The sequence below is a fragment of the Strix uralensis genome, chromosome Z (genome assembly GCF_047716275.1).
Source record: "Strix uralensis isolate ZFMK-TIS-50842 chromosome Z, bStrUra1, whole genome shotgun sequence".
Taxonomy (NCBI): Eukaryota; Metazoa; Chordata; class Aves; order Strigiformes; family Strigidae; genus Strix; species Strix uralensis.
This window is the reverse complement of record NC_134012.1, coordinates 72,774,574-72,918,752: the sequence shown is the minus strand read 5'-3', so window position 1 is coordinate 72,918,752 and position 144,179 is coordinate 72,774,574. Positions and strand designations below refer to the sequence as shown.

The 144,179-nt window shown below is 40.6% G+C and overlaps 2 protein-coding genes across 6 annotated transcripts; both read left to right on the top strand.

The window, feature by feature from the left end:
* The first annotated feature begins 31,821 nt into the window (after positions 1–31,821).
* On the top strand, positions 31,822–99,649 carry SPIN1 (spindlin 1). 5 transcript variants are annotated; one of them, XM_074855156.1, is made up of 7 exons: positions 31,822–32,118; positions 72,889–73,113; positions 81,484–81,535; positions 86,276–86,324; positions 91,675–91,928; positions 92,938–93,171; positions 95,910–99,649. In XM_074855156.1, exons 4-7 carry the CDS (start codon positions 86,299–86,301, stop codon positions 96,107–96,109), a joined length of 714 nt encoding a protein of 237 aa, XP_074711257.1. In that variant the 5' UTR covers positions 31,822–32,118; positions 72,889–73,113; positions 81,484–81,535; positions 86,276–86,298; the 3' UTR covers positions 96,110–99,649. The 5 variants fall into 5 exon arrangements, with proteins under 5 accessions (XP_074711257.1, XP_074711253.1, XP_074711255.1 ...); XM_074855152.1 differs by lacking the exon at positions 81,484–81,535; XM_074855154.1 differs by lacking the exon at positions 81,484–81,535 and having other exon boundaries at positions 31,825–31,879.
* Positions 99,650–112,334: 12,685 nt separating this feature from the next.
* Positions 112,335–120,834, top strand: NXNL2 (nucleoredoxin like 2). Its single transcript, XM_074856136.1, has 2 exons — positions 112,335–112,766; positions 120,233–120,834. Exons 1-2 carry the CDS (start codon positions 112,465–112,467, stop codon positions 120,399–120,401), a joined length of 471 nt encoding a protein of 156 aa, XP_074712237.1. The 5' UTR covers positions 112,335–112,464; the 3' UTR covers positions 120,402–120,834.
* The last annotated feature ends 23,345 nt before the right edge of the window (positions 120,835–144,179 follow it).

The following is a 144,179-nucleotide window of genomic DNA, read 5'->3' as shown; positions in this document are numbered from 1 at the left end:
CAACTACACCATATCCCTCAGCGCTACGTCAACCCGACTCTTAAACACCTCCAGGGATGGGGACTCCACCACCTCCCTGGGCAGCCCATTCCAACGCCCAACAACCCGTTCTGTAAAGAAATGCTTCCTAATATCCAGTCTAAACCTTCCCTGGTGCAACTTGAGGCCATTACCTCTGACTTGCGGAAACAACCTATAAGGTTATAAAGTAGGTATGTTTATTCAGTGCTGAGGCACACGGGGGATCGCTCCACCACAAATGTGTGCACCTCTCATGGCACCTTGTCTTAGCTTTATGTTACAAAGCATTACATATTCATAATACACCTATACATATGCATGATCTATCCCGGCTTCATATTATAATGAGCCTGAAAGTCATTTTCATATGTTCCACCCCGGTCTTCTCCTAGTCAATACTGCACAGTGTGTCCCGGTGGTTGTGGGCTGGGGTCGCAGAGATGAAGTAGCTCCTCTTCCTCACTGTTGAACTTTTTACCTCTGTTCCTTGCGCAGTCTCTATAGCCTCCTGGACTCAGGCCAGACCATAGGGTTGGTTTTGACCAGTTTTTAGGGCTATCTTCCTATTCCATCAGGAAGCATTCTCTCACAGCTTCTATTAATCACGGTTTCTATATTGTTCTGCTCTCTGGCCCATCAACTATGACCTATTATCCTATTTAATCTTAGTTATCTTTTAACTAATGGGCCTCTAGCCCCTAGCCTGATCTCTAAGTCTTCCATCTTTATCTCTAAACTAAGTTGTATCTTCATTTCTTAAGTGCCTAATTTCTATATCCTATTTTAATTTCCTAGTTCCCCATCTCACCTCTTGTCCTATCACTTGTTACTTGGTTAAAAAGACTCATCCCCAGCTCTCTGCAACCTCCTTTCAGGTAGTTGTAGAGGGTGATGAGGTCTCCCCTCAGCCTCCTCTTCTCCAGACTAAACAACCCCAGTTCCCTCAGCCGCTCCTCGTACGACATGTGCTCCAGACCCTTCACCAGCTTCATTGCCCTTCTTTGGACACGCTCGAGCAATTCAATGTCCTTTTTGTAGTGAGGGGCCCAAATATGAACACAGTCATCAAGGTGCGGTCTCACCAGTGCCGAGTACAGGGGTAAGATCACTTCCCTGTCCCTGCTGGCCATGCTATTTCTGATGCAAGCCAGGATACCATTGGCCACCTTGGCCACCTGGGCACACTGCTGGCTCATGTCCAGCCAACTGTCAATCAACATCCCCAGGTCCCTCTCTGACTGGCAGCTCTCCAGCCACTCCTCCCCAAGCCTGTAGCGCTGCTGGGGGTTGTTGTGGCCCAAGTGCAGCACCCGGCATTTGGCCTTATTGAAACTCCTCCAGTTGGCCTTAGCCCATCGCTCCAGCCTGTCCAGATCTCTCTGCAGAGCCTCCCTACCCTCGAGCAGATCAACACTCCCACCCAACTTGGTGTCATCTACAAATTTACGGAGGGTGCACCCGATCCCCTCGTCTAGATCATCAATAAAGATGTTAAACAGGAGTGGCCCCAAAACCGAGCCCTGGGGGACACCACTCATGACCGGCCGCCAACTGGATTTAACTCCATTCACCACAACTCTCTGGGCCCAGCCATCCAGCCAGTTTTTTACTCAGCAAAGCATGTGCCCATCCAAGCCATGAGCAGTCCTGTTTCGCCAGGAGAATGCTGTGGGAAATGGTGTCAAAGGCCTTACTGAAGTCAAGATAGACAACATCCACAGCCTTTCCCTCATCCAATAAGCAAAAGCAAAGTAAAAAAAGGAATAAAGATATTATACATAAAAAGTGAATTAACAACAAATTAAAAATAATAAATACAAAGTAAAAGTTGTGTAAATACTGTGGAAAATCAAAACAGAATGAGGCATTTTGCTCACTACACAACTTCAAAATAGCTTGCAATATTTGCTAATAAATCCACCATTACTGGAAGTAAAATCACACAGGATTATCTACATTGAATTTTCCATCCTGTATGGAAATAAACTTGGCTTCTTTAAAAAATGCATCAGTATTTCGTAATTTTTTTCTCTCTTCTCAGTACTAAATCTTTGAAAGAACAGTATTTTCCTATATTCTTGGAAAGCTATTAATAATTTGGGATGCCATGCCTCTTTTTGCAAGATTTCTCGCAGTGATTTCTTTTCCCTGCTGTGTACTTCCATATATTATACTTTGGTTCCCCTGGAAAGCTTTAAAGCACATTACACAGACGGCACATGTGTCTCAAGTGCTTCTGTACCTCCTTTAAGGCAAAAATTCTCAGGATGGAAATGAATATCATGTATTTGCAAATTAAGCTGCTCATCAATCTTCTCGTGTTTCAGTCCATATAAAGGAAATAATGAAGAAAAGGTATATTTTGCGGTACGTATCCTCCTTGTCTGTCATAGAGATTTCCTCTACCTACAGGAAAATTATCAAGGTAAAAAACTGCTATACTTTGTCTATCTAGAGGCTGAGGACTACTGCTTGTGTGTGTGTGTGTGTGTGTGTGTGTGTGTAAGGGAGGAGAGAAGATACAAGAGTGGGAGGAGAAGGGTTAAATTTCTGCAGTAGTAGTATGATTCATTTGGTATTCTCTCTTGCTGTGACCAAAGCAGGTCTGTGAAGAAGGGTCTTATCTTACATAACAGAAAGTCTATTTTAAAGGAATGTCGGGTTAATATCTGTGACTCTTCTCTCCAAACACATTTATTAGACTCTTTTTCCCCTTCAGTAGTTTATCATTCCTTGACACAGAGTAATAGATCATTTACTTATAAAAGGAATGTAACTACACTGGTAAAAATGAAGAATTTTGTTGATAGGAAGAAAAACCTAATCATTAATTGATACTGAGCTATGAAAAAAAGAATTAATTTTGCCACACAAACTTCCCCATTGAACATCTAAAACTTCAGGTTTTGGATTTCATTCAAATTGAAGTAGTGATTTAATTTATTTTAAACCCTTTTTTTTTTTTCATTTACTTTTACATATGTTTCAAGTCTAAGCAGATTCACTGTAAGCCTGCTCCTAGAAGTTAAATACACTGATCAGAAGTCACTCTCTCTGACAGCGGGAAGTAGAAATATCACAGAATCATCTAGGTTGGAAAAGACCTTGAAGATCATCTAGTCCAACCATTAAAAATGATAGATCTTGAGTTTTAGTTCAGTAGTAGTTGGAGCATTTGCCTTAAAAGCCAAGCTTTATTCACCACTTCCTGATGTATGCAACAATTTACTAAAAAAAAAAGGCAAATTTTAATGCAGATCATCTGAATTTGAATCTTATTGCTGCTTTACAGAAGTTGTTAAGAGAAAGATTGGTTCCTGCAGGCATGACATTTCATAATGTTGTGACCATGTCATTCATCAAACACATTGGAAGGAGGCCTCTATTTCTCTTTATTTTAAATAATTTCTCTATCATCAGCTTTATAGCAACTTGCTTGGAAAAGGCGAATTGGCCAGGGAGCCAATTAAAGTTACCCTTTAATAAAGTAATAAAGTCCCCTTAATTATTCTGACGTGTGGAATAACGACTTTATAACCAGTAAGGTTATAAAGAAGGTATGTTTATTCAGCACTGGGTGCCCAGGGGATCGCTCCTCCACAAGCGTGCACATCCACCGTGGTAATTTGTCTTGGCTTTATACAATGAAGTGTTACATATTAATGATAGTTTCAAAAATGCCTGTACATATTCATGATCAATCCACGAAAAGGAAGGTTTTATTATAATGAGTTCTAACAAGTCATTTCCATGTGCTCAGCCCTGGTCTCCTCCTAGTTTCGCCTGCGCAGTGTCTCCTGGTGGTCTTGGGCGGGGTCTTCAGGATGAAGATTGAAGATGCCTCCTTCCTCTCATGACTTTTCACCCAGTTAGGTCTTCTTCTCCATTAGCCGCCGTGACTTCAGCATTTCCATAGTCATGAAAACTCAGCATTCGTTGAGTCCCTGTTCCTTATCTTGGGACTCAGTAGTTGCAGCTCCTTCCTTATCTCAAGAGCTCATCCTGCTGAGAGCCCATCCTGCTGAGAGCCCACCCTGCTGTAACTCATCCTTTTATTGTATCATCCTGCCTGTCCAGCGTCCCTCTTAGTTGTCCTGCATCCATTTTGTTAAGGTTCCTCACTTCAATTCCCTTAAAGCAAAGTTAAAGCAGAATGGCTGATTGATCCCAATATTTAAAGATGTTGGTTGAAAATTGGGCTCGGAGGCAAAATGTCATTCCTCCTTCAAATTCAGATCAAACAAAGATCTTTCCACTTGGATTCTGAGCATTCTCGATTCCTCCATTCTTCAGTAGTTAAGGTTGACTCTTCTTAGGCCAGGAGGATGTTGGAAAAGAGCTTTTTGGAACTGGAGGGAACCTCGTTCCCACCCAAAGTATCCCAATAGCCCTGAAAGCTATGGAAGAGTTCAGACATTCAGTTCCCAGAAAAACTAGGTAGCACTTAAAGCATTCCAAAATTCTAGTAAGTTTATGTACGGCACATTTTTTTAAAACATTGGTAAGTTAAAAGACAGTTCATAGGATATTATTAATTAGATTAAGTTGTATTTTGATTTCAGAATATAATGGCCTCCAATTAAACTCTTCTTAGCTCTTAAGGTACAGGAGGCCAAATGAAGAGTGTTTTATGGCTGTCTTCATGCATTAAAGCTTCTTTGTCTAACGATGTTGTAACAGAAAAAGTCGTATCATGTCAATCTATACTTGCCAAGCTCTAATGAAAGGCTTGCCAGCCTAATGGAAGCTAAAAACTAGGAGTACTGAGGATGATCCACCAAGTCCATCAAGACTGTATAAAGAACTTCTAATCAGTGCTTCTTTTCACCAGGGATTTTTGCAGTGTTCCCTGACCCTCTTTTTTGTTTCCCTGTTCCACAGATGACGAGAAGGACACAATTTTAAAGGAACCCTTTTGAAGGAAGTACTCCTCCATCTTAAAAAATAATGCTGGCTCTTCTGCCTAAACAAGACAATTTAGCCCAAAATGCAGTCTTTGGTTTTGCTTTTGTCAACATCTGAGGGCCTCTATTACTTACAAACAGTTCGCCTAGTCATGTGAAATGCTAGTTAGCTGTCAGGTAGCTGCAGACTCTTGGGCTTCTCTGTACAAACACAACCACCTATGCTTCCTCAGATAATCTGAATTAATATAATTTGGGATAGTGCAGTGCAGAGCTCCAAGCTTGTGTTCAGGCAATCCACAGTCTGGCTGAAGCAGAAGGTCAGATCCAAAGCTGCAAGAGTCAAACAGTTAGGTTTGCCCTGCCGTGCCTACAGGTGAGTCAGGCAGGACCTGTTAGCAATTCAGAAGAAAGAACAAATGGCCTTGATGGGCAGTCAATCTCAGATGCTTCTCAATGAAGTGAAGTCTCCCATGCCAGCTCAGGGATCATCCCACCTGTAATGTGCATGGGATGGGAATGCATGATCATGCATTTCTCCTTCCAAGAATGAAAATGCAGTCTGCTTCTGTGGACAATTCCCAGTACCCACAGAGAACTAGGAAGAGTGGATAGCTCTTGAAAGAGTTGTTAGCAATTTATGATCCTGCTCTGGGAGGGTTTTCCAAGGTAACGGCTCTCTGGAACCTCCCTTTGTTCTCAGGAGAAGACGACATCTATGACATCTACAGCTACCTTGACGCAGCCCAGGATTAACAGTAGTTAAAGTTCCCCTTTTAAGTTGCCCTTTTCCTATCAGTATAAAAGAACTACACTGTAAGTAGTTTGTGTAGGACTGAATGCAGTCCTTGCTCCTGGGTGCAGATATCCCTCCAGAAATTACTCTTTGGTGATTTTACATTTGGTCTGACAACTTCAGAACAAGACAACACCTCTTTGGACTCAAAACAGTACTTCATTCAAGAAGCAGCCACATCCCATTTTTGTTTTGTGGCCCATAAACTGAGAGACAAGTTCTGCCGTAAAACTGAAAGGCTGATGTGTGAGGGTGGTAACTGCATTCACCAGCAGTGCACATTTTGATCTGACTCTCTGGATGCTCAGAAGCAACTGAAGAAGAGTGTATCTGGAATTGGTTCTTATAGAAAACAATGTAATTGTAACAGGCTTGTAACTTAGTTTTAGTATTTGTGTAAAGGCAGTACGGGAAGTGCACAAGATGAAACAGACCATGCAGGTTATGTTAAAAAATATGTTGAGGAAAAGGATGTTGTCAACCTCTATAAGTGCATGACTGAACAAAGGAAATACCCTTGGAGCATTGGCTGTTTTAAAGCAGCAGATCCCATCTTTGCTGCCTGTGAAGCATACATCAGTCATTGCAAATCAGCAAAATTGAAAAGTAGTTAAAAAAAAGCTTGTGCCATTTGGACCTTTTTGTATGCCTTATATCATGCATGGGATCTCCCAAGAATAAAATTTGAGGAGGTAAAGAACTTAGAAAAAGAAACCCAGAAACTGAAGGAGGATGAAATTCCCAAATTAACAGAACAAAACACTACCTTAATCAGAAGAGAGGAAGATCTTAGATCTTGTTTACAAACTAAACAACTAGAGTTGGATGTTGGAAAAGTGCAAGATTAGAAACAGAAGAATTTAGAAAATTATCTAGAAAAAGCTAGAAGAACAGCTCAGTTTCTAACAGAGCAACATAAAGTCATCCAATCAATACATCAGTGCAATGCAATCATTGAAGATATAACAGAAAACATTTATTTGCATGAATGGTTAATATCTATTGTGAAGGCAGAAAAAATTCCTGTTATTTTCCTAACCCTTGAACCTTCTTGCCCAAGAATCTATTCTGAAACTTGGGAATCCTCTCCCCAAGACACATTGCCAGGAGCTTCTTCCAGCCCTGAGCTGGAGGGAGTCCATCCCATTAACCCTACAGTGACATGAAAGGTTGAAAGGATAGCAAATAGAGGATCAAGTGTTCAGGAAGAAGTAAGGCAAACAGTCCAACAGAAGTTCCATGAGGCTAAGTCCATTGTAGGTCAGTTAGATTCTCTACATACAAATACTGCACTTGTTGCAAGTTGCTGGGACCATCAGGAGGCCTGATCAGTGCAAGGGAAGGACTCCCAGGAGCACATTCAAACTGTGAATTATTCTAATCATGGCCCTCACTCTGCTTCAGGCAGAAGGGCAGAAAACCTCACAAAACCCAACTTTCAGTGTTTCTTTACAGAGTAGTCTAATTAATCTTTAGCCAGGGGTAATCACCTTTTCATCAAAGCCACTTGGGATAAAGAAAACCAAGAGGTGCAATTCAACTCATTGCCTACTCATAATCTCTGACCAAAATCTCCTGAACTCATGCAAGATCCACTCAGAAATTGACTCAAGAAGGAACTAAATGATCTTGAAGAAGATACAACAATCTACCATAATCAAATCTACTGGAAATGTAACCCAAAACATCTTGCTAACAATTTTCTTCTCCTCTTTGTCTTGCTTTTCGTCTTGCTAAATATTTTTTTTTGAGAATGAAGTAGGTCAATGTCAATGTACCTTCTGGAGGATCTGTGGATAGAGATGAAAAGATAGAAGCAGGGACTACAGCAACTTCCCTGTCCCTGCAGTGAATTGGTATCAAGGTCTGTAAAGTGAGTTCATCCAACTCAACAGCAACTCCTAGACAAGGTCTGGAGGTTCCGCTACGGAGGCCCAGGTTCCTGTGGGCTAGCATCATAGGTCTTGGCACCTTTGCCAGTGGATTTTTCGGCACAACCCTTAGTTGAAATTGTCACTGGGAACTCAGAAAAAATTGCCCTGATTATTCAGAGAAACAGGGGCATCCATGAGATGTCTATGATAAACTAAGGCAGAAAAACTCAAGTGCAGGCCACTTTAAAGTAGTTAGGGTGGAGCCCACCAGCGTGCCCCAGTTTGGGAAAGCATCCCCTTAAAACTAGGGTAATTAAAGGGAGTAACTCACAGTGCAGTTAGCCCAGAAGGAGGAATTTTAGATGTACTATTACTAAAGGAAAATTGTCCTACAGTGTATTTGGAAAAAAAAAAAAAATAATTATAGAGGGCCTCATCTGCTTGGTCCTCCTGGTCGGGTGGCCTGATAGCAGACCTGCACTATAACATCTTCTGTCCCTGCCCTCCCTTTAATCCTGACCCATAAACTCTTGGTCAGCTCCTCATCCATCCCCAGTGAGAGCTCCATGCACTCCAGCTGGTCATTGACACAGAGGGCAATCATAAATGGATGACATTTTAATCCTCTCACCGATCAAGGAGAGGAAAAAAAGAACTCATGGAAGAAGTATTGCCTTTCCTAATTGAAATAGGACTTAAACCCAGTAGGTAAAAGGCTCAGTTAGTTCAAAACTAAGACAAATACTTAGGGATGTCCTTAGACGATGAAAATGGGTCAATCCCTGCATGTTCATATTGGAAACACTTGAAAATTCCAGCCTCAACCAATGCTTATTCATTATGGTAATTTCTAGGTTTAATTAATTTTCCCTAAGACTTTATCAAATCCTTTGCAAAAAAACACAAACCTCTATATTGACTTGTCCTGGTTTCAGCTGGGATAGAGTTAATTTTCTTCCTAGTAGCTGGTACAGTGCTATGTTTGGGATTCAGGGTAAGAATAATGTTGATAACACACTGATGGCTTAGTTGTTGCTAAGTAGCGCTTACCCTAAATTAAGGACTTTCCAGCTTTCCCTGCTCTGCCAGTGAGCAGGTGCACAAGAAGCTGGGAGGGAGCACGGCCAGGACAGCTGACCTGAACTAACTAAAGGAATAGTCCATACCATAGCACATCATGCTCAGTACAGAAACTGAGAGGAGTTGGCCAGGACGGACGTATTGCTACTCTGGCATTGATCAGCATCACTTGTGTTTTCTTGGGTTTTATTTCTCTCTCTCTCTGTTATATTCCCTTTAACTAAAATTACTATTTATAGTAATATTTTAATTTTTTTAAAAAAAATCTATTTTAGTTATTAAACTGTTCTTATCTTAACCCATGAGTTTTACCTTTTTTTGATTCCCCTGCCCATCCCACTGGGAGGGGGGAAGAGTGAGCAAGCAGCTGCATGGTGCTTAATTGCTGGCTGGTGTTAAACCACCACACGGCTACTCAAGAGAAAATGTAAATAGATGTGGGGAAAGGAACACAGTGAAGCACTCTTAACTTAAAGGATTTACGTATGGCCACTGCATTAGCACACCCAGACCTTCCTCCTTCCTTTTACCTTCAGTTAGCTGGTTTCACTGAAAGCATGGGAGCCACCCTTTCTCAAATACAAGCACAGAAGGGTTATTGTATAAGCATCCAGACTTTTGAATGTCAGTAAGCAGAAGTTCAGTCCATGTGAAAGGGTTTGCCTTGCCCTAGTATGGATTCTGAAGCATTGGGGTTATGTAATTGGAAGGTCAAAGGGATTATGCAAACTGCATACTCCTGTCTAATTTCAGGTAAAATCAAAGACAGTCAGATTAGCAACCCCAGAATTGCACAGTAGACTCCAGCTTTAGTAAATCATGGCATCAACTTCAAAACTGCACCCCAAGAACCTGTAGCCCCGCACAAGTTGCTGGTGGAGAGAGAAGTACACACTTTTCCCTTCCTCAAGGCAGGGAAAGTCTCTCAGCCTGCAAAATGCAGTGAATCACAAGAGGAAGCTGCAAAAAAAGGGTTTACCATCTGCTACATAGATGGGTCCCCTTTTATGACAAAGGTATTACAAAAACAGGATACAAAGCAGTTATGTGCTAGATGGTAGAGTCCAGCATGTTTGGTCCAGCATGTCCCCAGTCTGGATAAAGTTCAGAGCTGCAGGCAGTGTTGGATGTTTTGAGATTTGAATCGCCAGATGTTCTTCTGGCAGTTTATAAGGACTTAGACTGGACCATGTAAGGCTCAGCTCAGTTGTAAAATCTGCTGAAGAAGGGGATGCCATCACTGGGCAACGATGGAGAGCAGGACTAGGCGTAGGCCAGGTAGCCACTCACTATCTGTTGACAACTGCTCCGGGTGTGCAGAAAATGCCTCTGTCACTCCCTTTGCTGTTTATCTGTCACCAAGAGCTGCAGCCTAGACTCATGTCAAGAGCCTAAGCAACTCCAGAACTAGTCTTGTACAATTAACAAGTTGGGAGCTATCATCTATATTAAGCTATACCATAACAACTTGTGATCAAAAGCTAGACTCAATAGTTCCCTAAAAATTACAGTACTAAAAGTGTTTGTTGAACCACCAGAGTTTCCTTTCCCCTGTCATTATGCTATATTATGACCAGCCCCCCTTATCTACAATTTACACGTATTATGACAATGCAAGTAGGCAAACTGAAGAAACTTATCATAAGGCTACATGTGCTGTGACTATGCATTAATGTAGGATATAAGGCAGGGGACAAAAGTAATTCTTCAGAATTCTCCTCAGCCAGCCTGAGACCCCATGCTGTTTACCGCCCTGATCACTGGACAGGTCATATTATCTTTCTTTAACCTATGCACCTATGCTTTCTCTCTCTTCCCCTCTCTTCTTTGCCTTCTTAATTTTTATATCTTTATGTATGTTTGATACGTATTGAGTGTTGTTAAAGGACACTGGATAAAGAGACTATTAAAAATTTGTTTTTGATTTCCTCCATCTGACTCGCCTGACTATTATTGGTCAGTGAAGCATGTTGCTCTAAGGGAGAAGGATTGTCTCCCCGCTTGCATTTGCTCGGGAACAGGGCACGACAATCTGGCAGCAGTTTGGCCTCTTGTGTGGTTAGCAAAAAATCTAGAATCTTTAGATGACAATCCAGTAGCACACAATGCTAAAGGGCAACAAATACCTAATCTAACCTAGACCACAGAAGGAGTAATCTGGATCACACACAGTCCTGCCCACAGTGAACAGCAAACAGCAGCAGGATACTGTAATAACCAATATGGCTGACAATATGGCCAAGCAAGCTGTATACAGGTCTGAGCCCAGCACAGAGCACAATCCTGACTCCATCCCTATTGCAGCTGTCACAGCTCAGGCTCAGGGCAGAACTGGAAGAGTCATCTTAAAGTACCTTTCGGGAAGGAGATGCAGAAATTAAAGAACTGAACTAGCTGAAGCAGGAAAAGACCAATCAGGTCAATTCACCACAGTATGGGAAAGTAATAGCTACTGCACTGCAGATGCAGAAGACAGTAAGCATGGAATTATGTCTCAGGATACACAATACCTAATCCAATTCCTATATTAGCAAGGCCACAGAGCTAAGGCAAACACTCTGAGAAGAGTGAAGGATGCTGGCTGGTGGCCTAATAGGAAGAAGGACGTAGATCACTTGTGTGAGAATCGCCTTTCTTTGTGCACAGCCAATGCAGATTATGGTGGAGTAAATACCCCAGTCCAGTGCTAGTGTATTAACTGCCCATGAGTATGGCTGCAGGTTGACTTTGTGGGACATCTGTCAGTGACAGCTCAAAACAACAAATACATCTAGGTAGTACTAGATCCTTTCAGAAAATCCAGCACTCTAGCCACCACTGTAAAGCTGTTACTTAAAATCTTTTCATGATGGGGTATGCCCCATACCATAGATTCTGATCTCAGAACCCGCTCTGTCTGAACAGTTATGCATGAGCTGTGCAAAGCCCTAGCAAAGGTTGCACACTGCATGGCACCCGACACCTTCACATTTACTCAACACATAAACAGCAGAGTTAAGGAAGCTTTAACAAAATGGTGCAGAGCTAATAGCAAGAATTGGGATAAGAAGCTTTGCAATTATTTTCACGGCATTATAAGGATCTAAAACAACTCATGGTTATACTCCCTTCCAAGTTATGAAACAGTGGCAAATAAGAATGCTTGAGTCCTGGTGGTTTGGGGTAGAGTTACCAAGCCCTTGGGAACACAGGGTAGTTGAATGGGTAGAAACATTAGTGGAAGAAATAGCCAAGGCTTACCAAGACATAGGAAGACAACCGAGGAAAGCCCAAGTGGATATGGACAAAATGTTAGAATGTGATAGCAAACCAGTTACATGGGTACCAGCCAATAACATGTAGGAAATTCCCTGTGAACATTTTCTGACACACAGGTGGGATGGATCAGCCTGTATTACAGATCAGGTTAGTCCTGCCATTTATCACATTGAAATTTCACAGAGCAAGCGTGGAAGGTCATGAAGAAAATACCTGCATGCTTCTCAACTGAAGGAATAAAAAGCTGAACCTTCGGTCACCACAGATAGGTGATTTCCCAGACTGGACTTGAATAACACTAATTTAATCCTTCCACAGTGTAGTAACATGTGTTTGAACATACAGAGGTCCAAACACTTTCATTATAACTTTACCCTTTGCCAGGGAGTGAGGGTGGGGAGGGGGTTGGCAGTAACATCCTCCTGTAGTTCTGTCGTTCACAGGAAAAATGCAATCATATCTATGCATCTGGTTGATATATGCTATGAGAGCAACAATAGTAAAGACCATTCAATCCATTGACAAGCAACTAAGACCTGTGCCTCTAACAGTCTGGAGCTGCTAAACGAGGCACTACCGTGGTGGACTGCCATATGAGATGGTTCAATGGTCACAAGAGTGAAACATACCAATGCTTCCATGTTTTCCATATACTGAGATGGACTGAAAGCATCAAGCATCCCTCTGGAGATCTTCTATGCTTTTGTTATAGCACACATCCTTTAGCAGGTGATCAAAAGGGAATTATTGTGGCTTGAAGAACTATGCAGGGAAAAACCCAAATATCACCACCTGTGATGTTTATACTGAGACTTATGAGGTGGTGCTGTCAGCTACTGCCTCAGCTCCAAATTCCCCATCTAGTCTTGCGGTTCTAACACGGTCTCAAGTCTTAAAAGAGTCAAGCAATGAACTGTACCTTGGTTTGATCAACCCCACCAGTCTGAAGACCATGAAAGTCATTGCAGAATGAACTCTCTACAGTTGGACAATTAAAGGCAGAGATTTGCACAAGAAAGGTCCTGGACTGGCTCATCCCACTGAGTGGAGGCACATCCAGTAAAGCTATGTCAGTTATCCACTTCAAAAACTTTGGGAAAATGCAATTTAATTTTAGGAAGGGTCTGGAAGGGAATGATACATTGGGTTTCGGAAGAAAGAATCAAACAATGCCTGTGTTTTCTCCTTCCATTATCAATGAAATGTCCCTTTATGACTTAAAATATCCCACTATTGGTCTTCATGTACTTAAAACTATATCAACCTACTAAAATCCTCAGAAACTCAAAAACTTCTCTTAAAAAAGTCCAGATGCAATTAGATGGCTTGAACATATACTATACATAACCATACCCCAGTGTGCTTCCTACTTGAAAATAAGCCAACCAGGATAGATGAGATGGACCAACCCACAGCATTTAGAAACACCCAAATCCAAGTTTAAAAGAGGTTGGAAGGTCTAAGTAGGTCCTAAGGGAGCAGGTTTGTCTCCTATTAATGTTGCAGAATTAAGTTATTGCTAATAAGCTTTCTTATGCTACCAAAAAGTAGAAAAACTGAATGGACCTCCTGCCAATTCTTTTGACCAACTGGGCACCAGACAGCAAGACATCAATAAAAATCTTCCAACATAGGAAAACATTACAGAAAATTATGAATAGATCATGCTTACAAGTATTCAATGTCTTGAATCAGGGAAAATAACTTATATATGGCTACAGCATATATGCAAGCTCAGAATGTACTACAGACTATAATCATTGCCATGATTAGACAAGCTGGAACAAGCCTTTGTAAGAACTTACAGAGGTAGAATCATTGATCAAACCTCCACTAACCATGAATGAGATTTCTCTAACTGAATGCAGCAAATTGGTAAGTGCTACTTATCATCCAGACATAAATCAACTATGATTATTCATAATCCTAATTTCAGATGCTGACATAGTGAATGTCTATCCTGTGATCTGCTTGGGTTTGCAAGCGAAGTAGGATTTAGTAATGTATTCTAGGGAGATGAACCACTATGATAGCAAGAAAGAAACAGTTTTAAAACTGTGAATGTTGAAGGTTGTCACAAACACAACTCTTGGATCAAAGGTTAGAGAGTCATAATCCTTGTTTCTCACCATGCCCCACTGATTCTTCCTCCTGTACATTTGATTTGGTCAAGACGAATAACTCCTCTATAATTTATGTTGGCACAGGTCATTTGTGTGTCAGAACTACTTGTACTTACATTCTTACTTCGCTGGACAAGCTCAAGAAATGGGCCCATGTGAACTTCATGAGCTTTAACAAAGCCAAGTGCAAGATCGTTCACCGGGGTTGGAGCAACCCCTGGGATCAATACAGGCTGAGGGTTGAAGGGACTGAGTGCAGCCCTATGGAGAAGGACTTGGGAGTGCTGGTGGATGAAAAGCTGGACATGAGCGAGCAATGTGCACTCACAGCCCATAAAGCCAACTGTATCCTGGGCTGCATCAAAAGAAGTGTGGCCAGCAGGTCGAGGGAGGGGATTCTCCCCTTCTACTCCTCTCTTGTGAGACCCCACCTGGAGTACTGTGTTCAGCTCTGGAGTACTCAGCACAGGAAATACATGGACCTGTTGGAGCAGGTCCAGAGGAGGCCACAAAAATGATCAGAGGTATGGAACACCTCTCCTGTGAGGAAAGGCTCAAGGAGTTGGAGTTTTTCAGCCTTGTTGCATTTAAGGTGATGAACTGATTTGGTAAGAGATGAATACCCTTGTGTTCTAGCCAGTCCTCAGAGATTAGAGGGGCCAGGGGCAGCTGGACTTATCTCTTAATAGGTATGTCAATTGGGGCCGTGACTATAGGCCTGACACCAGATGCACGAACAGCCCGTATGCTGTAGGTCTGGTTGCACTCAACAGAAGCAGTCAGGTTCACAAATAGTACGGTTTATTTTTATGCAACATTTACAGATTCTTTAATGTTGCCTAGATAAATGCACAAACTGCAAGTTGGCTATATAGCACTACACACAAAAAAAAAAGGATTGCAATCACACAATTCCTGGGTAATCACTCAGCATAGCCGAGGGCACAAATCTTACCAAAAGACGTCCCTTCTGGGAGGGGCGAGGGGGCAAGGAGCACAAACCCGTTGATCTGTCCCTCCAATTTGGTACCAGATTCTCATTCCTCCAAGTTAGATAGAAACACGGGGTAGTATTTATCTAAGTATGTATGTGTGAGTGGGTGGGACTGTGGTCAAGCCATTGTTTCTTGAGTAATGACACAGCACATTCCTTGGTGCAAGGTGCATGTAGTTGTTGTGGGAAAAGAAGAAGAATGGGAGATAATACCAGCAGAGTTGTGCAAAACATTCCTTGAGAAAAGTGGAAGAGCGGGAGGTAAGTCTGTATAGTTGTGTCAAATATTCTCTGAGTAAAGTGGAAGAACAGGACCTTGCAGCCTCCACCTCACTTTGCATTCCTCCTTGGTGCCATGGCAACACAAAACACCGGATCTTCACCCCGTCCTGTATTTGTTCTGGACACCATGTGTTAAGGAAATGTGTATTATGCAGTTTTTTCACTGTTTTGTGTTTCCCACACTTCCAACAAGCCTGGAGAAGAGAAGGTTCCAGGGAGACCTTACTGTGGCCTTTCAATACTTAGAGGGGGTTTATAAGAAAGATGGGGACAAAATTTTTAGTAGGGCCTATTGCGATAAAACAAAGTCTAATGGTTTTAAACTAAAACAGAGTAGATTCAGACTAGATGTAAAGAAGAAATTTTTTACGATGAGGGTGGTGAAACACTGGAACAGGTTGCCCAAAGAGGCTGTAGATACCCCATCCCTGGAAACATCCAAGGTCAGGTTGGACAGGGCTTTGAGCAACCTGAACTAACTGAAAATGCCCCTGCTGATTACAGGGGGGTTGGACTAGATGACCTTTAAAGGTCCCTTCTAATCCAAACCATTCCATGATTCTATGTTCTTTTAATTTCAGGGAAATTCAACCAATGGTTGCTTATCTCAACAGCTGTCTTGTACCTCAGTGATATACACATGTGGTTACAGATTTTATGACCCTGCTTGGACAGTATAGCATTATTAAGCTATACCCTCATCTTTACCAATCTTTACCCCCTATTTCATGCTTTCTCTCTCTTTCCCTGTCTTTTCCTAATGCTCTCGGAAATATCTCTTTTTAGTTAGTCATCATCCTTGCTGTAAATTTCTTTAAATTGTAAATGGATAATCTCCCAGAGTCTGGGGGATCACTTTGTCAGAGGAATTACTGGGGATACAGTCCCTCTGTGATGAAATTAAGAGTTGTGAATTTAACAAAGGCTGACAAAAGATACGAGTCTTTGTTTTGTCAGTAACAATTGTAAGCAAAATATGTATGCCTGTACATTCATGTTCCTGTATTTTATTTTCTGTCAATGACTGAATTTATGAATGACATGATCCCCAAGTGTGAACTGGGAATTTGGATCTTACCCAGTGTATTTGCTACTGTTGAACTAAGAAATCCCAAATGTGTACCCATCCTTTGAACCAAAGCATCTTTACCCCAAATCAATTTCATTTCTTGGACTCCAAGGGTATGTACATGGGGCCCTTAGCCACATGCAAAAGCTCTACATGTAACAATACTTTATGGCTCCCTTAATGGGTGGAAGTTTGTCTTACGATGTTGTAACAGCAAAAATCATATTATGTCACGATATACTTGCCAAGCTCTACTTCAAAAAAAGTACACATTTGATTTGTTAAGGCAGACCGGGTCCCTGCTGTTCACCTGCTTTCATTGTTAAAGAAATTACTCAATTTGTCAGAGGTGAACATAATCTTACTTACCAATTTTCCTCTTTTGTCATCAGTTTGAAGTTATGAATGGCTCTCAGAAGTCTAGGCTTGAATGATGTACCAAACTGACAGACTAGGATTTGAAGACACTATATCATATTTTCATCAGAACATCTACAGACGATTTTACTTTTTTTCCCCCTATAATTAAGAGTTTACACACAGTTTAATCTGAAAAATTCTGGTACAGTTTACTGAATTTCCTTGTGTTCAACTCCATCTAGACTGTGCACATTTCATTAATTAGAAAATGCTCTCCACAACAGTTAAAGAAGTTTGCGGTCATCTCTTCTAGATGTCCTGGTGTAATAAAACATATATGGTATTTGTTATTCAAATCTCAAGGGGAAAAAGAAGTTGTGGTCAGGACATCTTGTTAAGTAAACTAAGCATAAAGAGAGACTCTGTTAATACCAGATTGTGTTGTAACTAAACTATGTTGTGGCCGAACAGTTTTGTAATTCTCTTATGTATAGAATTTCTAAATGTTTTTGCACTTTCTATGTAACCTCAGGTTTAAAAAGAAATAAGAAGTTCAATAAAGAAATAAAAAGTTTAATAAGAAATAAGATATATGTACATAGTTTCTATTGTTAAAATCAGTTGTTAGAAGGGAGCGAAAATGGCCCCCATCTTCAAGCCAGATAGTGTTATGTCTAGACAATGTTATGACTAGACTATGGTGTAGCCAGCCTGTTAGGACTGCAAAAACACCTGTGCTGAGTCATCCCCCATAAATGGAAAAACCCAAGAAAACCCCGGGAAAACTTGTTTACAACTTTGCAGACCCCTCAGGGTACGCCCATCATGAATATGGATGAAGCCTACACTATAAAGGGGCTCAGTTCTGTCATGTAAGGTGTGTGTCCTGGTAGAGCAGAGACTCCCGGCACACCCAGCGCTGTTTTGCTCACTCGCCGCTTGCTAATAAAAATTTTACTGACCACTAAAAATTAAGAAGTGGTTATTTCCCATTAAATTACAATTAATCTATAACAAATTTGGTGCCGTGACTTGGATCCAGATCTTTTAGTGCGAAACCCCAGATAGGGGAGGCGCCCTATCTTCGGATAGCCCCAGTCTGAGGATCTCGTGGCCAAAACGCTGGATATCCGAACCCCTTTTAATTCGGACTCGGGAGCAAGCAAAAGAATCTGCAGAACCCCTTAAATTTTGGGCACGAAGACCGATCAAAGACTCTGGGGAGGAGTAAGTATTTGCGTCTGTGCGGTTATCCGTTCGGTTGGGGTTGGTAATCCCAGAGTGCGAGTGAGTGAGAGGTCTCGAAGAGATCACCCGAGTGCAGACCCTTTAGTAGTGCAGTTCTTGTAGCCCGTGAGGGAGTGTCGCGGATGAAAGTATTGACACGGTAATATTTAGTAAGAAATCTAGGTTTATTAATAACTAACAGCAATTTATTATTATAAAATAATAATAGAAATACTAAAAGAAAGAAAACCGACTTATTCAGATTCTAAAATGACAAGATTCACACTAACTTACTTAACGGTACCTATATATATATATATATACACATGCATGCACATAACAAAATGGACAAACATACAGGAACAAAGGTGTTTAGATTCAGTAGAATGAACACTGAACGGACATACACACACAGAAACAAGGGTACGTACACACACACACACACACACAGAGTAAACAGAAGCTAGCTCAAAGAAAATTTCCCTCTCGAGTTTAGAGCAAATACTCACAATGCCTTGGCATTCCTCAACGGGCGATAATTGAGACTCGAGCGGGGGACTTCGCCCTGGCCTTCCGTCTGGAGCAAACAACACCTTAAGGGTTTGGTATCTGAGAGGCGTCCCAGCTCAGGGGAGATGCTGGTCACAGGCCCGCTGCGATCCAGGAGAGCTCAAAGGGTCTCCCTGGTGATCGCCATTTATAGGGTCCAAGATAATTGACTTTTGTCAAATACCTTCTGGTGCCTTCCAGCAGTTACAAAAGAATTTGATTAATGTGTGACTCTGTTATTGTTCCCATTTGACCACATCCCAGGCACAGGTGTGCCAGGCCCTTAGGAGTTGATGGGCCATTTTAACCATTTCCGAGCAATCGGGAGGGGCAGGAGCCAGGCTCGTTAACATTGTCAGTCCTTATCTCCACACACTGGTGTATAGCTCGGGGGATGTGGGTGGAATTGCACCTAGCACCAAGCAGCCCAACAAAGAGGGGCGGGGGGGGGGGGGTAAGAATTGCACCACCACAGGGAGCGAGTCACAAATAAGGGGAGCGTGTGTGTGTGTGAAAGAAGGCACTCTGGAAGATGGGACAGGGGAAAGGCAAGTCCTCTGGATCCATGGGTGGGGGCAAGGGAAAATTGCCGGATATCCCACCAGATAGTCCTTTAGGAGTTATGTTAAAGAATTGGAAAAATTCCCCAAGAAGTAAAGATAAAAGTAAGGAGAAAATGATATATTATTGCATTAGGGTGTGGGGAGGACAACCTCTCCAGTGCCCATGTACATTTTGGCCCATGTTTGGGTCCTTTGAGAATTGGCTATGTCAACAGTTAAATATGTGGGTAAATAATAAACAACCCACAAATCTTGAAGAACGTGAATATGCTGCTCTTTGGATGTTCCAAACCCCAGAGCCAGTTTCTCTGTTTACCCTTAAGAAAAAGAAACATGAGAAACCTCGTCCAGAATCGGACGATCACTTATGGCCACCTCCATATGCCCCAAACCATCAGGAATCACCTCCCCGGAATCCAGATGAAGAGAATGATTCTGACCTCAGATCTCCCGGACCCCCTCAGTGGGTTACCCGGAGCAAAGTTAAGGAAGGGAGATTATACCCCCTTAGAGAAATGCTTGTGCCAGGAGCGGAGGCACAGGGCAACCGGGAGCGGGGTATGTCGCTGTTCCCCTCAACAGTGGAGATGTGAGAGATTTTAAGAAAGAAATGGGGAATCTATTAGAGGACCCGCTTGGCGTAGCTGAACGGGTGGACCAATTTCTTGGTCCAAATTTATATACCTGGGATGAATTACAATCTATTCTAGGAATTCTATTTACTATGGAGGAATGAGATATGATCAGGAGGGCAGGTATGAGACTTTGGGACCAGCAACATCAAGTGGGTCCCACAGCAGATCAGAAATGGCTGTTGGTAAAACCCAACTGGAATAATCAAGACTCAGGCCACCGAACCCACATGGCAGATTTAAGAACGATCATAATTCAAGGAATTAGAGAGTCAGTTCCCCGAGGGCAGAATATTAATAAGGCTCTTAGTGAACAACAGAAGAAGGACAAAACACCTACTGAATAGCTTGAAAGGTTGAGAAAAAGCGTACAGTTGTACTCGGGAGTAGATCCTGCCACCCCTGTGGGGCAGGCATTATTAAAGACTCAGTTTGTGGCTAAGTCTTGGGCAGATATTAGGAAGAAGCTAGAAAAGATCAAAGATTGGCAAGAGAGAGGAATGGATGAATTGCTGAGAGAAGCTCAGAAAGTTTATGTTAGGAGGGAAGAGGAAAGCCAGAAAAAACAAATGCGAGAGCAAACGAAGGTGTTGGCAATGGCCGTAAGGGAAGGACAAAAAGGGGCTTTAGCGGCAATGGGAAGGCCTGTCAGAGAACAAAAGGATAGACGCCCCTGGAAAGGAAGCAGTCATCCCTCCGACTTGGAGCGTAAGAATATGAAGGAAGTGGAATGTTTTTATTGCAAAAGGAAGGGGCATGTGAAGAAGGTTTGCCGGAAGAGAATCCAAGATGAGAAAATGTTTTCTGAAGATTAGTGGGGTCAGGGGCTCTATGTGCTGGGGACCCCAAAGAACAAAGAGCCCTTGATAAAACTTAAAGTGGGTCCTCAGCAACAAGAGATAGCGTTCCTTGTGGATTCAGGAGCCGAAAAATCTACTATTCAGGCTCTGCCTCCAGGCTGTAAAGCATCGTCAGAAAAAATTAGTGTACTAGGGGCTAAAGGTGAACCGTTTGAGGCCCCGGTTCTTCATGATGTGATTGTTGAATCAAAATGCAAATATGTGATTTGAACATTTTTATTAGTACCAGAAGCAGATTATAATTTACTTGGACGGGATCTGATTATAGAATTGGAAATTAATCTGGAAGTAGAAGAAAAAGAACTCAAAGTCAAATTATGCCCCCTCACAGTTGCGGATGAAGAAAAGATTAACCCAGAAGTATGGTATACCCCAGAGACAGTGGGTAGATTGGATATCACCCCCTTTGAAGTCACCATTAGGAACCCAGAGATCCCGAATAGAATCAATCAGTATCCCTTGCTGCAAGAAGGCAGGAGAGGCTTAAAGCCTGAAATAGAGAGACTCCTTAATCAGGGGCTATTAGAACCTTGTATGTCATCTTTTAATACTCCAATATTGCCCGTTAAGAAGGCAGATGGGAGTTATAGATTAGTGCATAACTTAAGAGAAATCAACAAAAGAACTGTAACCAGATTTCCTGTAGTAGCAAACCCCCATACTTTGCTTAGTCAATTGAATCCTGAAAATCAGTGGTATAGCATAATAGACCTGAAAGATGCTTTTTGGGCATGTCCTCTAAAAGAGGACTGTAGAAATTATTTTGCTTTTGAATGGGAAGACCCAGATACCTTTAGGAAACAACAGCTGAGGTGGACAGTTTTGCCTCAGGGTTTTACTGAGTCCCCTAAGCTCTTTGGACAAGCCCTTGAACAAATCTTGAAAGATTATGACTTGGGGGAAGGTGTTACTTTAGTACAATATGTAGATGACCTTCTGTTAGCAGGAAGCAACCCAGAGACGGCATGAAAGGAAAGCATTAAATTGTTAAATTTATTAAGCCTCCAAGGATTAAAAGTGCCCAAATCTAAATTGCAATTTGTAGAAGAGGAGGTGAAGTATTTAGGTCACTGGATCAGTAAAGGGAGCAAGAAACTAGACACAGAGAGGGTAAATGGAATTCTTTCTCTCCAAGCTCCCAAAAACAAACGGAAGGTTAGGCAGTTCCTTGGACTACTGGGGTACTGTAGACAATGGATTGAAAATTATAGTACAAAAGTTAAATTTTTATACCAGAAATTAACAAAAGACGGGTTGCTTAAATGGACCCCACACGATGAGGAAAAATTAGAAAAATTAAAAAATAGCTTAGTCAACGCTCCAGTATTAAGTTTACCAGATATAAGAAGGCCCTTTTATTTATTTGCCAATACTGAAGATGGCACGGCATTTGGGGTATTAACCCAAGAATGGGCCGGGAAAAGGAAGCCCGTGGGATACATATCTAAATTGTTACACCCCGTAAGTAGGTGTCCTGGTTTAACCAGGATAGATTAAGTTTCCCCAGCAGTGGGGTGGGGGGGAGCTCTAGCTGGGTTATTCAGATACCATGCGCATGTCACATCCTGGCGCATCACATCCTGGCGCGGGAGGCGTGGTTTTATACATCTGGTCCTCTCACTGTTGTATTGGTAGATATACTTTGCTCTGTTCATTGTTATCACTGTTATTCTTATTGTTGTTGTTTGTTGTGTTGCTGTTGCACTGTTGTATTAAACCTTTCCTTATCTCAGTCTCGGGGCTTTGTATTTCACTCCCTTTGTGGGGGAGGGGCAGCAGCCGCATGGTCTCAGACCCTGGCAGGGGCTAAACCACCACAACTTTGGCACTCCAACGTGGGGCTGGAGAAGACTGAGATAAGGACAAAAGGAGAAGTGTGTTAGAGCAATCTGTTAGGTGTAATTTTTCTGGGTTTATTTGCATTTGTTTGATAAAAAGCGTTTGCAATGCTGGCCAATTTGCTTGCATGGTGGGGCTGGATCAATCCTTATATCCATTGTGCATTCCCAGTGCTGATGTTTGGTTTTGGTCGAAAATGTGTCAAGGGGTTGTTCTGCTGTATTGGCTGCAAACTGCTTATAATATGCTTGTATCACTGCTTGTGGGGGTGAACCGGTATCTGTTTGCTGCCTGGGCTTTTGTTAAGGGTCTCACCCCCTCCATGGGTGAGCCAGGGGAAGAGATTCTCTCGGTTTTTGAGAGTTTCAGCTATGCCTGGAGCACCCAGGCCAGTGTGTTCACAGCACTGTGCTTTCTGAATGTCTGCCAGATCTTCTTTTCGGCCATGCAGTACTTCTCCAACAATAGCACCACCCGGAAACCTGCCCCGAGGGCAGATAGTTATAAATGGCAAGGTGTGTGGGAAAAGATGGGCAAGTGCCTGAGTCAGTGGTCACCTCCAATGCTTTGGGATCTCACTCCCGAACAAGTGCAGAGTCCTGATAAACTGATGGAGTGTTTGGAAAAGGTGTGCTGCCAATCTGACAAACCCCGGGAGACACAAATACTTGCAATGTGCTGGGGGCTTGCCCATGCTTACCGCATCACCCTTAACACTGATCACTGCCCTCAAGGGGGAGAAAGGGCTGCAGGGTCTGAAAGTGAACTTACTGGTGCAGCAGCTGGGCCAGGGGGACAGGCAGTGCCAATATCAGTGGCCCCAATACGGAAAACCAAATATACCAAAAAATCCCCTCGCAGTGTACAGGGTGATAATGAACCAGGCCCATCACGAGAGCAGGAGGAAGAGCCGGAGGTAACCATCCGATCCCTATCCCTGAGTGAGTTGCGAGATATGCGGAAGGATTTCGGCCGCAGTCGAGGCAAGCAAATTTGCACTTGGTTGCTCCAATGCTGGGATAGTGGAGCTGCTGGTTTTGAGTTGGACGGGAGAGAGGCCAAGCAGCTGGGACCTTTAGCCAAGCAGGCTGGTATTGACAAGGCAATAGGGAAACAGGCTCAAACCTCAGCCTTTGGAGGCGACTCCTGCTCACTGTGAGGGAGAGGTACCCCTACAAGGATGATGCTCTATGTCGATTAGGCAAGTGGACCGACATGGAGAAAGGCATTCAAAACCTCAGTGAAATGGCTGTGTTTGACATGATCTATGGTGATCTGAATGATGAGCAGTCACCAATGGACCCAGATCAGGCCCCTTGCACACAGCTGATGTGGCGGAAGTTCCTGCAAAGTGGACCAGAGGCACATTCCAAAGCATTAGCAGCAGCATCCTGGTGGCGAGACACCCAGACTCAGACAGTAGATGAAGTGATTATCCAGCTCCGGCAATATGAGGGAAATCTCCCTTCCTCCCAACATGCTTTGGTTTCAGCTGTAGAGGAACTGTCTCAGAGGCTCCAGAAAGTGGAACAGGACATGTCCTATGTTCCACCTGCACGGGCCGATGTCTCAGCTATTAGAAGCAGGTGCTTCCCCACCCAAGAGAAGGGCAGTGGAAGACACACACCACAGGGCACCCTGTGGTTTTTCCTCCGCGACCATGGGGAAAACATGAGGAGGTGGCATGGACAGCCCACTTCTGCCCTAGCTGCATGAGTACAGCAGCTGAAAGGGAAGACCACCATGAAAGGGGAGTCTTCCAAGAGAGATGCAGCTCCAGTGTCTAGTCGGAAATCCCCCAGACAGAATAGAATGGCCAACAGTATGCTTGACCCTCTTGAGGGGACCAGGAAGTCATTCTTGCACGAGTCACTATTAGATCAAGTGAGTGATGGTGAGCAGGATTAGAGGGGCCCTGCCTCCCGCCAGGTGGAGGAAAGGGATAATCGGATTTACTGGAAGGTGTGGATCCGATGGCCTGGCACATCAGAACCACAAGAATATAAGGCCTTGGTAGACACTGGCACACAGTGCACCCTGATGCCATCAAGCCACAGTGGGGTCGAATCCATCTGCATCTCCAGAGTGACAGGGGGATCCCAACAGCTGACCCTATTAGAAGCTGAAGTGAGCCTAACTGGGAAGGACTGGCATAAGCACCCCATTGTGACTGGCCCAGATGCCCCGTGCATCCTAGGTATAGACTAACTCAGGAGAGGGTACTTTAAAGACCCAAAAGGGTACCGGTGGGCCTTTGGTATAGCTGCCCTGGAGGAGGTTGAGCAATTGTCCACCTTACCCGGCCTCTCAGAGGACCCCTCGGTGGTGCAGTTGCTTGAGGTTGAAGAGCAGCGAGTGCCAATTGCCACCAAGACGGTGCACCGGCAGCAGTACCGCATTAACCGAGATTCCCTGGTCCCCATCCATTAGCTGATCTGTCAACTAGAAAGCCAGAAGGTGATCAGCAAGACTCACTCACCTTTCAACAGCCCTATATGACCAGTGAGAAAACCTAATGGCGAATGGAGACTGACCGTGGACTACCATGGCCTGAATGAAGTTACGCCAGCGATGAATGCTGCAGTGCCGGACATGCTAGAGCTCCAGTATGAGCTGGAGTCGAAGGCAGCCAAGTGGTACGCCACGATTGACATTGCTAACGCGTTTTTCTCCATCCCAATAGCACCAGAGTGCAGGCCACAGTTTGCGTTTACCTGGAGGGGTATCCAGTACACCTGGAATCAATTGCCATAGGGGTGGAAACACAGCTCCACCATTTGCCATAGACTGGCCCATACTGCACTGGAGAAAGGTGGGGCTCCAGAACACCTGCAGTCTTGTATGGGGGGACACAGCTGAGGAAGTCTTTGAGAAAGGAAAGAAGATAATTGAAATCCTCCTGAAGGCTGGTTTTGCCATCAAGCGACAGAATGGTAAGGGGCCTGGAAGGGAGATTCAGTTCCTAGGAATAAAATGGCAAGATGGGCGTCGCCACATCCTAAACAGATAACAGCCATGGCCCCACCAACCACTAAAAAGGAGACTCGATCTTTTCTGGGCGCTGTGGGGTTCTGGAAGATGCACATCCCAAACTACAGCCTGATTGTGAGCCCTCTCTAACACGTAACCCGCAAGAAGAACAATTTTATATGGGGCCCAGAGCAACAACAAGCCTTTGTCAAATTAAGCAGGAGATTACCCAGGCAGTGGCCCTCGGGCCAGTCCAGACAGGGCGGGAGATTAAGAACGTGTTCTACACCGCAGCCGGGGAGAATGGCCCTTCCTGGAGCCTTTGGCAGAGAGCAGATGGGGAATCCCAAGGCCGACCTCTAGGCTTTTGGAGACGGGGATACAAAGGCTCTGAAGCTAACTATACACTGACTGAAAAGGAGATACTGGCAGCGTACGAAGGAATTCGAGCTGTCTCAGAAGTGGTCGGCACTGAGACACAGCTCCTCCTGGCACCCCAACTGCCGGTGCTGGGATGGATGTTCAAAGGAAAGGCTCCCTCCACACATCATGCAACAGATGCCACGTGGAGTAAATGGGTTGCGTTGATAACACAACGGGCTCGAATAGGGAACCTCGACCCCCCAGGATTAGTAGAAATGATCATAAACTGGCCAGAGAGCAAAGATGCTGGGATGTCACCAGAACAAGAGGTGAAACGTGCTGAGGAGGCCCCACCATATAACGAGCTGCCAGAGGAGGAGAAGCGATATGCCCTGTTCACTGATGGGTCTTGTCGCATTGTGGGAAAACATCGACGATGGAAGGCTGCAGTGTGGCATCCCACATGAGAAACCACTGAAGCTGTTGAGGGACAAGGTGAATAGAGCCAGTTTGCAGAGGTGAAAGTCACCCAATTGGCTTTGGAGATTGCTGAGCGAGAAAAGTGGCCGAGGCTCTATATCTACACTGACTCGTGGGTGATGGCAAGTGCCCTGTGGATGTGGTTGCAGCAATGGAAACAGAACAATTGGCAACGCAAGGGCAGACCCATCTGGGCCGCTGAAGTATGGCAGGATATTGCAGCCCGGGTGGAGAACCTCGTTGTGAAGGTGTGCCATGTGGACGCCCATATAGCCAAGAGTCGAGCCACTGATGAACATCAACATAACCAGCAGGCGGACCAAGCTGCCAAGGTGGCTCAGGTGGACTTGGACTGGCAGCGTAAAGGTGAACTGTTCATAGCCCGGTGGGCCCATGAAACCTCGGGCCACCAAGGCAGAGATGCAACATACAGGTGGGCTCGAGATCGAGGGGTGGACCTCACCATTGACACCATCACAGAGATCATCCACGGATGTGAGACGTGTGCTGCAATCAAACAAGCCAAACAGGTGAGGCCCCAGCGGAATGAAGATCGATGCATGAAATATAAATATGGAGAGGCCTGGCAGATCAACTACATCACACTGCCACAGACCCGCCAAGGCAAGTGCCACGTGCTCACAATGGTGGAAGCAACCACTGGGTGGCTCGAAACTTATCCAGTGTCCCACGCCACCGCCCGAAATACCATCCTGGGCCTTGAAGAGCGAGTCCTGTGGCGACACGGCACCCCAGAGAGGATTGAGTCGGACAATGGGACTCACTTCCAAAATAACCTCATAGATGCCTGGGCAGAAGAACACGGCATCGAGTAGGTCTACCACATCCCCTACCATGCACCAGCCTCTGGGAAGATTAAGCACTACAGTGGACTGTTAAAAACTACATTGAGAGCGATGGGGGGTGGAACCTTCAAACACTGGGACACACATCTGACAAAGGCCACTTGGTTAGTCAACACAAGAGGATCTGCCAATCGAGCTGGCCTGGCTCAGTCAAAACTCCCACATGTTGTAGATGGGGATAAAGTCCCTGTGGTGCGCATGAGGGATGTGCTGGGAAAAATGGTCTGGGTTAGTCCTGCGCCGGGCAAAGGCAAACCCATCCACGGGATTGTTTTTGCTCAAGGACCTGGGTGCACCTGGTGGGTGATGCAGAAATATGGAGAGGTCCGATGCGTACCACAAAGGGACTTGATTGTGGGTGAAAACACACCGTGAGTTATACTGTGCTTTTGTAAATTTTTTCTTTGTCAATGCTAATTGCTAAGTGGCAGCTCGATGTGACGCACATGTTATAGAATAAAGGGGTGGATTATGTCCTGATTTAACCAGGATAGGGTTAAGTTTCCCCAGCAGTGGGGGGTGGAGCTCTAGCCAGGTTATTCAGATACCATGCGGACGTCACATCCTGGCGCATCACATCCTGGCGCGGGAGCGCGGGGCACGTGGTTTTATACATCTGGTCCTCTCACTGCTGTCTTGGTAGATATACTTTGCTCTGTTCATTGTTATCACTGTTATTCTTATTGTTGTTGTTTGTTGCGTTGCTGTTGCACTGTTGTATTAAACCTTTCCTTATTTCAGTCTTGGGGCTTTGTATTTCACTCCCTTTGTGGGGGAGGGGCAGCGGCCGCGTGGTCTCAGACCCCGGCAGGGGCTAAACCACCACAGTAGGGGATGGCCAACATGCCTGCAAGCGATAGTGGCAGTGGCCTTGTTAGTAGAAGAGGCTAATAAAATTACATTTGGGGGGGATCTGAAGGTGTTGACCCCTCATAACATTAGGGAAGTGCTTCAACAAAAAGCGGACAAATGGATAACACGCAAGGCTCCTCAAATATGAAGGAATATTAATACACTCACCAAAGTCAGAGATTGAAGTAACTAGTCTTCAAAAGCCAGCACAATTCCTGTATGGCCAGCCAAGTGAAAGTTTAAACCATAATTGCCTCCATACCATTGAAGAACAGAAGTACCAAAAGTAGGACCGTACAAATACCTCCTAGTATTGGTAGATCATCTCACTCATTATGTGGAGGCCTTTCCCACCGCTCGAGCCACAGCAAATACTGTGGTAAAAATACTCTTAGAAAACATCATCCCTAGGTATGGAAATATAGAAGTAATCGATTCTGACAGGGGTCCCCACTTTGTGTCTAAAGTAGTTAGAGAGACATTGACTTCCCTGGGGACCAAGTGGAAATCCCACACTCCCTGGCATCCACAAAGCTCAGGAAAAGTAGAAAGAATGAATGGGGAAATCAAAAAACAACTTACCGAATTGATGTTAGAAACAAAGATGTCTTGGGTTAAGTGCTTACCCCTAGCACTTCTGAATATCCGGACCCAGCCCCGAACTGATACTGGAGTATCCCCATTTGAAGTGCTGTATGGTATGCCCTATGATATGGAACTTCCCACTGATCACCCAGTATTGGAAGAAAACAATTTGTAACCGTACTTAATAAACCTCATGAATAGGAGAGAAGAACTACGCAAAAAGGGATGGTAGTACAGAGACCTCCGTTAGAGATTTGTATGCACTCCATAAGACCTGGAGATAAGGTGTTAATAAAAACTTGGAAAGAATCTTCTCTTACCCCTCGTTGGGAGGGACCGTTTCTTGTTATACTCACAACAGAGACTGCTGTCCGGACTGCTGAAAAGGGATGGACTCATGCTACCAGAGTGAAAGGACCCTTAACGCCTGATCACTGGGAAGTAGCTGAAACATCAGGAGATCTGAAGCTAGTGTTGCGAAGGAAGGACTAAATGAGTAATGTAGTATTTTGTAAAACCCCTGTGTTTGTTATCCTTTTGTATGTTTTAAATGCACTATTTGTGAGGAAAGTTCATGGGCACACTGCGTCCACGGTTATTCCCCAAAGGAATACTGTGACCAGTGCTATATAAGAGAAAGAAAATTGACCAGTCAAGCCTTATGAGTAGGGGTATCAACAGGAAAAGTTGTAAAGGAGTCCCATGAATGGTGGACTATATTTGTAAAAGGGATAAATCCTGAGAAAGGGTGTGTGCATGGCAATGAACCTAAGCCCCATAACGCACAAATTCTTTGCAGATTCCAAATACTCCAAGTACCCTGTACGATCCCACAAGTAAAAGCCCGGAACTGGGAGGCGTTTAGGTGTCGACAACGAGACCCTAACCCCAAAGAATACGACTGCTGCCAAGAAGATGGAAAGCCCCGCTGCTCTAAGGAATGGAGTAGGTGGAGGAGGCAGAGGCGTATGGAGAGGGGAAAATAAGAAAGGCCTCAAAGCAACCAGTTCAGGTAATTGTTGTGGCAAGGAGAGTTGGAAAGTATGGGAAAGGAAAAGATCTGGGCATGCAAATCCTGTCGCAAGACAGAAAGGGGACACGTTTGTACAATTGGCTAATAATTGGAAGATGAACCCACCAACTCTCCTCACTATAGTAGTTATTTGGGCTGTGGGAGGAATCGCAACCCCAGCCTATACTCAGGCCTTAACCCACCAACCGATACTACCTCAATTAGTAAATACTACCTCAATTAGTAATAGCACAAAAAGAGTACCAAGTTTCCCTCAAGGAATTGAGACAACTACAACTCCTCTTTGGAAAATATTAATGGCAAGTTAAGCATTGTTGGTTGTGTTTTGATGTTAAGCCCCCATTTTATGAGGCCCCTAGTGTTATTAATACTTGGGTTAACTTTCGGAGCATGTATATTTACTATTATCAAAGGAAGATTAGAGGCTACACACTTAATGGTGGTAAAAACACAATATGAACAGATTAAAGGGATAGAAGAAACCCCTGTCTTAAACGAAGTTTGTGATGTGTTAAGGAGATTTGAAAAACAAAATTAGTTAAAAGAAAAGGGGGGAATTGTAATAAAACATATATGGTATTTGTTATTCAAATCTCAAGGGGAAAAAGAAGTTGTGGTCAGGACATCTTGTTAAGTAAACTAAGCATAAAGAGAGACTCTGTTAATACCAGATTGTGTTGTAACTAAACTATGTTGTGGCCGAACAGTTTTGTAATTCTCTTATGTATAGAATTTCTAAATGTTTTTGCACTTTCTATGTAACCTCAGGTTTAAAAAGAAATAAGAAGTTCAATAAAGAAATAAAAAGTTTAATAAGAAATAAGATATATGTACATAGTTTCTATTGTTAAAATCAGTTGTTAGAAGGGAGCGAAAATGGCCCCCATCTTCAAGCCAGATAGTGTTATGTCTAGACAATGTTATGACTAGACTATGGTGTAGCCAGCCTGTTAGGACTGCAAAAACACCTGTGCTGAGTCATCCCCCATAAATGGAAAAACCCAAGAAAACCCCGGGAAAACTTGTTTACAACTTTGCAGACCCCTCAGGGTACGCCCATCATGAATATGGATGAAGCCTACACTATAAAGGGGCTCAGTTCTGTCATGTAAGGTGTGTGTCCTGGTAGAGCAGAGACTCCCGGCACACCCAGCGCTGTTTTGCTCACTCGCCGCTTGCTAATAAAATTTTATTGACCACTAAAAATTGAGAAGTGGTTATTTCCCATTAAATTACAATTAATCTATAACACTTGGATTTAACACCAATGGTTCAGAAGATGACACTTGTCCGTGGTGCAGCAACTGCTGAACAGCCTTGACTACTTGCAGGTTTCCCATCGACTGCCCTCTCTATCAGCTTCCTCAAGTGAAAAGCTGAGAGCACACAAGACAGTGCACCAAGACTGTGTGAAGAACTTGTAATTAGTGCTTTTGTTCAGCTAGGATTTTTGAAGTGTTCCCCCACCCCTTTTTTGTTTCTCTGTTCCACAGACAAGGACACCATTTTAAGTTTTGAAGGAACTACTCCTTCTCCATCCCAGTAACGTTTCCTGTCTTGCAATGATAACAATTTAGTGCAAAACGCAGGCTTTCAGTTTTTCTTTCATACTACATGCAGCATACCTGACAACCTCGATTACTTAGAAGCACTTTGCCTAGGCAGGCGAAATGCCAGTCAGCCTTCAGGTACCTTCACACTCTTGGGTTTCATTGTACCAACACGACAATCGGCACTTCCTCAGATCACCTGAACATTGTTTGAGGGTTGGAAGATGACCAGGGACACCACAGAAACCCGGTGGAAAACGCTGGGTACCATGACAACCCGTGAGACTGCCCGCCGTGGCGCTGGGCCTCAGGCAGGCCGCGGGCCCAAGGCCTGCCCACGGAAAAGGCGCTGCTGGTGAGCGGCACCGCCGCCACGAACCGCCGCGGCCCACCCGTGAGGCGGCGCTAGGCGGGCTGCGCAGCGCTGGCGAGCGGGCGGGGCGAGGCCCACCCCACGCCCCAGGGCCGGGTAAGCCGTGTGTCGAGCCGGCCCGCAGGGCAGGGCAACGCGGCAGCAGCGGAACGCCGGGCGGCTGCCGCGGCCGCGCAGACGCGCTGGGATCGGCGACGGCGGCCGGGGCGGGGCGGGGCGGGTAGCGCCCCCCCCCCGCTCCTGTCGCAGTTCGGGAGCCGCAGTGCGCCTGCGCGCCGGCGGAAGGGGGCAGGGCGGGGGGCAGGAGGGAGAAGGGCGGGGCCCGGCCCTGTGTTTTGAACGGCCCGATGCGGGCGGCTCACTTTTTGGCAGGAAGGTGAGGAGGCCTCTATCCTGGCGGCGGAGCTCGCGTAGGGAGAGGGGGATCCAAATGTGGCAGAGGCGAGCAGGAGGCAGCGGCGGCGGCGGAGGGGGGCAAACGAGACAAGGGGAGCGGCCGTCCTCGCTGCCGCCGCGGAGGAACTGAGCGGCCTGGCAAGGCAGGGGGCTGCGGCTGCAGCGCTGGCACCCCCGGGCCGCCCGCCTGGCACCCCCGGGCGCCCGTCCCGCCGGCAGGTGAGCGAGTGGGGAAGGCGGGGGAGGGGAGGGGAGGCGAGGCGGGGGGGGGGGGGGGGGGGGGCGCGAACGCAGCCTGTCGCGCCGCCCTTGGCCTGGCCCGGCCCAGTACCGGGCAGAGCCGGAGGGAGTCGCTGTAGGGGAAGCCGGAGCTCTGAGCCCAGCTTCGCCTCGCCTCCCCCGGGGCTGACAATATGTGTCCACCCGCGGGCGTCCCGGCTCCGCGCCCCCTCCTCCGCCGCGGCCCGTCGCCCCTCCCGTCCCGCCCCCGTGGCCCTCCCGGAAGCCGCAGGAGGCGGGCGGCAGTGGGGCCGCGGGGGCCCCGGGCTCATGTTGCCGCCTCTGCCGTCGCTTCCCCCGCGGCGCCCCGGCTGCCTGGCAACTCCCACCCTTCCGGGCTCCGGGGGGCAGCCGCTCTCCCTTGGCACTGGCCCCGGTCGGCATCCACGCTCCGTCCCCTGCCGGAGGGGAGGGGTCCGCTCCCCCCCCACCCCCCCGCGGAGCCATTGTATGTGGGCTGGGGCCCGCCGGGGGGGGCTGCCGCAGAGAAGCTTCCCCCTCGATAGCGCACGCCGAGGGAGGCGGGGACGGGGGGAAGCGTGCCCCGGCTCCCCTCCCCGTCGCGGGGGAGCGGGGTGAAGGGGGCGTGAGTGCGGTGGCGGCGGGGCCGGGCCGGGCCGTGCCGCGGTGGCCGGAGGGGGAGCCGCCGCCTCGGGCCGGCAGTGGCAGGGTTGCGGGCAGCGCTGCCGCGGCGCGAGGCGCCCCGAGCGCGCGCGTGTGTGCGCGCTGCGCTGCGATCCTTTGTCTGCCGCCGCTTTCCCCTCCTCCCGCCCTCCCTTCCCACTCCCTGGGCCTGCCTCTCCTCCCTCCTCGCCTTTCTCTCTCCCTCCCTTCGTTCCCCTCTCTCCCAGACTCCAAGCGCTGCTGCAGCTGCAGGTTTGTAAATACTGGACCAACACACACACAACATGGCTGACGCTCGCCCTGCTCCTCCACCAGGGTCTCCGCCTTCTCCCTCTGTCTCCGCCGCTTAGCCTCTCCTCCTTTTAGGCTTTTGTTTCTTTCCCCTCCCCCCTCATCTCCCATCCAAAAAAAAAAGAGGAAAAACAGTTCACCCTCCTTATTGCGAGCATGGCGGGATTTCAAGGGTAAGGATCCTCGCTTTGGAAGCTTTCTCCTTTCGTTTCGCTGCTTACAACAAAATGAAACCTGAAATCAAAGGGGATTTGGGAACCTGGCAAGGCCTGGGGCGAGGGAGGAAGGGAGGGAAGGCTGGGGGAACTGGGTGAGCCCCGCTGAGAGAGGCTTGATTGGAATGTGCGTATCTTTTTCTCTTTTTGGGTGGGGGGAGGCTGATGCACCAAAGTGCTGGCAGAGATGAAATACTGTATTCCACTTGCAGAATGATCTTTCATTCAGGGCCGTTTCTTTCATTTCAGGACGTAGTTCGGTATAAGATATCAACTCAGCACAGTCATGTTAAAAAGACCTGAACTAGTTAGGTCAGAATAGGCATTGTGTAGGTAAAAACCGTAGCATAGGCTTTTTGAATTTCTTTGCATTCCCTGTATCTCCTTGTCAGTATCTTAAACAGCTCACAAATCATAGGATACAAAACTGGGATTAACACTTGCCAGGTCTTTTTGTTGCCAGTTTTTTGTCACAGATTAATTTGCCCTTGTGATGACAATAGCACAAACCGAAGCATTTCCTTTTTGTTAAAATGAGGGCTTCTGCTTTTGAGATTCCTTTTTTTGTGAAAAAGGCACGGCATCGTGAATTTAAGTGAGCTCCCAAACTAAAGCAAGACAGCATGTTTCTGACCTCTCAACACAAGGCAAATGCTCAGTTCACTACCCCCCACCTCAGTTATTTAGAGCACCCCCTTCTGGCTTTGACGAATATGGCTTATTTTTTTGCTTATGACGTAAAACCAAAATAACTTGAACGTAGTTTGTTGAGCATATATAAAGTGATCTGCTGTGGAACAGATTTGTAGCTAGGTTGTAACAAGGGTGAATGCCGAACATGCAAAGACGTGATGCTTTATGTTGCATTCTATGCATGTTACTGTAATTAATAGTACGTGTTTCATTTTTCAAAGATTATGTCTAAAGACATGGTCTTTATTCAGTCATATACACAGGGATAGCTGTGGCTTCTGTTAATACCTGAGCATTGCCCTGAAGTAACAAATGTCCTAGCTCTGTCGTCTTTGTCTGCTTTGCTTTGGAAGCTTCTAGTGGAGAAGCACTGGCACGGCATAATCATACAGTTTTTATTGAGATAGAAATAAATACTACACTTCAGTGCTGAAGTAATCATATATTAATACTTTTTTTCTGCTGCTTTTTCTATCTCCATTAATAAGCATTGATTAACCAGAGGTGAGAAGAAAATAATTTATAATAATGGAGTTTACATCAACGTAAAACTTGAGTGGAGTCATCCAAGTTACAAGATCATTTTGGAATGTTTATCTACGTCATGGCTCCTGAGCCAACTGTACTACTTCGAGATGGAAAAGTCTGAGCATAAGTCTGTAACTTGATATATCAGTAGATTCCTGCAGCAGCCAGTTACTTTTTTTTTTACATTTAACAACCTGAAAGCAATATTGGTAAAGCCACAAAAATAGTTTGTGTTGTTGCTAATTAGTCATTCATTATGATAGCCACCAAATTTTGAAATTATTGCTCTCTTACTAAAAGTGTGAAGTGTACTGAGGTATGCCGCTCCTCCCTCGTAATAAGCCTTTAGATACTTAAGCTGATTTTTAGGCTGAAGAGCAAAATAAACAAAAATAGGCCATCTGCAACACATCTGTTTAAATAGTGGATCACTTAAAAATAGTCGTGTTTGTTAACTGGTACACTTTAGTTTTGTCACTAGAACTGAATTTTATTCTGTAAAATTTACCTGCACTTCATTAGCTTTGTGAAGTTTTTTGTCTGTAGCATCTTTGCTGTACCTTGTGATTGTGTTCTTTCTTATGACACCTAGAAGATTTTTCTGTCTTGTTTGTGTTGATTTGGTCAAAAATCAGTATTGTGGGTCTTCGTATCCCATGAGGAGCTGATCTAGTTGAAGAGCTTGCCAAATCTTTGGGTCTTTGGTACCACTAAGTGAAGGCACTCCAGTGTTTTTGTCATTGTGGGTAATTCCAGGCTGTGTTTAACCAAATTAAAAACCCAGTACTAGTAGAATCTTCTTTTCCAAAACTGTTTACTTTTTCATATTGGGAAGTGAGACTGAGGAAAAAGACGACCACAAGGAATGCAGTCTCAGTGAGTAGCTTTTTGGAAGATGTTAGAAATTAACTAATATCTTTTAAGAAGAAACACTTTTCAGTGAATCTTCGATCAAGTAAATCATGACTAAATATTTATGAAATTACCAATTGAAATATAAAGTCCTAAAAGTAATAAACACTTTTAGTTCATCTTATTCTTCAATACCTTTTGTATATTTTCTTGGTCTGAGTAGTATTCTTCCATTGACTTAGCCTGTATCTTTCCCTGTCTGTTGCCAGGCTGCAGTCTTTGACTTGTTCAGATTTGTAAACATCCAGCTGATACAATAGCTGTTTTAAAGTGTTTTTTAATGTAATGCATCATTTGATTAATGTTTGACAAATGAAAGATTTTGAGTAAGATTCTATTTTTCTGAAGAAATGGCCATTTTTTTTATAGAATGAAGCCTGTTGCTGTAAAGTTCTCATGCTTTCATTTTGGTTTTTCTTGCCTATTTTCCTTTCTTTCCCCAGGTATTGGATCAGACTTGACTTCTTGATGTTATGGCATGAGAATATGTTTTCGTAGATGGCTAAAACCAATTCAACCAAGTGGTTTAAAACCTGTCTTTCAGAAGTTGTTCACTGAAGCTGAACCAAGAGACAATCACTGTTATGGACAGTTACTTTCAGTTTTATGGTTAGATAGTTTGTTTCTCATACCAGGTGTGAGAGAATTTTTTAGGTTTTATCATTCTCCTTCTCTTACTACTCTTTAGAGTTCAGTGGTTTTATGATTGGAAGGTGAATGCTGATCTTTCTTGATGCAGGTTTTCCTGATGAGTACCTTCTGGGTATCAAGATGTGTCCCACTTGCTGTCCGGCTACTACCTAGCTGTCAGCATACCACATGACTTAAAAGAATGGGGAATGTGACCTTCCTTGTATCAGTGTGCAGACGGTGTCCATCCACATTTCTATGACATGGATAAGTGTTGAGTTCCTTGAAACAGTATGGTTAACTGGTTTGTATTTATGAACAGCTGCTTCTGGAGACAAAGGGGCCTCGTCACTGATCCATTTCAAAGAATGGTGAAATAGTTTAATTCAAATTTACTGCTTCCACCATGTGGTGGTTGCAGTTAACTTTCTGCTGTGGTGTAAAATGTGAGTTTGCTGATGGCATGTGGAATTCAAGAGTTGAGTTGATTTGACTATTGGCTTGTGTAGAATGGTTCTACAAATCTAGGTTACCTTTTTATGCTTCTTTCCTGTAATGTATGCTGTGAAACTGCTGTAAATCTGTGCTATACGAGGTCTTGTTTGACTTGCTCACTTGGAAACTTTATTGAAATGGTTCCACAAAATGCTGAAATATATCGAAATTGCTGTTGTTAGCGGTGGTGACTACTAGCCTTAACTATTACCTAATCATATTCTAATATTCTGCAGTTATTGCAGGGTGCTTGAGATGTTGTTGAAATATCTTCTGATTATTTTTTTTAAATCTGCTTGCAGAATAAGAGTTACTGACAGTATATGTAAGCACTTACAAGTAGGGTTTTTTTAGTCTTTTTGATAAGACCGTAAAGTTTATAAACCCCTAAGAGCTGATTAGCTCTTGGTTTGGGTTTTTTGTTTGCTTAGTTGATTTGTCGTTTGTGGGGTTTTTTTAAATGTTGTTGTTGAATGTTCCAATACGGTATTCTAGGTCTGCACCTACAAGTGCTGGTGAGAGTAGATAGTTGTTTCAAGAGTAGTTCTGTGGATTTCAGTGATTAAATGCTTAATTTATACAGAATAACTGCTGAACTTTAGACCTTCTGTTCCATATGGTAGTTTGCACAAAATGGAATTGTATCATTTTAGTTATTCCTTTGTTGTTGTGTTTTCCATTAGTTTTCCAGTTGTTCTCACATTGTGGACTTATGGTGGCCTTGCATAGGGAAAACATTCTTGTCATGGTGACCAACTGTTGAGGCCGCTGCTGTCTTTGAAGTCATCTCTTCATTTTCACTTCACTTCTGGCCTAGCTGTATGCAGGTCCTGTTCTCCAAATGTGTTGTAGCTGGTGGTCCCCTTCTAACAGTGCCAGCTACCTCAGCTGAAGGGCTCTGGGTTCAATCACTACAGCTGTCTTTCTTGAGTGATGGGTGGTGTGTGGTAACCTAAATATTCTTAATGCTGGTTTCCAGAGTTGTTTGTTTCAGAGAGTGTTGGGAAGCCTGTCTCGTGAAGTCTGAGACTGCTTTTATCTGCAAGTTTGGAAGTGCTTTAGAATTAAAGTGCTCCATTAAAATGTGTTGCTTTCTTTAAGGTCACTGGTGCATCTTCCATCCTTTGTTTCCAGAAAGTCTTCCTAGTGGTTCAGAGGTAGTCTTGAATCCGGAGATCTCAATCTTGGCGAAGTAACTTTGGGAGCAGCCTATTTAAAATGACAGTTCCCTCTGAATGTGTACCTTGGAGGCTTTTTTCTCCCTGTCCGTTGTGTTGCTTTGTTTTCTCTCCTAGATTCCTCTTAGAGCAGAACAATTAATACAGGGAATGTTTGTAAATTTAATCTATTTTAAGATTACTATGCTAATTAGGTCGTAAAGCGTAACATTACCTGGCAATTTACTGTCCACTACTGATGCTGCTATTTGGAGTGATACTACTCTACCCAGATGTGGCCAGTCATATATAAAATGAAAAAGTAATAAGCTTGACTCTTTTTTTTTTCCCAGCAATATTCTTTGACTTGTTCTAGAGCATAGTAAGATGTTTTAGCTGGTCTGTGCCATCATGCTGAGGTAAAATTTCACCCATACAGACTTTAATTTTATGCCCTTTCAAAAACCAACAAACTTTCTTTTCTTGCGAACCTGCATTAATCCAATTTAAATGTAAAAATGAACTTTGCTAGATCGTAATCTCTTGCCCTAAGTGGGTAAGAACTGAAAGATTTATTAGAAGTCAGACTTCTGGTCTGGTATTTATTAAAATCAAATAATTATTTCTGTGGCAAAACTCATTTTCCTAATTTAGTATTTACGTTCCCTTCACAGACTTCTTCCCTAGTATGTGGAACAAAGGTAGCTTAAGTCCAGTGTATAATCTTGTGTTTGTTGTTGAGATTTTTAAATACGGAGATTTCCAGCTTTCTAGATTTAATGTAAGTGTTGTGAACTGAGTAGCATAGGAGAAAGCGTGTTCTAGAATAGTTCACTGGTGACATTTCTGTTAATTTTTCTTGGTAACTTTTTCCAAATGCCTTGACAAACATAATGTCTGCCAAAATTCAGTATAGTGCTTAGACTTCTAGTATGCAAAGCTTAAGTACCTACAATATACTGGCAGGTATTTTGTCAGTTCTTCTGTAACTTATCTCAGGTCTTCCACTTGAACTGCAGAAATGCTTGCAGATTAGACTGTCTTTATTTTCTAGGAATGATAAAAATAAATACAAATAATGCTTGGAGGATGTAGGTTGTGTAACTCATATAATTATCCTTGGAAGACAGTTGGCTATGTCTGTATGGTTCTGGATAATTGCTTGCCTGTTCTGTTTGATAACCATGTGTGTTTTAGACAATGATCTGAACCCTAAAGTGAAATCAGAATGGGAGCAAATATGTTAGAGATTAGTTTACTACCTTCTCAAAACCTGCCAGTTGCAGACAGCTTTATTAAATTGACATAATTACTTTTTTCTTCATTAATCCCTTTCAGAAGTTCTTTGTCTTTATGGTAAAAATGACACACAAATTCATTAATGGTTGCTTTGCCATCAGTGGAACTGCAGTTTTGTGAGATGTGATTGGCCAAAATCCATGCTCTGACAAGAGTATATTCAAAAAATAGCTTAACAGTGAATTCTGCCTTTCATGCGACTTCCTAGAAATCTAACTCTTAAGTGCTTTTAGGGTTAAGGAATATGCGGGTGTTTGATATACTTGGAAACCACAGATTTTTGGATATTGATATGGTTGACATCATGTTGGTAGAGGGAGGGAGCCTTCACAGTGACTGTTGTCAGGGTCATCTCTCTACTGAAGGGAGGAAGAAAAAGAAACTTCTCTAGAAGTGAATAAGAATAGAAATCACCTTGGTGAATTACATCTCTCCATCTTCTGCAGCTCCATTTTGTCAGGAAAAGCATACTTGATTGTTAGGTGCCAGCCTTAAGATAGAGAAGGCAAACAGACTCTCTTCTGATTGATGTGCTCTCCAACTTGTTCAAGTTGCTGGGGGAGATTCACTTCTACCCTCAGTTATAACTATGTGTATACCTGTGGCTTGTATGGAGAGACATGAGACAAATACACGTTATTTTGTATCACTAGGGACATGTGGCTGTATTAATAATGGATGAAAAGAACATTTTCAAATGGTAATATTTTGCTGTGGCCTTGGTGGGGAACCAGGGGTGAAGAAAGCACTGTATTACAGATAGTTTTAGGCTAGATGCTTGAAGAATGGAATTTATGTAGAGGTGGGTTTCTTGTTTTGTTTTTCCCCATATGTATAAAATTAATTGAAGGTGGAAAAGGTGGGGGGGTGGGGGGAGGAGTGTGAGATTTCATGAATAAACATCCTGATTTTCAGTCATACTTGGTGCTCTAACCACATTTCTAGGAGACTTTGTTTGGGCAGGGTTGGCACAAGGTTGAATGTGAAGCAGAGATCAGCATAAAAGGCGGAGGCGTTCTTTTCTATTCTTCTGTGTGCTGTTTACCTGCAGGATAGACTTCTAGAAAGCCTCGTCTGCTTTTATGTGGAAGGATATCCTGCCTTCTGAGATTCTGTTTTCATTGGAAGATGCCTCACTTTTTGCCTTTTTGAATTTCAGTTTCTCCCCTTTGTTCCTCAGTTGTTTCAAGGACCACAGGACAATTTAGTCCTCTCTGCTAATAAGTATGTGTATTTCCAAAAGGAAGGAGCGATGTGGGTTTTTTTGAGGGATTGTTGTTCTTATCACCAATACCTAGATTGATACAAAATCTCAGGAAATACAATTAAATGTTTGTTAGTGAATCTAGTTCAGTTCAGATATAAAGCTTTCTGGAGAGAAAATTAGATTACGAATCTAGAAAGGGAAAAGTCTACCTGTTGCTGCTGCTGAAAGTTCTCACTGAAGTCCTATGTTGATTAATTTACTTTCTTGTTTCATTTCCATTTGTGTAGCATGCACAGGAAAGGAATTTCAAAGCAGGGTTTTTTATCAGAGCTTATTATCAACATCTAAGAAAGGAAAGAATGTTTGTTGTGGGCCAAGCAAGGTATGGTAGGGAACAAGTGACTCCAAGGTGGTCCTCATTCTTTAAGTCTTGACCTTCTTTTTGCCATGATTTTGTCACCTTTCCGCTATTGCAGAACAAGAGGAATTCAATGTTTTAGGGCAGTTGTTTCTGAGCAAAAATTGTCATATGCTCAAACTCATGCAGATGTTATCCTAAAGCACGTTTTTTCACAGTCCAGTATATAACTTCTCAGAGTAACTGGAAACAAGTCTTCATCCTCTTAAGTACTTCAGGGTCTTCTAATTAATTTCATGAGTATGCAGATACCATACCAATTTCAGAACGAGTACCTTGTGCATTTTTCTTCCATGTTTTAAAAAGCACCAGCAGTATGAGGGTTGGTCTGTTCTGATGTTTCCACTGCTTTTAGGGAAAGTCACTGGTTTTCCCTCCCTGTTGTCCTGCCCCTCCCCATCCACCAGCCCCTGACTTACGCAGGATGCGTTGTGTTTTCTACCAAAAATCTGAAAGACCTGCATGTAAGCAAAGAAAATATCATATAATGCTGATGGTTTTAATCTTTTATACAAAAAGGTGTGATCAGCAGTTTCATGTTACCATTGTTTTCCCTGGTGAATCCAGGGTTGACAGCAGTATTTAAATTATTAATATTACAAATACCAGATATCGTTTCTCTACAGCTATACTACTCTTATATAAGTAACAATTCTTGTTTTAAAGTGCTGTTCTTTCACTGACCCTCCAAATTTATCAAAAACAGCATAGTTAGATGTAGCTAGAGCTCATAATGCAATGCTGAATTTTGTTTCCAGTGCCTTGCTGTTACTCATATTATGGCTTTGACATCTGTTGCAACTCTTCACCATTTAAAGCTGATAATCTGTTTAGGTTGAGATTGATACTAACATTGTAGACTGAGTGAATATTCTGCAGCTGGTCTGGTAAAATGAAGATCATGTTATTGGTTAGTAGCCACAGCAGAAGACTTGCCATTCTTTACAGTAAATGCTTTTATTTAAGTGATTTATGTTTCCAGTGTAAACAGTTACTTGAATGCATTTGTATGAGAACTACTTTCATCTAAGCTAAAATGGCTGAAGGTGAAGAAAATAGGTAAGACCAATTCAGTTCATTACTGGTTGCTCATCTTTTTCAAGATGCAGATTAGAGGCAAGATACCATTTTCCCTGAGTCCTTTTTTCTTTTTTCCTGATCATTGCAAAGATAGGTTGAAAATTACTTCTGATTTAAATTATCTAATCATAAGTCTATAAGCTTTTCTTAAAATCAGGTGTGCAGGGAGAAATTTTTCTGTGCTTTGGGCTCTATCTCTGTCATCGTGCTTCAGTTTGCAAAATGTTTACTCTTTTCACTGCAGTCATTCCTAACAAAATTATTTGTCCACTGTGACTAGAGGGGGCCGTATTTTACCCAATAACTTCACTTGATTTGCCATGGTTTACTAATTTAACAAATTTAGCTGGCAGTAATTTACCACTGGATTACCTTCTAACAGCTGGAATAGGTGTGTTTGCCCTGGGCTTGCTCTTCCAGAATGTTTGAGTGATCCTCTTAACTTTGGAACAATGTTTCTCAGACTAACACAATAGCAATTAAACCTAGTCTTCAAACAAAGGTTGATGACCTAAGTATCTCCTATGAGGAGACACTTAAGGAGAGAACAGAGCAATGTCTTACTTTTTCAGACGGACATTTCCCTCTCTTAGTTTCCACAGACCTTTGTTACCAAACCAAACTGAATAAACTTGCTTACAATAATAATAAATTATTTGGGTCAACTCTGTCTGTAAGAACATGAGTAAGGACAAAACATTTGCATTATGAAGTTCACTTGCATTTACCATAGAATGGTAGCAAGCCCATGATGGTTGTGTCTTGGTCAGTGGTTATTTTTGTGCATATGTTTTTTTTTGGATTCAGGAGGAGGACAGCTACCTATCAATAAGGAGAAGCTAAGCTGCTTCATATTTGACATGATACAGAAGTGTGCAACTTAAGGCAATTATACTGACCTGTGAAAACTTGTTACCCTGGTGTCTGTGCTTGTTCTTGCCCTGTGGTTCAACGCAAGGTAATTTGCAGCAGACTGAACAATTAGGAGCAAGTTTAAATTCACCTTTGGATAAAGGGGTTCAGGGAAAGTTCTCCTGGCTTTGAATAAATAACTAAATCTCTTCAAATTTTTAATAAAAGCATTATCTTGTAAGATTTCTTTAAGCATGGAGGGCTGTGCTTACTGTGCATCAGTAAGTTGAAACACACACAAGGTTTAATCAGTGAGTAGTTTTTCATTGCCTGTAAAAGGAATTACATGGATGCTTTAAAAAGTCATTGTGCTTCAGAGTCCTGGTATATTGTGTAAAGTCACAGGAAGAATTGTAGCAATGTGGTGAAAAGAAATTAAACTATCTTAATATTATTAAGTGATAAACTTTATCACTGTTTTTAAAGCTGCTTGGCTAAACTCTTATAGCTGTTTATGATAATCCCATAGTAGGACAGAAGAATACCGAAATTGAACTATGCCTTCTGTTGACATAGGCAAATCATTCCATACTAAACAAAAGAAGTTGTGTTTATCCATGCTGCTTGAGGACAGAGTAGACGAGAGCTCTAAAACAACTCTTTAAAAATGCTCTATGCGTGTCTTTATTCTAGTACTAAAGCTGTGTATAATATTGGAGTAATGGGCAAGGGTTTTTTTCAAAATTATTTCTGCTGTGCCGAAGAGTGACTGAAAGGTTTGTGTATAGATAAATGTTTCACTTGTTCTTCTCAACTGTTGGAAGGGAAATAGACTGGAAACTGTTTTTTATTTAAAAGCCTGTATATGGATTAATGTTGAACTTAAAATTTTATGTTGACAACCACATTCTGTTTTTTTAATGAAGCTGTTGCAAGCTCATTTGGCACTACTCAATTCTCTTACTCCTTCTTTAGCTTGATCCCTATTTGGTAGAACAGCCAACGTGTGTGTATTTTTTTAACACCAAATTTCAGATCCAATTTTTTGGATTCTTGGTGTTCAATTTTAGGTATGTATTTTTTGAACTAACACGAGAAACAAGGAATTTTTCAAAGGGCAAGCATATGGCACTTAGCCAACTATTATTGAATCTGGTTGTGACATTGCTAAGATGGGAGGCAGATCAAGTAAGAAACTATTACATTTAAATCAGTTTAATTTTAGACAAATGCCTAAAACCAAGCTTTACTGTTCATAAGCCCTAATTAATAACAGATTAAACCTGCAGGACTTCCTGGAATAAATCTTTGGAGAACTTAACTTTCTTTTGTTTTTTGGGTTATTTATGTATTCTTAAAATGGGCATATAGTTGTCCCTTTCCCCTGAAACCTGTAGGGAATTTCAGAAAACTAATTGTACTTAGTGTGAGACTAAACTTCAAACCTGTAATTGAAAAGAGCTTATTCTTACTGCGTTCTGGATACGGTATGTGTATGTCATTTTCTACTCCCAACCCCTTTTACCTCAGGATTTTAATTTTTCTTTAATTGTTTTGTCGGTGCCTTTTTTTTCTTTCCTCTGTATGTAGATGACTAGCTCTCTTCCCTTTCAGGCAAAGTGCTATGCCTGTAGTTAACTGTAACCATCAGCTGATGTACTGATAGCTTGTCCAGTTTAGTGAACGTGTAGTGTTCTCACTGTCACTTACTTCTAATCAGCCCGTATGATTTGAGGTTTAGCATTTAAAGACTAGTGCTCTTTGGATGTAACTTCCATAACCACTGGTATAAGATTCCTTTAGTAGTGGGTTATAGGCCTTTCCTGGCCTTTTTTGTTTCTCGGAAGAACTTCAGGGACATATAGAGCAGCACATAATTAAACAGAATGAAGAAGGCTTTGATCAGAGGTTCCCAAACTGTTTCCAGTTGATTCAAAGACACAAACAATGGGAGAAGCCTTGATCTGTGAACTGATCTGTGAACTATTAAGCTGGACCAGCCAAGATGATCATCTCTTGCAGGCACACCTGTCTGTTCATCAAGGGAAGATCAAGAACTTTGAAAACCTCTGGACAGAGGTGAGCTAATTCCTAAACAACAGTACTGGTCTGAATGATGTATCCACTAATGGAACTTCTTGATGCCTTTTATATGAAAAAGAGAGGATGAAAAATAGATAAAGCATAATAAAAGTACACCTTACTTCTGATGAAAGCAAAGTTAGTCATCCTCTTTGTCCATCTTTTCTAATTCCACAAATGGAAAAACTAGCTGGCCTCTGGTTAGCTTATTTGGTAGCAGAGGGGGAGGAGGAGTCAGTTTTGTATATGTACACTTCTGGTGCTATTGTGAAGATCACTCAGTGTATCATGTATGTGCAGGTGTGACAAGGCTGCATGCTATGCACGTTCCTAAAGTTCAGAGAACTGTATTAATTTGCTAATGTACCCAACACAAAACTAAGTATAAAAGTGGTTTTTTGTATTGCTTTCACTTTGGTGTCTTCTATCCCTGATACATAAATAAGGCTGCAGTTGAAAGGTTGTGGAGATGTGCTAGAATATTTTGTAGCCAATTAAATATTTGCAGATTTTACTGAAGCATAGTATTTCTGATTATTTCCACAATTACCTGCTGTGCTGAAGGATGATTCTTTTTCCTGTTAGTTCAGAGATCTTCTCTGAACAGTTTAAACAACAGTATCAGTCACTAATGGGCTGAAATAATGCAAATTTGTCTATAATTATTCATAGTAATTTCTTACTTTCCGTTGAGTTTACATTAGCTTCAAGTAACTATTTGTCAAATCTTTTACCACTCTTTAGGAAACGGATTTAAAAAAACTGGTAGTGAGTTGTTCCACATACTGGATTGTTGTGGTCATTAGAGCTAATAAGCCACATCTCATTGCTGCTTGTCTGAGGATTGAACGGTGTCCAGTCAATCACTGCTATTAAAAGCTTGTGAGGGGAAAACGGAGGAGTTCTCGCTGTTGAAGTTCATTGGGTTAATCTTTGTCTGTGTTCGTGATGCAGGTATTGAGGTATACTTACGGACACTTGGGATATATGGTGAGTTTTCAGGTGTTTGTGTATACCACATTGCCTATTTGGAAATTTGTCATGACCTTATCATTACTGACTTGTGTTTTTAAAAAAACCCCTGTGTTGTTGCTCTATAAAGATCTGTAACAATGGTTACAAGAGCTTTTGCCAATTCTGAGAAAGAAAATGTGTAATCTCTTAGAACAAAAGTGTTTATAGTGAAGTATTGTGAGGGAATTGTATCAGAACAGAGATTGATTTCATCAATCAGCTAGCCTTCTTCAGATAAAAACACCATTTAATTTAACCTACTTATGGAAGCTGTAAGTATAAAATATAAGTTGTAGTAAGTATAAAAAATAAATGTGCACTGAGAGAGGTAGCTTTTGTTAGGAACGTTAGTTTCTTCAGCTGTAGAAGATTCTTGTAGGTATAGCTTGTTGCGTGGTCTTCTCAAGAATTCTGACAAACCACGCTGAGTGTGTCCTTGGATTAGTTTTCATTCAAGTTCCATTAGGGATTTGAAAGATAAAATGGAAGCATGCTTACAAAATCTGAGATAGTTTTGGGCAGCATACTTTAAAAACAGAAATGGAAAGTGTAGAGGAATAATAAATAGAAAACTTGGAAAATATGCTTTAGCTATAATCTACCATCAAGGAGACAGCTTAAGACAGATGATAATTTTGAGGACTTTTTTAAGACCTACTTCTCTAAAATGCTGTTTTATTATACATGTTACAGGGAGGGGGAAAGCACTTCCTAACTGTCTTTGAAGTCTTCAGCATACAAAATAATTCAGGAGTAGTTGGAAAGCTATAGATGGATAATAGAGACATTTCTAGGAAAACTTGCTTTGGTTTTGTATGAGTTGGTAACAATTTTTTTTTTAAAGCTGATTAAAGAAAATGCTGATTAAACTCAAATACAATTTGAGAGTTCAGTTTGCTTATTTTAGGAGGGTTTTGTTTGGTTAGGGGTGTGTTTTGCATAAAAATTTTTTTAATGGTGTGGGGCTATATGGATCATGTTGTCTACTGTTGAGGGAAAAAAGTGGTGTACTTCCACTGTTCTCCAAAAAAGCTAGAATAATGTTTTTCTTGAGACATATGAAGAGAATTGTATGGTGTGATAATTTTGTGTCGAGGGCCGGGATTATCATACTGTTATTAGATGACTGGAGTACCTACAGATGAATTAAGTGATAAGACTTGTAACAGAAGAAATAATATTCACCAACTTGTCAGTGAACTTGTAATTTAATTGTGCCAGTGTCCTGGGGAATTAAGGGAAGAGAAAGCAGAAAGGTTTCTTTTCAACCAAGTCTTACTCTTACAGCAGAGACATTAGCTCAATCCCCAACTCTACTAATGCAGAAAAGCATCCCTTTTTAACACTTTTAACAGAAATGAGATCACATTAAATCACACTCTTGCTTTTCTCTCTTTAAGCCTTATACTGGATTAGTACTGTCACCAAACAGGATAAAAGAATTTGTCAACACCAATGTGATGTAGATAAGCAGACACTTCTTTATTAACGGCCGGGTGCACAGGGGAGTCGTCTCACCAACAGCACACACCTAACTCGTGTAGCATGCTGATTATATAGGCTACAATGATGCATAGTGAACATTCTCATACATAGTCATATCAATTCTCATAATTCATTTTCTTAATCCCACCCTTTCCGGTCATGTGCATTTTGTCTTTAAATTGAGTTGAGGGGCTGCTTTTATGACCACCACGGACCACCGACTCAAAAGAAAGACCCTCCAAAGTCCTTGTCTCAAGGACTTTGGCTCACACTACAGTTTTAACATGCTTCAAGGTCCCTTCACAATGTATCCTTTAGAACATCCTGGTCAACAGGGCAATAAATTGTCCTTATCAAACAGGCTAACAATAGTACCTGGTTATGGATCTTATTCTTTGAATAGAAATCTGGTTAGTGATTGTTACTGGCCCACGCGGCCTTAGCCTGGGACTTTACAACGGACTTTGTAGCAGCATGACTGGTTGTATGGTTACTCTAAACTAAATACAGTATTTGTATGGCTACTTAAAACATTACACAACTATCTTTTTCTAACTATTATAAAACTGATACTCTTATAAAATTCCATTTAATTGATTAGGCTTAATCATTCCTTGTTTAAATCAAAATCACCAAAAAACATTAAAATCAGCTCAAATTAATAACAAATCGGTAACATTTTGGCCCTTTGAAAGTTTTGAAAATCATCTCAATACTTTGGTACCGAAGTCTGTTACATTTCTGTCTCACTGTATGCTGGTGAGAGTCTTGGGATTTCTCTTACCAGGCAATTGAATGCAATTTTGCTGTTAATTTTTTTCTTCAAGCAGAAATAAATCATCAAGAAAACAACCAGCAAGATAAATAACGTGCCAAATTAATCCACTAAAAATCTTGTCTATGCAATCTTCTGACATATATTCTCAGACCTTTTCAGTATCTTCCTCAATTTTTCCTAGTAATTCTAGGTCATGTTCTACATCTTGTGTCACATTTGGGATATGTATGCAGCAATGATTTACTCTTGTTTGAGGTATCCACAAACTCCATGCTCGTTGAGCAACAGCATATCTAGTGCCATTCTGTTTTGCAAAGTCATTCTTGAGGTTGCCTGTAATTGTAAATTTTAATTCCTTAAATCCTTCCCTTGTGACATTTGCCAGTCTTTCTACTTGTCCAGTCAGTCGATACAGCCATTGCCTATTTCTGTGATGCCATGGGATTCAAAAGGGATTCTAGAGCCCAGCCAATTTTTACTCCCATCGAGGGTTCATTTCATGTTTCATCTGTCTCTGATCTTTCAACCCGCTTTAATTTTAAATTTTCTAATGATCCTTTAAAGGGAGATTATTTCCAAATTGGGCACAACGTTGGCATACCTAAAGTAATCTGTTTTACTCTTCCATCCAAGGGCAGATGCGTTGTCCAGGTTCTGTCACTCATTGCCCAAACTAAATGTCCTGGACTCTGAATTGTAGATTTTCTACAGCTAAATATTGTTCCTCTTTTGGATGTATCGGTTTTGGTTAAATTAAGACAATTTTTAAGTCCTTTGCAAAGACACCCATATTTTAAGGCAGCAGCCAAAGGAGGAATTATCTGAATTATTAGGTCTACATTGCTGCAATTATATACCTTCTCACATTTCCACCAAGACACTAAATTTTTCTTTCAGTGTGCTTCCTTTATCATTTGGAATGATAAATGGAAAGGCTGCAAAAATTGTCCCGTCCCAAGTAAAATAAAACACTAAGGAGTTCTAGCCATGTACTGAAATTGAGAAAATACAGACATGGGCTGTAAAGAATCCCATTGCACCTCCTCCTCTTGTGTAGTCTGATTGGTTTTGTCACACTTCCATTCCATGATGTTTGTACTTACATTGTTTCTAATTTGTTCATTTTAAGAACACCACCCAATGGTTCAATATCTTCCTATTTTTGTGAAAACATAATTTAACACTTTTTCACAATCTGCTTTATTCCCTGGGGACTTCCATTGTTTCCTGGTAATTTTTACTTGTTCATACCACTCAACAAAAGGTTTTTGTTTGCAATGAGTAGTCTCATTTCTGTGTCTTAAATTGGTCAAATTCATTGTTAAAATTCCCCATGGAACAGATTCACCTACTGCTCTTGGTATCGGTAAGCAAGCAGTAATCTGCGTTATGTTCTGTAAATTCCTTAATTAATCCTAACATCAAATTTTCTTCTGGTGTTTTCTCTGGGAGGTATATTAGCTGTTTCTGTCTGCCTTCTATTCCTTACCTTCAGGTCTAACATTTCCTCATAATTCTCAGTTGCATTTTGTCTTTCAATTGTTACCTCAAATCAAGATCCCACTAGCATCAGTTTCCAGATTAAAATCAAATCTAAACCAATTTCCAATCAATATATAAAGTTAGACATATTTTAGAGTCAATTTTGAAGATCCCAGATCCTTACTGATGACCTTCCAGGAAGGGGGCACTTTCTTCACTCTAGTATAGTGTATCCACGTATCTGATTCTGTGATTTTGATAGCTGTAAAGGTAGTCAGCAGTATTTGAAAGGGTCCTTTCCAGCGTTCTTGCAAGGATTCAGAAGTCTACATCTTCACATAGACGTAGTCTCTGGGTTGAAAGTCATGTACTGGATTTTCCGGGGATAGAGGTCTGTTCCACACTACTGCATTTCAGATTGCAGTCAGGATTTTTCCTAAGGAAAGTAAATAATTTTACACATCTTGTTTTCCTTTTACATGCATATTTGGATTTGGTTCTGGAGATTCATATGGTTTCCCATATAATAATTCATAAGGACTAACTGAGGCCACTTTAAATTAGTTTCTTGACATTTTTTGCTAATTTGCCTTTTAGGGTCTGATTCATTCTTTCTACCTTTCCACTGGATTGTGGCCCCCATGGTGTATGTAAATCCCAAGTAATTCCCAGAGTTGCACAGACACTTTTTACTACTTCGGGAACAAAGGGTGGGCCTCTATCTGAAGAGATCCCAATAGGGACTCCAAATCTGGGGATTATTTCTTGTAGTAACCATTTTACAACCTCTTTTGCCTGAGTGGTACAACGAGGAAAGGCTTCTGACCATCCTGTAAAAGTACCAACCCCCACCAGAATGTACCAATACCCATTTTGTCTAGGTAACTCTGAGAAGTCTACTTGCCAATAGACTCCTGGTACAGTTCCAGATTTGAGTTTACCCATTGGAACCTTTTTCTTCAGTACTGGATTATTTTTCAAACACAGTTCACATTTTGCAGTTATTTTGGCAATTCCTAAATTCTTAACTAATACTAGTTGTCTTTTTAAAAGGGTTATAAAAGCCTCGATGCCCCAATGACGTTCCTGATGTTTTACCTGAATTATTTCTCTCATTAGAAAAGGTACTATTACTTGTCCATTAGCTGTCACCCACCATCCAGCTAAATTTTTCCTAGCATTCAATAATTGCCCCAATTTATCATCTTCTGAATATTTAAGTTTCTCACAGAATCACGGAATCGTCTAGGTTGGAAAGGACCTTGAAGATCATCTAGTCCAACTGTTAACCTAGCACTGACAGTTCCCAACTACACCATATCCCTAAGCGCTATGTTGACCTGACTCTTAAACACCTCCAGGGATGGGGACTCCACCACCTCCCTGGGCAGCCCATTCCAACACCTAACAACCCGTTCTGTAAAGAAATGCTTCCTAATATCCAGTCTAAACCTTCCCTGGCACAACTTGAGGCCATTACCTCTTGTCCTATCACTTATTACTTGGTTAAAGAGACTCATCCCCAGCTCTCTGCAACCTCCTTTCAGGTAGTTGTAGAGGGCAATGAGGTCTCCCTTCAGCCTCCTCTTCTCCAGACTAAACAACCCCAGTTCCCTCAGCCGCTCCTCGTACAACCTGTGCTCCAGACTCTTCACTAACTTTGTTGCCCTTCTCTGGACATGCTCGAGTAATTCAATGTCCTTTTTGTAGTGAGGGGCCCAAAACTGAACCCAGGAATCGAGGTGTGGCCTCACCAGTGCCGAGTACAGGGGCAGGATGACTTCCCTGTCCCTGCTGGCCATGCTATGGCTGATGCAAGCCAGGATACCATTGGCCGCCTTGGCCACCTGGGCACACTGCTGGCTCATGTTCAGCCAACTGTCAATCAACACCCCCAGGTCCCTCTCTGACTGGCAGCTCTCCAGCCACTCCTCCCCAAGCCTGTAGCACTGCTGGGGGTTGTTGTGGCCCAAGTGCAGCACCCGGCATTTGGCCTTATTGAAACTCCTCCAGTTGGCCTGAGCCCATCGCTCCAGCCTGTCCAGATCTCTCTGCAGAGCCTCCCTACCCTCGAGCAGATCAACACTCCCACCCAACTTGGTGTCATCTGCAAACTTACTGAGGGTGCATTCGATCCCCTCGTCTAGATCATCAATAAAGATGTTAAACAGGAGGGGCCCCAGAACCGAGCCCTGGGGGACACCACTCGTGACTGGCTGCCAACTGGATTTAACTCCATTCACCACAACTCTTTGGGCCCGGCCATCAAGCCAGTTTTTTACGCAGTAAAGCATGCGATCATCTAAGCCACAAGCAGCCAGTTTCACCAGGAGAATGCTGTGGGAAACGGTGTCAAAGGCCTTACTGAAGTCAAGATAAACTACATCCACAGCCTTTCGCTCATCCAATAAGCAGGTCACCCTGTTGTAGAAGTTCTCCCTTGGGAGAACTACTGTTTTGGTTGGAATCAATGCTATTTGTAATGTTGTTTCTTTCTCTGCTTTTCTGGCAGCCCTGTCTGCTATTTCCTCCAATTTCTTTTGTATTCCCAACCTGATGTGCTTTACAGTGCATGATTGCCACCTGAGTTGGTTTCTGAACTGCTTGCAATAATTACAAAATTTCATCCTGATGTTTAATATTTGATCCCTGGCAGATCAATAATCCTCTTTCTTTCCACAAGACTCCATGGACATGTACTACCCCAAAAGCATACTTTGAGTCAGTCCAATTATTTGCTTTCTCCTTTTCACTTAATTCAAGATCTCTAGTTAAAGCAATGAGTTTTGCCTTTTGAGCTGAAGTGGTGCCAGACAATGCATTTTCCTCTATGATTGAATTGTCTGTTGTTACCGCATATTCAGAGTATTGAACTCCATGTTCCACAAAGCTGCTGCCGTCTGTGTATAACTCCCAGTCAGGATCTTCCAACGATGTGTCCTTCAGGTCCTCTTGACTGGAGTACACATGTTCAATGGTAGTCAGGCAGTCCTGCCCTTCTTCCTGTGTAGAACATAGAAAAACTGCAGGGTTTACCAGCTTAGTTGTTTTTAAAATTACATTGTCTTGTTCAGTCAGGACCACCTGGTACTTCATCATTCTGCTTGGGAACAACCAATGTCCCCCCTTTTGTTCTAAAACAGTTATCACCATATGTGGGACATATACTGTTATTGTTCTTCCCAAAGTCAATTTCTGGGCCTCTTGAATAAGCATTACTGTAACAGCAGCTGCTCAAAGGCAAGCAGGCCATACTTTACTCACAGTATCCAACTGGTCTCTTCCAACCTCCTGTTCTCTGGGTCAGCACACCCAGTGCAAGATGTTGTCTTTCATGAACAAACAACTGAAAATCTTTGGTTAAATCTGGAAGTCCCAGGGCAGGTGCAGACGTTAGAGTTCATTTTAAATCTTTAAAGGCCTGTTGCTGATGTGGGCCCCTTAGAAAGGGAAGGTTCTTTTGAGCTTCATACAGTGGCCTGGCTCTTAGACTGTAATTCATTATCCAAAGGCGACACCACCCGGCCATTCCCAAAAAGGCCTTTAGTCCATGAACACCTTTCCGGCTCTGGTATGCCACAAATGTCTTCCTTACATTCTGTTCCCAGTTGCCATTGTCCTTTTGAAATCTCAAAGCCCAAATATATTACAGTCTGGCTTGCTGTTTGGACTTTATTTCTGGATACCTTGTACCTGTTTAGTCCCAAGAAAATTTAAAAGTTCTATTGTTACCTTTATTCAGGTGGATCTTTCTTCTGTAGCAATTATATGTCATCCACATGTTGCAAAATTAAGTGTCCAGGCTTTGGCCGTGAATCATCCTGTTTCCATACTTCAGGTTCCTTCGCCAACTGATTTCCAAAAATGGTCGGGCTATTTTTAAATCCTTGGGGTAGTCTTGTCCATGTTAATTGCATTTTTCATCCTGTTTGTGGATTTTCCCACTCAAAGGCAAACAATTTTCTGCTTTCCTTCTCCAGAGGTATGCAAAAGAAAGCATCCTTCAAATCAAGCACTGTAAACCACAGATGGGTCTCTTTTAATGCTGTCAACAAAGTATATGGATTTGCCACTACAGGATAAATGTCCTTAACTATCTGGTTCACTGCTCTTAAATCTTGTACCAATGTGTATTCCCCTGAACGCTTTCTAACTGGTAAAATTGGGGTATTATATTCAGATTCACATTCCTCAAGAATTTTGTGTTCTAAAAACTTGTCAATCAATATCATAATCCCCTGCCTAGCTTCTGGTTTAATTGGATACTGTTTAATCCTCACTGGTCTTGCACCTTGTTGAGGTTTGAACTCGTCCAGCAGCCAGACGCCATGTGGCCGGCTGTTCACCTCCCCCCTCCCCGGTGAAATAGGGTAGGGACAAAAAGAAGATAATTCATAGGTTGAATAAAGAGAAAGAATTTACTAAATATAACAAGAGAACAACAGTAACAATAGTGAGTCCAAAAGAAACAGGTAAAATGCAGCAGTGGCTTACTGAGCACGGTGACCGCCCCCACAGCAACACGTGACCGGACCGGAACCCGAAAACGGCGGTGCCAGAGAGAGCCCGCGCCCACCTGTATCCCTGGGCATGGCATCACATGGGATGAAATACTCCAGTGACTGATCGGGACCTGCCTTCTAGCTGCACTCCCTCTCAACCCAGGGAAAGTTAACTCCACCCTGGTCAAAACCAGGACACACCTTCTTTCAATTCTGTTTTCACAGGTAGTGCTAATTCTGATTCGCCAGGTTTATCTGTTTCCCATACTGTAGGGATTACTGCTAGATTTACTTCCTGTGGAATTTCGTGTTCTTTTATTCTTTCCTGTATCATCAGGATTTCTTCTGCCTTTGACTCAGGTATTTTTAGAAAAAGTTCCCCTTCTTCAAAAACAGTCTGAGCATTTAGTTTAAACAATAAGTCTTTTCCTAACAAAGGTACCGGACATTCTGGTACATACAAGAATTCATGTGTAATTACTTTATTTCTAAATTTCAAATCCAGGGGTTGAAGGAATGGCCTGTTTTCTTCCTTTCCCATCACTCCTCTTATGTTTGCTGTTTTGATTCCTAATTTTCCTTCACAAGTATTCAAAACTGAAAATGTTGCTCCTGTATCTACTAGACATTTAACCTCCTTTTCTCCCAGCTTAATTACAAACAGAGGTTCAGCTGAGTTCCCCTCCAGTCCCCTTCATGCATCTAGGGTCATTACTCTTGCTGCCTCTTGCTGACCACCCATCATCTTTGGACATTCCTGTTTCCAATGCCCTTCTCTGCAATCAGCACACCGAGGGGTGCATTCAAATTTCAGTTCCCAGAATTCACAAATCCTCTTCTTGCAGTAGCCCCTTGTCCTCTCACGTGTCCTCAACCTCTCACTAGTGCTCCTGTTATTACAACCAGTAGCCTGCTTTCTCTAATTTTCTTCTTCTCTTTCTCTCGACAGATTTTTCATGCAACATCCAACATCTTATTCAGATTTCTTGAATCTTCTCCTTCTAGTTTCTGGAGCTTTTTCTATCTGGTGCAGACTGCCCCATAAAGATCAAGGCTAGTTGCATCTGAGCTGCTTCTGTTTCCACCTTCAAATCAGTATATTTTCTGTCAACTTCCTCAATCTTTCCAGAAATGCAGAGGGAGATTCATTTTTATCCTGTCTTACCTCATAGAGCTTAGACCAATTCACAGATTTAGGTATTGCATGGTTTACCCCATACAGAACCCATTTCTGATATCGATTTAATCTCTGTCTATGCTCCCCACGGTTTGGATCCCTCTGGGGATCTCCAGAAGGAGAATTTTGCTCTAAAGTTCCATCAGTCATCCCACTCATAACCACCACTTCTGCCTGCACCTTACCAGTCCTCAGTGCCATTTGTTTCTCCATCCCGTCCAGTAAGTTCCCCAGTATTACTTGCAAATCATTCCAGTCTGGGTCCTGCATTCTAATAATTGTGTCACTATTCTGCCTGTTCTCTCAGGATCTTCCCTGTAAGTCCCTGCAGCCTGTTTCCAAGACATCAGATCCATAACTGAAAAAGGCACTTTTACATAGGCATACAAAGGCACTGGTCCATCATGACCCCCTTGTCTCAAAGAGGCTATTACCTGTGTTTGCTGCCTGGTTCTCCTCATCTTCTATTCCACTACTTTCTGACTCCGGTATCTCTATTGATTCACTATCTCTTTTACCTCCATATCCCCGCCTCCGAGGTCTCTATACTTCTTGCGGAGGGGCTATATATATCTAATTCTGGTCCTACTTCATCCTTTTTTATGCATCTTTTCCCAATATCACATGCAGAGCAACATTTATTTATTTTCTTGTTTTCAGAAGTCAAAGCCATTACCAAATTATTTCCACTAATCAATTTACATTCTGTCTGCCAATCAGTTCGTTTCCTCAAATAAAAGAACAAATCTACATATGGAACTTCATTCCGTTTTCCTTCCCTTCTACAAAACAACATTAACTGTAATATGGTGTTATAGCTCAGAGTTCCATTGGTAGGCCACTTTTCCTGATCTTCCAAAACATACAAGTCACCAATGATTATAATACTCTATCATTTGACTTTTATGTAAGTCATCATGTATTTCTCCCCAGTGTGCTAACAGACATCCTAATGGAGAAGTCTTCAGTACCTTTTCATCAGAAGCCGGATTACCAACACTCTTACTCTTGAACAAATGTGTTCAGATGCCATTTCAAAATATTTTAAAATCATGCACAATCACTAAATCTTTTGCTTTGTTCTTCTCTGGCTCCACCCCTCATGGGATAACAGAACCGCAGATCTGAACTCCACACTTGCTTCATACTTATTTGTACGTCTCAAACGCACACAACATCACTGATTTTTTTTTTTTTTTTTAGATAAACAGATACAGACACCAAAATAGACCAACAAAAACCTATAGCATATAGGTTTTTTCAATACCAAAATTTGTCCAACCCTGCAATAGCTTTCACTTATGTCTTGTGGGCAGACGCATTGTCTCCCAGTCCAAATGCGTACCCTTAGTCCAACCCTGTACAGCTTTTTCTGCGTTTGATGGCCAGACGTTCCAAACCAAATAAGAAGTGTCTTACCAATTCCACGGGATGTTGCAAAGAGCCTTAAGGATTGGGGATTGATGAGTATCCCTGAGAATTCCTTGGTGCCAGCTGGAACCAGCCTGGTCCCCGACTCCTCCGGTCTCTCTTAGCAGGGTCCCATCTAGGTCACCAGAAACTGTCAGCAAATGGTATAAAAAGTTACTGACATCAGTGTGATGTAGATAAGCAGACACTTCTTTATTAACGGCCGGGTGCACAGGGGAGTCGTCTCACCAACAGCACACACCTAACTCGTGTAGCATGCTGATTATATAGGCTACAATGATGCATAGTGAACATTCTCATACATAGTCATATCAATTCTCATAATTCATTTTCTTAATCCCACCCTTTCCGGTCATGTGCATTTTGTCTTTAAATTGAGTTGAGGGGCTGCTTTTATGACCACCACGGACCACCGACTCAAAAGAAAGACCCTCCAAAGTCCTTGTCTCAAGGACTTTGGCTCACACTACAGTTTTAACATGCTTCAAGGTCCCTTCACAATGTATCCTTTAGAACATCCTGGTCAACAGGGCAATAAATTGTCCTTATCAAACAGGCTAACAATAGTACCTGGTTATGGATCTTATTCTTTGAATAGAAATCTGGTTAGTGATTGTTACTGGCCCACGCGGCCTTAGCCTGGGACTTTACAACGGACTTTGTAGCAGCATGACTGGTTGTATGGTTACTCTAAACTAAATACAGTATTTGTATGGCTACTTAAAATATTACACAACTATCTTTTTCTAACTATTATAAAACTGATACTCTTATAAAATTCCATTTAATTGATTAGGCTTAATCATTCCTTGTTTAAATCAAAAACACCAAAAAATCATTAAAATCGGCTCAAATTAATAACAAATCAGTAACAGTAGGAGACCTCAGCAGACGAACTTGATTCCAGCCAGCTTTACAGTTGTATAGATGTTAAATGTAATGTAAATGGAGAGTTTTAATATACGTGATTGTATAACCTCAGTGTTAAAACAGGTGACCTGGAAAACCTTTTGGTGTTGACATTTAAACGTAGAAAAGTTAGCTCTTGTTTTAGTGGACTAGCAAGACTCAGCCTTATTTATGTATGACTATTTTGTAAGGCAGTGCAACTCACATGCCTGAGGCTGAATTACAGTAACTTCATTTAAAAAAATAAAAAATAAAATTAACAGTGCAATGCATTGCTAATGGAAGTAGCTACTGTGAGGAATACTTGTGTTTCTGAAGGCCTTCTAGAAACAGCTGTATTGGTAGAGAAGGTGGAGATGGATTTTGGAATACTTAGATCTTACTAGAAACAGCATGAGAGGGAGATGCTGAGTTGCTGAAAAATTGGGCCAAGTGTTCAGTGCATTGTTCACAACTGGAATATTTTGCTTCTAAAAGGATACTGACAATACATGAAGTGTTTCTAATAGCAGTAGATTTTGTTGTGACAAGTTGCATGCCATGTAGAGTAGAAGTCATGCCTTAAGTGTGATAAAAGATACTATTGGAAATAAGAAAACTAAATGAGAACTGTTCTGCTCTGAAAACTTCTTTAGCTGCAGAAAACAGGGAAGAATCTCCTGTGCAATTAGTAGTCATATACTTACATGTCTATACTCTTTCAACAATGCAATGAATAGTAAGAAAGTCAGAAAGAATACTATGTGATTGCTTCCTGTAAAAGGGAAACTGTCCCCTGCAATGCAGGGAACAGGAATTAATTTCCTGGAGATCTACAACTGATAGCCTTAATTATTTTGCTGACTTTAACAATGAAATAGGAAAATTTTTTTCTCTTTCTCTGGAAGTATTGGTTGTCTAACTCATTCTGTATACCTCAAGACTGTCTATAACTTAATGTGTGCAAAGTGCTTATCTATCATATGTGATAATCATATTTTGTGTTCAGCTATAGTATGTAAATTTCTTCCAGTGTTTAGAGCTGTTCAACCTTTTAAACCCATAAGGTGAAGGAGGTCACTTGAATTAACCAGTATAGTTCTTTCTCTTGCTGTACACAGTTGTGTATGCGTGGACACACGTGCTTGAAATTCATTCTGACTAGTGCTTGTTTTCGTATTAATCAAGTATTTTCAGTTGCATATTCACTAAACGGAGAAAGGCTGGTGAAGTTAGGCCTAGTGAAATGTTTGGCAGGACTTTGCTTCTTAACATTAATTTCGGTTGATTTACAGATTTTGGTAAAATTACTTATTATAAACTGGAAGGAAATTTAAAAACCTCTTCTGTTCTTAAAGTTGTGGCTAGTAATATAAGAGCAAGTGTGTGAGCTGTTGAGTTTTATGTATTGTAATGGAAAATAGTACTGTCACTTAAAGTACAAAAGCAACAGTTTGCATAGCTTAACTAGTATTTTAAATAATATTTTAGAAACATTTTCTCTTTTAAAACATAAAAAATTGCAGTCTACCTGCTTATGTGTGCCCTGCATTTTGCTATTGGCTGATTAAAACTTGAATACTTAACTGAAGATGATTTATGACTTGTCAAATATCAGTTAAAGTTTTCTGACAAATGTGGTTCATTAATGAAGACTCAGTACTTCACTGCAATGAGTGTTTGAACTAAGAACTGCTAATATGTTAGAAAGCATCAAAGTAGTAGCTGATGAACTGAATTTTTGCTACAGGCTTTTTATTAACTTGTGTGGCCTAATGAATTTAGTTGTAAATGAGAAATCATTGGGTGGAAGGTGAAAAGAGACCACTGGTTCTAAACCTTTGTGGAGAAACATCCATATTCTAACAAAATGATGGGAAGAACAATGTGTAGGAGCTGATCAGAATACACTGGTATAAGATTAGTGATTAAAAATGGCTTCCTTTTACTGCATTTTGGACTGGTGGGAGGATAGTGTGGTTGGGAAGTGCTTCTAAAGAAGGCCTATAAGTTTGCTGTGGTACTGGGGAACTGTGGTGCTGTGAGTTGGCCCATGGTTCATGTTCAAATTTGGGAGGGCTTGTTTGCAATTTCTTTTGACTGCCTGAGACTGACCATTAAGACTTGCATCTCTTATTCTGGATGTATGCCTTAAGCTCTTTGGAGTGGACTTCTAATTAAACTTAAGTCAAAATTGTTTAATTATCTTCATGATGATATAACTAGAAAAAATAGTTTTATTCTTTTTCTGCAGAAAGAAACTGTAGCCTTCTTGATCCAGTACTTTAATCTTCAAGTCAGAGAGGTGAAATGAGTATAAAGAGTATGTGTATCTTTGATAAAGACATAATATGTTTTACTGAAAAAAAATTGCTAGCTGCTAATGAAAAACTTCAACTCTGAACAAATAAGCACCGAGCAATTCCTGTGCATGTGTACTTAGCAAACACCCACTGGGGTTTGGCAGCAGAACTCCCCAAGTCCTAAATTTTCTTTCTATTCAGCATTGTGTAGGCTGGATAGGGTTGCAACTGTAATTCGGTAGTGCATCATTTTTTGTCCTGCTGAAGATGACCAGTGAGACCTTTTCTGTTTGTATTCTGTGTTCTGCTTTATGCTTTAAAAAAAAAATATTTTATTACTGACTGAAAGGCAGAGTTTTTCAGAGGTAATCACTAAAAGTTTTGTTTGTGACAAGTAACCCTTAATGAGAAACCAGAAACTACAGAGAAGGATGTACTGCAGCTGGTTTTGCAAACAGGCTAGGACAGAAAAAAATGCTGCAGTGATCCCAAGAGGGTATTGGTATGAGGGACTATGTAAAAAAAAAAAAAGTTGAGCAGCTGATTGAAACGGTCATTAGCAAATGACCTGGAGGAATTTTTCTATGAAGCAATGATAAAATACATAAACACAAGGAAGACTGGAAGCTGATGTCAGGGAGGATAATGCAGAAAGTGTAAGGCAGTGCTTGGGAGGTAAGGTCTTTAAACAAAGTTTAGAAAAGTATATGACTTCCTGGTTTGCTTTGATTCAGTATTCTGGAGTGGCAGATAGATTTAGAAATTATGGTAGAGTGACAGGTGATTTTGACAGTTAAAGAGACCTACCCAATCTGAAAGGGTAACTGATGTGTAATAAATGCGGGCAGAGCCAGGCATGCTGTCAGTGCCACAGACTTCTTAACCTGATATCCTCAACAGAAGCTCTTGAATGTGCATATGCAGTATTAATAGTCACTTCTGTTGTGTGTTCGTTAAAGCTTATCTCACCTCTAAAACAATTATTATCCATGTACTTAAAATGTGAAATACAAGAAGAGCGAAGCTCTAAAGAACATGGAAAGAATTAGTTGTGTTTTTACAAAGAAAGCCATGTGTGATTAGAGTGGAACAAATGTAAGGAGTACATGACTTTGCCTTTAATACTTGTTTAACTCTTTATTAAATAGCAATGCATTGTGACAAGTTCTAATGATCCTACTAGGAAGAAAGTTCATAATGATTTATGTGCTTTAGAGTAAGAGAAAAATTTTCCAGAGTTCTGTAGAGTAAGTCTTACAAAAAATTCAAAATAATTTAGAAGCCTTTTTTAACTTATCAAGCAAAAAAAGTTGAATTTAACTTTGATATTTCCAGGGTTTGATTTCTGAATTGACTTCTTAAATACAATTTTTAGATAAGGTTCAAATATTTTAGCTTGTTTTCAGGATTTATTGTGTTGTATGCTACTTTTTTGCTTTGTGTTTAGTTTGCATATCCTTTGAGCAGATTTTTATTGCTCTGAAATATGAAATTTTGCATACATTAGTTATAATGTTATTTTGGAGTTTCAGCAGCTTGGGCTACAACAGTTCACACTGCAGTTCTGTAATTTGTGGGCTGTGTTTTACAATGTTCTTAGTAACACAGAATTTGCTGAAGTAAGATCAAGGGAAAAATGTCTCATAGTTTTAACATGTTGTGAAGCAAGCTTTTCTCAGATTTCATTGATCAGAAATGTATGATATTGGGATTCTTGTTCCACTTTCACTGAAGAGTCTTAGTCTCTTAAAAGAATCTGAAGCCATAGTTCTAGACAATTTTGAATGTGTAAAGTGATTCTGATATAACCCAAGTGATGAAGTTTAGTTCTAAAACTTTTACTTAATATCAGGGTCAAAACTGTCACTCTTAATTACTTGGCAACATTTTGCTGCTGCATGAGGTGTTGATGACACTGAGGCGTAATGTCAAGCCTCTGAGAACATTTACAAATCTATCTATGTTAAGTGGCAGAGGCACTTCAACTTCATAACTTCTTGGTGGTAGTCTGTGTAGGGTAACTGCCAATGCTGTGAAGCACTTAACTTTCTTCTTAGTGTCCGTCATGGTGTTCTCTGAAAGTAGTCCTCTGACCATTTGTGAAGTCAGCAAGAAAGTAGATGTAGCTCACTTGTTAACAGTTAAGGTATTTTTAATCTTCTGATCAATTCTATCCTTTATCCTTATCCTGTGATCTTAATTTCATGCTAGAAAAGAAATCTCTTTATGGGAAGACTTCTTATGCATTGATCTTATAGCTCTGTAGATTTTTAGAGTAGGATTCATTACCATAACTGCACATTAAGGCTTCCCACACAGTGATTTCTTGAACTACTTGGACAGATACTGGAGAGTGAATAATGGAACTTCATACAGGTTATTTTGAGATTTCTATCTAAATTTATATCCAGAAAACTGTAGAAAATGGTTCAGGTCTCTGATGGATCAGGCTTCAACTTCTGCTTTTGTTTGCTAAGAATGGTTGCTTCAAAGCCCCGTCTAACTTGGCCTTGAACACTTCCAGGGAGGGGGCATCCACAGCTTCTCTGGGCAACCTGTTCCAGTGTCTCACCACCCTCACAGTAAAGAATTTCTTCCTCACTCTTTCAGTTTAAAATAGTTACCCCTCATCCTATCACTAGACTCCCTGATAAAGAGTCCCTCCCTAGCTTTCCTGTAGACCTCTGTTAAGTACTGGAAGGCTGCTGTAAGGTCTCCACAGAGCCTTCTCTTCTCTAGGCTGAACAACCCCAACTGTCTCAGCCTGTCCTCATAGGGGAGGTGTTCCAGCCCCCTGACTGGCTTCATGGCACTCCTCTGGACTCTCACCAACAGGTCTATGTCCTTCATATGCTGCAGGCCCCAGAGCTGGACAGAGTACTCCAGGTGGGGTCTCGCAAGAACCAAGTAAGTAGAAGGGCAGGATCACCTCCATTGACCTGCTGGTCACACTTTTGATGCAGCCTAGGATACAGCTGGCTTTATGGGCTGTGAGCGCACATTGTCGGGTCATGTTGAGCTTCTCGTCAACAAACACCACCAGGTCCTTGTCTGCAGGGCTGCTCTCAATCCACTCATCCCCCAGCCTGTATTTGTGCATGGGATTGCCCCTACCCATGTGTAGGACCTTGCATTTGGCCTTCATGAGTTTGCACAGGCCCAGCTCTCAGGTTCCTCTGGATGTCACATCCCTTCCCTCCAGCATGTTGACCACACTACACAGCTTGGTGTCATTGGCAGAGCTGCTGAGGATGCACTCAACCCTACTGTCCATGTCAACGACAAAGATGTTAAACAGCATTCACCTCGATACCAACTCCTGAGGAACAACACTCATCACTGCTCTCGCTGTTCTCCACTTGGACATTGAGCTGTTGACCGCAACTCTTCGAAGGAATTGGCAACCATCTAGCCAATTCCTTATCCACTGAGTGGTCCATCCATCAAATCCATGTCTCTCCAATTTAAGGACAACAATATTGTGTGGAACAGTGTCAAGTGCTTTGCACAATTCCAAGTAGATTATGTCAGTTGCTCTTCCCTTACCCACCAACACTGTAACCCTGTTGTAGAAGGCGACTAAATTCGTCAGGCATGATTTGCCTTTAGTGAAACCATGTTGGGTGTCACCAGTCACCTCCTTATTTTCCATTTGTCCTAGCATAGTTTCTGTAATAGCTTTAATCTCAATCGGAAAGAAAAATAAGGTAATTTGAAACATATCTGAGGTACTTCTGTGCTTTCACTGTACAGGTGGTCAGATAGCTATTTGTCAGACAGCTATTAGGCTCTGCCAGGCTAACAGCTGACCTGCTAGTTGAGTCATTTCCAGGCAGTTTATCTTGGAGAGTTTACTATGTACTCTCAGCTTCCACTTATGGCCCACTGAGTAAAATCTTTGATATGTGAAAATGCAGTGCATTTCATGGGGAATCCCTGGGAACTATGTTTGTGGTATGCCATTTGTGGAGGCTGTCACTTTTGGGGGCCGAAATCCCACATTCATGTCAGATACGGGGTTTAACTATATACCGAGGACTAGCATAAAATAGCAAGCCAGTCAGGTGAGAATGAGATGACATTGCCATAATTTGCTGTTGACCAGAATGTCTGAAATAATACTCTGATTGCAGTAACACTTAGATGCACTTTAGAAAGTGCCATCTTGGTATATATCTGTAAGAAGTAGGAGTTCAATTCTAGATACCCAAATTTTCAGGAAAGTCGTTCTTGCTACCTGGAGAGACTTTGCCTTCTTCAGTGCTTAATTTCTAAACAGCTAAGTTTTAATGATCAATTTCACTGATGTGGCACTAGTCAGGTCCATTGATTGTTGTCTTGGACTGGAGAACATTTGGGAAATCTCACATTTTAAGGGTGTTTTTCATCTATGGACTTTATTTATTTTAGGAATACAGTGTATACTTCTGTGAATGTGTAAGATGAACACCCTACACTTCATTGTAGGGTGCTTAGAATTAAATTCCTGAAATTGATTTCTCTCCCAGTGATCCAGGGCTTGTCAAGGAGCACAGATGCCAGCAAAATATGTCCAAACAGTCTAGTGTGTTCTTCCTGTAATTTAGAGCAGTTGTCTAGAGTGGTAGTGTCCAGTGCAATTACACTGGGTTTTGGTTTTCTGTTTGGTGTTTTTCGTAGAAAGTGAAAAATCCTACTTGTGGGTCTTTTTGTGTGTTCCAGGCTATTGATGGATCGGTGCTTTAATGCAGACAAGAACACACTTAACTTTTGTACCTTGCATCTCCCACAATAACTAATTATGTAAGCATAACAGTAATGCAGACAAGGCTAAAAATTATTTATAAACTTTTGGAGGAAATAACACCTTTTTGGCATTTAACCTGTAACAGTTTTTTAAAAAAATTAGAAAGGGGTGCATTCTGACATAGGGGCTGAGAAACCTGTGCTCTCCTGCTTTTTTTTACTGGCGCTTTTATTTCAATTTAGAACTGTGGTGTGGAAGTTTCTGAAAATTAGTCTTGCAAGATGATACTCGGATGCTGGGAGGGTGATCATTAAGTCCCTGAAATTAAAAAAGATAACCAAGTTTGTTTAAAATACTGTTGTATAATACTGACTCTAATGAAGTTCTTACCGCTGCCTTTATGAAGTGACTGATTCATGCACTGTCAGAGTTTACTTCAAATTACATCTGTTGCAAAAATAAGAGTTCTTAAATTCTAAATTGGATTAAGTGAGATAGACTGCTTTAATGATGTCATGAGGAAAATGCAGTGGAAATGACCGAACTATACTGTTGTCTCAGTAACAGCTACATTTTGCTAATTCAAGAGGAAAAAAGCCTGAATAGGAAACACTGGAAATTACACTTTCAGATTTGTCTCTCTGGCTGTTCTTTCCTTTTATATTTTTTTCTGTGTAAGAATTTTGAATGCAGTCTTTGGGAGTTACGATATGCATGGGTTCTTGGGTCATGGTTTAACCCCATACAGCAATTAAGCAGCTGATTGCTCACTCACTCCTCCGCCCTCCCAGTGGGATAGGCAGGAGAATCGGGGAAAAAAGGAAAAACTGACAGGTTGAGATAGGAACAGTTTAAAACTAAAATAGAATAAAACAAAGTAGCAACAACAACAATTGTAATGAAAAGGGACATAATAAAAGAGATAATAAAACCCAAGAAAAGAGAAGTGATGCACAGTGCGGTTGCTCACCACTCACTGACCAGTGCCTGAACAGCAATTCACCCCTTCTGCCCAACTGGCCCAGTTTCATACTGAGCATGACGTTCTACAGTATGGAATATCCATTTGGCTAGTTCAAGTCATCTGTCCTGGCCATGCTCCCTCATGGCTTCTGTGCACCTGCTCACTGGCAGAGCGTGGGAAACTGATAAATCCTTAACTTAGGATAAGTGCTGCTTAGCAACAACTAAATCATCAGTGTGTTATCTACAGTATTCTCACAGACCACTGTACCAGCTACTAGGAAAAAAATTAATTCTCTCTCAGCCGAAACCAGGACATCTTGTAAAACTATACTAATGCTTTAATTTAATGAAGTTGATTAAAAAAAAATTTTTAAATCCATATTTTACCTGAAATACTGTTTCCAACTTTAGTAGACCCATGGTAAGGACATGTGCTAAAAGATGGCTTAGACAAAACTTGTTAAACTGTTGTCCTGGTTTAGCCAGGATAGGGTTAAGTTTCCCCAGCAGTGGGGGGAAGCTCTAGCCAGGTTATTCAATACCATGCTGACGTCACCTCCTGGCGCCCAAGCGTGGGAGCGCGGGAGATTCGGGGAACGCGTGTGTTGTGCGATCTCTCTCACTGCTGTACCGGTAGATATCTTGCTCTGTTCATTGTTATTACTGTTACTGTTGTTTGTTTTGTTGCTTTTGCACTGTTGTATTAAACCTCTCCTTATCTCAGCCCTGGGGCTTTGTATTTCACTCCCTTTGTGGAGGAGGGGCAGCGGCCGCATGGTCCCGTCAGGGACTAAGCCACCACAACTGTTGACTGAGATAGACAACTTCTGGAAGAGAGTAGCCTTTGTAAAGCTACCTATCTAATTCTGAACCATTGGGACAATTCTTCAAAATAATATTACTGTTGATACGTGTTCTTCTAGTATAGTGTTTTCAGATTTTTTTAGGATTCCTCAATTATGTCAACTTCCCTGGTTTTATGCTGTAATATGAAGTTCTTCAGAACTTATCAGCAAACCCTTTTTTGCTCTATCTTATGGTAACTCGTCTGTCCATTTATTTATGCTAAAATGTTTTCATAAATAATTATTTATGAATATTAACTGCAGTGTGCTCTCTCTTGCATTATGTATTGCTAGCACAAAGTTAAAATACAGGAGTTCGCTGAAAGGTTAAAAACATTTTTATTCCATTCCAGAATCATCATAAAGTATCAGTCTGATCCCTCGAATTTGAGTGTACACATGCACTGCTTTCTCTTTAGCAGAAACTGTACAGTATTTGCAGTCCCATTGTCAACAAAAGTCACTTGAATAGACACCCTACCAACAAGAGATAGTTTGCACAGATTTCAGATTCTTTCAATCTTCTGCTGAATAATCTGCAGTTGCATCACTGTAGCGTTGTAGTGTGAAGATAACTTAAAATTTTGTATATGTTTTTATATCTACCATAGAATCACAGAGTGGTTTGTATTGGAAGGAACCTTTAAAGATCATCTAGTCCAACCCCCCTGCCATGGGCAGGGACATCTTTCACCACATCAGGTTGCTCAAAGCCCTGTCCAACCAAATACATTTGCATTTGTGTGTGTATGTTTGTGTATATGCACACAACAGCTACATGCCAGTGATGCTTGTTTCTCTACAACTGTAGACAAATAATACATCTATCAGTAGAGGAAAAACTGCAGAGGCTATCAGTAGGGGAAGGATAGTAGTACTTGATGTGGTGTCTTTCAGCTCATAAATCCGTAGTTGAAACATTGCTCTTCATGGTTGTCAGCTGTAAATCACTTTTATGTTCTTCCTTCTCGAACATCAGATGTTACTACCCACACGAAATCCTAGTGACAGGATAAAAAAAGCTAATAACCAATATGCTGGTTGTGTGGGATACTTCAAAACAAATTTGGAATTTGAGGGCTGAATTCTTAAACCACAGGGAAGTGTCTGGGCTTTTTTAGGGATGGGAAAAAAAAAGGTAACACAAACTAAAACTGGGCATATATTTTTTTATTGTCCCTGTTATTTAGCAGCTATTTTAACATTAAGATTGCCTTTGGGAAGGGGATGCCGAACACTTGCATAGGATGGTTCTCTCTGTTCATATGGTAAGAATTAGGGAGTCTAAACATACATGTTTCATCCAACTTGTTAGTGCTGAAAGCATAGTACTACTTTAACTGAAAGATGTACCAGCAATTCTGAGCTGATTTACAGAAATCGAAATACTGCTTACCAAGGAATCTCTTCAGCTGATGCATTTTATTTCAGAATGACTCCTTCCACAGAATGGTCTTGTAATGCGTTGTGATGCACTCGTCCTCCACTGAACAAGTGCAAACTTCCAGCATGGGAGTTGCATGCATGAGAAGTGATGTAGATACTAAAGTACAAATGTTGGGAGTCCACCAGCTGGTGTCAGAGCTGTTCTGGTACTGTTTCCTTCTGTGTTCATGATGGTAAAAGATAGATATACTATTTAGGAGTGAAGCACTTACCTTTGTGGTTTTGGTGACGTTAGCATTAATTATCGCAACTATGTTTTTGTGCTACTGATGTCCCTCTTCCATGGATAGTAGAGTCATGAAGCTTTCACTAGAATGCAGTAGACAACATCGTGCTCTGTGCTGCAGTGAAATGCGTGTAATTTGGTAGAAAAACAAGCATGAATGTTAACTGAAAGTTAAGCCAGAGAATTATTTTAGGTGGTTACATTTATTTTCATGGAGTTCAAAGCTCATATAAAAACATATTAATGTTTCTAACCAAGTTTATAGAGGAGGTTAAGCTGGTTCACAGTGAAAGTTGCAGTCTTATGTAAATGCTGGTTTTTCCTCCTTTTGCCTTTACTGCAAAAATAGTAATTTTCTTATCACAGCTTTATTTGTCTTAAAATCTTCCTCCCTACCCTGATAGTATGATTGTACTATTCTTACTAAAACTGATATGATTGACAACTCGTAGGGCTTGAGTTCTTAGTCTAACATTTAACCTTCTGTGAAACACTGTACAATAATTAGAGCATGGTGAGACAAAGCAGTCATCTAATTCCCTCTTCTTTTTTTAAGTAAGTGTGCTGTGATCTAGGAAGGTTTGTAAAAACAAAGGATCAAAACACCTGGGCTGGTGAGCAGTTGCAGTTAAGAGAATGCTTGTCTTTAACGCGCAGCTGCATGCTGCTGGTGACCTGTGCTTTAGGGAAACTGGTGCCTAACAGGTAGGCAGTGGCAGCTCTCTTCTGAAAGTTACTGGCAGTCTGTGAAGGCTAGTATAACTTGTTTTGGATATGTCAGTTTGGATCCAATAAAAGTACTTCTGGTGTTTTTCCCATATCTGCTGCTATCAACAGAATTACCCTAAAAAGTCAATTGTTTCATAAGTCATCTTAGATGCATCCAAACAAGGACCTTCTACTCTTCCTTAACAGTATAGCTTACCTACTGAGTAGATCAGAAGCATGTTTTGGTTTTGTGTTTTTTACTTTTATGTGGAACATGACATTCTTACAGACTTGTAATAAAACTTTGTAATAAAAGATTTTGCCTTTTGTGAGTTAATTTTCATAATGATTTTCCATATTAAAAGTTTAAGATATTTGTATGAGGGCATTAAGTGCTTGGTTATTTGTTTTATGGGGTTTGGTTTATTTTTAATTAATTAGGTGAGACTTAGTTACATATGCTTTAAAAATCAAGACTTTTTAAAGTATATACATTTATTTTCAAAAAATCAGGTTTTATCCCTCCTTATTAATATCTTGAGAACTGTCAGTGTACAACTGAAATGCAAATTGAATTCAGAATGCTAATTTTAAGAAAACTCAAGTTTCATTTGCTTTCAGCAAAAAATCTCTGAGGTTTTGAATTAGTAACAGTTACTGGCTTAGTTTCTAGAAAATCAATTTAAACTGTTGAATCAGGTTTTTATTTCAGTAGCCTTGTGTCCTTAGGTTCAGAGAGCACAGGGAAACACTTCATTAAGTGCTAGCAAATGAATTGTGATTTTAAAAGGATTAGGAAGTAATTTTCCTTTTTAGAGGTATGACTTCAAATTTGGGGCATAGTAATGATTGGCGACATACCATAAAAAAAAAAAGTTCACTGGTAGAAACCCATAACTTTTCTGGTGTTTTAGTTATTTTTGTAAACATAACTACTTAACAACCAGTGAAATTAAAATATCTATATAGTGCTTTATATTTTTGCCATGAATTGGAAATCTTGGGGGGGGAGAAGTATATAATACATCCAGGTGTTAGGAAATATTTACAGCTTCTTAAATAACAGGTCAGTGGCTTGCTGAAAAAGTATGTTAGTTTCTAAATCTGAACGATTTTCACAGTTTGTGGGTTGGGGGGGTTGTTTGGTTTATGTTTGAGGGGGTTGGGTGCTTTTTGTTTGGTTGGTTTGGGATTTTTTTTAGTAGAATAATATAATACTAGATTACAGTTTATTCTCAAGTAATAGCTCTCCTGGGGGAAAAAAGTGGATCTCTCTTGTATGCTTATGCAGTGCCTGTGAGACTGAATATGGTAGTATATCACAGCAGTGCTCTGAATTCAGAGTTTGTTTCATAATCAGTGATGCTTCTGTACTAATGTGTTTTAACCCGTAGTAAAATATTTTTGAGTTTAGTAGAAAAAACAATCCTTATGCTGTGTTCTAGTAAAGTAGTTAAGCTAATTGTTTTCTGTCCTTGTTTCGGCTGTGATAATTTTCTTCCTAGCTGATACAGTGCTGTGTTTTGGATTAGCATGAGAATAATGTTGATAACACACTGATGGTTTAGTTGTTGCTAAGCAGCACTTACCTTAAGGAGTTTTCAGTTTCGAATGCTCTACCAGTGAGGAGGTACACAAGAAGCTGGGAGGGAGCATGGCCAGGACAGATGGCTTGAACTAACTAAAGAAATAGTCCATACCATAGCACATCATGCTCAGTATAGAAACTGGGCCAGTTGGCCAGGAGGGGCAAATTGCTGCTCAGGCATTGGTCAGTGAGTGGTGAGCAATTGCATTGTGCATCACTTCTCTTTTCTTGGGTTTTATTATCTCTTTTATTATGTCCCTTTTCATTACAATTATTGTTGTTGTTACTCTGTTTTATTCTATTTTAGTTTTAAACTGTTCTTATCTCAACCTGTCAGTTTTACTTTTTTCCCAGTTCTCCTGCCTATCCCACTGGGAGGCGTAATTGCTGGCTGGTTATAAAGCCCAATATTTCCTATTGTATCTTCAAGTGTTTTTTAAAAGTTGGCTATTATTGCCCTGGTATTGTTCAGCATTGTTGTGTATACACTGGTAGATTTCAGGAAGAGGTGAAACGTAGAAAAAATATTAAGTTCCTGTAAATTAATTTTTAACTTTAATTTCACAACTTCTTAGAAATTCTTGATTGCAAATGTCTTAAGTTAGCCTTCCAAACATAGTACTGATCTTTCTAAAAACTGCGAATTACGGAATGCTTGTCTCCTATTGCTGTTTTTTCCTAGGTCTATTCTTCTATGTTGCTTTAATGTTCCTAGAAGTTAATGGGTATGATTCATGGAAGAATTGACAAGCTTGTTAGATGTAAATGCATTTTTCTGCTAACAGTTTTAACCGTACCTTAAGGCCTGTCCTTGTATGTTCCCTTATTCAGTAAGGCAGGAGCCTAAGGTGCTTCTTTCCCTCAGATGGGACACTAGTTAAGGGCATTCCTCTGTTTTTAACCCTTGCATGAAAATTGAGGGCAGGTTCCAAAACTGAAGTAAAAGAGGGAAGACCAGCGCTTATTAACAGATTACAGAGAAGGTGATTGCAGCAATGACATTTCTGAAGGAAATGAGGCCAAAAGGATGATCTGATCTCACTTGTCTTAACTGTGTGCAGCACTGACGTAATGGATTAGTCTGGATAAATGTTTCCTGTCCAAAAATGTCAGTCTGAAATAAGTTAACTTGTACTTCTTCAAATTTTCAGATGATCACAAGTTTCTGTAATTAAATCCTGAAGAGTAAAGTTGCCACTTACCTCCCTCATCTAGAGGAATGTGGTGACTAAATGTTTTAGAAATCTCATAAGTTCAGGTTTTGAGAATTCCCAAAAAATTCTGCAGATCTTCTGTGAACTGATGACTTAACAAATTGGTGGCTTGAGCAGTCGTTGCAGTGGCATCAGTGTTTTTCGTACCTTTTGTGCTGCATTTTTTTCAACATTTAACTTTTATGAAACAAAGTTTTGCTGCTACGTGGGTGTGACAGTGTTTTGTTTCTAATAAAAGGAAATAGTAGATTTGTGCTTTAGTGAAGAGGTCATGTCTCAATTGCTTGGATGACAACTCAGATTCGCCAATTCCCAGATCAGGATTAAGGTGAAACAACACCAGGGATTCTTCAATTCACAAAACTCAATTTTTATTTGCTCACAACAGATGTTGGCATGAAACATTGTCAGTAAGCCTTGCAACCCTCTGCAACAAGCGGTAAACCTCGTAACATACACCGACAAACCACAAAACTTACAACATACGCTGACAAGCAGCAGATATGCCCTGACAAGCCTTGCCTTATATGCGGGGATACAGGGATAGAGAATGAGAGAAAAAGGGGAGAAAAAGACCGCAAGAGAAGCAGAGGGGGAGAAAGAAAGATTTCCCCAGTCCTGGTTCCAGCGTTGGTCCAACCAGCTTAGGGGTCCAGCTGGGGAGCTGGCCAGGGCTTTGGCTCATGTCCTTTTTTAATTCCTTGCTCCTCCTCTGGGTGGGCACTTGGACTTATTTGGCTGATTAGGCATCATGTGCAGTCTGTGCTTCTCAAATTCTCCTTGCTTTGGTACATGCATAGTTTGTACCTTCAAAATCTTCTGGAAATGGATCGGTGGGCTTGGGGGTTGTTGGGGATTACTCCCCCCTCCCTGCAGGTATGACCTTTCTTAGCACATGCATTGTGAAAAGGGCTTCTCTATTGGCTCCTCAGGCAGTTGCTCAAGACAGGGAAGTTCACCCTCAGAAAAGTGTGGTCCCACCTCCGCAGGACCTCCTCCTCTCGCTTGTGTCTTCCTGCCCTTACCTGCACAGCCCTGGTGTTTCCATGGATACCATCTCCTTTACCAAAGTTCTTTGTTGGATGTTTGAGACATTAGCTGTGGTTTCATTGGACCGTCACAGAAGGCAGTATAGTTTCTTCTAAGACAGTACTCATTCTTCCCTGTACTAAGATCAGTGGTTTTTAAGAAGCTTTCCTTTCCATGTGTAGTTGCCTGTGATACGGAACTTGCCTGTGAATGTGAGGGAAGAGTAGCAGCCCTAATGTTTGTTTTGCTGTGTAAGATCTTGCCTCTTTGCCCTCTGTTTGCTGAATGTTTTCAGAGTAACAGAATATGAAGGAGCTTCCTGTTGAGTATGGAAACAACCATTAAAGTGAAACAAAATATTTTTATCTTAACCAAGTCTCAAATCAAACTACTTACACTTTACCTGTTCTGTTTTTCAGAGTACTGTAACTGAAAGTGCATCTTCTACATTTGAGGAAGGAATAATTCATGATTGAATGGTGGATAATAAGTAGCTGTCTTATTCCAAGAGTGAGAAGATATTCTGGGTGTTGGGAAGAACTGGATTTTCACCCTAGTCCAGCAGCTTTGCTGCTCACTTAAACACAGATGAATGAAGACCCCATTTGGAAAATCACCAGGTCAGCGGTCCAGAGCTGATGCAGGTGAGGGGTATTTCTGGGTGATTTTCTTTGGTTTTAGCAGGTAAAAAGTGTTCTTACTTTGTAAGGGTTTTTTATATATATATTAATGGTTTTATGAACATGTCATTATTCCTGTCTTAAAAGAATATTTACTTTTGTTACAGAAGCTGATGAATTGAAAAGGCATACATTAAATTAGTTGTACAGATGTGTATATATAAGAAGTGTTTAATACAGTCTATAATACTGAAGTTTTATTAGAACTGTAGGTTACGTAAAATTCTGAAAAGGAACAAAATCAGTATTGTAGGATTATGTTGACGTATTAAGGGAAGAATTGCTCTTGTTCATCTCAGAAGTGCTGGAACATAAACAGAAATTTATTCAGCATATGAATAATTTGGAGTAAAACTTCATGGTTTTATGGAAGCTGATCAGCCAGTAATTGTGAAGGAATCTCTTGAAAACACTACAAAAGTGCTAATACTGTTGCTATTGTGTATGCTGTCTAAAATAGGTTAGTCAAAGTATTTTAAAGCAATTTTTTATTCAGAGAAATGCAAAATATGATGAAGCGTTCATCCTCTTATGACTAGTTAGGATTATTCAAAGTTTTGCAGCTTGAAAGACTTATTAATCTCAGTCAGTCTTGTGCACTCTGTAGTAAGGAATTTAGCAATGATGCAAAAAAAGCATCAAGTGACCAGTGAGAATTGTTCTATAGATTGATACCTGGTCCTGTATAAATTAAGCTAGACTCTGCTTCAGCTGTGCATTCTGCCTCAGCTAGTGTGGGACAGGGACTACAAATTATTATTTGCAGGTTGGGAGTTCTACAGACCAGCAGTTTGAGAATGAAAAGGTTACAGATGAATGTTCATTCTTCTGTTCAATTATTTGCTTTTTAATTGAACTTACACAAAAACAAAAGTCAGTAGTCCATGACCTGTGCAGGGAAAGACTTTGTAGACCCATTGTGCAGCATATCACCAACCATTGTGAATTGGTGCTTTTCTAAAAGACTCAAGAAATTAAGCAGCTGTCATGTATAATTGGGAAAGTTCAGTTAACTTTGAAATATCTAAGCAATAGTCCATTCTGGTGCTTTCAAATACTCATCCATTTCATTGAGAACTGAAGTAACTGAAACTGGAAAATTTCTCTGAAACCCTTTGAAACTTTCACAACTGTTTACCTGTGATTAGCTTACATTAATGTTAATTTGCTGTCACTCATTTGAAATATCTACTGATTTTTGAAGGTAACTTCAACAAATCTTTTTAATAAATGGTTTCAAAGGAGAGATCCAGTGCAAAGTCTTAAACACTTGGTTCAGTGAATTTTCATTCCATCAACTGATGAGTCATCCTTCTTGACACTAGCAGAATACTAGTGGGAGTGAAATAGAATTGTATTGGTAAGAGAATAAGGTCTAGTAGGCTTTGACCTGGTATTTGATTTCAGTTTTGTTGACTTCTAAGCATTAACTGGGCATGGAAATTCAGACACTAGGTGTTTAAAGCAACTGTTAGAAAAGTTCTATCTGACGGCTTCAGTGTGACATGCAATGAACAACAAAAACTACAGCACAGATTTGAAATGTTATGAGGGTGATTCTGTGGCTGGATTTTTTTTTCTAATAGCCAAAAAAGTTACGCTAGGACATTTTACTTAAATACGTTGAGAAGAAAACTTTGCTTCCTATTGGTCTTTTGTCTCTTTTTTTTTTAAAAAAAAAAAAAAAGATAATTCATAGACTTATTTTGAAGAGTCACGTTTTCTAGTATTTGTTCATTATAGTTTGTCCTATAACTGGCACCATACCAAATTGTTGTTCAAATTGACCCACAGATTTATTTAGGTGCCCTTTTTGCTTTTTAGTATCACTGTATAACAGTTACAATTTGTCTTTATCTCTTTTTTTGTGAAGTTTTTTGATCATAACTGAGAAGTCCTTAAATCACATTCATTTGATTTATGTAGAATCACTGTCATTGAAATACAGCCGGGAGTCATACACATTTGGTCTGCCTCAACTTGTGGCATAGTTGTGGCCTAGGCTTGGGTGTTGTTGGTTTTCAGCCTCTGGCTATTATATTCTTGAGGAAGATAGGTTCTGACCTTGCTGTTGTTGCTCCTTCTGATTTGATGGGCTGACACTAGATAACCTTTCACTGCTTGAGGGGAGGGGTGTAGAATGGGAGTGGGGAGAAGCAAAGGAGGGGGATATGAAATTATCAGCTGTTTATTTCTTGATCATGGATATGCATTACGAAAGAGTACAACAGGCAGCTGTCATTAGGAGACTACATAGCCCACTCTGCAATGAAAACTGGGCATGGGAAAACTACTACTGAACAAGAAAGACAGAATATTTGTTTATCACAGCAATATTTTCTCTGATAGTGGTCAAATTATTCCTTTGAAAAGAACAGCAAATGAGTAATTGAGTTCATCAGAGTATAAAATGACGATTTTGATGGCTGGAAGAGAGGCCTTGCAATGTGATACAAGTTGAGATTATAGCAAGTTAGTTGTTCGGGGCTTTTTTCTTTTTTAAAAAGTGTCTCTAGGAGAGAAAGCTATCAAAAGTGCAACCAGGTTAAGTGTCAGAGTGGTTTAGGTGGCAACTCTCCCTCTTCTTTTTAGAAAGAGAATGTGGTTACAAACAGGTGGAGAGATTCTCTTCTTCAGTTTTATGTTGTTATTTTTTCCTAGCAAATAAACCTTTTTAGTCCTGCAGTTGTGACAGTGTTCTGTGCATTAGGATTAACTATGTGTCAGTGATCCTTGTGACCTTTTACAGCCTTTTAAAATGGTCATGGTGATGTTTTAGGTTGGGTTTGGTTTTAAGTTGATTTTTTTTGTTATTTGGAATGTTAAGAATTTACCCTAGTTAAGTGATTACTAAACTTGACGGTTACTTTAAACAATTAGTAACAACAATAACAGTGGGTGTAAGTATGACATTTGTTATCTACATAATCGGAGAGATACAGGTTTGATGGATTGGCTGGATGGCTGCATCTAATGAGTTACAGTCAAAAGCTCAATATCCAACTGGAAAACAGTAACCAGTGGTGTCACTTGCAGGTGTGTGGTTAGTAACTGCATCAGTGACATAGACAGTGGGATTGAGTGCACCCTCAGCAAGTATGCATGTTGAGACCCAGCTGAGAGGTGCAGTTGATTCACTAGAGGAAAAGGATGTCTGTCATCTAAAGGGACCTTGGCGGGCTTGACAAGTGGGCCCATGTGAATCACATGAAGTTCAACAAGGCCAAGTGCAGGGTCCTTCACCTGACTTGGGGCAATCACCAATATCAGTACAGACAGGAGATGAATGGATGGAGAGCAGCCCTGCAGAGAAGGACTTGGGGGTACTGGTGGATGAACAATAGGACATGAGCCAGCAATGTGCACTCATAACCCAGTATTTGGCTGGTTGTATCCTGGGCTGCATAAAAAGAAGTGTGGCCAGCAGGTCGAGGGAGGTGATTCTTCTCCCCTGCTCTGCTGTCATGAGACTCCACCTGGAGTACTGTGTGCAGCTCTGGGGCCCCCAACATAAGAAGGACATGGATCTGCTGAACTGAGTCCAGAGGAGGGCCGTGAAGATGATCTGAGGGCTGGAGCACCTCCCTTATGAAGACAGACTGAGAGAGTTGGGATGATTTGTCCTGGAGAAGAGGAGGGTCTGGGTAGGCATTAATGCAGCCTTTCAGTTTATAAAGGGGACTTATAAGAAAGATGGAGAGAGGCTGTTGTGATTTAACCCCAGCTGGCAACTAAGCACCACACAACCACTTGCTCAGTCCCCTCCCTGGTGGGATGGGGGAGGGAAGCAGAAGAGTAAAAGTGAGAAAACTCATGAGTTGAGATAGAGACAGTTTAGTAAGTAAAGCAAAAGCCACGCATGCAAGCAAAGTAAAACAAGGAATTTGCTCACTCCTTCCCGTCAGCAGTTGGGTTCAGCCAACTCCAGGAACACAGGGCTCTATCACATGTAACAGTTACTTGGGAAGACAAATGCCATCACTCTGAACATCTCCCCACTTCCTTATATGCTAAGCATGATGTCCTGTGGTATGGAATGTCCCTTGGGCCAGTTGGGGTCAGCTGTGTCCCCATCCCCAGTCTTTTGTGCACCTCCAACCTACTTGCTGCTGGGGCAGTATGAGGAGCAGAAGAGGCCTTGATGCTGTGTAAGCACTAATCAGCAGTAACTAAAACATCCCTGTGTTATCAACACTTCTCAGCACAAATCCAAAACATAGTCCCATATTAACTACTGCAAAGAAAATCAACACTATCCCAGCCAAAACTAGCACAGAGGCTTTTTACCAAGGCCTGTAGTGACAAGACAAGGGGTAATGATTTTAAACAGAAAGAAAGTAGATGTAGGTTGAGTATAAGGACAGACTTTTATACAATGAAGCTGGTGAGACACTGGAACAGGTTGACCAGAGAAGTTGTGGATGCCCTGTCCCTGAAAGTGTTTGAGGTCAGGTTTGATGGGACTTTGAACAACCTGATCTAGTGAAAAGTCCCTTCCCCCAGCAGCAGGGTTGGACTTGGTGACCATTGAAGGTCAATTCTGTGAGCTGAGGAGGTGGGGAAGAGGAGAGAGGTGAATGAGGTGATTCTGTGATTTGCTAGAACATCTGTAATAAGTCTTGTACATTATCAGGTAACATTTGGATGAGATTTGCTGTGCTTTACCAGCATTATTGATGCAAAGATCTTATTTTAACATTTATTGCCTTCCTTTTTTAAAGATGGTTGCTACTTCTGAGAAATTACATGAACACATGGTGTTTCAGAACAGCTAGATACTTTAAGTCGAAAACAAGTTTTTAAAAGCCTTGCCTATAAAATTGCTATCATCTGGGAGTAGATAATATAGCATTAGTGTAGTCTTTCTATTATTCATTCTTCCTGTTGATTAAAAGATAAGGTGAAGGCATGGAAATAGTTTACTAACTTTATATTTGATCGGTTAATCATGTAAAATCATAAAATCGTGGGATTCTAGGAGACTTGGGTCATGTATGGCCTACAGAAAACTCTCTGGAGGTATAGATAAACTAGTGGTTGTGTCATGTATTCATATAGGGCCAAATTTAATGCATTAATGAAGCTTTTTGCAACTGCCTTTGATTTGATCCTGTTGTAGAGACTTATCGATCAGTGACATTACAGGTGTGGTGGCTTCTTTGAAAAAGCCAGTTTTCATCTGTCTGGTTTGCCTGCCTACAAAAGAAATGATTTTATTTGTTGTAAAATGGGTGTAAAGGAAGAGGTACATTTGATTAAAATATCTAGGCTTGTGAAATCTATCTCTAGTGGAAAACATACTTCATAGTTCCATCCGGAAAAATAAAGGGTAGGATTGAAGATGGAGAAACAAAGAAAAGCTAGACTTGTTATTTTTTCACAACAGTAGAGTACATGTCTACAGCCTTTACGAGTTTGTCAAAGTATAGAGTCACTTTCCAGGATACAGTTCGAACAGATCAGCCAGCTGCTCCTATGCATGGCAGTGTGCCCATCTTTCTAATTAGTGTATGGCTGTCTCCAATATAGGGTAATACAGATTATCTTTTTTTAAATTAACTTATCTAGTATAACTGATTGTAAAATAAATTGTGATTACCCTTGTGTTTACACTTATTTCTGGCCTTTTTTTAGTCTAAGGATCCCCTATTTAATGCTGTATAAGTGAAAGGCATGGTCCCCTGGAGTCCTTCTAGCAGTTATCTCCCAGAGGTACAGAATCCCACCAAACTGCATCATGGTCATCCTTTACTGGATAGTTTGAAAACATAATACCTTAGTAAAGGAAAGAACAAGGAGACATTACATCATATACAAGCTTCTGTAGTTTTTTTCCCTGTTTAAAAGCAAGCGTAAATTGTTTCAGTACTGTCTTTGTGAACTAAGAAAAGAGATCCCAGTCCTAGATGTGACTTGTTTAGGATTGCAGTGAAATCTTTTGGCAGAGTCAGATTTCATTTTATCTCTGTACTTCTGGTCTACTTCAAAGTACTCCCTTCCTTCCCCAAACTCCTTTAAGTTGAGGTTGGCCAATACTAGGTGTGAGTAAGTATGTCAAAGTATTTCTTAGGTCCCTGAAAGTAATTATGAAATATACAAAAAAACTCCTGCGGGATCACTGCTGTTCTCACACTTCTGTGGGAACTGAAAAGCATCCAGCTTTTGCTGATTGTTGTGAACACAGGGGATATTCAGAGAAGTAAGATATTTTTGGTGTGTTTTGAAGAGCCTGTCTGATTTTCAGGGATTGAATGGAGGGTGCTGTCTGATGTGACTGACAATTAATAAAGACATTGGCAGTAGCTTTCTCCCTTCCTTCTCCCTGTTCTCTCTTCCTAACGCCCCAGCTGAAATGACATGTATACTTCCCTTGAAGTTAACATCCTTAAAGAACGTTTCTTTTAGTGTGTCTTATTTTCTTTACCTGTCTTTTTCTAGAGGAAAGTAGAAGTATTCAGAAACGTGGCTTCTAGTTTTGCTGTTGAACTTTAAGGATCTGTTGTAAGGATCTGTTATAAGCAGAATTAACCAAGCGTTGGAAAACACACAAACCACGTGACACTTAAATGCTTAATTCTGTTGCTCTTGACTGGGAACTGTGAATTGGTTATAACGGGCTTTACCCACCTCAAATTAATAGTTTTTGCAGCCATTCAAAGACTACCTCGCATTAGCTTCTTGAAACAAATGTTTTATCTTGGCATGGGTCAGATAATACTTTGCAAGGAATAGCTGATAGTTACAGAGGTGCTTTGGGATGTATAGCTATTCCTCTGTGTGACAGCATACTTTTTGTGTTTTTACTATGGGTGGTTGTGTCTGTTGGAACATACTGTCTTTTTGTGCTCTCTCTGGACTGTAGTGTAAGCTTCTGTTAGGGAAATGGTCTTTCACATGCTGCTGTTAAACAGATAGAAGTGTGTACATCTTATTGATGCAGTTTTGAGGATTACAGCATTATGTAGTATATGTACGGTCTTAGAGTGTGGAACTAGTTTCCTAAGTGTAAAAACTGTAGTTGTTTGGGGGTTTATTACTATTTTTTTATAAATAATATCTGTAATTGTTTTAGCAGTTACTTTGTTTTAGATGCTTTTGATAAATAAAAAGTGGGAGAAAAAGCAATTGGAAACAATTCCAGTGTGTTACTATCATTTTGCCTGGACATTATCCTTCATTTTTGGTGACTGAAAGGGGATCAGGCAGTGAAATTTGGGGGGGTGATGGGGGAGGGTGAATGTGAGTGTGCTTAACACTGCAACTGCTAAATCAAGCTGTCTTACTGTTAAATGTACCTGAACTACTTAAATTGGGTTCTTTAATTGATTTCAAAATCGTCACTAAAGATTCCAAGGATTATGGGTATACTATTTAAATATATCCTGTTATCAGTAAGGAAGATGCTATCCCAAGTGATAAATAATAAAGTGTCACTGTTGACATCTTGAACACTTCCCCCTTTCTGCATCACCCTTTCCACACACACACACACCCCCACCCGCCCCCCCAGGTTAGATACAACTACAATACAACTTCAAACTCTGGACGTTATTGACCTTTGGCCCTATGAGTAGCTCACAGATTTCTTGCAGCTTTCCAGTAGCAGTGGAGGAACTATTGTTGAAGGAATTCTCCTGGACCAAGAAAGATCCGGGCAGGCAGATTTATCAGATAATTCTGATTTTTACCTTGTTATTAGAATATGCTAAATGTAAGGATTCTGTGCTGTTCCATCCCCCTATTTAGAGCAGCTGTAGGGGACAGAAATGTTCATGGTTGGTTGAACTCTTGCTACAGTTTCTGCAACTGTCTAGCCAAGTGAAGTGCTACACAATTAAACTGTGTAACCTGAGATGTCTTTAAAAGGAGTTTGCATCTCCTTAAGACATTACTGAATTCAGACTGTGTAAAAACAAAGGTGAATTCTGCCAAGTAGGCTTATAGTCAGTATGAAAGTGAGCTTGTCCTAAGATCTTCACATACTTGCTATTGTATCTTTTTGAAAGCTTGTTATATTTCTATTAAACATCCAAATGCCATAATTTTTGTGTATTGAACTGGGAGCTATCTTAAGGTACTGACTGACATAAGAAGCTGAGCAGTGCTTAGTCATCTCGTTTGGCTTTGGTTTAGAGCTCACTACATAAATGAACAAGTTGGATCCTATCAAAAATACAAGGTTCCCAAGGTGAGAAGTAGTTAACAGGGCAAACAACCATTCCCAGAGGTCTTGCACAGCTTCTCCTTTGTGTTTATTGCAGATTCTGTATTAAATCTTCCTTCTGTTCTTCATGTTGGAAGACTAATGCTTTGAACCTCCCTTCTTATGCACAGGTTCTGAGTCCTTGAGCAGAGGATGGAAAACCAAACCATTCTGTAAAAATACGTGGGTGTTATTTCTGTAGTGTTTTTAACTACTTGAGCTAATTTAGTCCAAATCTTACTTTCCCTCATCAGCCAGTAATATAAAACATATAGTGCGTGTGTTCATGTTCTGATAATGCTGTTCCTCTACTTCATAAGAACAGATATATTTCTGTAAGAATTTTGTTTTTTAATAAAGCACCACCATATTTTTCATAAAACATGTTTCCTATGATGTATTCATAAAACGCAGCCACCTCATATACAGTATGATCAGTAAGCTTGTTTAGTGTTGTAGTCAAATCCCAAAGTTGGGTTTCCAATCAAGCTTTTTGTAATATAATTTTTTGATTTCCAGTTTATAGTTCATATAAACATGCAGTTTAATTATTTGGTCTTATAACAGTCAGAAATTCCAAATAGGGTCTTTTCTGCAGTAATTGGCGTATGAGGCTTAATTTTTGAAACCCAAACATTTCAGATGTCACTACAACTGGAAATGCAGGTTCCTGAGGATTTGATAAGAGTTTGAGTGTTGTAAATATAAGATGTAGTATTATTTTAATTCTGCCATTTCTGTAACTTTGTTTATGTCCTCTTGAATTTTTCATACGAAAATGAAAAGGTTAAAATACTTATGAAGACTTCAAAGAATAATGGTACTTTTAGTACTTGACTCTCTTGTGTGACACTACTGCTATGATGAAAATTTTCAACATATGTATTCCACAGCTATGCTTGGAATATGCACATAGTATTAAATTTAAAAGAATTGATTTGTTTAGACCTATAGAGAAACTCAAATATTTCTCTGTAGGCGTTAGTCTAAGTGACCATAGTTGAAATTCTGTGCATGTTTGTCCATACATATAAGACATCAGTTACACATGTGTCAGTCCAGCACTCTGGCCAGGTTCTTTTAGATACTGCAGACAAGGAGTGTTCAATATTTTGATACCAATTGAAGACATTTGACATTACATGGGATTCGGATTTAGCAGAGCAATATACAGAAACTGCAAGACAGTTGTAATATAGCAATTACACTATACAGTGGCTATCACAGTGGCCTGTTGATGGTGTGAGCCACCTCACTGTCTTTTGTCCTGAGCCCTATAAAAACCCACATGGCTGGCTCATGATGGACCAGGCTTCTCTGTGCTGTAGCACCCAGGAGACTGTCCTGACCTACAGGCTCAGGTCTATCCACCATGTCTGAGATGACAGATTTCAGCATGGTGATTTGTAGTTCTTGAGTATTCTCCCACCACCATCTCCCTTGCCTGACCCCCATCCCTCCCTGACAGCTGTCAGGGAGCTGCCTAGCACAGCCCCACAGCAAGTCTGCCAGTTGCAGTGCAGAGTTTGTAAGGGAACCCCCGGTCTTTAGTACTAAACCTTGAGCCCTCCTCCATGGTGAGGCCAACCTCATTTGCTCCTTTTCCCGAAACAGGTCAACCATTCTAGGGGTGTATCTCCTGGTTTAGCTGAAAATTTAGTTTGGAGATGAGTTAACTAACCCTAAAAAGATAAAATTCTTTTGAGAGGATGCATCTGGTGGTTGGTTGATTTTTATCATGGGAATAACGACTTTATAAAGATATGTTTTTTCCTGGATCATGTGAATAATCATCATGAGTGTTGTGGTTTAAACCTAGCTGGCAACAAAGTACCACACAGCCACCTGCTCACATTGCCCCCCCCACAGGAGGGATGTGGGGACAATTAGAAGGGTAAAAATGAGGAAAAAAAAAAAAACACATTATGGGTTGAGGTAAAAACAGTTTAAGAATTAAAAAGATATTATGATGATGATGGTAATAGTTTAAAAATGGTAAGAAAAAGAGAAAAGAAGTAAGAGAGGAAAATAAAACCCAAGACAGACAAGTGATGCCATTGAAAACAATTGCTTACCACCAACTGGCCAATGCCCAGCCAGTCCCCAGGCAGCAGCAGCACACACACCACACACATCCCACACCCCTGTTTTGTTGCTGAACATGGCATCATATGGTATGGAATATCCCTTTGGTCAGTTGGGGTCAACTGTGTCCCATCCCAACTTCTTGTGCACCCCCAGCCTTCTTGGTGGTGGGGTGGTGTGAGAAGCAGAAAGTCCTTGACTCTGTGTAAGCACTGCTCAGCAGTAATGAAAACATCAGTGTGTTATCAACACTGTTTTCAGGACAAATCCAAAACATAGTCCCATACAAGCTACTGTGAAGAAATTTAACTATCTCAGCCAAAACCAGTACAGTTAGGAAGACTGGGAGAATCATGATCAAGCCAGACATCTGGCCATTTATCATCCTCAGAATACATAGCAGCCATCACTTCAACAGTCTGTTTGATTTGACCTTAGTAAATGATCCCTACACATGGGCATTGGCTATGATCTGAGGCTGCTGTTTTCATTCTGAGAACTAACTTTGATTTTTCTGACTGTGCACATCACCTTTTATACATCATGTTATCTTTTGTAACTGTTTTTTCTGCATCTCTCTTCTGCTGACTTCTTCACTACTGCTCACAAGTAGCTTTCTAACAACCAGAACAAGCCCGCTTTCTCCATTCCTCTCTCCAACTTATTAGAAGCTTTCTTTTTTTCATATTCATCCCAAAATACCACTGGGATCAATGCAGTGTTCTTCTATCCACTTAGGATTTCTCTATTCCTCTTTTTCAGATTTATCAGCTAGTTTTTTTCCAGCCTTTGTTAGTACTCACAATGTTTTACACCCTGTAAACTGTAAGGGCCCTGTCTGCAGACAGTCTTTTCAATACCCTTCATTACTCACAGCGCAAGTCACGTCTTTTTAGGCTCTTATTCATGACTGAAGTGCTAAATCAGAATTCCCAGTATTGTTGAACTGTTAGTACATAACATTTACCTTGTCATGTCACAGACTGTTGTGGCCCTGATGCCAGTTAGTGTCAAGAGTTCACTGCTCTGTGACCAGGTTCTCTTACATATTGCACACGAGGAGGGTTTAATGTTTTAACACCTTTTTTTAAAAAAAGTTTTTTGACATTACACTGGTTTTTGATTTAGCAAAATCTTATAACCATAAAATCACCAGTACTTAGCAGAATATAGTAATTGCGGTATACAGTTGCATCTCAGTACACATGTGATTCTGTTTGCTGATCTCTAACATGCTTACTGTCACAGCACTGGGTGACCCTAGTTGCAAGGAAGGAATATATGAGTTGAAGCAGGTTCAAGCCTGTTGCTCTTCTCAAAGCTCTTTTTGTTCATTGTTTGTTTATGTGCTCTGTTAATGCTGAGATGTATATATACTTCCCCAGTGCTGGTCTGGCTAACTCGGGAAGATGTGTATTTGCACCCTTTTGATTAACTCCAGGATGAAAAGTTATACAGTCATTTTATTCACTTAACTGTTGTAGCTGATTGATCATCTGAACTGTTACAACCATTTTCCTAGAGCAAAGACTATACAGGTCCCTGTTGTGTTAAGTTCAGCTTTCTTATTAATAGTTATGGTCAGTCACTCCTTATGTTCACCCCTGAGCTTGCGTTTTGGGTTTGAGTGGCAAGGTTTTGGTAGCAGAGGAGCTACAGGGGCAGCTTCTCTGAGAAGCTGCTATAAGCTTCCCCCATGTCTGACTGCCGATGCCAGTCGGCTCCAGGATGGACCCACTTTTGGCCAAGGCTGATCCAACCAGTGATGGTGGTAGTGCCTCTGTGATAACATTTAAGAAGGGGAAAAAGTTGTTCCACAACAGTAATTGCAGCCAGAAGAGAAGAGTGAGAATACGTGAGAGAAACAACCCTGCAGACACCAAGGTCATTGAAGAAGGAGGGGGAAGAGGTGCTCTAGGCACCAGAGCAGAGATTCCCCTGCAGCACATGGGGAAGGCCATGGTGAGGCAGGTTGTCACCCTGCAGCCCGTGGGGGTCCATGGTGAAGCAGGTGCCCACCTGCAGCACGTGGAGGACCCCACACTGGAGCATGTGGATGCCCAAAGAAGGCTGTGACCCCATGGGAAGCCTGCATTGGAGTAGGCTTCTGGCAGGACCTGTGGCCCCATGGAGACAGAGGACCCCAGGCTGGAGCAGGTTTACGGGCAGGACTTGTGACCCCACTGGGGACCTATGCTGGAGCAGTTCATGGAGGACTGTCTCCTGTAAGAGGGGACCCCACACTGGAGCAGGGAAGAGTACGAGGCGTCCTTGCCTTGGGAGGAAGGAGTGGCAAAGACAACGTGTGATGAACTGACCACAACCCCTATTTCCCATCACCCTGTGCTGCTGGAGGGGAGGAGATGGAGAAATTGGGAGTAAAGTTGAGCTGAGAAGAAGGAAAGGATGAGGGAAGGTGTTTTTAACATGCGGTTTTATTTTCTGTTACCCTACTCTGATTGGTAATAAATTAAATTTGTTTTCCCCAAGTCAAGTGTTTTGTCTGTAATGGTAGTTGTTGAGTGACCCTGTCCTTGTCTCAACCCACAAGCCTTTCACGATACTTACTCTCCCCATCCAGCTGAAAAGGGAGAGTGGTAGAGTGGCTTTGGTGGGCACCTGGTGTCCAGCCAGGGTCAACACACCACGGCTTTATGAGCACGTAGCCTGTGACTGTCTCTGCAGAGCCTTCTCCCATTGTAGCAATTCACTGATCAGTCAAGTGTTTGGATTGTTTACATTTTGACATTCAAAAGGAAGACTTTTGTGTAAGATGGCTTTTTTGGCATTGTATACACACTTTATTTTTCAATAATTCAAACATCATTTATATTGTAGGTCATGCAGGAGTGTCTGCCAGCATGATGAAGAAAAGAACTTCCCACAAGTAAGTTGTTAATATTTTTACTAAAGTACAGCTCTCAGTAACTGGAAGTACTGTTCTAGAAATATATATTGTTCTACTCACTTTGTTCTTGAAAATCATGTGGAATAATATTCAATCTGTGTACATGTGTAGAGTCAGACTTCTAGTTCTTTCGGAAGGGTGGTAGGAAAGAATGGCCCACAAAGTTTTAAATGGTTTGACCATTAATATGGAATTATACTTGAATGCAATTTTGTAATTCTTTCTAGAATTCAGAGAGAAGGAGTTGCAAGCCAGAAGTTGGCCAAGTGTGCTGTGGGATCTGTTCTCTGGCACAGAGTTCATGTGTTGTCAGCAGGCCAATAAAAGTTGCAAAGCATGCTTACTGATAACTCAGTCTGGAAGTAATCTTAGAAATATCTAATCTTGTATTCACTACAACTATAGTTTTGAAAAGGATTTTTCACATTTCTAAAATAAAGAATATACTGAAATATTTCTGTAAGGAGGCTGCTGTCTATACATGTGTGGAGGATACCTGCTTATCCTACACATTCATGGCACATATTTTTCCCTCTACAACATTTTTAAATAGTAGCAGCTGAACATTGGTGAGTACCTGTGTGAAATAGAGGTAATGTTCTGGGCATAATTAGCGTCAAACAGCAAGATACCCTGTGTGACTACATCTGTGGTGGGAGAAATCTAAGCTGGGTAAGTGTGAAACTTACTGAAATGTTACAAGTTGTATTTTAAGTGTAAAGTCGTATAGTGGTGCATCAGTTGGAAGTAATTTGTTTGGTAGGTGTATTTTCCACAATTAACATAGTTAATCATTGCTAACAGTGTTAACTGTTTCCGAGAGACAACACCTGATGTAAAACTACGCTAACCCCTTCTACCAGCTCATCGTTATCCATTCTTGTCTATCTTCATAGAAGGCAAAGAGAAACATTTATTTGTCTAGAGGCAGGTAGAGTTGGTTAAAACTTAATTTTTCTTGTTCTCTTTCAACCGCTCAGAGAAAGGAGTGTATGATGGGAAGACTATCAGAGGTGGGTTGCCTTTTGTACTTGAGGGTGGCTAGATTTGTCTTTATTGTTGTGTTGATAATACACTTACTTAAATACCTAAATAGGCTGTAAATCTGTTAGCATAAAGGCTTTTATGGGGCATAGAAAGTTTTGATCCTAAGTGACATGGTTTTGAGGCATTTAACTCAAGCATCCAGCTTAGTTTTATGTTAATTTAGCCTAGTTTATTAATTATTTAGTAAAGGCTTTTTTGTACCAAATCAAGATGATTTCCTCGTGTGCTGCTCACTGATTTGTCTGAGAATGAGGCCAAGTAGTAAAGAATTATTCATATTTGTAGTTTACTATAAATGAGTATAATAAGAATGATCACGTAATAATATAAGCTTATATTACTCTGAGCCGTTACAGTAGACCATGAGCTAGTAATGTATACTTAGTCACTGATTTAGTTATTTAGTTACTCCTCATTTAGAGAAAAAGAGGAACAACACTACTGGCACTCAGAAGTCCATCAAGGAGATTTTAAACTAGCTTCAGAAGGGTTTGTGGCAGAGGAAGAAGCCAAGAGGATGGAACAGGGCATGGCTCAGTAATTGAGTGATAGAACGAGCAGTGTGGATAGGTCTTTACTAAATGGTAGTTAACTCTTGAGCCTTTCAGAAATGGTTCCTGTGGTTATAGGGCAGTTTTTCCAAGTGCTCTGTCAATGCGTAGTGGGTATCTCTGCCAATATGAAGCTGACCTCACTGGCATCAGATCAGTCAGTAATCTCCCAGATCTCGTTCTTTCTACCCTTGGTGCATAAGGAGAGAGTACAAGAAATAGTATAAAACAATCCTTTCTTCATAAGCTCTTCAGATTTCTTGTAGTTGACAATTCAAGGACTTTGAGGTGCAGGTTATATGTGCAATGTAAGTGAACTTAAACATTTTGAAATTCTCATCCCACTTTAAGCTAACTTGTAATCTTAGTTCCTGCAGCATCTGAAGATGAAATTCACAACTGAATGGTGGCTTTTGAAGGGAGTACAGAAAGTACTTTCAAACTTTTGTCTCAACTAATGTGCCTCATAGTCTGAATGTTGTGAAAAGTAGTTAATAACAATTCTCGCATCACCATTCTAATATTAATGACAATCTGTAATAAGTTTTTGGTCCTGTTTTTAATAACTTTTCTGCTTAGCACCATGAAAGACTTGAAATTGTACTGACCATTGCTGCTGTACTGCATTTATACTTATTTTATAGTTTTCCTTCCTGTTTTTTCAGTTTATCTTCTTTCCACATCTGAGGGGTATGGTTTTCTTTCATCCTTCTATTTTTTTCCTTAGTTCTACCCTGTGGTGTTTTTCTGAGATTATATGATCAGGAAAAAAAAAAAAAACAACAAAACAAACAACAACCAAACCAAAATGGATAACTTTACTTGATAGGTTATTGCAAATTGCCATTCTTGTTTTTATAAGTGCAACCCTGAAGTAATGGTTCATTTTTCTGCTGCTAGTCCTGTGCAGTTCTGCACTACATTGGTTTCCCTGGTAGCAGCTGCCAAATAAAAGTTTGTGTGAGAACCATATAAATACAGCTTTAAAATCTGGGAAGATTTTTGTCTGTGTAGTCTTTAGAAAGTTTCTAAAGTAACTGGTTCTGATAATGAAACCTTTTCACATAGCTAGGTCTTACTTTCCAGCTTAGTGCCTTCAAGATAAGGAAGAGCATCTGAAACTTGTGGGAATTAAAGGGCCGTTTACAACGAAGATGTGTCTGATGTGTCAAGAGCTATTTTCAGGACTTGCTATTTTCTGTTTTTCCTGGCTCCATGTTTTACATGTCTAGAAAAATTGTTATCCAGTCTTCAGGAGCAAATCTTTGTGGAATTTTAAAGATAGTTCTAATGAAACAGAAGGTAAAAATTGTGTTGGGCCTTCTGGATATAGCATCATAGAAAGTTATGTACATTTGTATTACTTAGTATATCACAGAAATAACACACTGTTGAGGAGAGGAGAGGTTTGAGTTGATTACTTAGTTATCTTGCATGGATGTATATTCATAGCTATTATTTATTGATAGTTAGAAACCTATGCTTGCTTTCTTACCACATGTTCAGATGCAAGAAGTAGTATGTTTTCTCTGATAATTTACTAGTTTGAAAATCTCATTTCTTACAGTATGAACCACTGCAAATGAGAGTGAATGGCTGTTCAGTAGTACAGCCTTCAAACAAAAATTTGAACTGCAGGTACACTTGGTGGGTACTTGACTTGTAATTAGATTTGTAATGCTTTTTGCTCTCTGAGGCATTTTAAAGGTAGTTACCAGTTTGAACTTAGTTATGTAGACTTTTTCCATCATATTCTCTAAAATGAGTGCAAAGCTTTTCACTTAATTGTTCCAGATTAAACATTGAAGTGAAATATGCTTTATAGGCAGAAAGTGAAAATGACTGTGAGGTTGAACATGAATAGTATGTTTTTTACCTTTTTCAACAATGAGATGATCAGCAGCGTAGGCAAACTGCTTAAAACTGGCATTGTTTTATCTGTTTTAACTTTTTATCTTCAATTGGTTTAATTCTGCTTTAGAATGAAACTATGATACATTAGAACTAAATAAATGAATTCCATGCAAAACAAACTCATTTTTATTGCGCTGAGAACCAGATCTCTGATCTCATTTTGTAACAGTAAACTATTACTGAGGCTGTTACAATTAAAATGTATATATATACTTGAGCAAGAATTAGAATTTGAAAATGTGTTCTAGTTTCTGCATAAAATTAGAACCAGCTTTGTGGGAGAGTGTCTCTTAACTGGAGGAGTTTGGAGTTCCTATATCTGTACATTCTAAGTTAGGAATACCAAAAATGCAGTTTGGTCTTGCTGAAAAGCTCAAATGATAACAAAAGTGAAATTTGACAAAACCTCCTGCTAAGATCTTCATGGTGAATGAAAGTCTGGAGGTGGGACAAGCTGCTGAAGGAATTGTACATCTTGTTTTTAATAGTTGTGATTACATCTTAAGCATTAAGCATTATAGTGTCATGTAGTGAGCGCATTATTCTGAAAGACTGCTTCCAGGGTTTCCGTGGTATGATTGTTATTTGTCTTTTTTGGATCATACAGGAACTTCTCTGAGAGCATTCATTGTTCCTGGAGACATTTCTCTTTGATCACTGTCTCTTATCTAAAGAGGAGTATTGTTTTTTGCAACTGATACTCTCTTTTAGGTGTTGCTTTTAAGGATGCTAGTTGTGTGCATATTTTACAGCCATTTCAATGAAGCATGCTATAAGTAGTAACCCAAAAATTTATTTCACAACTAGTTGACATCCGTGAGGATTTCAATCAGACAAACCTCTAAATAATCTTTTTAGGACTAAACACGTGCATTGTAACATGCTAAAATAGACACAATATTAATTTCTTAGCACCAATATACGGCCATAATGTTCCTTAGTTTCTTCTTCCCTTTGTATGCAAAATTGTCAATTCACATTTTTAATAACCAGGTAGAACAAAACTTTCAGTGCATAATGCTTTCAGTGATTTGAAACTGTCAAATAGCTTACATGACTGTTGATCAGAACAGCAACTGTTACTAACCAAAGGGAATTTCCACGCAACTTTAATGAAAATACAGAAAGGACAAAAAAGTATATTTAATCTATTTTCCACCTATAGATTATCCCTTCCACCTACAGAGTATCCCTTCTATTGCCATTACCATTACATATCATTTTTCTTTTGCTATACTAAAAAGGAATGCTAGAGAAGTGTTGTTGCTACCATGTGTCTTTGAAAATGCTTGGAGTCAAAAATACCTGTAAATGGAGAAGGAAGCTAAATTTCCATCAGGTGAAAACACAAGTTAGGGAAAAAAAATGCCTTGGAAGAATTGTAGTCAGCGACTGGTAATGTTTCCACTGAGTACTTCCTCCTGGGACAGGAGTTGTGTTTACTGTTCTGCAGAGAGCAACAAGGAAGTAAAGTTATAATACTGCCAGGTAACCTTGTGCTTAGAGACCTGATCAGGTGAGTTTTGCTTTTAATATTCAGTGTAGTAAGGGCTAAAATAGTTCTTTTGGCTTAAGCAAACCAGTTTTAGAAATGCCTATTTGGAAACCGATCTTATAAAGAACATCAAAAATGTTTCACTACTTCTCAGTGTGTTTTTCTTTTTTCCAACGCAGTGTAATATGCTTTATACCCTAATTTGACTAAGGTGCACTAAGCTATGAAATATATTGCCATCTTAAAGTGTACAGCTCTTGTCTAGTGTAGAATTTGGAATATGTATGTACCTGTTTAATATTATGTTTGTATCCGTGTACAGAAAGCATAGAAACAATGTGGGACCAAGCAAACCTATTTCTCAGCCACGAAGAAATATTGTAGGCTGCAGAATACAGCATGGATGGAAAGAAGGGAGTGGACCTGTAACACAATGGAAGGGCACAGTTCTTGATCAAGTTCCTGTAAACCCCTCTCTCTATCTTATAAAGTATGATGGATTTGACTGTGTGTATGGACTAGAACTGCACAAAGATGAAAGAGTTTCAGCACTTGAAGTTCTTCCAGACAGAGTTGGTAAGTGTTTTGGGTTTTTTCTCATTAATTCACATACATATAAGCTGACATGTACTATTAAATGTTCTCCACTAATCTGTCCAGACTTCCTCTAAGATAACATCCGACCACTTCAATGTTACTAGTCAATTTCATTTTTGTCACACAGCAGGTAATCTAAATGCTCTTAAATTTTCTTGATTCCACAAACATTTCATGATACCAGTTGGTGCAGTGCTGTCTTCTGTCTTTAAATAGTGTGCAGTACATTCTGCAGTTTTTGTTTAGAGTCTTATCCTTAAGAACCATATGTAAAGTTAACCTTGATATTTCTGTTAAAATTCAAACTCTAAGCCCTATTGGCTGTGTTGTCTGCTGTGTGTGTCTGACAGTAATAATGTTACATTTTTCCTCATGTACTTCCCCTAAAGTATTTTTAATAATGGGGAGAAAAGGCACTTTCTAAGTGAAATAACTTGATTAGTAACAAAGCTTTCTTGATTTTCAGAATTAGCCCGGAATTGTTAAACTGCAGGTTTTTCAAACTGTAGAGTTCAATATTTACCCAAGTAAATACTACTTTGGAAACAGAATAAACTGTGGCTTCCTCTGACTGCAAAGCAATTGCTAACAGTCTCTAGAGTGGTGTTAGGGGGAACCAAACCCCAGAGTTTCATTAATAACTATATAGAATTGATCTATAATTGGCCTCTCTTCCTTTTCTCCCCTGCCTGCCTCTCCCCATCCAGTGTCTACTTAGAATAGAAAGAGTCTTCACTGCTGTGGCCTCAATGGATCTCCCTTTACCTTGCATTATGACTAATCGTAGGGAGTACGATGATGTATTGTTATTTTAACAACATTCTGAAGTTCTGCAGTTCTTCAGTATTAAACTCTCTGGAATGGACAGTGTTTTGTATGTTAACTGACTAACTTCCAATCACTTGTTTATGAATAAGGGTAAAGATTATTTTTCACAAAGACATGTATCTGTGCTTTTGAATGAATTTATGAAATGCTGTAATTTCAGCTTCATCTCGGATTAGTGATGCCCACCTGGCAGACACAATGATTGGAAAAGCTGTGGAACATATGTTTGAAACAGAGGATGGCTCAAAAGATGAATGGAGGGGGATGGTTTTGGCTCGAGCTCCTATTATGAACACATGGTTTTATATTACCTATGAGAAAGATCCCGTCTTGTACATGTACCAACTCTTAGATGATTATAAAGAAGGTGACCTTCGCATTATGCCTGATTCAAGTAAGGCCAGTTACTGTTTTCTTCTGGAAAGTGGTAGCTTTTTATATTAATGTTTGGCTGTGTTTTATTTAAGGACAGGAGAGTTGACAAAGATCATGTTTGTTACTCCATTTAATCTTACTTTTTTTAACTATCATAACTAACAAAGGTTATTATAGCACAAAAAAAGGTCTGTGTTAACTGCTGAAATATTTTATCGGCAGTCACGTATGCAGGGAAAGCATTTTCCATAATCCTAATTCTGCTGAAAATATATACATACTACTGTGGAAGAGGGTATGCTTGGATTTCTTAATGGAAACTGACAAACCAGAAGTTTTCCACTGTTGTTTTCTTATAGAAGTATCACATCTCCTTGAGATGGCTCTTTATTTGTGTTTCTGAATCGGTTGTTGTGGGAGTAATATTTTCAGACCCACTAATATACTCAGTTTAATTTCATTGGGGTAGGTGTCTTCAGTGTGAAAAACTTTTGAGTAACTTATTGGGGGAAAGAAATACTAATCTTTTGAAAATTTGTTTTCTCTCACATGTTGCAACACACTAGCAAGAAAACTATTTCACCAGATTAGGAGGGATATTTTTCTCTCACTTCTTGAAGTGAAAGTCATCGGGACTTTCATACTAGTTTAGAAGGATTTTCAGAGAATCAATATTGTTCAAGTGATTTGGATAGCCAGTACAAAAAAGAGGGGAAAAAAAGCTTGTGAAGTACTTTGGTTTTATTTCTCCCATGTACCTAAAACACACTTCTCTGGAAGAGGCAATCTGGGCTTTAAAGAAAATTAATAATTGGTTAACTGTAGTGGTTGGTTACATAGTGCTTTACATAAGTATGAGTTATAATTAATTTGTTGAGTTTGAGTCTGTCTTGCTTCGGATCTAGTACTAACAGTCTGATGGCTAAATAAACATGTGGCACTTATTTGCATAATGTCTGTAGTAGCCGTCTGTGTTTAGATATTTTTTTCTCCCACTCCAACAAAAAAGCAACATGTCTGCTGCTTGTAAAGAGTGAGCCACAAATATTAATTGAAAAAAGTGACCTTCCTCTTCCTATAGAAATAAAGCAAGCTCTTTCAAATTTGGACCTTCAAACAATTTTTTGTCTTAACTATTAAAAAGGACTTGGAATGTATTGTAAGTCTGCTTTGCTTTCTTCAACTTTCAGGCGTGGGGGTAGGGAAAGACCTATGCTTTCTCTCCATTTAAGAACTAATTTGATTTTAGTGCACTTTTTCCTCTGTGCTCACCACAAGACAATCTACTACTTACCTGTTTCCAAAACATTTCTCAGTATTTGCTACCGTCTCTGAAACTGAATGCTTTCCAGTTCTTTTGAATTGTGTCCTTAAGTCAGTAATTGGATGTTCAGAGTAGTATTTTTCAAATCAGATTTTAAAATACCTGAAGTGTGTCTGTAAATCTGGGGAACTTGCCATAGTATTGTAACTAAAATTTTTAGGAAACTCTCTCTTCTCAAAGACAGGCTTTGCATATATGAGAAGACCAAAATTTAGATAATTCCTTTTAAGCTTTTTTTGGTCAGGGGAAAATGTATTGCTGGATCTGATACTAAAACTTTGTCAACACTTAGTAATTCCTTCCAAATGAAAATGTAAGAGTTTAACTTGCACCTTTGCCAAGGAAGACTCATCACATAAAACTGATATTAAGAGGATAATAACTATGAATGACAGTGTGTTTGTAGAGGAACTGAAACAAAAACTGAAAGAGAAACTTCTTAAGTTTGTGGAAGAATCTTAACTATAAGTAGAAGCCAATCTATTTATTCCCTGCTGGGGTTTTTTTGATTGTTTGGGAATTCTTTTACAACTCTTAGAACTGAAAAGAAAATGAGTGAAATCTGTAAGGGATTCTTAATGCAAACTTGGAACAAAGACATTAATTTAAAAGCTTAGGATTTCCAGAATAAAAGCCACATCAGGTGTGACCATTAAAAAAGTGCCTCACTGGAATACAAAACACAAGTTTATCTAAACTAGTCAACAAAAAGACAAGCTGAGAAAGGTATGGTTAGCTTCCAGTTCTCCAGTAAAGTGCTTTTTTACTTTTATCACATTTTTTCTGTGATTGGCTTATAACCAACCCCTTGGCAGTTGGCATGTTACAAATCACAACTTTTTGTATCCAAAGTTAGCATAGGCATCATCTAAAATCTATTTCTTGCTAGGTATTGCTAGACAGGAAAATAATATGGTTAGCCTTTACCAACAGCATTATTCCGATATGGAGTCAAAAGCCCCTTTTAATAAGGAGTTTACATTTACCAACAGTTCAGAAGAGATGTTTTTGTTGCAGTGGCATGCATGCACTGAAACTTTGAATAATGTGTGTAGAAAGAAGTTTAGTTTGGCTGCCTTTCTGCTAAGGACACCCAGTGCCTTTTTCTGCTGGTGGCTTAAATTCAATTATCCACAGACACTTTCTATAACTTGTGCATAAACCTTCATGTCAAAAGATTTACTTCTCTTACAAATCAAAGTGCAATTTTCATCATAATACTGAAAGACAGTATTACTTGAAAATTTTTCGGCAACTGTACTTTCTAGAAGCATGGCAATCATTAGGTGCTTGTCTGAACAAAACTTTCTACATACTCTGTATTTAAAACTTCTGATTGTTTCATATGAGTTTTAAAGAAAGACTCTGCAGTTGTCTTCCATATTGAAAAATTCCGTTATTGTCTACTGAAATACACTGGTTTTGTGTTACAGATGATTCACCTCCTGCAGAACGGGAACCAGGTGAAGTTGTGGACAGCCTGGTAGGCAAACAAGTGGAATATGCCAAAGAAGATGGCTCAAAAAGGACTGGCATGGTCATTCATCAAGTTGAAGCCAAACCATCTGTCTATTTCATCAAGTTTGATGATGATTTCCATATTTATGTCTACGATTTGGTGAAGACATCCTAGACGTCATCGTGAACTTTTGCCAAATTTGTGGAACTATTAAATGTAAAATTTGTAGACACAAAGACTTGACTGCTTTCCAGTTTAATGAAAGCTTAAATGTCCCTGCGAACCCACAATCTCTGCCAGCAAAACTGTTTTGTTCTGAATAATACAAACAAACGTGACACATTTTGTGTAAGAGAACTCCTTTTCTTGAAGGAAGTCAATATATTTGGGCAGGAGGGAGTTAAAAGCAAAGAACAGCTGCAAATTCAAGCTGTGTAAAGTTGATCTAGTATTGTAATCATTAATCTAAATTTTTTCATAGATTTTAACTTTTTCTTCAACCTTGCACTCACTTGTTCAACTGCCACATGCAAGTGTAGTTTGATATTTTGATATGCCTTCTTTTGTAACATTAAATTTAATTTCTTGGCTACTGGCAGTCCTTGTTTTCAGGGTTGGGACAGAGGTGACTTTTCTGAAAGGTTTAAACAGTTTGTGCAGCATTGAGGAGTGCCTAACCCAAATAACACCAACCTGCTGTGTTTCTACACTTCATTTCAAATTTAGCTTTTTAAGAACTTGCAGTACGTGGAAATACTTGTGCATTTTTACTAGTCACAGGGCAGTAGGATATCAAGTGTTTGACTTATGCACCTTTCAGTGAAAAGGCTTTAAACTATAAAAATATATTTAATCTGTATAGCCAGTTAATTAGAAATGCAGGTTAATGGCCCATATTTACAAGTTGTAGGAACCAGTAAAATACATGCAACAAGGCTGCCTTCAGTCCTAAATGTTGTAATTCTTTCTTTGTTATACACACTTCTCAGCAAAACCCAAGTGCTTGGTGCCACAACTTTAACAGTATATATGCTATTTCAGAAGATTTTAGACTACGCATTGGCAATCAGTAGTCTCTCATTTAATATCAAAACCTAGCAACCTGAATGTTTGTGTGTGGACTTAGAAGCCTAACAGTAGTTAATATTTTACATGGTAAATACAATCTCATGGCAGGGGGGTGGGTGGGGGTGTTCTTTTACACTGAAGACTTACTTTAGAGAAGGAGAAGAGTTTGTTGCCTTCTGCTCAGTCTGTTGCATTCCTTTGGTTTGTTTTGTCTTTAATCATTTTGGTTCAAGAAGGCATCTTCCCAATTTATTATTTTTCTGGCTTTTCCACATAAGGAGTGTCCGGACAAATCTACAGCTTAAACCTGTTGTTGCCTTTTGTGATGTACATTGTACTTGCTTTGAGGTATGCTGTTAACATGAATTTCATTCTATGAACACTAGAGTTCTGCATGCCAGTGGTGTACTATCTAATGGAAGCTATAGGCAGTCTCAGTGGTTCAGTCATCTGCATTACATTGTGGATGTAAATAGCAGCCCACAACAGCAAAATCCTTTCACAGTTTTAACCTTGCAGGATAGTTGTAAATGAAAATTAGCGGTTTTTAAGTGTGGAAGCTTTTAAAAGTATCAGAATTGCAACAACAATCAGCACAGCAACAAAATTGTCATGTTACACTAAAGCAGAGCTCTGCAAGTTTCAAAGAACTGTTTCATATAAATACAGTATGTGAAGAGAGTCAACACTGTTGATGGAAGGAACAAATACTCTGATATCAAACTGTATGCTATTAGTGGAAGGATGCAGGAGAGGTGCTGTTAATCAGAGATCAGAGGTCTGGGTTGACCTCTATTGTGGGTATTCTTGATATTGAAGACTCAGTGGTTTAAGCCCCTTTCTGTCCATTTTTTTGCCTAATTTCATATTTTAGCCTTAAGGCTTGTGCCTCATGCTGTTGAATGGTAATAAATACTCTCCATATAAATATGATACCTTAATTCTTTGTCCATTGCTACTATATTGCATTACGTCCAGTATTTCATCATGGGCAACCAAAGGCAGGCTATTGTCTTTCAGTGAATAGCTTCTCAATGCAGTCCTTAAGCACTAAGTACCTGAGTCGTAAATGTTCCTTGTGTTTTGAACAAAGTGAGCAGATTTGCAACACAGTGTTTTCATCATGCAGATCTGTTATGTGTTTTCTATTGACTCTTAAGAGTCCTGCATGTAAATCTCAAAGCTTGAGCCTGGCTCCATGAGCCCAAGTTGATATTTGTGGCACAAGAATGAGTGAGTGTATTGATTATACACAAGATACATGAATAATCTAGTACACTGAACTTTGGGCTATATATGTGAGGAATACAAGGTTTGTTTTGAAATATCTGAGGTTTAGGTCTACTGGAACATTTTTAGCATTAGGCTTGCATTTGTGGGTTTTCTGCAAGCCTCTTGAATACACCACGTATTCTGCCAATTAGAGTATAATCTATAAACTGTAAATTTTATGGTTGTTTTTAGATGTCCCCGTTGTCTGATGTGTGGGTATTTCTTTTCATCTTTTTTTCCTCTTTTTTTTTTTTTTTTTTTTTTTTGATAGCTTAAACCACCTTTTTGAGGCTTGAGACTAATTCCACTCCCTGCCCATCTGCTTTGGGCTTTGTTTTAGGCTCATGTTTCAGATCTGCATGCAGTGCTTGCGTTACCCTGGTAACTAAATGTTGGTTCCTTGTTCTAGGGGTTCAACATTACTTTCCAAAATCACATAGGACTTGTGATGGCACAAGCCATGGATCTTTGTATAAAAGTTATTTGCCTTTCACATTTACCTGCTCTAGTATTGTTGTATATTGTGTGTGTGCGTGTGTGTGATGTCAGGCTGCCATGTAAAACTTTTTAAAATTAAAAAAAACAAACCTTAAATGCAGACCATCCTTTTTTGCATGCTTAGAGGGTTAGAACATTCAATGTAACAAACTAAAGTTGCATGTTAAAATGTTTAGGTTTTTGTTTCGTTCTGTTTTTATTTTGTGTTCAGTTTTTTGTGAATTTGCTTATTGTGCTGTTTTAATGGTTGTTAGTAGGATTAAATGCACCGGTGAGACGAGCATAGTGCCAACAGAAGGTAATTTTCCAGTTGTATGTGTCATACAGCATTTGAAGGGACCATGTATTCTGTTAAAGAAAAAATAAAACTGCAGTTGATTAGCAAAACACTACATTTTTCTTCTTTCTTTTAAGTGCCAAACCCTAAACTATGTTGGACTAGATTGTGGGGAAAACCCTTTTTATTGCAACAGATAGCAGCCTTCTTTAAATGAATGAATTAAAAATGGAGCTTTATCTTCAGATAGAATTGACTGGTTGCTTCAGGGAGAAGAATTACAGTAAAAACAGTTTCTGGTTCCTTGAAAATGCTGTGCTTTTTGTATTTTACATCATTAGTGCAATTTGGATGGTTCTTGGTATGTGTATAGTTCAAAGGTCTTCGTGTTCACATTTTAAAATTAGGTAATGACTTCATCTTTAGAGCTTGGTTTCATTATTTTTATTTTATTTTGAACAATGTAGACAGTTCCCTGTTCTCTGCATTTAGAAGTATAAACACTTTAAATCTGTTACTTAATTCTGTAAGTAATTTTTATAACTATGATGTAACTCTATCCTTAAAACATTTAAAATAAACCCTTTATGTGCAACTTATGACTGTAAATTTTGTTCTCATGAGCAAAATGTAGTGATGTGATTTCAGATGGTGAAGAAGCATTTTTTTCAGTTTTCTAATTAAAAAGGATTTATTGTTTTAATGCTGATCCATATATGCTGGTATAATACTTGCCCTATGAAATAAGTTTGCTTGCAAGGCCAAATACTTTTTTTTTTTTAATTATTCCAAGTAAGTATAAATGCTGATATGATGAAACTTGGCTAAGGTAAAGCGTACTGCTTAAATTGTATTTTACCAGAGAAAAACTCCGCTTCAGGAGTTAATGCAAGTCTGTGAAGGAGTCTCTATTACCAGAGCACACAAAATACTTCAGCAGTGGGGAACAGCAGAAGCATTTGGCACTGTTTAGGTGATACATTTGTCTGCTTTGAATTAATAAATTTCAAAACTCAATTAATGCACATTTTACTGATAATAAAAAAGCAAAGTTGATCCAAATTAGTGATGAGCAGAGAAGGTAACACCACCATGCTGCAGATTTTTTTAACTCTTGTAAATTGTTATGATTAATGCATGAAGACTTAATTATTTTATGTTGTTAAATTACTAAGGCAGACTTTCAATATTGAACAGATTTTCTTTATTCCTACCTCTTTTCTGATAGTAAAGGGATAAGTTACAGGGATACACCAAAATGCATTTTTTGGCACCCAGCTCATTACATGTATACTGAAGATCTTGGAGCATGCCAGCATGCAGTTGGGTTGAATACCCAAGCCGCTTCTGTTCCCTTAGTTCAGTGTCCTGTCTGCTATATCCTCTTGCCTGAGAGACTGGTCCCAGAGAAGATTTATATTGTGTACATCTGCTGATGAGGAAGAGTCTAAGACTTTGCCTTAGCAAGAGTATCCCATCCAGAAAGCAGATGTTAATCCATGTGACCTGGCTACTTTAAGTTATAGTTAAAAATAGATACACCAGCATTTTATGACTAATGCCTGAACCTGTTCTGTATTACAGCTGATAAACCAGCTTCAGTTTTGTAGCATCTCTTTCCTCTTCATTGAGGAAGGGGCCTTATAAAAACAAAGATATTTTTGTTCTCTATTACTGCAGTAATGAAACTGCCCCTGAAAGCTGGTTACTTAAGAGCTCATTTACAAGCAGCTCAAATGTCAGTGCTTTGAAGGCAGTAATGTCTCACAGATTTAGGAGGGCAGGTTTAGGAGTCCTACCCAGAGCTACAGCTTTGATACTACTGTACTCTTCACATCTGTCAGGTTCCCCCTTGGGCATATGAAGAGGTTATATTTTCAGAAAAAAAAATAGCTTCTCTCTGCTCAGTGAGTTACTTCTTTTGAAATTAATAGTTTTTTGAATATTCATGCTGTAAGCAGTTGAGCCACTGATGGTTTCAGTGGGCTCCATTGGTTTTCAGAACAGGTAAGCTTTAGTAAGGATATTTTGGAGGAGGTTGGGCTGCTGCAATTTAAGATCATTAAGGTCTAGAAGGAGAAGTAAGAATAGGTCAGGGAAACAACAGGTATGTTCCTTCATCCTCAAGCACAATACAAAAAGGTTGTCACTTTATTTTTTACTCTTAGAAGAGTTTTTTTTCAATCTAACTAGTTTCTTTTTCAGTAAGTTCCTGCCTTGGTGTGTTACATCACTTAGCTCTTTTCCCTGCCAATATCAATACCTTACCATTTTAATTCATTTCAGTATTGGCAGCCTGGAAAAGTTACCAGGCTATTACACACTTTTTTCAGGTTCTGCTCTTCCTATTCTAATAGTTTATTGCCCTGTGAATTCCTTGATTTCCAAATTCAGAGTGCGGAGCTGCATATGCACAATATACAGCTGTGTATGCACAACAGAAAGCAGCTGGGGGCTCAGCAGTGTAAGGTGGTGTCTACTTAACACTTCACTATTCTACTTAGATGTTAATTACAGATTTCCGCACGTTATTTTTCCAAAATCAGTTATGATTTGCATAACTTCTACACTTTGTAAATAGTTTTGCATTAAGTTAAAAAACCCATATACTTTGGCACTGGTTCCACTCACCCCACCCCCATGCAATTAATCCTTAAATTTACTTGCATTCAATACAATCTGACTTTTACAAGTCCTTTTTTAAACATTTTGATGCATTTTAGTGCCATGTTGTTCCTCAGGTCTCTGCACGAGACTGGTCTGTTCAAAGTTGACTTTGATAATGGACATCTGTGCATTTACTTTGATCCGAGCAAACTTATTACTTCTTAAGAATGACATGACATGAGAGGCATATTTTTGTTAATAAAATAACACAACTTTAAATGCACAGTCATGATAAAGTGATTTCATATAAACAGCTGCTATTTTTGGAAGGGAGAGGACTGTTGTTTTTTTTTTTTTCTTATATTTGTATGAAAGGTGGCTCAGTGACAGGACAGCTACCTTTAAGTATGAGAAAGGAAAGTTAGGGTCCGTACACATTTCACTCAACTGGATTTTGGGCTGATGATTTTTAGTTCTGCTGCACTAACTAGCTACACATGGTATTATATTCACCTTTGAACTGGACTGGGGGATGACTTCTTAAATCATCTTCACAAAGACTTCTTTCTTTTACCACTGGAGTCTTGCACTGGGAACACTGGTTGTCATGCTTTCCACAAAAGGTCTAATTAGTTTGATTTTACAACACTGTTTACTAACTCCTTGCCATTTTTAACTTAGAGAAGCAGACGTCTAATTTGAACTCTCATTAATTTAATGAATTAAAAAACTACCCTTTTAATCTTGTAAAAACAAAGCAACACTAATAGCAGAAGCATTAGAGAAGGAATCTGTAATGATTCAAAGGTCTATCCTCAAAAACGTGAAAAGGATAGCAACAGCAAGTTTTACAATTGACTTTTTGCTACATTACCACACATTTCATTATGGAAGGTTGAAACTGTGTCTTGCTGGGAATCCTCATTAATCTTTGGTTTTGTTCACTCATTCTGTTTCTGCCTTAGAAGGATATTCCTTCTGCCTGATACAAAACTCTCTACTATTGTTAGTGAGGCTCAGTGTATTGTGTACTTAGAAGCTGGCAAATAGAATAAAATTTAAAAGTGGAGTTGTGGTGCAGTTTTCTGAAAAAGTGAGGTAGAAAAGCTAAGTACTCCGATTCAGAATTTCTGATGGTAGAGAAAAAGAAAATGGACCCAGTATCTACTACTCATGAAAGGACAACAAAAGTTTATTCCAAAAGAATGAAAGTAAGACTAACCAAAAGGATGCTCATAATATATAATAAACACTATTAGGTTTTACTGAGAAGAAAAGAAAATTGAGGTTAATTATTGCATAGGATGGGCAATACTTTCTAACGCTGTAAATCTAGACATTATTATCCTGGTCTTTAACATGACATTGCAAGGCTAGCAGTGTACATGGGAGAATTGATTCCTAGCATTTTGGCTTCCACAGAATTAGTTTAACACATAGAAATTCTCATATTTAAAACATAATCAAATTGTGCAGGCAAATGGCCCAAATTATTATCATATGTGTAAATAACACTTGCAGATTACAAAATTACAGCTACCGAAAATTACCACTAATTGCTACTAACCAATCCTACTCTTACAGATAGTCTGAAAATATGAAAAGAGAGATCTGAATTCCTTGAGACTTTTATAGAATACAGTTGTGTGTGAAAGGAAGGAAATGCTTGGAGAGTGCTAAAAATCTCACTGCAGAAAACCTGTGATGCCTGTGGTCATAGCCCTGAAAACCATTTTTCGTGCTTTATGCTGAGATGCTCTTCTGTGGAGTAAACACCTTTTTTTGCACTCAACATAGGTTCTAGATTGCAGAAATAAGTGATGCTGATGACTTTATCCACTTGAGTCAATAAATAGCAAAGGGAAGTATGCACTGTGCTGCTGAAGACAAATTTGAATTCTGTATATATCTGCGTTTCTGTAAACTATCTGGTTATATCATTGGCAAACCTCTTAGAAATAACTAAAGCAATTTCAAGGTTTGTTTTGGTTTGTGTTGTTTTGCTTTTCTTACTGGGATTAGTCATTAATCTTGAATGGCTACTTGGCAGGGTAATTGTGCAGAATAACCTCCAGAGAAAATGATGTAGGGGAGTGAAGAAATCACCTAGCCAACTGACTGAAATCCTGAACTGCCCTTTGGGATGGCAGTGAGACAGCAGGCTCTGGCAACGTACAGCAGCAACTGAACCCGCTTTTTACTAGGCTCTCTGCCATAGCTGTAAGGATATAAATAGTTCTGAAGCAATAATCCGTTAATCACTGAGCCAGATTAAGGTTGGTCCTGTCCTACACTGTAGTGTTCTCTTTGCAAGGTGATTAACAACATATAAGGAAGACTCTGTCTTGATGCTCAGGTACTGAGGGATCTAAGTCTGTTACTTGTTTTCAGGGTCCAAGTCCACCTCAACAGGAAGAATTTGTGACAATCGGAGATGCAGAATGTGATGTGGTTTCACTGTGAACATGGAAGACTTGTGCTTTGAGGCTTCTTTAAAACTTAACTCCCTATCTGTGCAGACAACAGATTTGCCCTTCTAGTGGCAGATGACCTGTAGAGCTTCCAGGCCCTTGAATCCTGGGCCTGACTTTGTGCTTCTTCACCATGTCCCATTTGCAGTGGCTTAGCCCCAGAACTGTCCCTGGAGCAGAATTTTCAGTTAGCCTTCCAATTTCTTGAATATGAAGAAGACAAGGATGAGTTCAAATAATTCCTCCTCTGAATTGTTTCAGCCATAGAACAAGTTTTGGGATGAAGTTATTCTTGAGATCCAAGAATTTAAAATAGCTGTATTGGATTTACGTGTCAAGGTGTTGGCAGCAGGGAGGCTGTAGGGTTCACCTCTATGAGAAGAGGCCAGTAGCTGCCCCTCTGTTGGACACAGCCAGCCCCAACAGACCCACCACAGGACATGGCTGAGCCCATCAGCCAAGCTGGTGGTGCCTCTGGAAAGCATACTAGAGAAAAGATACGAAATGCTGTACAGCAGCTGTGTGAGAGAGAGAGGAGTGTGAAGAGTATGAGAGAAATAGCCCTGCAGACACCAAGGTCAGTGAAGAAGCTCCAAGCACCAGAGCAGATTGCAGCCTGTGGAGAAGACCATGGTGGAGCAGGCTGTTCCCCTGCAAGGACCACAGTGGAGCAGATATCTACCTTGCAGCCTCCAGAAAACCTCACACCAGAACAGGTGGACATGCCCTGAGGGAGGCTGTGACCCCATGGAGAGCCCATGCTGGAGCAGGCTCCTGGCAGGACCTGTGGCACAGGTTTTCTGGCAGGAACTGCAGTCCATGGTGGACCCGCACTGGGGCAGTCTGTTCTTGAAGGACTTCAGCCCATGGAAAGGATCCACGCTGGAGCAGTTTGTGAAGAACTGTATCCCATGTGAAAGGCCCCATCCATGCTAGAGCAGAGAAAAAGCGTGAGGAGGAAGGAGCAGCAGAGATGGAGTGTTATGAACTGATCACAACCCCCATTCCACAGCTCACTGTATCGTTTGGCATGGGGGGAGGAGGTAGAAGATTCAGCAGTGAAGTGGAGCCTGGGAAGAAGAGGGAGGCGGGAGGTAGGTACTTTTGGTTTTGTCTTTGTTTGTCACCATCCTACTTTATTTTTAATTGGCAATAATTTAATTTTCCTCAGGACGAGTCTGTCTCACCTGTGACAGGAATTGGTAAGCAACCTCCCTGTCTTTATCTCAGCTGATGAACTTTCTCTTCGTATTTTCTCCCCCTGTTCTGTTGAGGAAGGGGAATGAGAGAGTAGCTGGGTGGGCATCTGGCCGCCACGCAATGTTAACCTGCCACAATAGCATAAGGATTTACCCTACTCTGCAACCTTGTGTATGATTTTTTTTTTCCTTTGGCTAGGATAATTTTGTATGTAGTTGAAAATTACGTGATTATACAAAAATCATAAGGCAGAGAGACTAGCAGGTAACACCTGAGTCTTTGACATCTTTCATTCTCCCAAGTTAAATGTCATTTCACAGCTCTAAAATACTGTTTTCCTAACCCATGTTCAATCAAAGGAACGGGTCTTCTTTTCCTAGGCTTTTTCTTTTTGCAGTGGAGTTTTGTTACATGTTAATTGATAAAACAATCAAAGGAGGGTTGTGAAAGAATGCCATGAATTGGTAAGGGAACTGCTAAAGCTGACAGAGTGACCCTGAAGAAGCAACATTGTGATTGAAAGCCTGAGATAAATGCGAGAGATGACACCATAAGAACATCAAACAGGGAAATACCAAGATAAGCTCACAGGAACAAAAGCTACTGACAAAACCAAGGAGGGAACTACTTGAAATATGAGTGAGCTTTTCTCATTAACATAGTAAAAGCCCACCCTTGAGTAAGAGAAAACCCCCTACCAAGAAAAGCCCTTCCTCAGTGAACATGCAGTTAAAAAAGAGGATCCTGTGACTTTAAATGGAGATGAGACATCGCAAGGACCAACGAGCAGGAGGGTGGCCAAATTTACCAGTAAAAAGTACTGATAACTGTCACTTGGAACTTATAAATGCTTACCATACGTTAACCAAGATGAGCAAGCTTTGTGGAATTACTACATAGCACCTATCTCTGCACAAATATGAATCAAACAACTGTCTCAACTCTCTGTGTTTTTCAGCTCATTGTACACCAGCTAAAAGAACCAAGATTTTGGGACAACATTTTCAACCTATGCCAATTTGAAGTTTCTTTCTCTGTGCAAAACACACACCATGTTTTAATTGTCTTAGCTTCTAATTATTTTTCTGTTTCTAATGGTTTTAAAATTAGGGAGCACGAGACTAAAAGCTAGGGGATGTTGTGTATTCTGGGTATGTCTGTGCAAGGGAAAGGTCTTTGGGATTTATAGTGGTGAGATAAAGCATGTACAATATAAATGACAGTGAATCCCAGCCTTAAAACAAAACAAAACAAACATTTCTTTTATGCAAACAGCAAAACCAGAGATTTCCTATGAAAATGAGCATGCTAGACAGAAAGCTCTCCCTGGAGACTATCTGCAAACACCTGAGACAAGTGTCTGCAGTGGGGTCAATGTGCTCTGCCAAAACTCCTGTTAGGAGCTCCTACTAGCTGCTGCGACATAAGCTGCATTGGCAGCTTGCTTGTTTGCAGAAAAGTATTCTAGCTTTTATCCCTGTAACATGTCAGGTTGGCTTTTTTTTTCCCAGGACCTGTTGCATTATTTGCTAATGAAGAAAGGTATACCATGGGGAAACTGGAATAGAAGCAACACAAAATAAGGCTCAATATTCAAAGCATACTCTGTGTTGATCTTACACATTATGAATCTGTAATGAACATCATAATCCAATAAAACAATAGGTCATTTCAAGTATCTCTTTTAAAGATGAAGCTGGAAAAAATGTTACTAGGCTGAAATGAAGCCAAGACAAGCTTTTTAGTAGTGTCATCTCCCCTTCTATAAATAAGAATATAATCCTTTTATTCTTTAAAATATAATTCTTTCAACTCATCAGAACTAATACTGTAAATGATCACCTGAAGTTCTTGGATTAATTGTTCAAAGTCAGTCTAGCCAGAATAGAGGCTGCTTACAAGGTTGGCAGGAGTAGATGCAGGCTGTCTTCTCCATGACTGAAGCCTCTTATTTGAGTTTTGCTAGAAGAGTATGTGTTTATATAGCCAGAGGCCATTTACTTTTGTAGGTGCCTAACACATTACTTTAACAAAGCAACTGAAACTACCACCAAAACTCTGGAGTCCCTCCTTATGACAATCAGGACTCTTTCTTCCATCAAAAAGTCTGTGAACGAATAGGATTAGATGGTGGTTGCTACCTTCTGTAGAGGACTAAGCTGGATTCTGCAGGAAGTCTCACACAGCCTTACACTTTTCAAAAGGTACAGAAATGCAAGATCTAATGTTGGATGATTCCGACCCTGGAAGGGATGAACCTAGTCAGAGGTCTCGTCACAAAAAAATGTCTACTTATTTACACAAAACTGTGAAAAGGCTAAAGAGTGTAGAGGAAAGAGTGTTTGAACTCAGATGAACTTGAGCAGAATTTTATTACAGTATTTTTCTACTGCTGCAGGCACAAATATTGTTCCTTGTTGCAATCCTGCTGTATGAGATGACTCTGAACTGCTTCCCTGTTGTACCTGTTTGGAAGTCAGAAATGTTACAACACTGATATTTAGACTATCTAACACTATTTGGCACTTTGATACACAGTTGCCAGGATAAAGTTAGATGCAAAGGATGGCTGAAACAGTCTTTTCATGCTGCCAGGAGAAATTCTTATACCTTTGCTATTTTCCCAATGTTCAGCATTGCTGTAATTTTGAACCCAGGGAACAACGGAAAGAATGTAGCCCCAGCTGTTGCATTTTTTATACTAGATTTCTTGCTTAGTTACAATCTATTAACAGGTTTTAGTGTTTCCTGATTAAAAGAAAAAATATTCCTTGCAATCTCTCAAATCCAGCTAATTTATAATTCTGTAATGGCATTTTTTCCTCCTTGCTTATGTGCTATTGTTTATTTATGCCAAGAATGCATATTAAGCTGGGACCCAGGGGTATGTTCCAAATGTTAGTATAACAATTGTTATCTATAATAATTACTACCTGTTATTTGTAACAGTCTGTTGCTTCAAAAGCAGGGATATTCCTTACCTAAACAGTATCTTCTGTACTAAAATTTTTTTGTTAATTGATAGCTGTTACAGCTCTTTTTCAGTCCTGACCTGATGCTAGATCTAGTAAGCTACGCCCCAGTATATCTCTTACCCAGGGAAAGCAAGATTCCCTTACAGCTAGCCTTTAATGTCTGTGGTATGTTATTAGGCTCTAGACAGTTTGAATAACAGAAATAAAATTGTAATTTAAAGAACATATGCACTACTTATTTGGTTAATTTTCCTACTTGGAAAAAAAAGGAAAAAAAAAAAAAAAAAAGATACTGTTATTTCTTTTGTGTTTGGAGTTCACACAGGGGAAATAGATCCAAAAACAGTCATGAAGGAACATTCACAAAGTATTTGTATTACTGCTGACTATGTAATAATGACCCATGTGTCTCCTGATCCCAGCTGAGAAAACAGTACCAAATGTGGCAGCTGTAAGGAGGGCTATGAATATCCAGTAACTATTTTAGTTGGCAGGTTGTGTATGGCATAACTGAAATTTTTTTGGCTCAGCATTTCTTTGTGCACTAGTCTCTTTTCACAGCTCATTAGTTAATGTATTGGATTGAGACTAAGAAGCTTTCTTTCACTTCTTTTTCACTGTGTACACTGTGAAAAGTAATTTTACATTTTCTCATCAATAACTCAGATTATAACTCTCTCCTGTAAAGCATATTGATATGTACCGTGAAAATGAAACAAAAGCAACTATTTCGTCTAGTTGTATCAGTGGTTGCTATATATTTAACTCTTTAATCCAACTGTATGTTTCCTTTATTCTGTGTGTTCCTTCCCTTGATGTCTCCTTTGGGGTCTGTTTTTCTGACTAATATTCACACACAATGGGATTCTCCAAGGTCAGTTTCTAGTCTGACTTCTTCAGGAATTGCATTCCATATAGTTTTCCCCAACGAAAGTTTATCTTGATTACGTTTGTCGCTTCCACTTTTTAATTAGAGTACAATTAAGTACATGGTGTGCTAATGATTAAATTGAACACAGGTCCAACAAGCCCTCATCCAGGTAACACTCTCCTTTGAGTAAATTTAGTCTGCTTTTGCCTTATGGCTTCACTGGACATATATATGACTTGTCAATGTCAATTGTGTTACACAGGTATGCATTTCCTACAGATCTCTTAAGAATTATAAGCCGATTGAAACTTTTTGTTTAATACCTTTTCACTTATTGCTTATTGCAAACACTTATTAGATCAAATACTTTCCTACCCAGAACAGTGCCAGCTATGTAAAAGGTGCATAAAGGAGAGAGTGAAGGGTATGTTCATTAAAGACCTGGACAGGCTTTCAGAACCTTCTCCTAGTTAAACTTTTAAATAGCCTATAAAGACATTAGCTCTGCCACCAGAGGTGTATGGAATTACACCACCTTGAGTATGTATTATATAGGAGTTCACAAGTTTGGACATTTTTTGCTTCCATTTCATTTCTTCTATGTCTCTTTCTCAGCATGCTGCCCTATATCATTGAAAACATGACTTTATTGATGGTATATTTTTTTAAATTCTCATTTGCTTGTCAGAACCCAGATATGTAATTAACTTCAATGTTAACTGAAGCAAAACACACAAGGGAAGTAGGATCATCTTTGCAATGTGACCACAAATAAACTGGAAGTCTTGCTTTTAGATTAGAAGACAGAACTAAATACTACATTAAAATGTAGTATTTACATTAAAATAATATAGTAAATCCAGTAATAAAAAGCTTGATTTCTAGCAAAATCCAAAATGCAATATTTTGTGGTGGGAAGATTTTATCTCAATTATTTTACCTGGAAATCCCCAGAGGCTTGGCCTGACCCAGAGGATGAGCATTGTTTACAAGCTTCCTGATAGTGTCATGTCAGAACTATACACTCCCTTGAGAAAGGATCACAGACTCTGTATAAAAAGCTCCATTATTGTCAGTCTAAGTGGAGATTAGGGAATGGAATAAATCACAAAGTGTTAACACCTCTAATGAGAATATTCCTAGAAGACATTTGTAGCTGAAACACGCTCTAGCCTCCTTGATATAAATCATAAAGTGAAACTTTTTGTATGGTTCTGCGCTAGTGTCATAGAAAACTGTCTTTGTAGTCAAATCAAAGGCAGGTGCAAGATAAGACTTTCTGTGATATGCAGCATCTCCAGTGAATCTGTGAAGTCCTGACAGAGTTGATCACCTCAAGATTCCTGAGGAAGGTATCTGGTTTCTCATGTTTAGTAGATATTCTTTAAATAGTTTCAAGAACTTTAATATCACCATCATTAAGACTTACCATCTGGAGCACATCAGCCAATAATTTATAATTTTCTTTATAAATTAGTACGTGTGCTGTATAACCGGGGTCTGGCTCAAGCCATACAGTCTTCTGCATGTTTTAAACTTTTATCCTATCTTCCTCTGTTTGTATGCTTAAGGAAAGGGGAAGCGTACCCAAACTAAAACAATTTACAGAAGGTAGTACAGTTATCTTCTCATATAGGAGATCATGCTTTTACCAGCTACAGGAATTACCAGAGGTAAAAAAATGGTAGTTGCTTTGCATGCAGACAGGTTTTCAGCAAGTTACACATAGAGGAAGCGGCAAAGCACTGTACTCCCTGTCAGCTTGGAATCCTCTCTTTGCTCATTACATTTGTCAACAGGCTTAGTACAGACAACTGTAAACTCAAACCTTGTGCACCTTGTACACCCAGCTCTTTCTCCCTGTGGAGCTGTAGGCAGCTGGAAACTCTTCCCTGCATGCCCAGAGTCCTTGAAGACAATCTTGATATGTCCTTTTCTCATGGAATAGTACTGTATCTGGCTAACCAGCCTTCTAACCTCTGGAGGTGGGATAGTTACAAGTTCCTTGGGTCATTGCTTCAGTTCATAATATCTGCTTTCACTGGTTGAAGGAGAAATTGGTAGGAATATCAATAATGAACCTATAGTAGTCTGAACTTATATAGAAACTTTTTTCCAATTTCCTGTGGCTCTACAGGCTCCAAGGGCTCCAACTCCATCCTGCTTCACAAGTGGTCTCACAAAGGCAGACAGCATGAAAAATCAAAGGCTCAGGTGAGCTGCACTTCCCTTCTGTGCTATTTTAAGAACAGCCAACCTTTCACAGCTCTCTTCTACTTCTGACATCAGCTGGAAGCCTGAAGAGGAGAACAGCACAAAACATCATGCAAAACTTGGAGAAAGGATTGATGGAAGGTGGGAGAGATGGGAGGATTACGTTTTAAATATCACTTCTATGTCAGAAGCAGATACTTGGATTTGAAAACAACATAGCTTGACAGTCCATGAAAACGGAGAAATACCGCATTTGAACAGAAAACACTTTCCAAACACCTAAGCAATTTTTTCCCCCCAGCAAAATATCAGAATAGTAATTACAAACTATTCAGATATACTAGGACATAAATAAAAAGGCCTGATTCATAAAGATTAATTTAAATATAAACAAATCTCTTAGAAAATAATAATAAAGGCTGAACTCACACTTTTTTAAAGATATGTGAGCTTTTGCACAATAAGGAAGCAGTCTTTCAATTAGCAGTCTATTTGCATAATACAAGGAATAAGGGGCAAAAGAAAGAATGCAACTCCCAAATCAAACTGATCCCACAACGAGGCGGTTACTTTTGATGAAGTCTAGCGAAAAAACCAAACCAAACCAAACCAACATTCCTGTGTTAGTTCTGTGGTGCTTCTTCGGGCTTTCTCTCACATGGTCAGAATTTTAAAATGATACCTTGTTTCTTTCACTCAGGACAGGAAGTGGCTGTAGAGAACAAAAAATTTTGGGTCGAGTCAATGGAAGAAAAAAAAATAAAAATAGAACCTGTGTTTTCGTGGGCTGCTGCCAGCGCGTGCCCGAGCCGCCGCCAGCACCCCGCCACGGGCGCACCGGCAGGGGGCGGGGCGAGGTCACGCCCTCCTGACGCGGCCATTGGCAAGGGCAGCTGTCAGTCAGCATGGGCGGAGCCGGACGTGTATAAAGGCGGCGGCGGGCAGCGGGGGCCGGGCAGTAGCTGCTGCGGTGAGAGGGCGGCGGAGTCGGGGTCGCGCCGGGAGCCCCGTGGCCTCGCAGCCCCCAGTGTCGCCCTTCGCCCTGCCGCGCCCCACGGGGGCCGGCCGGTGGCAGCATGGTGGATGTGTTCAGCGGGCGGCTCCTGGTCAGCAAGGACGGCCGCAGCGTGGACCCCGAGGAGGCCCTGCAGAACAAGGTCGTGGGCTTGTACTTCTCCGCCGGCTGGTGCTCGCCATGCCGCGACTTCACCCCCGTCCTCTGCGACTTCTACACGGAGCTGCTGGAGGAGACTCAGCCCCCCGCCCCCTTCGAGGTCGTCTTCATCTCTTCCGACCACAGCGCCGAGGAGATGGCGGGCTACATGCACGCCATGCACGGGGACTGGCTGGCCCTGCCCTTCCACGACCCCTACAAGCAGTGAGTACCGGCGGCGGCCCTCGGCCCCGCCTGGGCTTTCCAGCGAGGGGCTGCGCCCGCCCGGCGGGCCGCGACAGGCGTGCGGTCAGGCCCCACCGCCAGCGCCTCTGGCGGCACACCCGCCCCCCGCCAAAGCAGGGGAGGGGGCGGGAGGCGCGGGCGCGTCGGCGGCGGTGTAATGTCACAGCGAAGTCTCTGATACCAGAGCTCCCGGGACCGCCATCTGCCCCCTCGGTCCGCTCCCTCCTTTCCCGCCGAGCGCCCTGAAGCGCAGGTTGCGGCGGCTGCCGTTGGGCGAAGCGCACAGTTCCGCGCCCCGTCAGCCGAGTCCGGCGCCCGTCCGGCCCGGCCCGCGCCTCTGGGCGGCGACTGCTGCGCGCTGGTCCCCCTGCACTCCCGCGGGGCCGTACCGCAAACGAACAGCTTACTTTGTTCAGAGAAGTAACTTGGCTTTAACTTGTGCCTAGAACACGATGAAGGAAAACTAGTTTTGCGTGATTAATTTTAAAAGGTCTTTGAAGAAGGGTTGATAAAGACCTCAAGTATTAACAAGATTACATGAATAGCGAGTTAAAAACAAACCAACGGCAAGTGAGGATCAAGTGGTTGTTTTTCAGCACAGCAGTAGTTATTAAAGTTGGTCTGCTTATTAAAGCTTGTAAAAAAGGCAGAGGAAGAAGCAGCAAAACTCATAGCTGAACAACTTAGAGGAGAGCAGAGCAAGCTGTGAAGAATTTCAGACAGATATAGGTAAGCTAGGTGAAAAAGAAATGTAATACAACTGGAGTTTAGCTGTGGCAAATGCACATGGTAACTGGGATGTAAAATTCTTGTGCTGATAGTTTTCTAAAGGGGCATTCCTGTAGGCAGCTTGCTCAGCAAAAAAGGAAAAGGACACAGCCATGCGTAAGAAACAGGGTGAAGGGTAACACCAAGCACCGTCTTGATGACCTAAGTCAAGGGTGCACACTCATTTGGATGACTGTCAGAAATATGATTTAGTTTATATCAAGAAGTATAGACTGGGATTACAGGAGCACAGGTAAACTGTTTAGGGCCACTGAAATGCCTATAACTGGAGACTGAAAATAAATGTAAATACTGGTAAAGGGCTTTTTTTTTTTCTTCCCTTTAAATAACGCATAAATACCCTGTGGAAAACATTGTTACAGATGTTATCAAAGTCAAGGAGTTAGTGTGACTTCTAAGCATAGACTGGGTAATTAAACTCACAGATTTGTTCTAACAAATAACACTATTCTAGCGCTTCTGGTAACTTCTAGCTTTCACTTAACTAGCTCCATCCCTGGGTGCTACCTGGGGTAGAGCTGTGGTAATACCCTAGCTACTCACTCAGCATGGAGCCGGTTTACTAATCTTGTTTGTCAGTGCACTTCGACAGCCTCAAGAGAAAACATCCTGAAGCCAGGAACTATTTCATCCTTCCTTAGCTCATTCCTGGATGTCAGCAGCCGATTAACGTTAGGCCTTTTTGACAATAGTTTCCACTGACTAAAAGATAGATTGAAATAGCAGTGCTGTTTTCCATAGTTCTCCAAAGGCTCCTCAGGCAGTAATTGTATTTGGTGACTGCTAATCCTAATAGAATTCAGGCAAATTTCCTGACAGAAATGTAGCACTTAAAGCTACTGCATCCAGCAAGCTGTTCAGCATAGAGCATGGGAATGCATTTACAGCTTCACCCTCGGTGCATTAGGGGTCTGTTTCTGACTCTGCTCTTGTCCAAGTCATGTGGAATGGAGGTACAGGGATAGTTTAACTGGCTTTTCTGTGGCAGTCCATAATACCCTTCAGAATCCTGTAGAGAAACATGGCTTGTCCTGTCGTGGATAGCTGTGCGATTATAGTGTTTGAAGTGCCTTACTGAAGAACAAAGTGCAGATGGGTAGGAAAATGTTTCTGAAGTTCTTGCGTGTAACAATAAGGGGCTGTGTGGAGATGTTCAAGGTGCTTAGGTTGAATTTACTGTAGTTTGGCTTTAGGGATACTAGTGAATCATGGTAGACTTAGACCAGACAGATGTGTGTTCACTAAACCAGACTATAATTCTGGCTAGATACTAATTCAAAGTAAGAATATAATTTTAAATTTGACTAACATAAATTAATAATTGATTATCAATATTTACTAATATTTATTATTCATTAATATTTTTTAATTTCCATTGTAAATAATTCAAATTGGTTGCTGTTTTGTGGACTATATAAAGAAAGCATTTCAGTGTCTTCAGTGAAGTTAAAATATTCTAGCTGGTGACTTCAGTGTTTAAGATACATAATTGCAGCACAGACTGAAGTCTCTTCTAGGCACAATAGAGCTAATTGTAATTTGCCTTCTAAAACACATTTTGCAAATGGAAGCTTGGAGTTTCTTGGGGATTAATTTTGTCTTGTTGAGAAATAGCCTGCATTCATACTTGTAGTGTATGAAGTGTAATGCCTTGCAGATAGCTGCAGACAAGCAAAATACTGAATTCAGAGCAGGATCTCAAGACTCTTCCATGCTGTCAGTCCTGACTATTTCCCAGAGGTGGGGCTGCACCTTTACTACTTCAAGTAGTCTGTTGAATGACTAACAGGAAATACTGCTCCCGGTGCCTTGACTGTTTGCAGCTTGGGGTTTTTTTGCTGCCTGAGGCACAGGCTTTTGACCCTTGCAGGGGTGTGTGAAGACAATCTAGTAGGAAGTGAGCACTAGGAGGAGAAAGAGAATAGTAGAGAGGAAGAGCAGGAGTAGGACAGAACATGACAGCAACAAATGCTAGTAAATGGGGACTGATGTTTTAATTATGATACACAAAGACATACTGCTGTGTTTTTACTGAGCCCTATTGTGAAAGGCGTCATTATCTGTGTGGGTGCCAAGTGCATGCTAGTAGTTCTTGCAGGCTGCCAGATAGACTCAATAAATACCATGTCCTGCACACCTTGGTGAAAATTAAAATCACAAAGAATTCCTGAAAAAGGAAAATTAAAAGGGTATGCTTACATTTTATATTAGGAAGCTTTAGGTATAAGGGTAGAATGGCACCTACATGAATATATAGGGGGGTGGGGGAGCTAAAAAGGGAAGGCAGAAGAAGAGTGAAAGTATCTGAGCAGTTAAGAGCTATTGCCTGTTCTTAGTCTCTTTAGACTGCTATCCCAGAATGTCAACAGACACTTTAAAATTGAATCCCATCCATATAATGTGCTTGTTTGTGACTAACAGTTAACAATGCAGAAAGTTCACAGCTAAAGAAAATAGATTATATTACAGGGTATACTGCTAGAAGCAGATTAGCAAGGTGTCCATCAGTTTCAAGTGAAAGCTTTTCCAACTGAAAGCTGTTAAAATTCAAATATTGTCAGATATTGCATTACACAAGTGTATAAAATGTACCATTTATGTTCCCAATATATTAACTTTGCCCAGTTTTGTCTACATCTCAAAAACCCTCTTGTGTATAGATCTCAAGCCCTTGCATAAAAATAGTCACTGTGGTCAGTTAGCCCTGGTAGGCAGCCAAGCACTAGCTGGCTACTGGGTCACTCCCTGCCCCTGTGGGATGGGGAAGAGAATCTGAATGGTAAAAAAGAGAAAACTTGTGGGTTGAGATAAAGATGGGTTAATAGGTAAAGCAAAGGTTAATACACAAGCAAAGCAAGATAAGAAATTCCCTACTACTTGTCAGCAGGCAGATGTTCAGCAATTTCCAGGATAGCAGGGCTTCATCATGTGTAACATTGCTAGGGAAGACAAATGCCCAAACTCCGAAGATTGGTTTCTTCCTCCTTTCTTCAGCTGAGCATGACGTTATATGGTATGGGATATCCCTTTGGTCAGTTGGGGTCAGCTGTGCTCCCTCCCAACTTCTTGTGCACCCTCAGCCTACTTGATGATGAGGTAGCATGAGAAACAGAAGAGGCCCTAGTGCTGCGTAGGCACTGTTCAGCAATAGCTAAAATATTGGTTTGATTTACTCCTATAGTGCACATGTAGTTGTGCAGGTGAGTCACAGGATTTGAGATCCATATAGGAGAGGATGATCTTAACAAGTTTTAAGAAGCTGTTTTTGTAAGCACCTGTACACACTTACACAGTGATTAAGAAGTGTTGTCTGCATAACTGTTCCTGAGCAGCCTTCAGGTTCATTCATTTTACAAGTTGCACACAAATGTAAACAAAATCTGTGCATGCTTCAGTTTGGTTTTATGCAAGCAATCATCAGCTGAGAAGCTGTGTAAGCAAGATGCCATGCTGGAGCGGGTAAGCTATGTATGCATTTCCTTAGGAAAGCAAAGTGTTAGTTTCCAGTCTTCATAGCAAATTACCTTCAGTTTCCTACTGTTCTCTCTCTGCTACAATTGTATTAGGCATCTCAAGCTATTTTATTGTCTGCTGAACCAGTAAAATGCATCTTGCACCCATCTTGTTTGTTATACAAGTGGCATGAGGTGATAGTCTTTTATGTGGTTTCTACATGAACTTGCTTTGGAATGTTTTTTCTCCCATTTTAGCAGACTTTGGAAAGGTTGCTTGCTTTTATTTCAGAATTCACTGAGAAAGCAAACCTGTTGCTAAGACCGTGTTATTGCTGTTTCTGTAACATTTCCCGCATTATTGCTCAGCCAACATAATGGCAGAGCAGTATCCTTCATCTGTTGATTTTTCTTCTCTTAAATCTTTCCTTCTGTATTTTTTCCTTGTTTTGGGGATGCCTTGTCTGGGCCAGTATTTCACCTAAGTTTTATTTTTTGTATTTTTAAGACTCCTCTTCTCCAGGAAATCATAGAGAATGTCTGTATATTAATATCTTGTGTTTTTTAACTATGTCTATAGATCTTTTTTTCTACCTGGCCAAAATTCTTTGGCATTTGAACCTCACACAGCAGATATTCTTGCTTGTAATGATGGCACTCAGGAGCTACATTTCCATTTAGTGTTTAAGTTTTGATCTGAGAGTGATGTTATTCATGTTTTGGAAGTTGGCTGTTCCATTATTGCTTGTTGTGTCTATCCTCTGGGTCTTCTAAAGGCGCTTAATTTCTGCTCACTGTGATATAAGGCAATGCAGGGGGGTAATTTTCCATACAAGAAGTTACATTTGTTATCAGGAGGTTGTTACTTTTAGCTGATCTGTTGCAGTTCACTTAGCTTGTTTCTTATACCCCTTCTGAAATATATGACCTCTTCAAAACTGATTACATTTTTCTGGGATTTCTTTTAGACTGTGCAACTTGCATCTTAGGTGTAGATCTTATGTTCCTCACTTATCCTGTTAGATACCAGCATGTCTGTCACCATAGCTTGCACTCCTACCACTACAATTGTTGAATATCACTTGTGAGTATGATGAGCTAGAAGATATTTTCTTTAACTTCTGCCTTCCCAAATGAACATTACAAATTCATTAGCATCTATATTGTTTCATTCATGGCGCTCTGATGTGAACATCTAGTACAATGAATAGACGTGCTGAGGATGACCTATGAATAGTGTGACATGGTAGGAAATGGGTAATAGTTTTCCTACCTTTTAGCTTAGTTTAAAAAAGGTGGGGAAACAGCCCAGGGTGATTCTGACTTTATGACCATACATCTAAACCCATTTCTCTGACCGCTTATTTGTATTCAACAAATGGTTTCCTTTCTTTGGACATTTAGTGTTAATGGTAAGTAGTGTTTTTGCTGCTGCCATGTATTTGGAAAGAATTTGTTTTTGCAGTGTCCTGATGAACATGACAGGAAACTTCAGGCATTCTTTATCTGCTTTTCCTTCTGAGTTAGAGCTGGGGCAGTGAACTGGTTCTGGAGCTCCTGAAAACACTTAAGGATCCTCCTGTTGAACAGCACTCTCAATAACTCTATCTGATTTTATCTAATGTCAGTTAAGATGTTTAATGAGCTCAGAGCTCATTGTCTGTCTTTTAATTACCAATAAAATCCATACCAAAAAGTTGTCAGTCTTGGTCATTAAGTCTTAGTCTCAAAATAGTTTTTTCTGGCTTATTTCTGTCCTGAATTTTACTTTTTCGTTTGCAATCAAACATCACCCTTCCAGGTGACATGTATGTCTTGTCTTATCTTTCTATAAAGATAGATCCATGTGCCTTGCTCTTTTCCTCTTTATTTTGTCGTATAGCAAACAGTGTCGTAGTTGTTAAACCATTTTCCTTGGAATTGGTTTTCATCTTGCAATTTCTGTTGTCTGTGTGTGTCATGCTCAACTGAAGTGGCTTACTATGCAGTAGTATTCTTTGATTCTCCTGTGTTTGCATATTCCTTTTGTTTTCATCTTACCTCTTTCAACTCATCTATATAAACTGAATTCTATTTCACTATTCCATGTGGCTGATAGCCTGCTATTTGTGCACTTTCATCTGTGTGGTGTGTAATTAGTAGTCATGCCTTGTGATATCATGTGCCAGTGTCAGCAAGTATTTTTGTTTCTCTTTGGATGTTTTGTGTCCTCTAGGTTTCTCCCTCCCAAATATTTATTTCCAGTATTAAGAATTGATTTATTAATTCTCCATGTATCTCCAGCTTGATCCCATTAAATTTCCATCCTTCAGAAGTCTTTTTTTCCTAGTTTTTCCTGGTTTACCTACTCATCAATTGCATGAATAGATCTGGGTTTAATTCATGGAACATCACTGTTTGTGTGGCTTTTTAATGTTTTAACTGTGTTTTAACTATATTTTGTTTTAAAACAGTAGGCTATTTGAGACAGACTTATTTGTAATCTATCTGGATTTTTCCATCTTCTGATACAGAGAAATGGCCACTGTTGTCCATGTGATGGACAGAGAAGGTGTTGGAATTTTATTCTCGGGCAACTTAGATGGGTAGCCCTTATTCCAGATCTTTCAGTGGCTTACACTTCTGTATGTAGAAGGCCTGTTTCAGTGGGGGAGTTCGAGGCATTTCTGCTGTCTCATCTGTTTACTCTAAAGGATTATGCATCATGCTTTAATGGAGATTATAGAATGTAGCTGTATGGGATTTGCACACTTGAACATCTTTGTACAGTAATAAATGGCTAATGCGAATTTAAGTGAGATCCTTCTCCTGTCCAGTAAAAAGGGACCAGAAGACATCCGTTTCTGGCTAGTAAAAACAATGCGGAAGGGTGTGATGAACTTTCCTTCCATTGACCTCTTTATAGTCTCTGAGAGTCAGTCTCTGCTCTTGTGGAGACTACAGGCAGCAGTGAAGAGCAGTTACAGGAAGGGTGCCGCAGCTCTCTGAACTCCCTGAGCTAAGTTTCACCTTGTAAACTGCCAGCTGCAGCTTAGTTCATCTCCCTATACTACCCAGTGCTCTGCGTCAAGCTCTGAGGAAGCCCAGGCACTCATCACTTCTGTTCTCCCATGCATCCTGACCACAGTACACTACATGAGAGACTAGGAGTTTTCTTAAAATGCTCCCTAATGATGTGTTTTATTTTTAATTTTTTCCCCTCAGTGATCTGAAGAAGAAATACAACATAACAGCAATTCCTAAACTGGTGATTGTGAAACAAACTGGAGAAGTCATTACTGACAAGGGAAGAAAACAGATCAGAGACAAAGGGCTGTCCTGTTTTCGGAACTGGCTTGAGGGTGCAGATATCTTTCAGAATTTTTCTAGCTAAAAAGTTGGCAGATAAAAACAATACAAGGCATCATGGAAAACTTTGTAGAGCTCTGAAAAGATTGTTGCCTTGTTCAGAACAAGAAGGGTAAGGCTTATTTATCTTGTAAACAAATTTTGTTTTCAACTTGAAGATTAGCTATTCTAGTAACTAATAAAATGCAGTTGTTTTATTTGTATTGTTCTATCTACTGTATTCAGTATGAACCAAAGCATTCCTGATAATACTGAAGAACTTGAGGATAGGCTGTTTTAGACAGTAATAATGGAGCACTGTGAAATCTATGCAAACACTTCGTTTGCAAAACCTGTACAGCAAAAATTACTTATATGCAAAAACCTATTTTTCTTGATGACAATTTTTTTCTGGTGATTAGCACATATTTTTATTAAGAAAAGGAAGTTGTTTGCTTTAATAAACTGTTTCTGAAGTATATGTGTCTAATGTGTCTTCCTTATCTGTCTTAACAAGCTAATCAGAAAACGTCATGATTTTTAAACAGGACACAGTTGTTTGTCAGTAGTGAAGAAATACTTTGTTTTTATTTTACTTCATGTGAGATTTACTTTAGTTCTGCTGAGTTTTTCTTACCCCTGGATTTTTAAACTTGGCACTGTAAGCTAAGTTGTTATCTTCCAAGATAATGTCATGTCAAGTCTTAAGATGAAAGCGTTTTCCATCTCCTTTTGCCAAAGTGTGCTGAAACAAACATCAAAAATGATACCAGATCTCTAGGATGAGTGCTCATGGTGCATCTAAAGCACAGCCTGGTTTGCCTGTATTCTCTACCAATTGTGTTCAGACTTGATAGCCAAGCTTCGTGACTGGGGTCCCAGGCCAAACATCCATGCAGTTGGTGAGCTGAAGAAACACTTCCTATGCAAGCCAAAGGTTTGTTGATTAGAATTTGAAGACTTCAGCAGAATTATTATTACTCTGGTTACTAGCACTTGCATTATTAACACTTCAAGTCCAGATTACTCAATTATTACAAGTCATTCCTAATAAAGATACAGTTAAATCTTACATTAACTTTTCAGTTCTCTTGCTATGTTCACCCTTCCTCTTGGTTCTAATGTTAATAGTGTTTTCCTGAAGATGACAACTTGCCTCCAACTGGACTGTGTGCTGCTGATCACAACTCTCTGGGCTTGACTGCTCAGCCAGGTGGGAGTGGCATTTGCTCTCTTCCAGCCTCAGGAACCTCTTGCAATGGAGATGGCCTCACAATGACATCAGCCATCTCCCTCAGCACTCATAAGTGCAACCCGTCAGGCCCCATGGACTTACGTATGTCCAAGTTGGTTAAATACTTCCTACTCTGGTAGTCCTCTTCTGAGTGTAAGTCTTCCTTGCTCCAGACTTTCCCTGTAGTTTCAGAATACCAGAATGTTCATCTTATGATATATGCTACAGGAGGACTTGTGTTGGTCTGCCTGCTAATTGTGGCCCATAGGCTCCTGACTGGCTCCTGACCAGTGCTGAGGCAGAGCTCCATGCACTCCCAGCTGCTCTGCTCTTTTCATGTGAAGTGTGATGCCCTCTCTTTGCCTTCATGGCCTGTGCCTACTAAAGAGCCTGTATTGATCCATTGTGGTACACTAGTTGTGCAAGTTATCCCACCATATCTTTGTGATCCCAAGGAGGTCACAGCCCTGTAATTGCACAGGCTTCTGACTCCCCCTGTCTGTCCCCTGTGCTGTATGCATTAATGTAGAGGCATTTTAGTGAGGCACTCAAGTGTGTAGATTCCCCAAAACAGCAGAACATGGCTGTGATCAAAGGAGTTCCACTTCAGCCTTGTTTTGTTGATTGCTGTGTCCTTTCTGAAGACATTTGCTTACTGACCCCATCTGCAACTGTCTCACCTGTTTGTTGAGGAACCTTTGCCTGACCATGAGAAAACTCAGCAAGGAAAGCCTAAAATTAGTGTGTATGGGTAATTTTATCATTTAATAACAAAGCCGTGTAATTTTCTTGTAATGGAGGAAAAAAGTAATTTTTCCCATATGTGTAAAAAAAATTATATACTCCTCACAGTATGTCAAAAAACAAGTACTCCAGAGAAACTGAATTTAAAATGAAAAATAATAGATCTAGGAAGTGTTCAGAGCTGTGATAGCATCTTGTAGCTGTTCTTAAAACGACACCTGAGGATACTGCAGACAATTTCTAATTTTCACCACCTAACTGTATAAATAATGCTCAGGTTCTTTTCTGATGATTACTAAGCTCCCTAGTGATTTTTCTGTGCAAGTGATGTGTAGGCACTGCCTGTTCTTCTGGGATCAGCTAATGGCAAATGTATTTCAAATGTAAGATGAGAAAATAATGATAAAAGTGCTTCCAAAAGTTTTTGCAAATAATGTTGCCTGAACGTGGATAAATTATATAGCAAAAGCATCCACTGTGACCTATTACCAGATATCAGGCATCACTTAGGCCAAGATAGCTTCGTTCATTGTTTGTCTATATGTATGTATATGGAACAACTCAGTATTTTAAGATTGAGATGGAGTTAGGTCCTTTGAATAATTGACATACTGATTCAAATTAAAATTCATCTAGGAAATTCTTAATGATGAAGGAAAGGTGTATACTATACAAAATACCTGATTTGAGTTCAATCAGGGGCTGGTTTTACACAGAAGTGTTTGGAAGGTCAGAAAATTTGTTTTCCTTGTCAGTGCTAAAATAATGTGTGTTTGACATAGATGAAGTACAGGGCAGTGGAAAATATTGGCTTATTAGCAGCACCTTGTGAAATTAGAGAAGCAGATCTCAGTGGGACGACAGTAAGGCTTGTTGTTACTTTGAATGTGTCCATTGGGAATGAAACTTACCAGCGTACTAATATTTGAATTTACAGAATTGTTCCCTTAACTTTCTTAAATATCTTCAACTCACTAGCAACTTTCTATCCTGCATCTTTAGTCACAGTTACCTTGAGTATTAGTTTATACTAGTACTTTTTCTGAATGAGGAGGAAAAATGCATTGTTTTAGTATAACAATAGACAGTAGCATAGTGATATTGATAGATGCTGCACACTCATATAGGAATCAACTAAAGACTAATTAATGGTAAGAGAAGGAGCCTCCTTCCTTATTCTATTGGACAAGATATTGCCCATTACTAGTAATTGATTTATGGAGCAATATATGTTAAGATTGCTTAAGAACCTGCAGTGCTGATTTTTTGTAGAATTTTATGGAGAATTATTTTGCTGGGGAAAATGGCAAGGATTATAAGTTGTTACTTTATGAATTGATCCATACTGTGGCTTTTGAGGAGGGTGGCTAGCTGCAGGTGAATGCTGAAGGCTCTCCTGTGACCACTGAACTTAAAATTTGGGAAGAGGCAAAGCATGGTGGCAGATTCAGACATGAAATAAACATTATCATCACAAATGCAACCGACACCTTTCTCTTTGTTAATCTTCTGTTTCTGTAACTCTCCATCATGTGAAGCCCTGCTACCCACTAGGCATTCCTTCTTCCTTCTGGAGAGCTGCTGTTGTCAAACTTTAATAGTTCTGTTCCTGTCCAGTATTGGCAAATAAATTAAATGCTTTTATTAATAGAATTTTTAAAGGCAAGCTTACGTACCAGTGCTATGTGTTTTAAAAGATGGAACAGTGCTGTATGCCTAAGATGCAAAAATTTCAGGGATAAAGAGATGGTGTCTAAACATATTTAAATATATGTGGTTAAATTTCATTTTTAAAATCTGTGTTTACTGTTTCATATTACTGCAGTTTTCTGGATGACTTGCAATGAAAGGAGTTTTCAGACTCACGTGGTTTAACCTTTGGGTCTGTTACTTGGAAGATTCGTTTGGGTGCCCTGGGAAGAAAACTGCTAGTCTTACACCAGAACGGATGAGACCGTGATAAATAACTATGCAGAAAATACTTACAGTTATCAAAACTCCTTTGTTTTTGTCACACCTAAACTGTATAATTTTGAGATTTGTGCTGAAGAATAAAGATCTAAAGTGGGTACTTGGAACCATTTCTTCAAATGCTGTAATGATTTCTTGCACAGTCACAAAATGAAGTATCAGTAGCTCTTTCTGCAGTAAGAGTAGACTGCAAAGAGGTGTTCTTCAGAAAACAGGTAACAATTGATACATACATGACAGGTTTTTCCTTTTCATAACATTTCTACCCTGTCCACAATCTGATTTTCCTTTTTGCACAGCAAAGTTATTTGTTAAGACTAGACACTGGTAAGACTCAGCTCTAGCTGTTATGTGTTCTCTGTGTAGGCAATATTAATAAATGGGCAATCCTAAATTTTCTTCTGTCAGTTTCTATGAAGATGGACATATAGATGAGCAAATCCAAACAGAGGTTTATTTAAGTCTTCCAACTCCTCAATTTCATTTAAATTTCCCTAGATCAAGTTCAATACAATTCATGACTCTCCGATGTTAAGAAATGTTGTCAGGGTCAACTGAAGCAGTTGCTATGGAAAGTGCTGTTTCTGTCCAAAAAACTGAACTTAAGCACCATGGTGCAGTCCCAAAGAAATACTTCAAGTACAATTTGAAATAATTTAGCATGGGAGTGTCTGAGCACACTCCTGTCTGAGTAGAAACTGAGATGTGAGCCCTGACGATTCAAATAGATAAACAAAACTGCGCAGTCAGGTTGTTAATAGATACAAGTACTGTCCTGTAAATGTTTGTACTGTGCTGATCCACTAACTGTGCCTACTTAGATTTGTAAGATGTTGATAAATTAATAGATCCTTGGAACAATAAGTGACCATTTTGCATAGTCAGTAGCTAAACCTACCCAACCCTTCTCATACTAATTACCTTGAGTCCATGCACAGGGCATCAAAGAAAACATTTTTCAGGGATGAGAGTATTAGCATGAGGGCACATGCAAATATAAAATTTACCACTATTACTATGCTTGGATTTCAAAGGAAATTATTTTACTGAAGTAAGTGGAGCTTTGTCCCAAAACAAGGCTGTTTAGTGTGATTCTGTGCTTTGGTAGTAGTTCCAGTTTGGTTTTGAAATGCACCCAGGTTTCTAGCAGGACTGTCTGAGGCCCAAGGTTTCCTTAACAGATAGCCTGCCTGCTTAAACAGAGAAGAGGATATTTTTAGTCATGTTTCATTTATGCAGCCGTCTACAGTTTATGTTTATCTCTTACTCTGGGATTAAAAAGCCTCAAATGGTACCTTGGGGCTCCTAATCTCTATTTCATTGTGCAAGTGACCCAGTCTCTCTGCTTCATTTTTCTCCCAGTATAACATATAACAAATAACAGAATGAATGCCACCTCTGAAGATTGAGGTGTTTGAAGGGTGCTCTGGACCTCCAGATAAGCTCATGTAATGCCAATACATACACATTTTGTGACCCAGTGGAGTATATACATTGGAGGTGTGCAGCTGTTATCTTTTCAGTATCACTAAAGTAAAATTTCATCATCTAAGTCTAGGTATTGTCTTTGTACACCTTCCTAAAGTTGCTATCACAAGTAGTCCTATGTGATGAAGAGAGCAAAGACTGAAAAGCAGGCAATGAGAATTAGTTGAAATCTTGATTGTATCCTGGTGTCCCAGTCCTGACTTGCTTATCAACACCGAAACATACATGCTTTGTTCCTTGTTTCCACATTCAGTGCTGCCGCTAGTCTGGTTATGAAGAGTGTTGCTTTTACTAATACCCTTAATTAATACCTATCACCAGCATAGTATTCACATTAACTATCTCAGTTTACATTTGAAGTTGACACATTGTCACACTCCTCCAACAGAACAGATGATTCCTTTCTAAATGATATCTGTTTTGAAAGTTAAACAATTGCACATTTAAGGTCACACAAGAATTTTGAGTATATGGAGAATTTGACTGTGTGTGCTGCAGGAGAGATCGTGCAGAGACCAAGGCAGAAGTATCCCACATGTAGGAAGAAGAAGAAAGAGAACTGAACTGCTTGGAGTGGAAGAGGCTGTCTGCCATGAAAGGAGCTTACAGAGGAAGTTGTTGACACTCTGGGCTGAAACAGGTGTGGGACTGTGAATAAAATTGTGCTGTGTTTGTTTGAGTCATCCTACGCTCAAGATAGCGGGGTTTTCTTTGAAAATGAACAAGGTTGGCCAAAAAAACCCCAAACCTTTCCATTAGGTAGTGGTAAATTACAAAACTTGAAAGCTTTGTCTTTCTGCTCAAGTCAAAGGAGTAAGCACCAGCTTTGCCTGAATCTTCTAGCAAATGTCCAAAACCAAGCAAGCAACTTTCTGGCAGGTATGTGGAAGCAGACCTTGCCATGCTTAAAACTGGGTCAAGGGCACAGCAGCATCATGAATGAGAGATGGAGGAGTTGGACAGAGGTATGTGGAGTTGCATTGCTGCAGTTTCTGAGTTACCAGGAGGAAATGGGTACATGGGCTGCAACACAGGTCCCTGCTATACAGAGGCTGCCCTGCCATGTGAAGCCCCTTCACAGAGTGGTTTCTATGTGCTGTAAATGTGTATAAACCCTAGTACTGTTTTGTTAAATCAGAGTTGTATTGATAGGGGGCTGAACCTGTGTCTATCTTCTCTCGTACAGCTGTAGAAATAATCTTCTGTCTGACCTGAATCTGCAAAGTAGTTTATGTGTTTACACCATGACAGTATTTTGTGTAGCATAATAGCTCAGACCATTTCTTAGCAATTTATGTTCTACTGTACTTCAAATCTGGGAATTTCTGACCGGCTGAACTCGACTGTGAATCCAGGCAGAATGCTTCTCACTCACAAATCAAACCGTGGTTTGTAATCTGCTTACCAGATTGGTTTCAAAAAGAGTTGACACACTTGTCCTATGAAGGAAGGCTATTAGTTTGAGGTATTTATTTTCAAACTCATCCCAGAACATTCTAACCTAATGGTCAGATGCCAAAACACAATATGCAATATAAAAGCTGAGGGCATGAGAAGCTATGTTAGAAGTATCTGATCTGTTAGAGTTTAAAGGAAAAAATTTGATGGGACCATCAAGTGCAGTCTGGATATGCCAGGGTATACTCCTAGCTGTATTTGTTGAAAAACTGTACTTGTTGACAAATAATTTGTTGCTACATCCCAACTGCACTTAGCATATAGATAATCCATTAGTACAGGGCTTCCAGAAGCATTCCTGTGGCTTTCAGAAGGGAGGTGCAATTATTATGCCAGATAGAGCCACGGTGATTATTGAAGTGGGACGTGGGAGGGTCTCTTCTACTTAAAATAGTAAGGAAGTGGGTGTTCAAGAGTTAAGCAAGCTAGCAAGAGATGTAGCCAGCTGCAGCTGCTCCTGGTTAGGAGGAAGAGAGGAAAGGGGGCGCGTGTATTAGCCTCAGTTGCCATTATCCTCACCAGTTGCCTTCAGGCTGATATCTGTTGCTGTAGACCCAAGGCCAAGGGTAGCTCAAACTAAGGACAGGGTGTGGAGGAAGAGAGTAGGGATCAGTCTTACCCCTCTGTATTATCTGTGCTTTCTGTATGGAACAGCAAAGCTGAGATCCAGCAGCAGAAGCCATCTGAATCCCCATCTGAGAGTAACAAAGAGACAGTCTTGGTCCTTTGCTAGACAAGGTGAAGGAAGAAAAAGACTGCAAACTGTTTGTTACATCCACCTCTCCCTGTCCTGTGCTATGCCCACATTGGGAAGTCCTACCTGTTCAATTATCTTAAGACGTTCTCTCTAAATCCTTAAATGTTTTATCTAAGGAAGAGGTTCGCAGTTCCTGAGGACTCATGAGAAAGGGTATTTTAATCTCACTAGGTGTCACACTTCACTAAGCACAGGGTCAGTTAATGCAGGGTTTAACTATGGAGCAGTAGTCAGCTGCTGGTTTTCAGCATATAACCTTTACTTTTCCATGTGTTTCTCCAGCTTTTATCATCCATATTTATCACTCTTCTATTTTACCATTTGTAGTGAAGTACACTAGCTCCTAAATTTTCATACATTAGTAAGAGAAAATCTAACAGACTTGTTTTGTTCATATTGGGTGTAATTTACAACCATTTACAATTTACTTATTACTTATTTACAATTATTACTTATTTACTTATTACAGCATGTAATAAGTAAAATGGATTCCTTTTTAAAAATGAATGTATAAAGTTATACCAGTGAGTTACAGTCTGGCTGTTAAGAAGGAAAATGAAATTTAAAATTTAAGGTCTGTGTATGTATGTCTGATTTAAATATGCAGAACTGTGATTTATATCACTCTGTATCAAGTGATCTCCCCAGAAATAGCTTATCTTAAAGCACACAAAACCTAAGCTATCCAACAGTACATTAGCACATGAAGATAATTCCTCATTTTACTTTTGTAATACTTCAGAAAATTTCTTTAAGACTTAAATTGCCATTATAGGACCTTGAAAATAAACATGAAATAACTGATGATTGACCATGGATAACTGAGAATGCTGAGAAAGCGAAGAGACCTCTCAATCAGACAGGAAATCATTTCTAGTTCATATCAGTTACCCAGGATGGGTAACAAATATATAATTTAGCAAAAAATAAATTTAAAAATTTTATCATCTCTCTCATGCTGATTTAGTGGTGCATTCATGACTCCATGTTTATTAGGTTTTTATCAGCAAAGCACCACTCTTACTGGTTTTATTCCTGATAGACATCACACTAAGAATCCCTCTATCTTCTAGCTTATCTTGAAAAATTAAACTGTTACTTAAAAATCTATTTTATTGAAAAGAGAATATGGACTCACAAAGTTTGCACCTTATTATGGCTTTCTCAGATTTTAAAAAGGCACAAGAACTATGCCACTAGATTTTTAACAGCCTTGAAACACAAACCCTTTTTCTCCCACGAGTGATTGCCCAGCATGAAATACGACTGCTTTAAAGACATGTTTTACTTTATTCCATGAAAGGTTGCATGAAGATCCGAATTTCTTTGTTTCTCTCAAATTTGATGGCAAATTGCTGCAAGAAAATTGCTCATCAGTCTTTCATTTCTGTCTCTGAATGATAAATACTTAAGGAATTTCACTGATGCCCTACAAGGTCTGATCTTAGTGAAAATACTTCAAGTGGTTTCTTAGCCTTCTCGCTTATCATAGCAGGAAATCCGTTGCTGTGTGTAAAACAAAAGTAACTATAAAACAGTACATCTATTTAAAATGAATTTAACAATGTTTTTCATTCCCTCCCCTCTTTTTTTTCTACTTCAGAGGGTGAGATGACAGATTATTAGTTCCAAGCATGCCTGGAACTGTTGACAGTGCTCAGGAAGTTAGCTCATCACCACTCTGTCTCAGGCAGGTGAAAGACTCCAGAGAAAAACTAAACCATGTTCATAAACCATCCCTGGAATGCACAACTGTCCATATGAAACCAGACAGATTCTTGAAGAGAAATTTTTCCCTATACCAGAACAAGGTCCATTGCCCACCTAAATGAAATTAAATTCTGAAAAGAGGATTTAAGTGGGTTTTAAATAGTTCAAGGATGATTTTCAGCACAGCAATGAAATTTATCTTTCTCTCCTGGCACTGATCTCACCACAACTGTGACACTGATCTCTAGAGACACCGTTTTCTCAGTTTACCCCCAGTGACTAGTTGAGAACATCTCCAGAATTTACATAAACATTAGCTATAATTTTAGAGGAAAATACAATGTAAAGTAGCTTACATTATGTTCCAAAGTAACTATTATTCTCCATGTAAAGTGAGAATGTGAATCGTTCGACATTTTTATCAGCACGCTCAGAAATAATGATTTGTGTCATTGAATATTGTGAGTGTGGACCAGCAGTACTCTTGCATTATTTTGCACTAGGTGGAAATCTTCAGCTGGGCTGCTATAGGCTATAATAACAGCAAAAGCAAATTGATGGAAGTAACAATGATGAAAAGCGGAATGTTTTTTCTCTTAGGACTCATAACTGCAAAAATGAATTGAGGACCATTGTTCTTACTACGAAACCAGCAAATAGATTAACAAATCAAAACTAGTAAGCACCAGAAAAACGTCAGATTCCGGGGCAGATTTTTAAGGTTCATTTCCTAGCCTTCAGTTAAACAACATGATTCGTCCACTAGGAAAAAGATCTGTTATGAGAAACAATGCAGCAATCCTTTTTTTAATTAGTCTTGTAGAAAAGCCCTTCCCTCCAAATACAAGAGGCTGCAAAGCCAGTCAGTCTCAACTCTGTGCCCAGCAAGGTCATGGAGCAGATCCTCCTCCTGGAAATGATGCTAAGGCACATGGAAAATAAGGAGGTGGTTGGTGACAGCCAACATGGTTTCACTAAGGGCAAATCACGCCTGAAAAATGTGGTGGCCTTCTACAAAAGGGTTACAGCATTGGTGGATAAGGGAAGAGCAACAACATCATCTACCTGGACTGTGCAAAGCATTTGACACTGTTCCACATGACATCCTTGTCTCTGAATTGGAGAGACGTGGATTTGATGGATGGACCACTCGGTGGGTAAGGAATTGGCTGGATGGTCACACTCAAAGAGTGGTGATCAACAGCTCAATGTCCAAGTGGAGAGCAGTAATGAGTGGCATTCCTCAGTAGTCGGTGTTGGGACCAGCGCTGTTTAACATCTTTGTCAGTGACATGGACAGTGGGGTTGAGTGCACCCTCAGCAAGTTTGCCAGTGACACCAAACTCTGTGGTGCAGTCAACACGCTGAAGGGAAGGGATGTGCCATCCAGAGGGACCTTGACAGGCTGGAGAGGTGGGCCTGTGCAAACCTCATGAAGGCCGAATGCAAGGTCCTACACATGGGTCGGGGCAATCCCATGCACAAATACAGGCTGGGGAATGAGTGGATTGAGAGCAGCCCTGCAGAGAAGGCCTTGGCGGTGTTTGTTGACGAGAAGCCCAACATGACCTGACAATGTGCGCTCACAGCCCATAAAGCCAACTGTATCCTGGGCTGCATCAAAAGAAGTGTGACCAGCAGGTTGAGGGAGGTGATTCTCCCCCTCCACTCCACTCTTGTGAGACCCCACCTGGAGTACTGTATTCAGGTCTGGGGCCCGCAGCATATGGAGGACATAGACCTGTTGGAGCAAGTCCAGAGGAAGACCACGAAAATTATCAGGGGCCTGAAGCACCTCCCTTATGAGGACAGGCTGAGAGTGTTGGGGTTGGTCAGCCTGGAGAAGAGAAGGCTCTGTGGAGACCTTATAGCAGCCTTCCAGTACCTAAAGGAGGCCTACAGGAAAGGTGGGGAGGGACTTCTCAAAAGGGCGTGTAGTGATACGGTGAGGGGTAATGTTTTTAAACTGAAAGAGGGTAGATTTAGATTAGATATAAGGAAGAAATTCTTTACTGTGATGGTGGTGAGACACTGGAACAGGTTGCCCAGAGAAGCTGTGGCTGCACCCTCCCTGGAAGTGTCCAAGGCCAGGTTGGATGGGGCTTTGAGCAACCTGTCTGGTAGAAGATACCCTTGCCCTTGGCAGGGGGGTTGGAACTAGATGATCTTTAAGGTCCCTCCCAACCCAAACCATTCTATGATTCTTTGAAACTAGCCAGGGAAATGATGGCTTAAAAGTTGTCCCAAACAAAAGAAAAATTAACATTATTTAGTGGCTAAAGCATTCAGGTTTTTTAAAACATTGTGACAAATGATGCCATTACCCATCTCCAGGGAAGGCAAGACAGTAGCTAAAGGCAGAATTATTTTCTTCTTCATGGCTGTTTGTTTGGTTTGTCTTTCTTCTCTTGTAAATGAATCAGCCTGTTTTCCATGACTGTTAAAGCAAGGCATTTTTTCTCAAACACCTAATTTAATGAAAGATTATGAGTATTCTTTGCTATTTAGTCCTTGGCTATTTTTTACATTTCCTAATCTGCTTTCCTTAAAGTCTGCTGAAATCTAACTCTAAATTGAAGGGTATATTTGATGGTAAAATATAATAACGACCCTTTGTGCCTGTCTAGTCACATCCACCTGGATTTCACCATCATCAAAAAACAGCCATCCCAACAGTCCTGGGAAGCAGCTGATATGATCTGTGTTCATCTTGCAGATGGGAAAAATAAGATGTAATGAAAGTGTCTGGAAAGGTTGCTTTTGAAATTTGTGGCAATGCCAGGACTGGAACACAAATTGTGGTGTGATTTGATTCCTAAACCAGTGATTACCAAACTATGGCTGTGAACTCACTCCACAATTATGGTAAATATAGGTGATTCACATAACCATACTAGCTTTAGAATGTTTTCAATTAAAAAAGTTGATTGTAAGTAAGTGTGAAAAGTTAAGCTCTCTTGGGTTGAACTATTTGGAAAGCACCACCTTGTGCTGTGAGTATGAAACATAATATAGACAAACGGCCTGTAGCTGTAATTGCTAAATGAGTTTGTGCCTTCATGCAACTATGTTTTTCTCTTCAGAGATGTACAAATGAAAAACACCACGATAGCAAGATGTGTTAATTATATACTCACCCACAGCACCAAATGTATGTGTATCCTAAAAAAGAAAAAGAGGGGAGAGAATATTTATTCCAATAAAAATTAAATAGTTCCAGTATGTGAAAAGAATATTTACTCCAAGAAAAATTATGAAGTTCCAACACACTCATGACACCAGAAATAATGCAGGACACAGGAAGGATGCAGCATCACTGCAGGTACCTTCTAAGCCCATTTTAAAGAGACAGGAATACTGGCTGGTTTTCTTAACAACATACGTAAATATGCTTGTGCTATGACTAGTGTACCCACTTTCCCAGAACATGTTCTGTTTTCCTGCTCTCAGAGTCTTGCCCAGGCAGATGTTTTGGTAAAAGAAGCTTGTGCCTGTGTTTTTTAATCTCTGTGAAAGCAGAAGCCAGAGTTGTTGTGTGGGAGGAGGAGCAGCAGTACCTGGGCGAGCAGAGCAGGAGGAGCTGAGCAGCAGGCATTGGCTTCTGGACAGAGCTTAGGCTGGGATGAGAAGACAGGGGAAGATTGGCAGCTCAGGGTGAGGAATTTAGGAAGACATTTGAAAGGAATGAGATGATCTGGAGTGAGAGTAATTGAATTTTTGTCTTGCAGCCGTATAATTCTGAGTTGGGATACACTGGCAGCGTCAGCACAAGCAGGGACTGGAGCAGAAGAGGCTGGAGGCTGCATGTTACATGAGGGTCCAGGAGGGATGGGGTTACGCTGGGACACCTCCACCCTCTTCCCACTCAGACAACAAAACATTCTCAGGTTTGTGGACCAGAGCAGATACCCAAAACTTGTTGAAACACCCACTACAGCCAGGAGGCCAGGTGCTACCTTCTCCTCTTTTCTGATACTGGAAACTTGTTCTGTCTCCAGCAGACGTAGCAGGAAGGAGCCACGAGGCCACAGCAGCACCAGGCAGCAGTCACTAAGTTCAACAGAGGGGATTCTTCTGGCTATTTGTAGCGTTGTGGGAGGACCCTGGGGACTCCTGCTGCCCAGAAGAGAGACTGAGGGCCCCTAGAGCGCTCGCAGGCCGGCTCTGGTTTTGCACCTGGGGTGCTACTTGCTTCATCTGCCCTGCAGCGCCGAGCTGCGACAGGGCGGGGGGAGTGCAGGAGGCACGGGTGCTGCACAGCTCGTCAGCCAGTCCCAGAGCGAGCACCAGCTCCAACACAGGCACTGCTTTTCTTACCTCAGCGTGACATCATTCCCTTAGCTAAGTTCTGGCAATTGTACAGAAGTGGACCTGAAATAGTTCCGTTTGCTCATAACTTTAACCAATGGTTTTCATCTAGAGATGCACTATTGCCACCATTTTCTCTCTCTTTAAACACCTTATGCATGCAATATCCACACAATAAAGGTAGCTGTTTTTTAAAAGTGCTTGCATCTCCTCTATTGTGTTATCCTGAAAGGCAAGCTGTCTGAATGTGGTTTCTTTTTGTGTGCATTGATCTGTTAGATAGTCCTCTTATCTCCAATCTCACCTTTCCAACAGTCAGCTGAATCTTCAAAGCACTGTTTGTTCTCTGAGCAAGATATTGCTGTTCTCTCAGTAATTGTCCTCCATCTCAAATAAATTGAAATTGAGACCGTTTGAACAAGGACTTCGATAGATTAAGGTTTTACTTAGTTGCTGCAGTTCTTATCAACATCTTTATATATACTTTTTTTTATATCTATACATATATATACAGGGGAGAATGGGAGATAAGTAATTTTTAATCCAGAACATTGCTAGTTTAAAGTATTCTTATATAGTTTTTCTGTGGTTGTTAACTGCTGCTCTTCACAGTGGATGACAGAAACTGGGGATATTCTTCTAGTGTTGAGAAGAGAATGTTTATTAATGAGTAATATCCCAGCAGACACACTTACTGTAACTATCCTGTGTATGACCCACCTGTATAAACAATGTGCCTTCTTCATAAAGATATTCTGAGATTAGCAATTATGGCATTTTTGTCACTGCAGCAATGTGGACTTCAGAAACATTTCTGGGCGCAGGAAACATGCTGCTTTGCTTAAGACAAACCAAACTAGGTTGTTTTTGGCCTTCCTATCCTCAACCTGTTCTCTCCTGCTTGCTTTCGTTCCCTCTCCGCCATCCCTAGTTTGCCAATTGAATAGTTCCACCTTCTACATCAGTTTGTCTGAAAACATCTGGGCAAAAGTCAAAATCAGCTCTCTTTATAACATGCAGCCCCTCAGAACAGCCCATTTTTAACGTCCACAACCATTGTGGCAGGACAATCACCCACTCTATAACACAGGTTTTTCAATACAGTCCATAAAGAGTTTACATGTGTTCTGAAATGAATCCCATCTCGCCTCCATCTCTCTACTCTACTGCATGAACTCCTCTTTTAGGAGACATGATCTGAATCACTTATGTTAAGCACTTGGTGATGAACAGAAAAGAAAGGGCATTTTTAAAGCAAAGTAGTCCTAGCCAGATTTGACTCTCAGTGGCCTAGGCTCTGTGTCTTAGCTCTTAGGCTAAAACACTAAAAAGCAGTGCTCTTCCCTGCGTTCTCCCCATAAAGAGAATCCTGTGCTCAAGTATCTGGTGCTTGCAGGAATGTTTCTGGGACACAGCCTCAGAGGTGTAGTCCTAGCCAGCATACTGAGTTTTCTAACCAAGACTAAGTCTCAGTCCTGCAGCATGCCATGAGTTCTCCACTCTGAATGACCTGAGCATATGGAATGAAAATGTCGAGAGGTTTAAGCACCTGCTGTAATGAGGCTTGCAGGATTAATAAACCAGGCCAGTAGGGCTGGAGCTTGCCGTTTTCCATTTCAGCGACTGCCCACGAGGGGGCAATGTCATCCCTATATACAGTCGTTCAGTAGCAGAAAACATCCAGAGCCTTTGACATCCTGCATATTGCCACCTCTGCTGACATCTCCATACTCTGCTGAGTTGTTCTTACATAAATAGATCTATCTAACGGTATGGTTAGTAATTATCAATAACTGGCCCGCCATTTATTGGCAAAGGTACTGAAACTGGGAGTAACTGGGAGGCCATTCACTGTCAAAGGTAATGTAAGCCCAAAGGTTACTTGTGCTTATGTGAGCCCCAAACTTGCATGCTCTGCTGAAATCTTGCAATTTACTTTCTAAATGTTTGTAAGAGGAAAGCAGCTTCAGACTTTAATGCTGGCCTGCTATCCTTAAGTAACAAAATTATCGAGCAGATGAAAGGAACGTGAGCCCAATGTGTATTTGTTATTGGTGGGGAGCTGTGGGGGAAATGGTTGAGAGGGGTGATGGAAACTACTGTTCAGTCTCCCAGCAAGTGCACTGGTACACACTTGTGTAAATTGCCCTGTAAACCAATCTTGGGTTTCATTAGTCTGCTATAAGAGCTCTTCATACACAACACAGTAGTAAACTGTGTTTGCTTATTTGAGCCCAAGATGAGGCAGGTGTGCCTAGGCCCTACAGGATGTGTACCTGCCTCTTTAAAGAGTGCAGTCTTTACAGCTGGTTTTTGTTCTTTGCCTTTATATGCAGAGAGGACAAGCTAGCAACGTTATCCATCCCAGTGCTACCAGTTGTTTTGCCATCTGGCGTGTCAGCAGTGTAAGCAAAATATTGCAAAATCCAACTCCTCCACATCATTCTCTCCTCGCTGCAGTGGCAGCAAAGATAAATGGTATTCCAGAACAGACACCTCAGCAGAAATCCATGCCAGGGTCATATCTCCGCGTCTCATGGGAAGTGCTTAATATCTTTCAGGATCAAGCCTACACGAATTACCCAAATGAGTCTGTGTCATGTCCAGGGCTAGGTATCAGGGCTTCCTGGCTCCAGGCTTTCTGTTTTGACACAGTCATTTGGAAAGTAAACTGTAGACACATCCAGATGGTGAGCCTTCAGTATTGCAACTGGTGAAGCTCACACAATACTTTGCTTTACTCAGAACATGCATGCTACAAGTTTTAAAGCCCTAACATCAAGGGAAAAAGAAAAAGCATTCCAGTTTGAGCTACAGCATTCTAATTATTCTAATTGAGTTACACTTTTTTTAGTAGCCAAAAAAACTCTCCAAAACAGAGAAAATACTACAATTGGAATAATTTATTTTTCTCTGAGATATTTTTTGGATTTGGAAATTTGGGGATCAGAAAAGTTCAAATTGCTGATGGTTTCTTTTCCAAAATTTGAAAATGGTCCCAGCAGCTGCCTTTTTTTGCATTCCTTGATGCCTCCTGACATTGTAGATAATGATCATTCAGTGCAGTCTTGGCTAGTGTGATTATTCTTGTGCTGCAGTGGTGATGCTCTCTGAAGCATTCAGTTACACCTGCAGATGTGTGATGGAAAAGGAACTTTGTTGCCTGTCTATGAACAATACACTGGATTCTTTTGGCTGCTTTGTCGTTTCCACTGCCTGAACATCCATCTACATCTATCCAAAGCCTCTTTTGCTACCTGAATGGTGTAAAAGTATTAGAAGTAGGCCGTAAACATCCATACTGTTCGTGTTACAATTGCCATACAGCTCCCCTCTCATTTTATCTGGAGATTCTTTGTTAGTTTAATTCTCCAGTATGGTAAAAGAGCCTGAACATATCTATGGAGCTGCTTTTTCTTCTTTTTTTTCTTTGTTTTGGTTTTTGGTTTTGAGTGTTATTAAAAAAATGCAAAGGTCATTTTGTTGTCACTTCAGCACAGCTCTCAGTTACTTACCAGTTTCATGTTTTGTCTAAGTACAGCCTTAAAAAAGTAGCAGTTAAATGCAGAGTATTGCTCTAAGTGAACAAGCTAAATGTGGGAGTGAATACTCTCTCAGCACTTTGTTGTTACCTATGGAGTACAGCCAAACTGAGACAGGTGGCGATCTGACAACTGGGCTGAGATGAACTGAGCTGCCTGGCACATGGCTCTGCAGTGGCAGGGTACCTGTGGTGCAATCGCCATCCTTTGTTCATTGGTTTTAATTTCTGGCATATGGAGTAAGCTTGATGGGAAAGAATAAGAAGCACATTTCAAAGTTTTCTTTGTCCTACTAAAATAAATTATTTCTCTTGCATGACTTAGCTAACTTGTCACCCCTTGCAGTCTTGAAGCTTTAACTGTAAAGCACATGTTTGGGGATAAAAGAAAATTGTTTTCCCAGAGCCTGTGCTCTAGTTTTTGGGACCCTGACTTAGAGATTTGGGATGTGTGAGATGTCTAGAATAGATTTTCTTTTGCTCCTAGGGAGTTCTGTTTTCAAAAATGTTAGATTGCATTGACAGTGGCTCAAAACTATATAGAGCATGCCACACATGATTATGAGAGACTCTCTACTGAGAAGATTTGGCAAGTATACTACTGTTAAAATATTTAAACAAGACCACTGTCTAGTCCAAACAGTGACACTGTGGTTTTGTTGAATGCTTTTTAAACCTCTGTCATTGTTCTAGACTATCTGGATATGTTTTGAAACAGAACCCTTTGAAATAAACACTAAATGTACTTTGGAAAATGATGCAGTTTGAAATCAAGTGATTTTTTTTTTTTTTTAATTGGCTCCTGTAATCATTAAGCTCTCTGTGGCTGGGAAAGAAATCTAGATAACTGTGTCAGTTACTTTTATTGCACTCAGCTGATACAAGCTGACATGTTTTCATTTTGTCTTTCATGGATTTCAGCAGAGGAATTCAAATGTGCACTTTGTTCTGTTCTTTGAACAGAGCACAATACAGACCTGGGAAATAGCTGGTTTGAAAATAATGATTTGAAAAAGTGTATGTATATATATATATGTATGTATAACAAAATCTATAAAAGAGAACAAATTATGTTCCATCAAAAAGGCAAATGCATTTGACAAAAGGTTTGCAAATGTAGTACTATTGTTATAGTTCCATATTCCTTGAATTCTCTGAATTTTATTTCTGTTTCTTTTATTTACACCAGTATTTGTCTGAGGGTATCAAACAGAAAACCTATGCATAGAAAGACAGAACATGATAGAAGTTTTGTTTCTTTAACACATTTGCAATAAAAAAGACAAGATCTGTATAACAGAAAATTCAGCCTGCAATGATAAGCTGTTGGTTTTTACTGGTGCAGTGGTCCCTACAAATAGTGCCAAGTGTCATCCTTCAAAACCAACATACTAAAGGATTAAAGCCTTGTGATAGTGTCATAACTCATTATTTTCCTATCATGACAAGTAAGAGAGACAAGTCTGTTCCTTGCCAAATCCCAGTCCTGACTGTCTCCTAATTATTGTACCAGCTCCTAAAGCACCAATGACTGTTCCTTCCAATTTTTCTTACTCACTATACCCACTTCCTCTCCTTGCTACAGGTGGGTGTTCCTGCACTAGATTCATGATGCTCTTTGCCAGTGATAACCTGGTAGGTGGTTACCTCTGGAGTGATGCAGATGACAGATGATAGTGCCCCCGTACTTCTCTGGGAACTGGGACTGTGCAAGTCAGAATATTGCCTTTCTACTGGGTGTCCAAGATGGAAGAAATGGAAGCCGTACTCCTCAAAGGGGTCAACCACAGCACAGTACCGGATAAAACTGGGTTGAGTACAACAGGCAGTGCCCACAAGTGTAAATTAAAAAGCGATTTCCAATGACTTGTTGTACTGACCGTAACAAGGAGATGTTTGGTCACCTTGGGTATAGTTTTCTTCTGCCACTTGCTGACAGATGTTTCATTTTGGTGGCTTGGCTGCTAGGAGTTTCTACTGTTTTCTGGAGAGTTGCTTGAATCATGAACATAGGCTATTCTTCTGCTCTCTACCTGATGAAAGCTTCTGGTGAAGTGTAGCAGAGCAATTCCCCTACAAAGAGATCAGGACTAGATGAGTGAAGGATGGTAGCAGGCATAAGCCTCCCAGGACAGGGTCATGGGGAAAAGAAGACCCACCAGCATCAGCCATGGTAAAGGAGCTCTGGGCTTCAGAGGTTCTTTCATGAGGACATTGACGCAGTAGGGTTAGCATACAAGAGTGCGCTCAAGGCCCACCCATCCTGCAAGGTGTAGAACAATTCTTGAGAGACATTGATGTTTGGGAAAGAATGGTCTTTTGTTGTGTGCTTCATGTGCCAAGGATCAGTTCTCTGCTTAGAGCTTGTAGTGGCTAATGCAATACAATGAGCCATCCTAGCCTATGGATTTTGGAACACACAGATTACACTTAACAATTAAAATCAACAGTTGATTAAGACTGTGAAATCTTAGTGTGGCTTAGAGTAGCTTAACAATGTAAACTGCCTGCAAGATGAAGCCTCAAAATTCTCATGGAGATTTGCTATTTTTGTGATCTGGGCTGTGTGAGCTTTCTAAAAGTACATCATGAATATAAGAGAGCAGCATCATGACCTTTATTATAGCAGTAAAGGGTCGTTCTTCTTTCTCAAAAAGTTTTTACAGAAAGCAATGAGCTCATCCTATTGCATGTTCTGCAGCCTGTGTAGCAGTCTCAGGGAAGCCGTCTTAGAAAGAACAGGTGCAGGTTTAAAAGCTATGGCTGAAGTGGGATGCAGATGGAAGACCGTTTCCACCTCCCATTAGAGGCAGAGCCTGTCCTGTGACTGAACAGTGAGAGTCACTGTCTCCCAAGGGAAAGCTATGTGAGCCAGTGATCAGGGGAAGATATTCAAAATCATACTGGTTTATTTTCTTCCCAGTTTCTGAAATTCACTTGCCCTGTGACCTTGAACAAATCTTCCAGCTGCTGTTTCCCATGAATTAAATGCAGGTGATATTCTTTTCACCTTGAAAAAATGCTTTGAAATCAGAGGACACTAAAAATGTGGAATTTATCTTAGAAATCAAAGTTGACCTGTTGTGCCCAGGAAGGGTACAGTAGAAGTAAGCCTTCTCTTTTCCCTTAGTTTAACATTAGCAACACTTTGTAACAGAGTTCGGAGGACGTCCCTTTGTTTTGTTTTCTAGATTTTGACACCTTTTATTCCTCTCACTCCCGCAGACCTATTTTTGAAGCTTCTGGTATAGAAGTGGCATAGTAATCACAGTCCAAAACAAGAAAGCTACAAAACCCCCCAGTGTCACCATTTTCCAAATGCACACAATAATACTTGTACCCCATTGCCTTCTCTCCAACATGGAATAAGTGAGGATAGTCTGGGCATTGACCCTCACACCCTTTCTGCAAGTGGTGAGGGTGAACACTCTTCAGGGGTACCACCAGCTTTTTGCTGCTTCATGAGCCAGGAAATGTTACTGCAGCATTCCCAGTCTGTATCTGTGAGCTGAATAATGACTAAATATTACCCTGCTCTTTGGTAAAGCAGCAGCAATCTCCTCCTCTGGGACTCTTATGATGCTCCACATCATAAGATGGGCAACAATTGCAGTGGAGTAAGGTAGATGTGGGGAGGAGGGCTGAACCCCAAACCCAGCTCTGAAGCACTCAGCCCATCTGTTGGCCAGGGGCTGTAGCAGGACAGTAACATCAGCCTGTGTGATAATGAGAGAATAACCTGGCCTGCAGGCAGAAACTACCATGTGGCCATATTATGCACCCATCATGGGGGCTTGGGCATGCTTCAACTTTTTTTCTTGGAAATGAATTCCCTAGTCAGTCATAGCCACTCTGTGTGCTTCCAACACTTGTAAAATGGGATTTCCTTGTTGCAAAGTAGAGAGATGGCTCTACACTCTCCTCTTGCTCCTCAGCTCCTGCAGGAGGCGCAAACTGTGGCCAAGTGGGTGGTGCTGGTGATTGATTATGGCAGGAGAGACATAACACCTCTCGTCCCCATCTCATTGATGCAGGTGATCAGGTGCAGATGCCTGACCCCTTTACTGCCATCCACAGCAGTGAATCCAGCCCACAGCAAGAACAGGACTTGTGCTTCCTCCACTCAATGGTTTAGCTACTACACAGAGAGGTGGCAATGAATCTGGCCTTCTCCTGTAACTGATTTGAAACTTCAGCAGCTACTGGTAAAGATCTATGTTGTGTCCCATGGGAAAAATTCCCAGTGGATCTCACAATATCCTAGGGTATGTCAGATCTTACATGTACAGAATCAGTAGAAATAAGTAAACTGAAGAACCCGATACTTTGCAAGCTGTCTGAAGTATCCATTGGGTAGCTGTAATGAAGCTTGCACTGCTCTTACCCAAACTACCTATATTGTGAGTGGAAAGTTCAGCTGACCAGGCATCACAGTGCTTCCAACAGGGAGACATGTTAAACCACATCAGACCTGATGTCTATCTAGTTTATGGAGTTGCCCCTGTGCTGATTCTAGGAATTCCCCCCACAAGAGGTAGCTGTGGGACCACCTGTCTTACAGAAGAAGTGCTATCTGGCTCAAAGGAAGATGGGCCTGGGACTTAGCATTCCTTCAGTTAATGAGGATACCATTGGGCATTTTTTATATCTGCACCAGTGTGTTATAGCACACGTAAACACACATTTAGATTTAAAATATGCATAACAAAGAAGTCATTTCCCTTTGCACAGCAATGAGACTGTTACTGCAACATCTTTTTTTCAACTCTGCTACAATAATAAATTTGTCATTTCCCAGGCTTCAGTCAGTAGCTAGTTGTTGCTGATGTGACCGTTGAGATGAATAGATGATCCGCAGAGGTGTAAAATCCATAAAGAATAAGCCTGCAAGGACACAATAATTTCACAACAGAGAACTCATGGCCATTACATCTATCAGTATTCATGTTGTCTATTTCCTGCCTCGTCTAAATCTGAACACAGTACTTTTCTTTTCCTCCTCTGCTACCTACTCCATTTTCACCCTGCTACCTACTCTCTCCACCCCACTATGGTGCCCATAGACATTCAGTTACCTTTTTCAGAAACAATTCTAGCATTAGTGCCTTTTCAGGGGAAAAAAAAACCAAAACCCACAAAACAAAAAACACAACACAAAAAAATCCCCCAAAACCAACCCCAAAATTCTCCAAAAGATCCATGACATATAATTTCACTGGGCATCAAATACATGAACCCATGCTTAGCTCTTTAGAGGCTGCTAAGTTAATGTAAAAAGAACAGTGTCAAGCAATCAGTCCTGTTCATGCTGAAGCACTAAGTGGACACTAACAGATGGAAGCCTGATTTCTCTGGGTAAAGAAAGATTATACAGATGCCCCAGTCACGCTTGTGACCCCAGTGGCTTGTTTCCATTCACTGGATCAGCAGCACTCCCTGTGCACTTACAGCACTGACCTTTTCACTGCTATTTACCTGACTTGTTCAAAACCATTTGCTTGTTCTTTTCTGAATCCCAACAAAGATAAGAGAGTACATTGCTTGTCCTCTAAAAGAGAAATCTGTGGCTCAAATCAAGTGCAGAGTCTGTAGTTACACTTTTCTTCTCTTTCTCTACTTGACCAAAGCATGAGGAGCTCTCTTCCCTTGCTGGGAAGTCTGTCTGAGCAGCTATTTCTCTCCACAGCTGTAATTGCTCCTTCTACAATCCCTGCTACAGTTTTCTACAGTTAGTCTCTCCCTGGCAAGGGCAGCCTGCTCTGCACTGTGGGAGATGGTGTGGACCTGCACACACACAGACAGTCTGTCCCTGGAAATCTCAAGAGAATGGAAAAGGCAGCATCCTTACTGGAAGGTGCAACATCAGCCCATCTCCATACCTCCACTGGAGACCAAGTGCTACTGACATGAAGAAAGCAGACAAAGGGAACCCTCTTCCTTCCTCCATGCTGGGTACCCCATGGTATTGCTTTAAGAGAAAAAATGGGTGTTATTTCTTGTTGTTTTTTAAGGGAGAATGAAATAACTGCTTCCATTGTGATGCTTGATATTGCAACCATTCTTTTCTTGTCAGTGCATTTTTATCAATATTATCTCTGGCATGTTTCTTTTCCATAGCCAGATGGCAAGATGTGGACCATACTTACAAGGAATTTACTCTGATTAAAAGAAGTGTGGCATTGTTACCATAAAAGCTGGCAGAGGGAGGAAGTGTTAGAAAGCAGGCATTCTTTATTGCAGCACTGGGCACACACACGAATCGCTTCGCAAAGGTGAACACGCCCCAGATCTTTAAGAGGCAGCTAATATACAGTGAGATTATACGTATTCATAACTTTTCCAAGAAATGAGTTACATATGCATTAGATTTCCTGGAACTAATTACAATATCTGCACCACAATTATACATGTGCTTTCTTGCTGCGTGGTGGTCTCAAGGGGTCCCTGGGGGTTGTTGGTAGTCTTCTTCAGTGTCTGCTGGTTGACCTCAGTGCTCACGCGTGCTCACAAAGGTCTGTCTAGGAGGTGTTGTGCAGCTGTGTTGTGTCTTGAGCTGGTTTGTTTTAATTTGTCCTGTCCTTATTCCTGTTATCTTCAAGAATAGGCCCCAACT

Coding starts and splice junctions, on each gene's coding strand:
- SPIN1 (XM_074855152.1), top strand. CDS start 73,062: ATGAAGACCCCATTTGGAAAATCACCAGGTCAGCGGTCCAGAGCTGAT. Junction 73,114..86,275: donor GCGGTCCAGAGCTGATGCAG/GTGAGGGGTATT, acceptor TTTATATTGTAG/GTCATGCAGGAGTGTCTGCC. Junction 86,325..91,674: donor AAGAAAAGAACTTCCCACAA/GTAAGTTGTTAA, acceptor ATCCGTGTACAG/AAAGCATAGAAACAATGTGG.
- NXNL2 (XM_074856136.1), top strand. CDS start 112,465: ATGGTGGATGTGTTCAGCGGGCGGCTCCTGGTCAGCAAGGACGGCCGC. Junction 112,767..120,232: donor TTCCACGACCCCTACAAGCA/GTGAGTACCGGC, acceptor TTTTCCCCTCAG/TGATCTGAAGAAGAAATACA.